This window comes from Pristis pectinata, chromosome 9, assembly GCF_009764475.1.
Source record: "Pristis pectinata isolate sPriPec2 chromosome 9, sPriPec2.1.pri, whole genome shotgun sequence".
NCBI lineage: Eukaryota > Metazoa > Chordata > Chondrichthyes > Rhinopristiformes > Pristidae > Pristis > Pristis pectinata.
The window spans coordinates 78485961-78608642 of record NC_067413.1 but is presented as its reverse complement, the minus strand read 5'-3'; the positions used below and the strand labels follow the sequence as shown (position 1 = coordinate 78608642).

Below are 122682 nucleotides of genomic sequence, written 5' to 3'. Positions count from 1 at the left end.
ATATGAGGCCCTGTCTCACACGTTGTTTATAAAATCGGGGGATCCTTCTCGCCCACACTTTTTCAAACTCAGAGGCCCCTGTGTTGCAGGTTATTTCAAACTCAGGGGATCCTGGTTCCCGTATTGCTTTTCAACCTGGAGTGGGTGGGCTCTGTCCACTGCAGTGTTTTACTGAGCTGGGCTCTTGCCAATTATTAAACTCAAGGGTTCCCGTTAACTGTGTTGTTTTTAAACTCGGGGGCCCTTTTCTCACTCCTCTCCCCACACCCTCCTCTGCACACAAGACCAACTTGTTTTCTACATGAAAGGTCAACTCTGTTTCTCTTTTCATAGATCAGCACCGAGAGTTCAACCAAAATATCAAGACTAATTGCTGAGACATTTCCTCTTCCAGGATATTTGCAAAAAAAAACATTTTAAACATAAACTCTCCAACACTGACAGCAAGACAATAAACAGTCTGATACAAAATCTAGTTGAGAAACGAGTCAAATACTCCCTTCGCATAAACTACAGATTAAGATCAATTCAACAAGATGCTGAGGAACTCGGCAGGCCAGGCAGCATCCGTGGAGAAAAACAGACGGTCAACGGTTCGGGTTAGGACCCTTCTTCCCCTTTTCCTATCTTCAGTCTTGAAGAAGGGTCCTGACCCGAAACGTTGACCGCCTGCTTTTCTCCACGGATGCTGCCTGGCCTGCTGAGTTCCTCCAGCATCTTAACATAGAACATCGAACCCTACAGCACAGTACAGGCCCTTCGGCCCACAATGTTGTGCCGACATTTTATCCCGCTCTAAGATCTATCTAACACTTCCCTCCCAATAGCCCCTTATTTTTCTATCATTCATGTGTCTGTCTAAGAGTCTTTTAAATGTCCCTAATGTATCTGCCCCCACAACCTCTGCAGGCAGTGCGTTCCACGCACCCACCACTCTCTGTGCAAAAAAACTTACCCCTGACATCACCTTAAAATTATGTCCCCTCGTGTTAGCCATTGTCGCCCTGGGAAAAAGTCTCTGACTGTCCACTCGATCTATGCCTCTTACCATCTTGTACACCTCTATCAAGTTTTTTCTTTTTTTTAATTTTTCATGTTTTTTTTTCCCATTTAGATTCCAGCATCTGCAGTCCTTTGTTTCTTTAAGATCAATTCAACTGGACCACTCAGAAAAAAAAGTGACTTCAGAACAGCGAAGTTTCCTTGCCGACCCAATGCCCACGGGAGTACTGTGATATTTATAAGTGGATGATGCCTCTGTCCCTCACAGTCCAGAAGCCATTATGTCCCATACTGCTTTCAAATTTAGAGGGCCCTTCTTTTTATTCTAATGCTGTTGTGAGGGGCTCCCTAACTTCCCTCTCGTCTTAAACCCAAGGAGATTTGACTTTCCATGGGTGACAACCCCCTTGCACTCAGGTTCACTCCACTTGCTGAGTGATGAAGGGAGCTGACTGAGATTGCCCCACACCCGCCCAATGCACACACCTCCATCGGCTGAAAAGTTGCACGCTGGAACTCACCAGCCCGTCCCAGGTCAGTGCCAGACCCCAATCCATCGACATCGGGACGCTCGGTCGGTGTCCGAAGTTCCGCCTGGTGATTTTCCGGGTTGCGGGCTGCAGCAACAAGGGTGGGGGTGGCAGTGCGGGGTGAGGGCGGTTGTTCATCGGGGAGCCGCCCCTGTAGAGGGCGAGTGGCGGCAGTCGGTGACTTGCCTCACTCGTGGGGTGAGCGACGCACCGGAGAGTTAGAGGATAATATTGTGGGTTTAGGCGGGGTGGGGTTGGGGGTGGGGAGGTAGTGTGGGAGGGATAGGGAGAGCAGGGGGATCGAGAGAGAAAGGAAAAGGACTACGGGGGTGGGGTGGGGGAGGTGAGTGACGCACCAAGGAGCTGGGCGAGAGACTCAGAGAGGCAGGAAGGGGAATAGGATAGAGGTAGGTAAAGCCTGAAGGAGGGAGAGGATCGTGTGGGGACTGCGAGGGAAAGGTGGGGGGTGGTGGTGGTGGTGATGAAACGAATGTGGACACATTCCTGTGTCGGCGTCCATGTGTCTGTGGGCACACTGTGCTTGTGTGAGCTTGAAGATATGCGTTTGTTCATGAGGTACTGGGGACCTGTACCATGAGCGCAGTGACAGCTAAGAGCATAATCAATGAAATTTTTTGTAACATCATGAAAATTGTCGAAAGTGGATAACTTCACGGATGCAAACTCCAGAAACGTCATCGTCTTCTGAAGAGGAAAGCAGGAAAGGAAGGAGTCCGAGAAAATTGGGATAAAAATTGAACAAAGAGAAATTAAAGGTATGTAAAATGTTGCCCACTCGTGCAAGGACTGAAAATATATCCCTGAACGAATAGAGAAAATAATAAAATAAATGTTCTATTCCCTTGCTGCTTAGACAATACAAGGTAACGTCTTAAGGTAATATAAAGATAAAAGGTTAAATTGCTTTCTCTTTGAAGGGGATGCAGTACAGCGGGTACATTCCTGTTGCAGAATAATAATATTTTCGAAGGATGAGACTGTGAAATGTTTTCAAGATATTGGGTAGGGAGTAACTTGCAGCTGGAACTTAACTGATATTTGCTCGCAATTCTGAAATCAGGTGGTCATAGTTGCTTTTCATGATACTGAATCTTCCTAGACAAATCTTTCTAATTCACACTGTATTGCTTTCTCTCTAACATATCCTTAAGGGTATGTTTTAGTATGGACATTTGTATGCAAAATAATGGATTTTACTATCAATCTGTGATCATCTGTTAGTAAGGTAGACATGGTTATCAGTGCAACAGAACTTTGGCAATAATAACAAGAAGCAACGTAAAGACACAAAATTGGTTCAAATCGTTGATCCAGACAGAATGGATCCAAAAGCCCAAAAGGCAAATTAAGCTCCCTATAATGAAGGTAGGCTGTTTTTCCCCCCACAATTAAATGAATTGCCTTGGATATAGTGCCATTCAGTGGAATGAAAAGTCGAATATCATAGAGCCAAGTATAATATGATAAAGATTCCCGCGCACTTCCTCGTCGTCTACTGCAACGTGGGTTGTCCAGTCTCTACATCGCTGAGACCAAGCACAGACGAGGCGACCATTTCGCAGAGCACCTGCGCTCTATCCGCAATGGCCATTCCGAGCTCCCAGTCGCCTGCCATTTCAATTACCCTTCCTATTTCCACGCTGACCTGTCCATTCTCTGCCTTCTCTGCTGCCAGGGTGAGGCCCAACGCAAGTTGGAGGAACAACACCTCACATTCCGCCTGGGTAGTCTACAGCTCAATGGTATGAACATTGAGTTGCCAACTTCAGGTAACCCTTACACTCCGGTTTCCTCCATCCCACCTCGCCTCATTCCGTTCGTCCTCCAGCCCCTCTATTTTTATCTACTTCACCAGCACCACCCTCATCACTCCGTTCTGGTTCCATCCACCCACTATTCACACATTGGGCCAAACCACCCCCCCCCCCACTCCCGCCATCCGGTCCTGGTTTCATCTGCCCTTCACCTCTCTCCCAATGGTTCCCATTATTACCACCCTTACTTATCAGATTCTAGCACTAGTAGCCTTTGTGTTCCCACTGAGAGTAGGTTGTTTCCTTCCCGCTCCAACAGCTGTCGCTACCTTCACCCTCCCCACCCCCTTTCTGGCTCCGTCTTCCTCCATTTTTTTTGTCTGCTTCCATCTATCATGTCTCCCAACTCCTTCCCCCTTCCTTATCTGGCTCGATCCACCCGTCATCCTTCAACGCACCCCACCGCCCCCCCCCCCCTCACGCCCTCAGTCCACTAATCACCCTTGACCTCTGTCTCACCATTCCCCTCTCCTCTTTATACTGGCCATCTCCCCTCTCCACTCTCAGTCCTGATGCAGGGTTTCGACCCGAAACTTTGACAATTCCTTTACCCCACAGATGCTGATGAGTTCCTCCAGCAGAATGTTTGTTGCTCCAGATTCCAGCATCTGCAGTCTCTTGTTTCTGCTGACAAAGACACTGTTAGTGAACTGCTACTTAATTTGGATTAACCTTCTATTTTGTGACAAAACATATTATACGTTAAACCTCACAATCATACGGGAACGAATCATCTCTGTCATAGGATATCCCAGCACAAAGATTGCTATTTAATTGACGGATAACAATTTTTGACAGCCTCCACAAATATGTTCAGGATTTGGTAGTTTGATTACGTTGCTGTGAATCTCTAGTATATTTTGTTACATTTGAAAAAGTCAAATTGTAATTTTCAACATCAACATGAACAAGTTCCAAGTGCTAGAGAATTTACAACGAACATCAATGTTTTTCGATACTTTTGATAAAAACCGTCTTCATATGAGCTAAGAGCAAAATACACTTTCCGATAATTATGCTAAAAGTTCTTTTTTCACTATGCTGCTAACATTTTACCGCGCTAAAGAAAACACGGCGCACTCTAACAGTGAACAAAGCCCAGTTCCGTAACAATCGTATTCTCCCGTTACTTCTGTTTTCATTAAATACTGGTTGCATTTTCAATTCTTAATTAAAAACCCTAAATCCCATTAAATGAAAGACATCCTGACCAGTACAATCCAGGTTTTTTCCAATGCTGCTCACTATCCACGAATCTGCCAATTTAACTTCAAGTTAGTGCAGCCACTTTCCGACGAATAATTGGCAGGGAAACACCAGATTGAACAGAACTGAGCTGGGTCCAATTCTTGCGAGGGAACTGAGGCCGCTCTTTACAGAGTGCTCATTACAGATTACTTCTCAGTCGGGGTTTGGCCTCCTTCCCCTCACTTTTCATCCATGAATGCTTCGATAATCTTTGCGTCACCAATGAGGATGCAGTCGTGGTGCACAAGGGGCAGACGGAGATATAAAAGTGCAATAGCCAGACTGTACCCCAAATAACTTTTTATCACCTTGCAATCTCATCTGGAGAGAACAAGACTACAGGTAAAATCAGGTCCGTCTGATCTTGTGAAGGTATTTATTTCTTATCGATTCATTTTTCTTTCATTCTTAAATGTTGTTACTGGTCTTTATAGATATTTTGAAATTGCTCGGGTTTGTGAATCTCAGTTATAATTCAATTACCATAGATGTGGGATCAGAGAACAGCAACAAAGCACATCTCATGTGAAGAACTTTCGAGATAACTTGATTGATACCTTGTGTTAATTCCCTTTTAGCCTGTTTGGAGCAGTTTATATTTTATTTCAGATTTCCAACCTGCGGAGTACTTGGATTTAATTCTATGTCGGAGGCGTTTGTTTCTCCTAGATTGAACCCCGTTGATGTACCTAATAATTTTTTTATGCTTTTAAAATAATTAAAGAACTATAGGATGGGATATTTTTATTCATTCTTCTTTACAATCCCACAGATGATAGATATCTAGAAGTAAGGTGCAATTTTCATCAGGTTTTGTCTTCTTGAACCCCAGCTCTCTGCCATGGAGACCCCCTTGCTGCTTTGCACCGCTCTTCTCCTGGTTGGGTTCGTACCCGGGGATGACTGTCGAGCCCTACAGGACTCCGTATCAACTGAAAACGGCCCTGGTCAACAATCGGAGCTCCAGCAGTTAGCTCCACCCGTTGGGATTCGCTTCAGAGAGCCACAGGCCAAGGCGCACAATAATCTTTCACCTCCTGGTCGAAATCTACTTGAAATGTTTCCTTTCGAAAGAGCTTCCAAAATGCCACTGGCCCGGTTCCAGCGCAACCTACCTGGTAAAGTTGGGGACTTGGATCACGTTTACGGCAGATACCAAGATTTAGTGGATGAGATGTCGGAACGCGGAAAAAGACGCGACACGCCTCTCCTTTCCCTTAATGCACCTTTGCATGTTCTAAATAAACTGCTGGCGATAGCTAGAGCGGAGCAAATGGCCAAGCAAGCAGAGGAAAATAAGAAAATCATGGATGAAGTCGGGAAATAGAATCGCCCCGACCACAGTCTGCCGTCTATCACCCAGACACAGCGTTGCTCTCACCCTTCCCGTTTGTTCTTCAGGCGCTAAAGTAAAAATGCTGCACATTTTCTGCAAATTAACGTGCGTTTGACGGTCACTGTAGAATTCTAGATAATAAACGCATACATACCCAAACATTTATCCTGTGCGAGAGAATGCCTAATCTTTTATATTTCTAATAAAAGCTGCACGGTGACGGTCTACTTTCTTTATGCTTTATTGTGGAGGCAGTGTTTGTTAATAAAAAATCCAGTTCATTTTCTAAGATGTCTGAGGGAATTGTCTATGAACACACAATGAAAGCAAAGAACGGAATAAACTTCATGTTGCTGCGCGACCCACCTCCGTCGAGATTGTGCATTGTACCAGGGTGACGGGAACACGTTGGGCGAATGAACTGAGGACCTCCTGCTGGCCAGATTCTAGTCAGAAGGAGGCGCCGTGCTATTCGAAACATCAAAGCACACAGAACACTTTTAATTGAAAATACAAGGCAGCACTCGCACGTTACGTTTCATCAGAAGCCTTCCCCCTCCACCCGCTACGCCCCGTCACCTCACCGATAGCGGGTCCGCGATAAAGGTTAACACGAAAAGTTTCGGCCACCACAGTTGCCGTGAAATGATCGGTAACATTACCAGAAATTCCCATCAGTCTATCAAAATGTTTAGTGTCTTCGCGGCCCCGTCTTCCCTAACTGAGCGGTCAGTAGTGAGATTAACTCAGGGTGTTTCATAAAGAGACGACCTGAAGTATCCGCTCCTCAAATCCACAAGCATAAACCCAAATCAACAGCCTCGAATGTTGAGTGAACGTCAGGTTATATTTTACAATGACTGCTCTGGAAAGGTTAAGATATGTCTGCGGTTTTATCGTGTGCATTTGATTTTTCTATTTAGCCAGTGTGTTTAACCAGGAGAAGGAGAAGACATGGCGGGGTGTCTCATCTTCCTTCGCTTCGCCTCCGCCGCGCTCTTCATTTTGGACTGGAGCCGAGTTGTCAGAACCAGTCTGAAAGAAGGGGAATAGACAGACGCTCAGTTAGCTTTAAGCACGGACTGGAAGCTTTCCTGGAACATTGAATTGTTAGGATTGCTCGCGGTACCTTCAGGTCCGACAAACCTTTTTGTTTATTTCAAAAATAGACTTTATTCCTAACAAAAAGAAACAGTGCAAAACTTTTACATTCATGGTCATTACATTCAGTGGTGTTAACTTAGATTATTTTAAATAAAAACATAACACCATTGCCACATTTGCCCCCCCTGGCGTGATACACCCTTTCAATGTTTGAGGGGCTTCCTCACCCGGATCAGCCCCTCCATGTACGGTAGGGGAAGGAGCCCAGACTGTGGTCCTTCCCAACAGAGCCTTTGCATTGGCTGCACCAAACTTCCATGCATCCCTCACCAAGTACTCCTGCAGCCTGGAATGTGCCAGTTAGCAGCATTCCCTTAAAGACATCTCCCTGTACTGGAAGACTAATAAGTTTCCAGCAGACTAAAGGGCTGTCTTTCACCGAGCTGATGACCTTCTAGTAGCCCTTGAAAAACACAATGATTCTGGAGGAACTTAGCAGGCCAGGCAACATCCGTGGAGAAAAGCAGGCGGTCAACGTTTCGGGTCAGGACCCTTCTTCAGGACTGAAGGTAGGAAAAGGGGAAGCCCAATATATAGGAGAAAAAAGCAGAGCAGTGATAGGTGGACAAAAGAGGGGAGGTGGGGTGGGCACAAGCGGGTGATAGGTAGAAGTAGGTAAGAGATAGTGATAGGCAGGTGCAGGGGACGAGGGGAGAGCAGATCCACCAGGGGATGGGTCAAAGGTAAGGAGAAAAAAAGGGGTAGAAAAAAGAGAGAGAGGCTGTGAAAGGAAAGAAAAGTAGAGGCATGGTTGGGGGGGATGTGGTGGGGGAGGGGGGTGGGGATTACTTAAAGTGGGAGAATTCAATGTTCATGCTGTTAGGCTGCAAGTTTCCAAGATAGAAAATGAGGTGCTGTTCCTCCAGTTTGCACTTGGATTCCGCCTGGCAGTGGAGGAGGCCGAGGACTGACATATCAGTGATGGAGTGGGAGGGGGAGTTGAAGTGACTGGCAACGGGGAGGTGCAGATCATGTTTATGGACAGAGCACAGGTGTTCTGCGAAATGGTCACTTAGTCTGCATTTGCTCTCCACGGATGCTGCCTGGCCTGCTGAGTTCCTCCAGCATCATAGTGTTCCAGCATCTGCAGTCCTTTGTTTCTCTTCCAGCAGCCCTTGATGTCTGTCTCAGTGTGTCCCAATCTCACTGAGACTGATGGTCGTCTCACAGTCTCACTGTCTCAGCCCTTGATGTCTGTCTCGCCTGTAGATCAGAGTCCTCTGCTACGCAGCTGCTGGAGATAAAGCGAGACAAGGACCCTTGCATCTTTCTCCACACCCTCTTAGCAAATCCACTCTGCAAAGAGGTGGGTGACTGTCTCTTCCCCACCACAGCTGTCCCGAGGGCAGTGTGCATTGGGGATGATATGTCTCCTGTACAGGAATGATCTGACTGTGAGAGCCCCTGTCTCCGCCAGCCAAGCAACGTCTTGGTGTTTGTTGGTGAGTTCTGACAATGAGGTGTTCTGCCAGATGATTTGGACAGTTTGCTCAGGGAACCACCTCACAGTCTCCAAAGAGTCCCTGTCCCGCAGTGTCTGCAGTACATTCCATGCTGACCACCGCCTAATGGACTTGTGGTCAAAGGTGTTTCCTTGAAGAAATCTTCCACGAAGGACAGGTAGTGTGGCAACGTCCAGCTGACTGGGACATTACGCGGCAATGGGGCCAGACCTATCTGCCACAACACCAGGGACAGGGAGAACCTCAGCACGTAGTGACACTTTGTGCCCAGGTACTTTGGATCCACGCACAGCCTGATGCAGCCACACACAAAGGAGGCCATCAGGATGAGGGCAACATTGGGTACACTTTTGGCAGCATGTCAGACTCCATGAGGAACGGCATCATCACCCTCATCAACAAGCAGAAGTGGGGGAGGGAGGACATCAGGAATTAGAGATCCATTTTTCTCTTGAATGTGGATTATAAGATCCTGTCCAAGGCCATTGCCAACCGGCTTAAGTTTGCTCTGGGACAGGTGATCCACCTGGACAAACCTGTGCTGTACCTGGCAGGGAAATCTCTGACAGCCTTGTGCTGCTCAGGGATACCATTGCCTATGTGCAGGACAGAGGGCTGGATGCCTACCTGGTCAGCTTGGACCAGGAGAAGGCCTTTGACAGATTATCACAAATATACATGATGGACATGCTCTCTAAAATGGGTATTGGGGATGGAATCAGAGATTGGATCCAACTGCTCTACACAGATATCTGTAGTGCAGTTCAAATCAATGGGTGGGAGACAGATAGCTTTCCCACCAAGTCTGGAGTCAGGCAGGGTTGTCTACTCTCCCCTGTATTGTTTTTGCGTTGCATAGAACCCTTTGCCAAATTCAACAGGAAGGATGAGAGCAGAAGAGGGGTGACATTGCCAGGCAGTGGAGGCACCCAGATCAGAACCTTTCAATACATGGATGATGTCACCATCTTCTGCTTGGATCCATGGTCAGTTCGCAGATTGACCAGCATCTGTGACCACTTTGAGTTGGCATCAGGGGCCAGAGTCAACCGTAGTAAGAGTGAGGCCATGCTCTTCAGAAACTGGCCTGACCGTTCCAACATCCCCTACACTGTCAGGTCTGACTATCTGAAGGTGCTGGGGATCTGGTTCAGAGGGTCTGAGACATGTAACAAGAATTGGCTGGAGTGGATTGGGAAGGTCAAACAAAAATTGTGTCTGTGGAAATGGCGCTCTCTGTCAATAACTGGGAAAAACTTGGTCATCAGGTGTGACATGCTCTCAGGGCTGCTGTACTTGTCGCGAGTGTCGCCTTTGGGTCCAACAAACCGCACAAATGCAGATTCATTTGGTACGAAGCACAGTCTGTACCCAGACTTCGGATGGCCCATGCTACAGCAAGGCACATCATGTACAGAGTGGTTTTTTCTTGCATTTTGGGCTCATATGCACATGTACTTGCCCTTCACCAAAGAATGTCCTTAGTTCTGTCAGGGTTACTCAAAAGCGATGTACAAACCCAACTGTACCTAATGCAGACTTCGCCAAATATCCATTCCATTTACATTAAACACTACCTGGCAGACTTATCTTTTCTCAAATTATTCCCTGCCACGGTTTTCACCCTGTACCTTAAATGGGTGTAAACTGATCACTTCCCACCTTTTGTGAAGAATTTCACAATTTCACATAGCTCAAAGGTTTTGTTATCCAAATACTTCAAATTTGTGGTCAAGTAAAAGTTATGAAAGTATATCTCAGAGAGTTGTAGAGTTTGAAGAAGGGAGCGGGATCAGGGTAGAGGCTGCTAGGAAAGGGAGCTGAGGAACAGTGTCTGGCAGTAACCTGTGTTTGCGGTCAGAGTGCTGTATTAATCCGCTCTGCCATCTTCAAGATCTCTAGAAGAACGCACAAGATTTCTCCTTTATTACAGCCTTAGAAAAACTGTACCATTAACAGAGTTTCCTATTCTTCCTATTAAAATATGACGGCCTCATACCCTTTATGTGGAATTTTAGATGCTGAGTATTGGCTAATTCCAACAGGCAGCTTTGAAATGTATCACTGCCATCCCTTTGTTTGCCACATTTCAAAGGTTTTGTTAACCAAATATCTCAAATTTATGACCAAGTAAAGTACATCTCGGAGACTAGTAGAGCTTGAAGGAGGGAAAGATTCAGGATGGAGGCTGCTAGGGAAGGGAGCTGAGGAATAGTGTGTTGGTAAGACCCTGTGTTTGTGGTAAGAGTGTGCCTAAGTGAGCTTAGAGAAGCATACTTGTTCACGTGCGTGCACGTGTGTGTGTGTGTGTGTGTGTGTGTGTGTATGTGTGTGTTACACCTATTCTAACTGTGGAGACATGAGATGCAGGGATTAGTTCCTTTGGTGCAGTGGTAACTATCACTGTGAACTTTTACCATCAACCTATTATTTGTAAGCAGTGTTGAAGAATTATGAAGAAATCCGAAAGTGGGAGCAAACTCCAGAACACATTATCATCTTCTGGAGAGGAAAGGAGGAAAGAACAGAGTCAGAGAAAGATTAGGATAAATAGTAAACAAGGAGAAAGGGATGGGATCAGGGTGGGGTGTGCGAGGGAAGGGAGATGAGGATGTGTGTTGGCAAGGTCCAGTGTCCGTGTCCATGTGCCAGAGTGCCCCGTGAGAGTTTTTGTGTGTGTGTGTGTGTGTGTGTGTGTGTGCGCACGCGCATGCGCTAGGTCTGTTCTAACCATAGAGACATGAGTTGCTGGGGTCAGTTCCATTGGTGCAACGATAATGAAGATCTTTAACGTTATGAAGAACTTCAAAAGTGTATAACTTCACATAAGCAAACTCCAGAAAATACCATCAACTTCTGGAGAGGAAAGGAGGAAAGAAATGAGTCAGAGAAAAATCGGGTAAAAAAAATTAAACAAAGAGAAATTAAACATGTGAGACCAGTCATCATTTGTGGCAGGGCTTATGTGCTATAACAGACTACAAAATGAAGTCGGGCAGCATCGCTGACAACAGCGCATCCCTTTCTGATGAGCTTAACACATTCTATGTACATTTTGAACAGAAGGGGATTGGAATGGGACCACCTGCCCCAACAGCCTCCAAAGCACATGAACCCAGATGTAAGATCAGTCTTTCGGAGAGTAGATCCTGCGCAGATCAGCTGGCAGGGGTATTTCCAGACAGTTTTAATCTCTCCCTGCTTCAATCTGAAGTTCCCACCTGCTTTAAGAAGGCCACTGTCATCCCAGTACCTAAGAAAAACAAGCTAACATGCCTTAATGACTACTGCCTGGTGGCTCTGACATCCACCATCATGAAGTGTTTCAAGGTCATGGCACATATCTCTAACTCATTTCTTTCCTCCTTTCCTCTAGACATATCTCTAGCCTCCTAGACAACTTTGACCCACTGCAATTCGCCTATCCCCAAAACAGCTCAACGGCGGAAGCCGTCTCCTTGGCCCTACACTCATCTCTGGAGCATCTGGACAGCAAAGACATCTATGTTAGACTATTGTTTATTGACTACAGCTCCGCCTTCAGTACTATAATTCCAAGCAAACTCATCTCCAAATCCCAAGACCTGGGACTCAACACCTCCCTTTGCAACTGGATCCTTGACTCTCTGACCAACAGACCGCAATCAGTGCAGATAGGCAGCAACATCCCCCGCCATGATTATTCTCAACACTGGTGCCCCACAAGCCTGCATCCTCAGCACCCTATTCTACTCCCTATACACACATGACTGTGCGGCCAGATTCTGCTCCAACGCCATCTAGAAATTTGCAAGATGGTGCCGGACAGGTTGACCTTTTAAACCTGAAAACTACAGTGGAAACTACTGCAGTAAACAACATACTTTTAAGCCATTAAAATGAATTAGAAGTACTTCGAACCCAAGATAGAACAGGCAGACTTGGAACAGACCACCCAAAAGGTGAACACAGTAGCTAGAAACACAGGGGAGGCCTCCATTGTCTCAGAAAATGTGTCTGCAGGGCAGGGCTCAGGTAAGTCCTAAGTTCCCCCCTCCCTAGCATCCTCCTGGTTAATGTGCCGTCATTAGAAAACAAGATTGAAGACCTCAGAGCAAGATTGCTTTATCGGAGGTACATGAGAGACTGCTGTGTATTCTGTTTCACAGAGACATGGCTCACTCCCAACCCTCCTGACACAGTGCTCCAGCCTGAGGGGTTTTTCAGTCTCTGAGGCTGACATCTGGGCATCCTGCAAGAGGGTGAATCCATGAAAGGTGTCTGGTCCAGATGGTGTTCCTGGCCGAGCACTAAAGATCTGTGTGGACCAACTGGCTGGAGTATTTACGGACATACGGTATTGGTATTGGTTTATTATTGTCACTTGTACCGAGGTACAGTGAAAAGCTTGTCTTACAAACCGATTGTACAGGTCAATTTATTACACAGTGCAGTTACATTGAGTCAGCACAGAGTGCATTGATGTAGTACAGGTAAAAACAATAACAGTACAGAGTAAAGTGTCACAGCTACAGAGAAAGTGCAGTGCAATAAGGTGTGTGGTCACAACAAGGTAGATCGTGAGGTCAGAGTCCATCTCATTGTATAAGGGAACCGTCCAATAGTCTTATCACAGTCTTATCACAATCATATTCAACCTCCCACTTCTGCGGTCTGAGGTTTCCACCTGTTTCAAAAAGGCATCTATTGTACCAGTGCCCAAGAAGAGCACAGTGACCTGCCTCAATGACTACAATGGCACTTACATCAACACTAATGAAGTGCTTTGAGAGGTCAGTTATGGCGCGAATCAACTCCTGCCTCAGAGATGACCTGGATCCGCTCCAATTTGCCTACCACCACAAAGGTCAATAGCAGATGCGATTTCTCTGGCTCTTCGCTCTGCTCTGTTCCATGTGGATAACAGGAACTCATATGTCAGGCTGCTGTTCATTGACTACAGCTTGGCATCCAACCCAATTACACCACCCAAACTCATCATCAAGTTTCGATACCTGGGCCTCTGTACCTCCCTCTGCAACTGGATACTTGACTTCCTCATCGGCAGATCTCAATCAGTGAGGATCTCTTCCTCACTGACTATCGACATAGGTGCACCTCAAGGCTGCGTGCTTAGCCCCCTGCTCTACTCTCTATACACACATGACTGTGAGGCTAAGCACAGTTCCAATGCCATCTTCAAATTCGCCGATGACACTACTGTTGTTGGACGAATCACAGGTGGCGATGAATCAGCTTACCAGAGCGAGATAGGTTACCTGATTGAGTGGTGCCGCAAAAACAACCTCTCGCTCAGCGTCAGCAAAACTAAAGAGCTGATTGTTAACTTCAGGAAAGGGAAGGATGGTGAACATGCACCAGTCTACATTGGGGGATCGGCAGTGAAGAGAGTCAGCAGCCTTAAATTACTGGGCGTTAACATATTGGGTGACCTGTCCTGGGCCCAGCATATAGATGCAATCATAAGGAAAGCATGGCAGCATCTTTACTTTCTTAGGAGGTTAAGGAGGTTCAGCTTGTCATCAAACATGCTAACAAACTTCTACAGATGTACTCTTGAAAGTATCCTGACCAGTTGCATCATGGTCTGGTACGGCAATTCGAATTTGCAGGAATGTAAGAAGCTGCAGAGAGTAGTGGACTCTGCCCATTACATCAAGGGCACATCCCTCTCTGCCATTGGTAGTACCTACAGGAGGTACTGCCTCAAGAAGGCAACATCCATCATCAAAGATCCCCACCATCCAGGCCATGCCATCTTCTCACAGCTGCCACTGGGCAGGAGGTACAGAAGCCTGAAGTCCCACACCACCAGGTTCAAGAATAGCTACTTCCCTTCAACCATTCGGTTCTTGAACCAAGTGGCAAAACCCTACACTACAGTTTAGCAATATTATGACCATTTTACACTAAAATGGACTTTTTCTTTGTTCTAATTGTGTTTTCTTGTAAAAGTTGTGTATAGTTTATGTTTAATTTATGTTTTTTTTGTGAATGCTGCTTATTTGATGCTGTGTGCCTGTGATGCTGATGCATTAATTTTTTCATTGCACCTATACATACATGTACTTGTGCATATGACAATAAACTCGACTTTAACTTTGCAGATGATACCATTGTACTGGGCCGAATCTCAAATAACGATGAGTCGGAGTACAGGAAGGAGATAGAGAGCTTAGTGACACGGTGTCATGACCACAACCTTTCCTTCAATGTCAGCAAAACAAAGAGCTGGTCATTGACTTTAGGAAGGGGGATGGTGCACACGCTCCTGTTTACGTTAACAATGCTGAGGTTGAGATGGTTGAAAGCTTCAAGTTCGCATGAGTGAACATCACTAATAGCCTGTCCTGGTCCAACCATGTAGATGCCACGGCCAAGAAAGCTCACCAGCGCCTCTACTTCCTCAGGAAGCTAAAGTAATTTAGCATATCCCCTTTGACCCTCACCAATTTTTATCAATGTACTGTAGCGACTCACTGCACCGGCATCGAACCGGCTCCCGACATCGCGAACATCGTCGGAGGCCCCGATCCAAGATGGCGCAGGGCCCTCCTTCTTCCCCATTGTCGGGCTAGGAAAGCCTGCACGTGGGAAGGTCAGGTGACCCGCACATGACGTCAGCGCGGGAACTGTAGCGCGGGAAGTTTTCGGATATTAAAGGCGCACCGCGCCCCTGTCTTCATTCGACTCCTGATTTCGAACCAGCGACTCTGTGTCTTCATTTCGTAGTGTGTAGCTGGCTGCTACAGTACCATAGAAAACATCCTATCCAGATGCATCACAGCTTGGTGTGGCAACTGCTCTGCCAGCGACCGCAAGAAACTGCAGAGAGTTGTGGACACAGCTCAGCACATCACAGAAACCAGCCTCCCCTCCATGGACTCTGTCTACACTTCTCGCTGCCTCGGTAAAGCAGCCAGCATAATCAAAGACCCCACCCACGTCGGATATTCTCTCTTCTCCCCCCTCCCATCGGGCAGAAGATACAAAAGCCTGAAAGCATGTACATCCAGGCTCAAGGATAGCTTCTATCCTGCTGTTATCAGACTATTGAACGGTCCCCTAGTATGGTAAGATGGACTCTTGACCTCACAATCTGCCTCGTTATGGCCTTGCACCTATTGTCTACCTGCAGTGCACTTTCTCTGTAACTGTAACATTCTGTTATTGTTTTCCCTTGTACTACCTCAATGCTCTGTTGTAATGGAATGATCTGTATGGACGGCATACAAACAAGTTTTTCTCTGTACCTTGGCACATGTGACAATAATAATAAACCAAAACCAACCAAACCAAAATTTTGACCACCTATGCAAGGACTGAAAATAACTCCCTGAACCAACAGAGAAAATCACAAAATAAATGTTACAGAGTCATAGAGTCATACAGCACAGAAATGGGCCCATAGACTCACTATGTCCATGCTAAACTTTTTGCCCATTTACACTAATCCCATCTGCCTGTATTAAGTCCCCATCCTTCCATGCCTTGCATATTTAACTGTTTGTCTAAATACTTCTTACATATAGGAATTGTATCTGAATCCAGTACCTTCTCTGGCAGCACGTTCCACGTACCAACCACTCTCTGTGTATAAAACTTACCACTCAGATCCTCTTTGAAACTCGTTCCTCTCACCTGAAACCCATATATATTTCAAACAGCAAAGGGACCAGCACTGATTCCTGTGGTACACCGCTAGTTACAGACTTCCAATCAGAAAACCATCCTCCCACCACTGCACTTTGTCCCCTATCACCAAGTCAATTTTGGATTTAATTAGCCACCTTGCCTTGGATCCCATGTGCTTTAACCTTCTGGACCATCACACCATGAGGACCTTGTCAAATGCCTTACTAAAATCAATATATAGATAATATCTACCACCCTACCTTCAACAATCTCCGTTGTTACCTCCTTGAAAGACTCAGTCAAATTAGTGAGACAGGATTTCCCCCTCACAAAGCCCTGCAGACTATCTTTACAGGGTCTGCCTTCCAAACGTACACTAATCTAGAATTTTCTTCAATAATTTCCCTATCACTGATGTAAGGCTCATTGGACTGTAGTTACCTGGTTTATCCCTACCATCCTTCTTAAATAAAGGAACTACATTAGCTATTATTCAGTCTTCTGATACCTCACTTGTGACTAATGAATTTGCAAAAATCTCCGCCAGGGCCCCAGCAATCTCCTATTTTGTTTCCCATAGTATTCTGACATGTTCTATTCCTTTGCTGCTTGGACAATCCAATGCAAGGTTTTAAGATAATATTCAGATAAAAAAGCTAAATTATTTTCTCCTGCGGCAAGGACTTTTCGGTTCAGGACTAATAATATTTTCAAAGAATGAGAAACTGAACATTTTTCAAGATATTATGTAAGGAGTAATTTGCAAATGGAAATTAACTGATATTTGCTTGCAATTCTGAAATCAGGTGATCACGGTTTCTTTTCGTGATACTGAATATTCCTAGACAAATCTTTCTAAGTCACACTTATTGCTTTCTCTCCAACATGTCCTTATGACTATGTCTTAGTAATGGGCATTTGTATGCAAAATAATCATCTTTTCCAACAATCTGATTATTTGTGAGTGGAATCTACATAGCTACAAATGCAACACATCTTTGGCAGTAATAAAAATAAGCAATGTAAGGACACATAATTGGATTAGACCATTAAAATGGACACAAAAGCACAAAGGGAATTCAAGCTCCTTATAATGAAGGGAGGTTGTTTTTTACAATTATGGGTATTGACCTGGGTATAATGCCATTCATTGAAATGAAAACTCAGATATCATGGAATTACGTAGAATACACATCCCTGTTAAAGACGTTGTTAGTGAGTTGTCATTCAATATGGATTAATGTTGCATTCTATTTTTGTGACAAAACATGCTATTATCAGTCAAATCACACATTCCTGCTGCAATTAACATCATCCCTGTCAAAGTATATCTCAGAACAAAGGTTGTTATTCCATTGATAGAGAATTAGTTTTTGACAATCTCTGCAAATATGTTACGGATTTATCAGTTGTTCTGAATTTCTCATTATTTTCTCATAATACATTTGAAAATGTCAGATTGAAATTTTCAACATCATTGTGATTAAGTTCCCTGATGGGGAATTTACAAAGAATGTCAATGTCTGTTAATATACTTTGACAAAAACTGTTGTCATATGAAATAAGGGTAAAATGCACCTTCCAATAATCATGCTAAAGGTTTTTTTCACTATGCTGTTAAAATTGCATGGCAAAACAAAAAGCACAGCAGCTCTTTAAGCAATCAGTCTGAAACATTGCTGTTATGGAAGTATATCCAAAAATTCCAAAGTCCTAAAGGCTTTATGGATAAGGAAAAGGGTTTTCTTTATTAGTATTGTTCTTCATTGAAACTAGCAACTAAATCTAAAAATGAAGCAACTAAACTAATGCTGTAAATTATGTATTTGTAAGAATGATTCCTGCATATGTGACTTATAAAGAAATGTCAGACTGAAGACATGCAACAGCAAGTGAAGAATTATTGTTGGGTACATTTACATGAGGTTTTCAAAGCTGATATAAAACAATTTCATTTTACAAGGGCACTAGATTTATCATGAAAATAATCTCCATTAAGAGTTAGAACTCATGTGAAGAGGACAGTAAAGCATGCTTAAACTGAATGGAGGAGTGAACCTCACTTCGTTTTCTTTTGGAATTAGATTTAAATTTATGTATGATATACATTTCACCAGTTTACTCTGGCTTTACCTATAATTATGTGAGGGACTAATCTGGATTACAATGTTGATTAGCCCAACTCTGTTACAGTTGGGGAGGTATTCATTCTGCATGCACAATAATTTGATTTTGGCACTTCCTTAACACAACATCATGGGGTTGAATTTCAGGAGTGGCCATCACTAATTCAGGTTAGCCAGCTATGTAGCTGGAAATGGTGATCTCTGCACCATACATACATCACTCACCCATCTATATCCGTCACTCAGGATATGCAACTAATATTCTATGCTCCATTATATCCTCATGTATTTCCTGCTATTCCAATAACAATTTTTTTAGCCAGAGGTTTTTGTGGCTTGCTGAAAGCCATGGCTGACTGTCAGGGAGACCAGGCATCCTTATATCCTGCTGCAGCACTGGAGGCCTTAGTGGGTAGGAAGGGAGGATCCCTGACTACAGGGGAGCATGCCAAGTGACATAGGGAGGAGAGAACAGTCAAGAAAAATGCCAGCAGTGCAACCTCAGGCATGGATGCAGAGCTGCAAGGTGTGCAATAATCTAACTATTTTAGTGCTCCAGTGACCCGTGTATAATCCTGACCTCCGGTGCTCTCTGGGTGGAGTTTGCACAGTCTCCTCATGACCATAGGGGTTTCCCCCGGGTGCTTTGGTTTCCTCCCACGTCCCAAAGGCGCGCTGGTAGGTTAATTGGCAAATATAAGTTATCCTGGTTTGTGGCAAATGAATCAATGGCTGATGGCAGGTGAGAGAGATTAAGTTGCAGGGTTACATGGAAATAAGAAAGGGAATGAGACTAATGGGATTGCTCTGCTGGGAACCTGCATGGACCCAATGGGATAGCCTCCTTCTGTGCCATACATAGTAGATAAATAAATTCAGTGAATGGTCCTTTTTCATCAACAGTCCTGAGAGCCTCATACACTGCGCACTATGCTTATCACTCACCTATCTGCGTCCATCAGGGTATGCAGCTAATATTCTATGCTTCACTATACCATCACATATTCCAAGTGCATCTCTACTATCCAGTTTAGACCTTTATTATCCATTTTTTCCTATCACAATGAACCACTTTGTGTTTATCCACATTGAAATTAATTTGTGATTAAGTCCCCATTCTGCATTCATTAATATTTTCTTGTAATTTGAAGCATTTTTCTCAGTGTTATTTATTATTCCATTTTGTTATCCATAAACTTTAAATTATATTTTAAAATCCTGAGTCTAAATTAAAAATACAGATGAGAACAACAGCAGTTTCTCTGCCAAGGCTCATTCAGCATCACATCACTTCATTTACCAATATGAATAGTTACCATTAATACATATTTCCTGCTTTTTGTTTTGTAGCCTTGCTGTCCAATCTTTGAAGTGACCCAGACTGCAAGTGTTCTCACCTTAGTCATAAGTCTGCCTTGTGGTGTCTTATCAAATGCTATTAAAAAATTCAACTACTGTACATCTGCTCTTTCAAAAAATTACACAAGCTTGACCAAACATGCTCTTCCCTATTGAAATCTGTGCTGGCTACTCTGCATTGTATTTTGGGTTTCTAGGTGTTTTCTATTATATTTTAAAGTAAGGATTAGATTATATTTCCGATCACTGACATTACGGTGGCTAAACCTGTTCTACCTCTCTTTTTAAACATAGAAATAATATCAACTGGTTGCCAGTCCTCTCATATTATTCATTTTCCTATGTATAATGGTGCCTCTGTTTCTCCAGACTACTTTTAAAATGATTTAAAATAAAAATGAGTCACACCTGTTCTAAACCTGTGATATAAATACAACAATGAATAATATACAGTGACTGTCCTGGAACATTTTTAAGAGAACTTGGAACATCATAAGCAAATAATATGGAAGACTTATTCCTTTACCCACTTTGGCTCCAGAGAATACATGGGCAACAAAGATTAAAGACATGGGAAGAAAATAAGGAAGATTTATTCTAAAATAGTAGTAAAGTAGTTACCTATGGAAAGTTTTTCAAGTGTGAGGAGCAAGAACATAGAACCACAGTTAGCCTTCACTCTACAATGCCACCAGTGTGTTTTTTTTCTGATGACTAGCTTTTAGTCTGATTTATAAATTTTAAAAATTCTCAATATTTATCACAATTAATAGACAATTTAATGACTCATACTCATGTGAGAAAAGTTCCAAAGTCAAGTGAAACTCACAAGACACACTCATTATAAAATAATGCATTCCTGAAAAGAAAACATTTTTCATCCAGAAAAGATCTTTAGGGCTTCAATCCACCACTCACTCATTAATTTCTGGGATTGCTTTATATGCCACATAAAAGTAGTTTCTCACTCTCATAAATGCAAATTGGTATGATCATCATCAGGGTTTAAGGACAGTTGCAAAATCTGGTTAATTTGTGGGGAAACTAAATCAGCTAAATTTCACCAATTATTCATCAGGATAGGCTTTAAAAGTTGCAAAAATCTGTCGCAGATTAGCAAATATGTAAATAAAAATGTTTAGCATGAAATTAAAAAGCAACAGTTGTCAGCTAATGGTAACTTAAACATCAAATCTTTGCAAATTATTGTTGCTGTTCAACAATCTTCAAGTGTTAGTAATGGAGAAATGGGTTTGCAATCCAGACAGGTACAAATTATCTCTCGTCTCTTTTCATTATCTCATGATTGAGAAGAAAAAAGAATGACAGCATTGATCAGAACCTGTGATGCAGATATTCTGTCAACCTATGCTCAGCTAACATTGAAATAGCAATAACAAAATGGCAGCCGGATAACCCAATCTCAAAGTTGGACAAGTGTGCCTTAGGTTGGGTCAAGTGGAAGAATCTTTTTCATTCTAAGTTTTATATTAAAAAGCAATTGATATATCATTCCTTAAGTAGGAGAGTGTGAGTAACTACTTTGTGTTTTAAAGATACCATATTTAAAAATATTCTTCCTACCCAGAAAAGAAAAAATCATGTACTGAATCTGATTCCAAAGGTGGCGAAGTGCGATCATCAAAACCAAAACTGAAATGAAGAGCGCTAGACCCTATGAGAAATAAGATACACTGGGTCTGCACTTTTGTTGATAATTGATTATTTAAAAACTTTAGTAAATGCAAAACTGTGCAGAGTGGTGAGAAGGCATTCAAATTAAACAATGCATTCACTGTTATCATTAGAGAAGTATTTTGTTCAAGTACATTAGATTCCATGTAGTAGAGTGCAGTTGTTCTCTTGAAGAAAGTACAGATTTTCTCCTTACTGATCTATTTTGTTGACATCTTTTAGGGTTTCATTAAGGAAGGATTAGCAAGGGGATTCCACCTCCTGTATGTGCCCTAACAATTATTTTCCTCACTTAGTGAAAGCAATTATCCTTGTAGCTAAGGGGACACATAAAGCCCTCCAGTTCCCAAGTGTTCTTTTCTCTTTGGGATCTTGAAGAGAATAGCCCAGATTTCCTGGCCAGCATTATTTTAATATCTGTGTCACCTATTTATTAATGTGTGACCAAAAAACATGGGGCTTAACTGCCAATAGCTTATTTAATCATGAGGACCATCACAGCCCAATCTGGTCTTGGCCCCAGCTGTGCATGTTTCACCTGGAGTCACTAGGTGGTTTTCAGGAGCAGCAACAGCAGCCAACAACTCTCAACTTCCCAGTACTGCAGTCTTAAAGACATAAGTCTTAATGACAGTAGAAAACAGAAGGTCAGCTGGAGGACTTCTTGATTTCGATTGCTCAGCAGCACATTGTGTTGTGGTTATCATTTGAGTCTCTGGGAAACTCTAATAAATTCCCAATTGTTAATAAGAAACAACTGCAGTCTACTTCACCATGAACAAAGCTTATTCAGATACATGAATGAATATGACAGTGAGGTACATTATGTTATGGTAAAACTGGCCCACAACATGTACAGAACTTATTGATCAAATGTTTAATCCCTCACTGACCTGTGATTGAGCTGCAGCTGAACTGGCTTCATTAGTGTCCACTTCCTGTCCAACTGAACTGTGGTCTACTTCCAGCTTCTTTACATCTTTCTCAGCAGGAGCTCTTGACCCAATCTGACCGTTATTATCACCTGAACTCTTGTCCACTGGGTTCAAATTAGGGCTGATCTTGTCCAATGAACGAGCTTTATGCCAAGCAGGGTAAAGCAAAGGATCTGCTGCTGCTGTTATTGTTGCTGCTGTTGGTAGCAACTGAGTTCCAGGCTCCAATACAGTCATCTCAGCGGTGGCCTTTAGAAACAGGATAAAACAAATAGACACTATTCTTTCACCTCTGTATACTAATAAAACAATATATTGCTTTAATTATATTTTGTTGTTTTAAGGATATATCAGTGTTAAATACTTGTTCCTTGGTGAGTCCTGTTTTACCAAGAAGACCCAGCATTTCCCATGAGCAAAGTGGATAGTGAGCTGGACTTCCCAAAATTCTGATATCGAATTAGGCTCAGGACTCTCCAAAATTACCAGAAGCAAAATAGCAAAGAAAGTAACAGCTCGATAATGTTACAAAACTTCAGGACCAGATAGTGTACCATCAGAAGTTCTTCAAAGTAGTAGGTCAGAACATTGCAGATAAACTAAGTATAATTTTCCAAAATTCTTTTGAACTTCTCTTTGTCCTCCTTAATTTCAGTTGAATCCAAGATATGTGCTACTGACAAGCTGGTACCTCGGAATGAAGTGATGGCAAAATGGGTCCCTGGCCTCTCCATTCCATCACCAACACAGACTTTAGCAACAACTCAGTTCTCACACATTGTTGGTCTCAGGCTCCATAAGACCAATACCCTCCCACCTAATTCTGATGGTGAAGATATCAAATGTGGTTTGATTGGCCAAAAGGAGGTGTTTGGAGTTGTATCACAGCCGAGTTGCCCTTGTCTTTATCTGTAGGGTTTATTGTGCAGTAATAGTCTTTAGCACTTAAGATCTGAAGCTGTGTACAGAGAAATATATATTTGGCATGTACTGATCAAAAATAAAAGGTTCCATGAAAGGTTGAAAAGATTAATGTTATTAAAGAACAGGAGGTTTTATTGAAAACAGTGCTAAAACAAAGCTGTGATCAAACCTCATGAAATGTATTTGATTGCATTTGAGGCATCGAGATATAATTAAAGTAAATAACACTGTAGAGCAGTCTTTTATGCAATAAGATTCTTAATATACTTTCTAAAACATTGCGCTGTGTTCATAAAATGTATAATGGTAGAACTCACAATGGAAATTTTTATTCCTTAACAATAACTGAAAATCAGATATAGGCATTGCCTCTCAAGATGCAAGATTAATCTCGTGGATATAGTTGCAGGAAATCCAAGGCAAATTCATAGGAACATTAAAAAAGCTAGTATTCTCTGTGAAATTTATTAGTCATAAAGATGTTTGTGATAGAGAGAAAAAAAAAGCTATTTGACAGGACCGGGTGATATTTAGAGGAAAGAGGACACCTGATTAACCCACCAGGAATAAACTGAACCAGAATGCAGGTTCCTGTGAAAGCTCCAGTGTAATGTATGCAGAGATAAGGAGACCTTCAACTAGTGGCAGACCTTGGGCATGCCCTGAGGGAACTAGAGTTTGCTGAATAAAAAAGAGATGCTGGTAAAAGCAGATTCCACTACGTCCAGTAAGTGTCGTGAACATATACTCATTGTCTGGAATAAAATGTTGATAACTGGCTGCAATTTCACAACTGTGGCTGGCAGGGTTGGAAAACAGGGCAGGACTTCATTGCCCTGTCATTCCTTCATGCGTTTATTCAATTTTACACCATTTTCTTTAGCAAAATTCCGTAAGTGAAGGAATAGTGGCATTAAAATATCATCCATCCAATTTTATACCATTAGCACTTCATGGATAATCAAACTCCTAAAAATAGGCAGGTAGCTTTGCCAGCCTTTAAGTGAATGATAATGGTGGATTAAAAGGGTGCGGGTAACTTATATGAAAATATTCATACAAACTCACTTCTCAATGCTAACACAACTATTGCATGTCTCTGTCTGCATCCAGACCTCCCTGCATTGGATTGAAAAGGAGAAGCAGAGAAGGGCTATTCTAACCAGGCTCCATGAGACCAACAAATGATGGAGCCTACTGTATAAAAATTTATTGCCCACAGTCTTTGAAAGCAATGGCAAAGTTAGTCTTGTCCCGTGCTGAAGTGGGGATCTACAGCAGGTGCCAGTTTTCAGTGAGAACATTGTTATTGTCACACATTGTTTGTTGTTGAGATTTGGGGAGGAGAATTGGTCCCTGAACATCTTGGGCAGATTCAGGAAAATGCTGACAGCCCTTCTCTCCTTCCTCCAGTTTCCTCTTCCAGCAGCCTGTCCTACTTTCTGTTACCTCTGCTCAATCTACCACTCTTGCTCCATTACTGCACCATATCTTGGGATATTCTGGTTGTGTAGAAGCAAGGTTCTACGATGGGACTGCTGTAGGCTCTATTCCTTTTGCTGCTCTAAGGGCAGGTGGCATGTCTCTCCTGATACATACTTTTCAAAACTTTCTTGCCTGGCACTCTGACACATCCTTCAAGTAGATGAAAAGTCAGAGATTGTGGTCCACAATCTGTGATTAATATTTCTCTGATGCCATGGACTATCTTCTTCTTAGGGAGAATACCCTATGCTTCCAATGATTGCAGTCAATGGCAGTTGTTAGGAGATACATAATAATGGACTGTGTAAACATGTCAGAAAAACAAGTAATATCTATTAAATGAGGCTTATGATGGGTTCAATTCATAGATATTTGTGAGAGAACTGCAATATGACCCACACATTAAAACCAAGGTGATAGCAGATGGTGGACTGTTTGGTATTTTTTTGTTTTGGTATTTTTGGAAGACGTTTCATTTATCATGACTTGTTAAAGTTATCAAAGTCCTTACTGCTTTATATTGACCAAGGCATGAACAATGCCCTTGTCAGTACCACACTAGGCTCTAAGTCATATGATTGTGGGTTCAAGCCTAGAGACTTTTCAAAGATCCACGCTGACACTCCAGATCAATGCTGAATCAGTTTCACATAGTCTGAGGTGTTGCCTTTTAGATAAGGTTAATTTGAGGACTTGGCTGCAGTCTTAAGTAGATACAGCAGATCCCAAGGCAGTATATTCTGGAAGAGCAGGGGAAGTATCTCTGGTGTCATGGTCAATATTTATACCTCAGTCAACTGCAATAAAAAATAGATAAGCTGGCCATTATCACTCTGCTTTTTATGGGAGTTTGCACCATGCAAATTGGCTGCATTTCTCACATTATAGAAGTGACTGTACTTCAAAACTGTGTGATTGGGTGTAAAACACTTTGCAACATCCAGAGACCAGTAAAAGTTGCTTATTAATTGTAAGTCTATTTTTCTTTCTCTGCATGGGATGGTGGGTTTAATACTTATTGTCCTGGTACTACTGAGCCTGGGGCCTGGGACTTAACACGAGCTTTGGATGGTTTTTTCCTCTCTTTTCCAGACTGGGCCTTTCTCTTCAAGCTTTGCTTGGGTCTAATGCACTTCTGTAGATAACTGTGAAAAGCTGAGGACTCCGTGCCTTGCCGCAAATCTCTGAGACATCATGCCAAACTTTCGTTAACACAAAAAGCAATTCTAGCTTTAAGCAGCTGCTGGCATTGAAAAGCTGCAGTAACTTCTCCTTCTTCATTCTGTAGTGACGAGCTCCCAAACAGAAAAGGAGAAGCTGATAGCAGGTGCATCAATATTTCAGTGGAACAAAGGAAATTACAGTGGTATGAGAGAGGAACTGGCCCAAATTGATTGGAAGAGTAAGCTAGTTGGAGGGACGGCAGAGCAGAAATGGATGGAATTCCTACAAGAAATAAGGAAAATGCAGGATAGATATATTCTGAGAAAAAAGAAGGCTATGAATGGAAAAATGGCACAAATGTGGATAACGAGAGAGGTTAAGGCTAAAATAAGAGCAAAAGGGAGGGCATACAAGGAAGCAAAAATTAGTGGGAAAACAGAAGGCTGGGAAACTTTTAAAAACTTACAGAAAGAAACCAAGTAGGTCATTAGGAAAGAAAAGATGAATTATGAAAGGAAGTTGGCAGATAACATCCAAAAGGATACTAAGAGTTTTTTTTAAATATATGAGGAGTAAAAGAGAGACACGGGTTGATATAGGACCAATTGAAAACATTGCGGGAGAGATTATAATGATAACAAAGAGATGGCAGAGGAACTAAATGAGTATTTTGCATCGGTCTTCACTGTGGAGGACATCAGCAATATACCTGATAGTCAGGGGTCTCGGGGGATAGAACTGAGTTCAGTCAAGATTACTAGAGAGAAGGTGCTCGGGAAGTTAAATAGACTAAAGACAGATAAGTCTCCCGGACTGGATGAAGTGCACCCTCAGGTTCTGAAGGAGGTGACTTTAGAGATTGCGGAGGCATTGATGATAATTTTCCAGGTATCAACAGACTACAGCTTGGTTCTGGAGGACTGGAGGGTCGCAAATGTAGTTCCGCTGTATAAGAAAGGTGGGAGGCAGCATAAAGGAAATTACAGACCCATTAGTCTGATGTCAGTGGTTGGAAAGTTATTGGAATCGATCCTCAAGGATGAGGTTATGGAATACCTAGAGGTGCAAGGCAAGATAGGTCCAAGCCAGCAAGGTTTCATAAAGGGAAGATCCTGCCTGACCAACCTATTGGAGTTTTTTGAGGAAATCTCAGGTAAGGTGGATAAGGGAGAGGCTGTGGATGTTGTGTATTTAGACTTTAAAAAGGCCTTTGACAAGGTGCCGCACAAGAGGCTGATTAATAAGATGAGTGCTCATGGAATTACAGGTAGGATAGTAGAATGGGTGGAGCATTGGCTGGTAGGCAGAAAGCAAAGGGTGGGAATAAAGGGATCCTGTTCTGGTTGGTTACCGGTTACTAGTGGTGTTCCGCAGGGGTCGGTGTTGGGGCCGCTTCTTTTTACATTGTACATCAATGATTTGGATGATGGAGTAAATGGTTTTGTGGCTAAATTTGCAGATGACACCAAGATAGGTGGAGGAGTAGGGAGTATTGAAGAAGCAGGAAGGTTGCAGAGACACTTAGATAGTTTAGGAGAATGGGCAAAGACATGGCAGATGAGATTCAATGTTGAGAAATGTGCGGTTGTACACTTTGGAAAAAGAAATAAACAGGCAGATTATTATCTAGATGGGGAGAAAATTCAAAGTACAGAAGTGCAAAGGGACTTGGGGGTATTCGTGCAGGATATGCTAAAGGTTAACCACCAGGTCGGATCGGTGGTAAAAAAAGTGAATGCTATGTTGGCATTCATTTCGAGAGGTATAACGTACAAAAGTAAGGAAACGTTGATGAGGCTCTATGGGGCACTGGTGAGGCCTCATTTGGACTACTGTGCGCAGTTTTGCGCCCTTTATCTTAGGAAGGATGTACTGATGTTGGGGGGGGGGGGTTCAGAAAAGATTTACGAGTATGATTCCTGGAATGAAAGGGCTTACATACGATGAGCATTTGTTGGCACTTGGACTGTACTCGCTGGAGTACAGAAGAATGAGAGGTGACCTCACAGAAACATTTAGAATGTTGAAAGGACTGGACAGAGTAGATGTGGCTGAGCTGTTTCCCTTGGTGGGTGAGTCCAGGACTAGAGGGCACAGTCTTAGAATTAAAGGGTACTGGTTTAAAACAGAAATGAGGAGAAATTTCTTTAGCCAGAGGGTAGTGAACTTATGGAATTCTTTGCCACATACAGCTGTGGAGGCTTGATCATCGGGGGCGTTTAAGGAGGAGATTGATAGATATCTAATTAGTCAAGGTATCAAGGGATATGGGGATAAGGCTGGAAATTGGGGCTAGATAGGAATAGTTTTAGTTTAGCTCATGGAGCAGACTCGATGGGCCGAATAGCCTACTTCTGCTCCTTTGTCTTGTGTCAGCTGATAGAACCAATGTCAACGCACACACAATACTTAAATGATACCAGCAAGTAACTGTGTGGGAGTTCATATCTACACATTTCCAGTAGTAATCTCATCAGAGAAGGAAACCCAGAATTGACAATCTAAAACAGGTAGCATAATTGCCAAGGCCATACCTCAATCAAATCTCATGCATGTGCCCTTTCCAGGCAAGACCTGTAGTTCAGGGAGTGAACTCTGTACTCTGATCCCAGGGTTGCTGATGCCATGTGTGGTTCCCTAACACCTGGTTCTGTTGAGATGAGCAGGCTCAACACATAAATGGGATTGGAGGTGCTGGAATTTGGAGCAACAAACAGTCTGCAGGAGGAACTCAGCAGGTCAGGCAGCATCTGTGGGGGGCAAGGAATTGGCAGTGTTTCAGGTCGACACCCTGCATTGAGACTGAGAGTGGAGAGGGAAAGTAGCTGATATAAAGGGGAGAGGTGCTGTGAGACCAGGACCAGAGGGAGATAGGTGGACTGAGGAGGGGTGAGAGATGATGGGCAGAAGGAGCCAGGTGGGGGAGGGGAAGAGGGAGACATAGGTAAGTGGGTGATAGGTGGACGCAGCCAAGGGAAAAAAGGGCAGATGAAGCCAGGTGGGGCGAGGGGAGGGAAAAGGTGGAAACAGAGACTGGATGGTGATAAGTTGGGACACAAAGACTACAAGTGCTGGAATCTACCCCTCCCCCACGTCTCTTTGTGCCCGTCATCCCCAACTCTCCTACTGGCCCATGTCTTACCTCCCCCAACCCCCCACTCCTTTTTCTCCCGGCTATCTTCCCTCTCCCTTCCCAGTGGGATCCATTTGGTTTGTATGGACTTTTGGTGGTTTACCCACTGAAACACAAGAAATGGTAAGATTTCCAAACTCGACAGAATACAAAAGTAGCAAAAACAATGGACAGAAACTGAAGGTCACTGACTCGAAATTCATGGTTTCAGTTCGGAAAATTTAAATTAAAACTATTTCATTTACATTAACATATTAAATAATTATTAATGAACCAACTTAAAAAAACAAACACATAATTGAAATACACAATATAATAATAGATCCATCTGAGTAATGATTTCCCCAGCCCTGGGCAAGTGATACAAGCAGGGAAGGGAAGTCAGAGCAGAAGCCTGATATTATATGTGTATTAATTCTCCAACCATGAATGATTGGGAGCAGGAGGTTTGAGGTGATCCAGAGCATTAGCCTTTTCAGAAAGGGGGTGTTGAGAGAATAAAACTAGGAATTCCTAGGCTCATAATCCATGCCTGTTGCTAATTGTGTGACTTTTATCACAACTCTTTTATCTGTGAAAGAAAACACCTTTATCTGATCGATCTCTAAAAAATATCCTTCCCAGCAAAATGAGGCTGTGTTTTCTGGAAGGTTTTAAATGCTGTCACTAGTTGTTAGCATCAAAGCTTGAATGTGAGGGTTACCTGCTGAACAGCATCTGCTGGCAATGAATCATTTTCCACTTCTACCGCCAATGCAGCTGTGTTTGTGGGTACTGGCTCTGCTGGAGATATAGGTGATGACATAGCTTCGGCAGTACCTTCCTGTTGTTGGGACTGTTCCACTTCAGTGTGAATCTCTTCAGTTTCTTCTGCTTCCACTTCTTCTGCTTCACCTTCCAGTTCCTCTGTCTCCTCTTCAGCTGTGGGTTTAAAGTGTATAAGTTCTCATGAAGAGTGTTACTTATGATGTTCCTTTGTTGCTGTCCTGTTGCTGTCAGCTCCTGATATATGAACGTCAATCAGATGGCAGTAATGTCATCACAAAGTTGTTGCATCTTTGGGGGGAGGTGGGGGCTGAGGGGAGGGAGATGGGTGTGAGCTCAACAAGTTCAGTGTTTGCATTGGCATTGCCATCAGTTTGCACAAAGCTAACAGACTGGGAGCAGGGGCACTAATATGACCAGCAACATAAAGCAGCTTAGAACTGAGTGAACAAGGAGCAAGAAGCAAAAGAGACTCAGATGCTGGAATCTGGAAGAAAACCAGAACACTGGAAGAACTCAGCAGGTCAAGCAGCATCTATGGATGCAAAAGGTGTAGGGTGACACAGGGTCTCTGATGCTATGTGCCTGTGATGCTGCTGCAAGTAAGTTTTACAGTGCACCTGTGCATACATGTACGTGTGCATATGACAATAAACTTGACTTTGACTTTAAAATGTCAACATACAACTTTTGCCTCCACAGATGCTGCCTGACCTGCTGAGTTCATCCTGCAGCTCATTGTTTGCATAAGAAACATAATTTTCTTCATTAAGTTTGAGTTTAGCTCCAATGCAACATTGATATTGGTAATTTTAAGAGCCAAAAATGAAAGTGGTTTTAGCAGTCTTGGTTCCATTTCTACATTTTTGATTTTAGACAATATAAAACTGTATAGCATTAATTAGCCTCACCCAGAAAAAATACAGAAGCATCAGTGTGGGAAATTGAAAATGTGGTTACATTTAAGATGGTTTCATTGGATTTGAAAATCAACTGTAAAATTCACTATACCTTAAAAGAGCCCTCTCTGGAAAAAGCAATGCCATAAAATTAAGAAAATAGATGTAATTATAAATTTAGCAGTCCAGCTGACCTTAACACATAGAAAATGTGCTGTCGTGTAGTAGCACTAACACAAGACTTTATTGTCTTCATGATGGCTCATCATTGGGAGAACTGTGCATTCACTTTGTATTTGATATCTCTGGCAGTTATTTTGAATGAATAAATAAATCAACATCTGAAAGGTGGGTCAGAATTATAGAATTTGCCTGATATTACTCCAATGATTTCAATTAAAGAAAGCATCTATTTTGCCAGACTACTGCCCATGTAGTAATATAAATATAATGGATGCTGTTAAACGTTTTGTGACCTGATCAGCCAAGGATCTTCTAATCGTACTTCACAGCAGAAATTTTCTAATTTTGATTTTCCTACCTGTTATTCATAAGTTTTTTGGTTATTTACAGTTCCAACATCTTAATGAGCACAAAATCCATTTTGGAATTACTGTCTAAGCTTTTGCTTGTTGGTTATTACTATAAATGATAACTGTAAATGATCAAAAACTTTAATGGAATATTTGCTTACATTTCTGAAAGTCAATCTCCCTGAGCACCCTTTCTTCCTTTGTAAATTCAGCTGAAAAATGATCCATATTTTCAAAGCCACGTTCTATCTTTTCCATGTGTGATATTTTCGATGCTTCTGAAATCCTAAGAAATTTTACAATATTTATAAATAGTTTGTATGATGGCAAATCATATCCTATAAAACACCAATAAATTAAACCTGTTCTGCTTGATACTCACTTTTTAACAAGAGGTTTTGTATTCTGTAAGAGAAATAAACATCTTTATTAAATATCCAAAATAATCTCCATAATAAATATTTGATAGATTATTTAAAACAATACTATTGAATTATATGTTTGGTGATTGGTTAACATTTGTTTGAAACTCCAGCTCTGCTCTTTTATTGGTAACATTAACCACTGCTAAAATAATGGAATTTTAATGAATCCATTGCACATCTGCTAGAATCCCCAAATTATCATTTGTATGTTTGTAAAAGAATACAAAACTGATGGGAGGGAAGGGATAAGTTTGGCTCAACCATGATGTATCACTTGGAGGTCAGATAACAGAGAAAAATATGGAAACCTCTGAGTTCTCTGTGAATCTATCACTCTCTCTTTCTCCCACAATGTCTGCACAACCTCTCTCAATGTTTTCTCCCACCCATCATGGAGACAGGAAGTTCCAAAACCTTGTCTTCCTCTCTCTACCATCATTTACTGGTGTTCTCTAATTTCGCATTCACTCTCTGTTTCATTTGCTGCTTCTTTTGCTTTTTATATTTTTTAGTTTTTATCTCCGTAGACCTTTTCCAAGTTTAGGCACTCACGAACAACATCTAGAACAACCTGTACAGATCTGGGATAGCAAGATATGGAATAAAGCTCATTCTACTCTGGTTCAACATCAAGCTTCAGGTTTAGCTTCAGAAGAGCATTCTTTCTTGCACAATCCACTTTCCATGTGAGATATCTTTGGATTCTTTACATCAGATTGCCAATTCGTGCCAAGTTAGGGACAGTGATATAGGTCTGGGACTACCAGAAACTCAATATAGACTTCCTAAAATCAAGTATTACTTACCACGCCTGCCAGAGACTTTAATAATCTCTAAACTGCATTTAAACCAAGTTCTCAGAGATGGAAAGCTAGTCTTTCAGACAGATCCCCATGTGTGTTTTATCTTTCATGCCTCTGTAACAGGTTTTCCATTACTGTTGGTAGGCACAGTAGTGTAGTGGTTAGCGTAACGCTTTACAGCGCCAGCGACCCAGGTTCAATTCCAGCCACTGTCTGTAAGGAGTTTGTACGTTCTCCCCGTGTCTGTGTGGGTTTCCTCCAGGTGCTCCGGTTTCCTCCCACATTCCAAAGACATACAGGTTAGGAAGTTGTTGGCATACTATGTTGGCGCCAGAAGCGTGGCAACACTTGCGGGCTGCCCCCAGAACACTCTATGCAAAAAGATGTATTTTACTGTGTGTTTCGATGTACATGTGACTAATAAAGAAATCTTATTTTATCTTATCCTTAATGCTGCTGCATATAAAAACTTTGATCATGGGCAAGGGTCATGTGCTCTTATTATCCCAATGATATAAGAGAGAGTGTTGGAGAGGCTAAGGTCCCATGCACAATGGAAGCATCTGGACTAAGGCAAGGGGAATATTACCCAAAGGGAGGAGGCAGCAGCAGAAAGGATTAAGTGAAGAAAGCAGTGCATTTCTTTTTCCAAATGCTGTGGCTACATACAGGGAGTGAATTCTGAGAATGCTAGCCTTGTATGTAGAAGTAGATATGGCATTCGAGAACTTTGAGACAGTAGAATGTTTAACAAAGAATGAAAGATTGTTTTGAACTGTTGAAATACTGGTGTATCCATAATTTCTAAATTTTACTTTCAGAGCATTTAGTGATTTGAATGTGGAAATAAAGCAGGTGCTATTGATGAAATGAGGTTGGTCATTTCTGGGAAAGGGGTATAGTCTTTAGACCCCAGTTGGCTGAGCTTTTGGAATAGAATCCATTGAGAGGACAGGGGTATCAAATTCTGCAAGCAAATTGGTTGAATGGACTCCACAGACAGAATCGTACAGGAATGGGGCATTTAAATTATTGAGTTATTACTTACAGACCCCTTTCTCCAGTCTAATATTTACAACCTGACAACATTTCACAGAAAGCAAATTTTTGAATCATGTTAAACAACATACAAAGTTCCAATTGCACCATGACTTTTGCCTGATTATGCTTCATAAATTATTTCCTAAAATGTTTTCTGCATTTTTAGATCAGAATCCACTTTTATCCTAATATGATTGCCCAAGATTTCCATCAAAAGCATGACACAGATATCTTAAAATGGCAATATTTTTGTCGGTACACAACAACCACAAACCTCACAAACAATAAAAAAAAGAATATGTATCAGAAAACAGAGGAACAGTACTGAATACATTGGAGCAAACCACTGTATTGCAATACATTATAGTACTCTTAAGATATGTCCATTTCCAGAATATATTAGCTGTATAAGTCCAGCTGAGTACCTGCAGAAAGACTGCTATTTCAGGCTCCTCCATACACTGTAATCCAGTCTCAATAACCTTGGATACCCCCTCGAGATGTTCTCCATATTTTCTAATCAATGAGCGAACATGCTGTGTTTTTTCTTCCTGTTCCACAGTGATGATTTGCAGCATGTCCTTTTTCCTTTCCTCCAGCATTGCATACAGACCATCAAATTTTTCACACATCAGTTCCTTTTGGCAGGCACTATTAGTCTGCAAAATTTAGGAAATAGTCACTTTCCACAAAATTCAACATTTCAAATGCTGAAACAAACTCATTTAAAAACTAAAAAGCAGTGTGCAAATAACTCTTGGCTCTTAATTCTTTGAAGTTTTGCTCTGTGAATAATAACATCTGTCAGCCACTTAAACAGAGACTTAACTTTCTTATTGCAAGAAGGTTAATAATTTTGATAAGTGGATAAACAAGTTTCATATAAACTAAATCTCAAGAGTTTGAATGTCAACATTTGCAAACTGATGGCTTTAGGGACTAGATTATTTTTTCCTATATCAATATATTACATCTGTCACTAAGGGAAAAAAAATCAGGTATAGAGGTTAATTTTGTATGACATGTTAAAAGTCTGTGGCACACTGGAGCACCTATACACCTGCCACAGTATGGTAGATGCCAACTTGTTTGAACACACATCAACTTCTTGACCTCATTTGGGTGTATTCTAGCGAAATAATTTAGCAAGTTCAAAACATGGATTCAGAGTAATATTGTCAGAGGCCTGGTAACAGTCTTTGGGAATGGCTGAACTGTGGTTAAGGAAACTGGGACAAAAAATAAAATATAAAAGAAAATAATGTACACTGAAAAATACACCTTCATAATACTTTTGCAGTGGAGTGAAGGAGGCATTGACATCAATTGTATATGCGATACAACTTTACAAGGATGGGAATTACCTCAATATTTCTGCATGTTTCTTCCATCTGAGTAATTACTGTCTGAATTCGGTCGTTGCTTGCTACCAGCATTGAAATCCCATCACTGAGTTCAGACTGCATACAAAATTAAACAAAACATTCTAAATAACCCAAGCAATAATTAGAAAGGACACTATTTCAGATTTTAAAGTTTGGAATTAATTTTTTACATTTAAAAGTACATGGTGCTTTGGTTAAAATTGCTAAACTGAGAGAATCTTATCTCAGGATTGACGATATGGTTTGTTTCACACTGTAACAGGTATATGAAAGGTTAAGAAAAATCTTGGCTTATTTTATTGTTTCTATAAATACTGACGCTGAAGCTGGCACATAAATAATTATAAGCTGATACCAGAAAATATATTTTAGATATATAAATAATATAAATGTATTTTAGGTATATAAATGCAGGCACGGTAGTGTAGCGGTTAGCGTAACGCTATTACAGCACCAGTGACCCGGGTTCAAATCCGGCCACTGTCTGTAGGAGTTTGTATGTTCTCTCCGTGTCTGCGTGGGTTTCCTCCGAGTGCTCCAGTTTCCTCCCACATTCCAAAGACATACAGGTTAAGAAGTTGTGGGCATGCTACGTTGGCACTGGTAGCGTGGCGCCATTTGCAGGTTGAACACTCTACACAAAAGATGTGTGTTTCAATGTACATGTGACTAATAAAGATATCTTATCTTAATATATAATAGAGATACTAAGCTTAAGAGTTCTTGACCAAGAAAAACTGTTATTAAACAGGAGTCTAAATTGTAATTAACAATTATTGTTTGAATTTATCCACTCTGTTCATGAGTGCCACCTATGCATCAAGGTGATGGAAAAGTTTGGAGTTCTACCTGTCAGATATCTAGCACATGAATTTGCAAATCATGTCCACTAGAAGCTGTTCTATTGGCACATACCTAACCAAATGGACAATTTTACATTTAACAAGCTGAATACTTCAATTTCAAAATTCATCAATCCATGATTCATCCGTACAAGAAAAAAATACTGAGGTTTTTATAACTTCTGACTAACTGCTTACAATTTGTCTCTATACAAAATGAACAGGTGAATCTTCAGTGAACACATGCTTAGATCTTTTCATTAGCTTAATCCATTTCACCATTTTAATAATGGCTTACACTATGAGGGAAATATTTCATCATTATCCATGTTGGTTATTCTACTGTGGAGAAACACAAATGGAGAAATAGGAGTGCTGAAAGAGGGATGCATGACTTAATTCTATAATTAGTGCACCAGCAGCAGTTAACAGTACAGTGGCAATAGAAAATGACATTCTCAGAACCCTATCCAGTCCTAATTATTTTTAGAGTGAGTGGGTTATGCCCTTAATGTATTAATTAAAAACAGAAGTACTTCAAACATTCATCTCATCTTGATTACTTCCTTTAAAAGGAACCAAAGAAGTACCAGAGGTATGATTTGTTAATAGACAGAAGGTACAAAGCATGGTCTTGTGATCATCCTTTGAAATACAAGCTTTAAGTTGAAAAGTTAATATAAGTACAAGTAACGTCAGGCTGCCCTTTGTACTGATACAAATATCGTTAAAAGAATCCTGGGTACAAATCACTTGTCTGTCTTTTAAATAGAAATGGTTTTTGTGTTGTTCAAAGAGGAGAAAGGGTAATCCTTAAAAAATGATTTTGGAAAGAAAATAAGACCCACCTTTTGCCTTTTATAAATATTATTGAGTGGAGCCACCTCGCAGTCTTTATGAGCACCAAATACTTTACACATGGAGCATGTTGGTACTTCACACGTCATACAATAAATGTTGATCCGTTCATCATCATGTTCTTCACACATGGGTTGTTCAGTCTTCTTTTCGGGTCTGCGAACAAAACTGAATGAATTCAAACTCATGATACATCATAATATCCAATCAACACAGGGGAATTCCAAGATGACACAAACCGCCATTTCATTCCACCATCCGGAGTTTCTGACTTTTTTCTTGCTTTTTAGGGAAATGCCTTACTTTTCCAATCACAGAAACATAGAGCGAACATAGCATAGAAAGGGAACTATCGTAGTAGAAAATAGAATAAATCAAAAAATTATGTAAGCACCAAGGGTAGCTTTCCAAATCCACACTAATAAAAGGAAATCCCTGGGTGCACATATAAGTCAAGAGGTAGAAGGTTCCATGTGATTCACCAGTGGCATCCAACCATGACATAATATCACTTGAAAGACTGCAAGGTACTTATTGACACAGTTCCCAATCTCTTGGGTTGCAAGGCACAATTTCTAAATTTGCAGATGACATGAAACTTGGTATTATTGTGAACTGTGATAAATTGCAGCAAGATATAAACAGGTGGTGGGATGAGTGGATGCATGGCAGCTGAAGTTTCTTGTGAGGTCTTGCATTTTGGTAGGAAGAATGAGGAGAGGCAAAATAGAACAAAGGCTGCTGTTCCAAAAGGAGTACAGGGACCTGGGAGTATGGGTGCATTAATCATTGAAAGTGGTAGGGCAGGTTGAGATAAGGCAAACTCAGTTTTGGACTTTATAAATAAAGGCATAGAGTATAAAAGCAGTGAAGTCAAGCTAAACTTTATAAATCACTAGTCTAGCTTTGACTGGAATTCTGGTCACCACATTATATGAAGATGTGATGGCATTAGAAGGATCCAGAAAGCTTTACTAGAATGATTTCTGAGATGAGAGACTATTGTATAAGGATAGATCAGAGAGGCTGGATCTGTTTACTTTAAAGAGAAAGCTGAGGGGAGATTTGATAGAAGTATATAAAATAATGAAGGGTCTGGACAGAGTGGATAGTGGGAGGTTATTTCCTTTGGTGGAAGGGTCAAGGACTATGTCACAGGTATAAAATAAAGGGGAAGAGGTTGAAGAGTGAAATGAGGAAACACATTTACACAGTGTGTGATTGGAATCTAGAGTGCACTACGTACTGATGTGGTGCAGGCCGGTTCCATTGTGGCCTTTAAGAAGGAATGGGATAAACGTATGGTGAAGAAGCCAGTGGGGAAAGGGCCAGGTGGTGGAACTAGTGAATTGCTCTGGTAGAGTACAGGCACCGACACAACAAACCACAGGACCTCCTTCTGTGCAGTAGCCATTCTATGATTGTTAAAGGAGAACATGGTGCAAAACCAGTGCCAACGGCAGCAAACCAGCAGGACCCGCTCACAGCTGCAACGTCCTTTCCTGTAGTGGAGATAGTGTTGGCCACAAAGGAAGCAGTTGTCACAGTGTGACCAGTGCCAGAACTGAGATCACTGAAGGTGTCTGTATGTACTTAATTCTGTATCACTCCATCCATCCTCATCACACAACCTATTCTGATTTACAAGTTGAAATTTGTGTAATTTTTCACTTGTTCCCTCTCGCCCTTCTGCTGACACTCATAACAACCTTTCCTTGTCCATTGTTTTACAGGAAACCTAGGCATTTACGCAGCATCTTAAATGCCTTGGTCAAAACAAAAGTAAAATACATGTCTATAGATTGGATCATTAAATTATCGCTGGGAGTCATTTGGAATAGAACTTGTGCCTGACATTCCCTTAAGGAAATCTGACACCAGGGCTATCTCCTGCTCCTTATGCTTGCTGCAAGCTGGGCACGTGCAATGAAATGCTCGGTGCAATAGCAGCCTTACTGGAATGACTGCAATGTCAGGAAGTATGAGGAGTCCAGCACAGGGCCTTGAACAGAACTTGGAGCCCAACCCTTCCAGCACAGAAGTGGTGGCTACAAACAATCTGCTAGAGAAACTCAGTGTGTCATGCAGCATCTGTGGGGGAAAAGTAATTGTCGATATTTTGGGTCAAAACCCTGCATCAGGATTGAATTGGTGGCTAACTTCATTTCAACACTTGTTGACTGAAATTTAATAAAACATCATTGAAAGTAACATGCATAAAGTCTGTGACCTTTGTTCAATGTGCTCCATACTTCTGAAGAACCAATGCCCGGAGGAGGCCGGACATGTGCACTAACATCCAACAGTGTACAATGCAAGACATGATGCCAGCATGTCCCTGACCATCAACCTCTCCCACCACACTCTGAAACCTAAGCCCAGGCATTTGCAAGCTCAACATTTGCAGGATGTGCAAAAGAAGGGCCTTGAATGTGCAAGGGCCACCAACAAAAGTTCTATGAACCACTGTGAAACACCTGATAGATGCACGTTTAGAGACATTTTTGGGCATATGTGTTTTCATTTGCAAGGACTCCTTTTGTATTGACAACTTCCTTGAAGCTGTTGATCTGTATTAATTAGTATTCTGTGTTGTTCTGTATATGTCACTGACCGAGTCTCTGGCGATATCATTGTACCCTCTTCAAAAAATGTAAACATAATTGACTGGCCAGGATAGCTCTTTGTGGCTAATAACCCATAAGAGCTAGACCTGGATGACATTCAAGCACGGTTTAATAAATTCTAAGTAATATGAGAGTCAGACAACGACCGATTCAATCAAGAGATTTACCAATCACCTCTCCTTAATATTCAAAGGAATTACCATTGCCAAAATTCTCAATGGCAACATTTTATTGAAGTAGTCATTGAACAGGAATTTAATAGGATCATAAATACTGTGGCTGCAGGAAATGGTTAGAGGCAGGGAATCTTGTAATGACTGAGTAACCTGCTGAATTCTTAACATCATTCCATCGTGTACAAGACATTTGCATGGATGAACATTGTTCTAAAAGCACTCAAGATCAACATTATACAGAGCAGACCACCCAAATAACCACACCCTATCCAGTACCCTATTCATTGACTTCTTGCACTACTGATAGTGCAAACTGCAAAATGGTCTATCTACAAAAGCCACTGCAGAAATTTGTAAGGATTCTTCGGCACCCATGATCTGTCATCTAGAAAGGTAAACACCGCAGCTGCATAGGAATACCACCACCTGCAGGTTCCCCTTCAAGTTTCTGCTGAATTTAAATACTGAAACATCCTACCCAACAACATTGTGAGAGTATCTTCATCAAAACACTGCAGTAGTTCAAGAAGATGGTGCTACAGCACCTTCTGCAAGCCAAATAGAAATGGGCCATGAATGTTGGTCTCAACAGTGTCACTTTTATATATATAAAGTAGTTTATGATACAATCAATTGCATAGTTTACTTTCTGTAACCTAGGACCACCTACGCTTTATGGAATGGAAATTTTCCCCATTCAGGCAGCTCATGGGCTCCTAGTGGACAGGCTATTCAATTTTTGCTATTAATGATGCAAAGGCCCAGATTTTGTCTGGACAACACCCAAAAAAAAGTGTTGAAAATCACATTAATGTGTCAACAACCAAATGTGCATGTTTCTGAATGAGTTGACACCAATAAATAATATGATATGTTTTTTGGGTGAGATATTCAACCATATGGATTGAATCTTGACTGGTACTGTTCTCTTGCAGAAGTACCAGTTTTAATGATGGTGTAGCCTCAAACTGCGAGTTACTTGAGGAGTGACACACAAAATGCTGGAAGAACTCAGCGGGTCAGGCAGCATCTATGGAAGCATCTGCAGTCTCTTGTGTCTCCAAGTTACTTCAGGAGTCTGACATACTCCTGACATAAGGAGCAGCCACAGGCAGAGCACTGCACAACTCTGCACAAAACAAACCTCAAGTAGGCCGAGCCAATTTGGAATCTCAGTCACCACACTCACAGGCAGATTCAGCAGGTTCCCCTTCAAAAATAACTGGCCAGAAGAAATCTTGCAGGGACAACTCACCCTATCAGGTGATCTCAGAAGTTGTTGCTGTACTTTCCAAAACACCAACATCTGCCAGTCACTCAGTCTTCTGTGCAGCATTGAATCAAAAAAGTCATATTTATGAGATGGAGATATTTGGTGACTTGGAAAAATACACCCCAAAAAGAACTCATGGCAGAAAGTAGCCAGGGAGGTGCTCTTTACAAATGCACCTTCTAGATGTGAAAGCAAAAGTTGAATATATTAGAAATTGAAGGTCCCTCATTTCCCTGATAGAATTTTCTTGAACCACATTATCATGCAGCCGTGAGCAGCAGAGTAGAATGACTCAGCAAGGACCCTGAGGCAAGCCTTCTGGGATTGAGGGTGACCTTGACATTGAGAGCGGTGCAGGCACTTGTGTTTGTTTGCTACTTGAGGTTTACCTAGCAACTTAATTCAAGCATCTTTAAGAATTACTTCTCGAGGTCAGAGTTGTGAGGAATGGTGCTACTAATGCAGGAGATTCCCACCATTGCAAAAACTGAGTAATGTTGCACAAGGAAGCCTGCCAGTGCTATTCTGGAGTCAGTGCAAGTGAATTTGATTGTTTCTTTAGGGCTTTTTGAAGCAGTGTTAGGATTATTGCTAATGCTGTTTAAAAGTGGAAAAATGACATTGACGAATTTCTAGCCCTTGTGGTGCCTCAGTGAAACTGGCCTGCTGGGAAAAAAAGTATCTGCCTTCCCCTGCTGCTGCTCACCTCCCATCACAAATGTGATGAAAGTGCTTCTTCTGGCAAACAAGTCTCCAATACCTTGTGGTTTCACTGATCTACAGTAGACTGCATGATTGTCAAATGTCAGTGTCCTGGAAAGTATGGTGGAGTGAAACATCAGTGATGAGGTCACCTTATCAAAAAGACATGGAGTTGTGTCTGAGGTAGAAGTAATCAAGAAAATAGGGGCAGGAGTAGGTGACCTGGCCCCTCAAGCCTTCCCCACCATTCTTTAAATCATGGCTGATTTGCCCCGGCCCTCAGCCTCAACTCCTCTTCAGGGCTAGGTAACGGGACTTCCTTGAGGCAGCAAAGTTCGGCTGAATCATCGAAGTGAATTGGACAAGAAGGAAGGGTAACTGCTCACTCCCTCTCCCAAAAAGCATTCTTAGGACTTAACATGCCCTGGTAGGTTTACCTTAGTCTGAATAACTGAGGACTGGTCAAGGATGAGTGGGTGCTAATTGCCTCAAGTGCAGTTGCACCTATTCTTGTCCTCTCCACTGAACACCTCCAAGACCAAGTGTGCCATGGATCAATCTAAATGCATCTCATGCTGTGCAGTTTGATTGCTGAATGAAATAGCAATGTTGAGTTAAAATGGTGTGAGAATAGATTGAGGATTAGTGGCTTAGCAATAAAAATGCAGGTGCAATCAAAAACAGTTATGTGAATCAGAATAAGAGAAGGGGAAGATAAGTTACTGCATTATTATTTCACTTTAATTTATTTTTTATTATCTATGCTTTTGTGTCTTTGGTAAATAATTTTAAGAGGTAATATATATTTTCTAATATCTACTTATTATAATAGCTTTTAAAACCACTAGAATAGTCAGAGACATGTTAAAAAGTTTTTAAATCAATGACAGATTTTATAGCTGGCTATGCTCTGCCCTTGGATTTTCTGACTGTCAAAGGCTATCAGGGGTGTTTTGGAGGTAGGGTTTCCTCACTGGTTCACCTGAAGCCCAGTTGCCATCTGGCCCACACCACTGGATCCAGGGTGCTGAGAGCCAGCCAAATGGGTCCTCTGTATATGACCTGTGGGCAGACTGTGGATGGCAAGAGGGACTGGGTCAGGGTGACCTGGGCCATTATGCTCCACATGGCTGAAGCTCCTGCAGAGGAGGTTCACCAGCATGTTGCCTGGGATGGAGTAATTCAGTCATGAGGAGAGACCGGAGAAGCTAGATCTGTTCTCCCTGGAGCAGAGGAGGTTAAGAGGGGACATGGTTGAAATATATAAAATTATGAAGTGTATAGATAGGGTGAAATGCAGGAAACTAATCCTCATGTCAGAGGTAGATAAAACTAGAGGACATAAACTTAGGGTAAGGGAAAGAGACTTAGAAGGAATATAACGGGACTTTCTTCACCAGAGAGTGGTAAATACTTGAATGCACTGCCTGGGGGTGTGGTTGAAGCTGGGTTGCTGTCAGCATTTAAAAGTGTCTAGATGAATATTTGAATTGCTTAGTTATAGAAGGCTATGGATCAAGTGCTGGGAGATGGAGTTAATACAGAAGGGTGCCCACTGCTCAGTGTGGACTAGTTGGGCCGAATGGCCTGTTTTCATGCTCTACAATTCTGTGACTCTAAGACTCTATGTTTGACCATCAATTACTGACTGTGGGCGGCAAGGCGGACTGCGTTACGGTGACCTGGCCCATTGTACTCTACATGGCTAACACCCCTCCATTCGGTCCTGCTCTCTCTCCAGGGTTGTGTAAGGTTATCCTCCATCCCTCTCCCTCCCCCCCACCTCCCACTCACCTGCATTTTCAGTCAGAACTCAGAAAGTTCCTTTGCACCATTAACTTTGGTTGTTCGGAAGCTCTCAGGAAGAACATTCAAGCATTAATAGTCACTTGAACAAGTATGGAGTAATTGATGGAATCCAGCATGACTTTGTGAATATTTAACTAATCTGTGGATGTTTTTGATGTAACAGAGAACATTGATGAGGGCAACTTGGATGACATGGTGTACATGAACCTCCAAAAGGCACTTGAGAAAGTCATCTTCCATCATGAACTGAATCAGCTCATAAGAGTAAAACAAAATGCATGGCTACGGAAACTAAGTGCGGCTAACTTTATTGCTCTAATAAAGACTTGAAATGACCAAGGTCTCCTTTTCTGTTAACATTCATATCCAAAAGTGTGTGTGTTTGTGTGTGTGTGTGTGTGTGTGTGTGTGTGTGTGTGTGTGTGTGTGTGTGTGTGTGTGTGTGTGTGTGTGTGTGTGTGTGTGTATCCATTTCGCAAGGTGTGGCCTGGAAGTATGGTTATATAAATTTCGTCAGGGTGAGGCAGGGTCTTCAGGTATCAATAGAACTTTGTAACTCAGGGCTTGAAGGTTAGGGGAGGGTGCCTCAGTAGGAAGGAAGTAAAAATATTGAGAGTGCACATCCTACACAAGTTAGAAGGACTGTTGCATTTACTGGAACTTGAATGTATATGTAACCAACTCTGGGTACCTCTTTTACACTCAAAAATATGCCACAGATACTGAGATCCAACAACAATTGGTATATATCAAGATAGCTTTGCAACTCAAACTTAGCTGTGACTATCAAAGTGAGAACCCATATATATGTTCCTGAAAAATTAATAATCTGCCTCCAAGTGGTTCTTATAAGAGGAAATAGTGATTCTGATATAATGTGCATGGCTGAATTAAGCAGTATGACAGATGCCCAAATTAACACCTTGTTTGGCATTTATTTGAATGTTAGTCGGTTAACATGGGTGTAATTGGGCAGTGTGGACTTGTTGGGCCAGGAGGCCCTGTTACCGTGCTGTATAAATAAAGTTTCTAAAGTTTAAAAGTCATACACATTCTGCTGGTGATAAATGCTAGCTGTAACATATAAAAACAGATCCTAAATAAAACTAATGGCAAGACAGTTATTTTTAGTACATTTGTCATATGTTGGACTTGTCAATGCCATAAACTGAGCTTATGTCAATTTGTGACACACATTTCTGAGGTAAGTTAGTTTTAAATAAACTCTCTGTTTATAATTCTGTAACCATTAGACAAAAGAATTTGCTTGTGCTGTGCTGGACTCCACTGGTGAAAGTAGGAAAAGGAAATCTGTTATTTTACCTGCTTCTCATGCAGCTCATTTTAAGAACTTTAAGTCAACTAATCAAACGACATAACCTGAAAATGCTTTTTATTCTACAGGATCATATTCAAAATCAGTATAAAAGTTTCTTTTAAACTTAGAGCTCCAATTGTGCTGTCTGAAATCACATTCAAAGTGGACTGAGTAACATTGGAGCAAACTACTCACCCATATTGGCAGCAAGATGTATAATATAAAAGTTAAAAGAAATGTAATTGCTGGAATTCTGAAACAAAAACAGAAAATGCTGGAAGCACACAGCAGATCAGGAACCCTCTGTGGAAAGAGAAACAGAATTAATTTTCAGGTCCAAGACCCTTTGTGAGAACTGGGAAAGAGAGAAAACCAGTTATTTTTCTGGAAAGTGTAGAACAAAGAGAACACCTCTGGTAGGGTGAGAACAAATGAGTTAACCTGGCAGCTAGATTCAGATTTTGCTTGTTCGTCTGTTTTACTAATAGCAAGGCAGTGGGGCATGCCTAACAGGCCAGACAATATTAATAGAGGTCAGACAATGCTAATTCTGAGCAGCACACTCATGAAGCTTGGAAAGCTTAGTGTAGCAGTTAGTGTAATGCTATTACAGAGCCAGCAACCGGGGGTTCAATTCCCGCTGCTGTCTGTAAGGAGCTTGTACATTCTCCCTATCTCCGCGTGGGTTTCCCCTGGGTGTTCCAGTTTCCTCCTACATTCCAAAGACGTACAAATTAGGAAGTTGTGGGCATGCCATGTTGGCACTGGAAGCGTGGCAACGCTTGCGGGCTGCCCCAAGAACACCCTATGCAAAAGATGTATTTCACTGTGTGTTTTGATGTACATGTGACTAATAAAGATATCTTATCTTGTTTTGTCTTATCTTATCAATCCTGATCTTGGGTGCTGTCTGTGTGGAGTTTGCACATTCTCCCTGCGACTGTGTGGGTTTCCACTGGGTGTTCTGGTTTCCTCCCACATCCCAAAGATGTGCAGCTTGGTAAGTTAATTGGTTACTGTGAATTGCCCCTAGTGTGTAGGTGAGTGGGGAGTTGATGGGATTGTGGGGAGAATAAAATGGGATTAGTGTAGGATTAGTGTAAATTGGTGGTTGATGGTTGGTGTGGACTTTGTGGGCCAAAGGATTTGTTTCCGTGCTATATCTCTCTGAATGAGGAAAACTAAGCTAAAATCACAGATGGTTGACAAGTAGAAATAGCCACTTCTGATAGAGACAGAAAGAAATAGCAAGTTGTTCAAAGTTGGGGAATTTGCTATTGAGTCCAGAAGGCTACAATGTGCCCAGATGGAAGGTGATGTGTTGTTCCTAAAGCTTGCAGTGGGACATTAAAGGAGGCCATAAACAGGTATGTCAGAGTTGGAGCAAGATGGGGAATTAAAATGGCAGACAACTGGAAACTTCGGGTCTCTCCTGCAGATTGAATGCAGGTGCTTTGCAAAATGGTAACCCAATCTATATTTGATTTCTTCAATACAGAGGAGACCACGTTGTGAACACCAAATGCAGTACACAAGAGGGAAGAGGTGCAAGTGAATCGCTGCCTCAGCTGAAAAGACTGTTAGGGCCCCCAGACTGCGGGTAGGGAAGAGGTAAAAGGACAGGTTTTGCATTCCCTGTGGGTGAGTGGGAAAGACGAGGAGTGATTGGTGGAGAAAGATGAGCAGATCAGGTAGTTGTAAAGGGAGTGATCACTTTGAGGTGCTGAAGGCAGTGGTGGTATCTGGTTGGAGCTGGTGGAAATTGTGAAGGATGAATTGTTGAATGTGGAGGCTGGTGCGGTGAAGGGTGAAGACAAGGGAACTGTAGTTTTGCTCTGTCAAGGAGGAGGAGGTTCAGAGCAAAGGTGCAGGAAAGAGATGAGATGTGGTCAGGGGCTCTGCCCATTATGGTGGAAGGGAAGTCACAATTCAAGAAGAAGGAAGACATTTCAGAGGCTCCTGAGTGGAATGTCTTGTCATCAGAATAAATGTAATGGAGAAGGAGGAACTGGGAAAATGGGAGGGATCTTTACAGGAGGCAGGGTGGGAGGAAGTATAGATGAGATAGCTGTGGGAGTCAGTGGGCTTGTAATAGATATTTGTTAGCAAGCCTATCCCCTGAGATAGCGATGGGGAGATCTAGGAAGGAAAGGGAAGAGTCAGAGACGAATCATGTGAAGATGAAAGCAAGATGGAAATTGGCAGCACAAGCGATGACATTTTCAAATTATTTTTGAATGCAGAAAACAGCAGAAGATGAATAATTGTTCCTCAAACTTATAAGAACTTGAAAATTTCATCTCTTTTTCTGACAGTGAAAGGCCTAAGGACATTGATGATGAGGGAAGAGAGTAAACATCAAGGGATCTACTTAACAGAAGTCACAGCTAGAAGATGGCAGGTGCCTCAGATTCCACTGTAATGACCCAGGTAAGGTTGGCCTCCCTTTAACTAATGCAGAAACAGGCTTTAATTCTCCAGTGAAAGTCTGTTGCAGTTTCAAATGAGCAAAACAAACTTGATGCAATTGTATCAAAATGTGCACTGCATGTTGCTTGATGTTACTTCACATGTCCAGTGGTTCCTGTCATATTCATAGTGAAATATTCCAAGCACTTCATAGGATCATCATCAACAACAACACCTTACATTGAATCATGTAAAATTACTTGATCAAAAGCCCAATTCAAGGTTGAGAAGGGGAGAGGGAGGGGGGAGGAGGTAAAGAGGAAGGGGAAAAGAGCAAAGGCGGAAAGGGAGTGGGGTAAGAAGGATAGAGAAGGGGAAAAGAGGGCCCAATAGAAATGTTAACTCTTTCAAAGTGCATTAATATTATTTCCGAATTCCAATATCAAATCGTAATGCTGATTAACTTGACATGATTACCTGATTGACTCTTGCTTGTATAAGTCAATAATATTTTCAACAAGTAGGTTTCTTTGAAGACCATAAACTCCATGTCTGTCCAGAATCACTTCATGTCGACAGGAAGGACAGCGGAATCGACCCCCTGATCCTACTGTGGAACTGCCACGGGTTGACCAGTATGGATTGGATGCCTGATTATAATTGAAAAGGCATAATTGGTTAATTAGTTTGAGGAGATTTGGTATGTCACCAAAGACTCTTACAAATTTCTACAGATGTACAGGGGAGAGCATTCTGACTGGTTGCATCACCGGCTGGTATGGAGCTTCCAATGCACAGGGTCGCAAGAGGCTGCAGAGTGTTATAGACTCAGCCAGCTCCATCACGGGCACAACCCTCCCTACCATCGAGGACGTCTTCAAGAGGTGATGCCTCAAGAAGGCGGCACCTATCATTAAGAACCTGCACCATCTGGGACATGGCCTCTTCTCGTTACTACCATCAAGGAGGAAGTACAGGAGCCTGAAGACCCAAACTCAATGATTCAGGAACATCTTCTTCCCCTCCGTCATCAGATTTCTGAATGATCCATGAACCCATGAACACTACCTCATTATTCTTTTTATTTTGCACTGTTTTTGTAATTTATAGATTTTTATGGCTTTGCACTGTACTGTCATATGTCAAAATAACATGTCATCTGTCAGTGATAATAAATCTGATTCTGACTCTGATTATATATAGTTTTATAAATATGTGGCGGCCCGCACACGCGGGACTCGAACCGCCATCGGGAGCTGCGGGCAGACACGCGGTAGCGCGTTTGGAACTACCCGATGTAGAGGCTGCTATCGCGATGTGAAAGCAAGACACTAGTTGATGGGTTGCAGAACAAGAACTGGTTTATTTTCCCGCCTTCTGCAGGCCTTTTAAGAGAGACTGTTCCCACCCACCGAAAACGGAAAATGATGTATACGCTTCCCTGGGTCCTACTGGGCATCCGCACAGCGCCCAAGGAGGACCTGGGCACCTCCTCGGCAGAATTGGTCTATGGCACCCCCCTGACGGTCCCGGGAGAGTTTGTACCAGAGGCCCGAGGTTCGGAAGAAACTCCAGCAGTGGTGCTAACGAGGCAGCAGGACAAGGTAGGGACCCTAGCACCGGTCCCAACTTCCAGGCATGGTCCCATGCCATCCTTCACCTAAAGACCTCCGAGTCTGTGAGTATGTTTTTATTCGCAGGGGCATGCACAGGTCACCTCTACAGCGGCCGTACGAGGGACCCTTCAAGGTGATCCGGCGCAACGGATCCACGTGTGTCATGGAGGTGGGTGGCTGGGAAGAGACTTTTACAGTGGACCGCCTCAAACCGGTGCACTTGGACATTGAGCAAACAGTGAGGGTACCCGCACCGCACCGGCAAGGCCGGCCACCCAGGCAAGCCACACAGACTGGGGGCTCCACTCCCCTGATGGATGTTTCTGGGGGGGGGGGGGGGGGGGGTGATGTGACGGCCCGCACACACGGGACTTGAACCGCCATCGGGAGCCGCGGGCAGACACACGGTAGTGCGTTTGGAACTACCCGCTTGGGCCGGACCTTCCAGGGACAGTTAGACGTCACGTTCGCCCCACGGGTCGCAGGGGCCCATGGGAAGGAAGATTTAAGCGCGCGATTTTGAATCAGGAAAGGCTTTTTGAGTTCAGCGCTCTCTGCCTCCGTGTGTTTCTTTAGTAGCACATTGCGTGCAGCTACAAATAGTTATTATTCTGGGTTTTTGAATTTGTACTTCACTTTACTGAAGTTTACTGAAGGTTTACTGAAGTAGGAACACCAAACCAAAAATATTTTGCCTGTTTATTTTTATTGGTATCTTTATGCAGCCAGAAAATGTTCTGTAGTTGCAAAGGCCGCACTTGTGAGAATGTCACGTTTCTTTATTTTTCCATCTTCCCCCTCTGTATCTGTGCACCTGTAATTCTCTCCTTATGATCAGACCAGCACGTAATCAATCTAATAATAGCAGTTCTGAAATTTCCTCCCTAACTCTCTCAGCTTCTGTAGATCTCTTTCTTCCTTTAAGGCACTCCTTAAAATCTATCTTTTTGGGCAAGCTTCTGTCATCTGCGTGAGCATCAACTTATATGGTTGGGTGTCAACTTTTGTTTTAAATTATTCCCGTGAAACACTTTGGGGTATTTAAAAATGCTAAAGATGCCATATAATTCCAAGTTATATCTGCCAAAGCAAAACTGTAGTCATTAAAACCATGTGCATTATCGTTACAAATTCTACTCACACACCCCCACCCTACCGCTCTGTCTGTTATAAGGTGCAGAAAAGGGGGATACTGAAAGACATAAGTGGTGATGCCAGCTGAAAGTTGTAAAGGCCAGTTAGACTCTGAGGGATCATCTGGAAGGGGTGGCAAGTGAAATGTGAACTCCACAGAAAAGGAGAGAGGAAAGAAATGAATGCTGGAAAGGTGAGATAGAAGGCTAGAATGACTGATTATCTGAAATTGTTGAACTCCTTGTCGAGTCTGCAAGGCTGTCAGAATATGAGGTGCTGTTCCTTGAACTTTGTCTAAACATACACACGAATTGCCTAGGCCTAGAAGGCCATAGACTCCGTGCTGGGAAATGGGACTAATATGGATGGGTGCCCACCAGTTGGTGTGGACGTAGTGGTCTGAGTGGCCTGTTTCTATGCTGTATGTATCTATGACTCTGTGACAGATATCAGAGTGGGAGTGGAACGGAGAATTAATCTGACAGGCAACAGGAGCTCAGCATTATGCTTATGGATTGAATGGAGTTGTTTTGAAAAGCAGTTAGGTTTCAATGATTGATTTCCCCAGTGTTGAGGAGACCACATCATGAACAACTATGCAATATAGCAAATTGGTAGAAGTACGAGCTGCTGCTTCTCCTAGGTATACTGTGGGAAGGGATAAAGTAAGGAGACGGGTGTTACATTTCCGGCTGTTATACAGGAGTGGCAAGAAGGGGAATGGATATTATAGAGTCATAGAGTCATACAGCACAGAAACAGGCCCTTCGGCCCAACTTGTCCATGCTAACCAAGATGCCCATTAGCTCAAGTTTGGCCTATAGCCCTCTAAACCTTTCCTATCCATGTACCTGTCCAAGTACCTTCTAAGTATTGTCAATGTACCTGCCTCAACTACTTCCTCTGGCACCTCATTCCATATACTGACCACGCTCTGGATGAAAGGGTTGCCCCTCAGGTCCCTTTTAAATCTTTCCCCTCTCACCTTAAACCTGTGCTCTCTAATTTTTGATTCCTGTTTGCTGGGAAAAAGATTGTGTGCATTCATCCTAGCTATGCCCCTAATGATTTTAAATACCTCCATAAGGTTACCCCTCAGTCTCCTGCTCTCCATGAATAAAGTCCTCGCCTGCCCAACCACTTCCTATAACCAGGCCCTCAAGTCCTGGCAACTTTCTCATAAATTTTCTGTGCACTCTTTCCAGCTTAATGACGTCTTTCGCTGACAGGGTATCCAAAACTGTACTCAACACTAGCCTCCCCACAATTGACTCCATCTACAATTCCTGCTGCCTTGGGAAAGCAGCCAACATAATCAAGGACCCCTCCCATCCTGGTAGTTCTCTCTTCTATTCTCTCCCGTCGGGCAGAAGGTACAATAGTTTGACAGGACATACTACCAGGCTCAAGGACAGCTTCTATCTCGCCGTTGTAGGACTCCTGAATGGACCTCTTAACAGCTAAAAGATGAACTCTTGAACTCTCAATCTACCTCATCATGGTCCTTGCACTTTATTTGTCTTACTGCACTAGACTTTCTCTGTTACTGTCACACTATATTCTGCATTCCTTTTTCCTTTTTACTATGTCCATGCACTTATGTATGGAATGATCTGTCTGGATAGCATGCAAAGAAAAGCTTCTCCCTGTATCTCAGTACTATAATAAGCCAATACCAATACTCCAGGTGCGGCCTCACCAGCGTCTTGTACAACTGCAACATAACATCCCAACTCCTATACTCATTGCCATGACTGATAAAGGCCAGCTTGCCAAATGCCTTCTTCAGCACTCTGTCTACCTGTGATGCCACTTTCAAGGAACAATGTACTTGTACTCCTAGGTCCCTCTGTTCTACAACACTCTCCACAGCCCTTCCATCCATGTGAAAGTCCTACCCTGCTTTGACTTCCCAAAAAGCAACATCTCACACTTATCTGGATTGAACACCATTTGCCATTCCGTAGCCCACTTACCTCGCCGATCAAGATCCCCTTGTAATTTTTGATAACCTTTTTCACTGTCTACAATCCCACATATTTTAGTGTCATCTGCAAATTTACTAACCATGCCTTGTACATTTTCATCCATATCATTTATATAAACAACGAACAACAATGGGCCCAGCACCAATCCCTGTGGCACACCACTAGTCACAGGCATCCAGTCCAAAATACAACCTTCCACCGTCACCTTCTGCTTCCTACCATCGTGCCAATTATGTAGCCATTTAGCTAGTTCTCCTTGAATCCCATGCAATTTAACCTTCCAGACTGGCCTGCCATGCGGGACCTTGTCAAAGGCCTTGCAAGAGACCTGACTGACAACATCCACCTCCCTGCCCTCATCAATCCTAGCTGTACTGCCAAAGATTGTTGGAAGTGGAAGAGTGAAGCAGAGTATCCCGGAGAGAATGGTCCCATCAGAATGCTGAAAGGAGAAGGAAGAGGCACCTGGAAGTGGTGTCGCCTTGAAAGTGTCAGAAATTATAGAGGATGATGATCCGTTGAATGTGGAGGCTAGTAGTGTGGATGACAAGAACTCTAACTTTCCGGTATAGTCTCCAACCTGATGCTATCCACATCAATTTCTCTAACTTCCGGTAGGCCAGACACAGGTTGGAGGAGTAACACCTCAATTCCGTCTTGGTAGTCTCCGACCTGACGGCATCAACATCGATTTCTCTAACTTCTGGTAACAACTCCCCTCTGTTTTTCCTCCCCTCCCCCCTTTGCTTTCCCTCATTTCTGTGGCCTCCTCAGCCCTTGTCTTTCCTCTCCCCACCCTCACGACCCGCCCATCACCTCCCTCTGCTTCCGTTTATTCCATGGTCTACTGTCCCCTCCTATCAGATTCCTTCTTTTTCAGTCCCTTGCCTCTTCCATCTATCACCTCCCAGCTTCCACATCATTCCCTTTCATGCCCCCTCCCCCACCTACTTACCTTCCCTCTCTCACCTGGAGTCACCTATCACCTGCCAGCTTGTGCTCTTCCCCCTCCCCCTACATTTTTATTCTGGCTTCTGCCCTCTTCCTTTCCAGTCCTGATGAAACTTGACCCAAAATGTCGACTGTTTATTTCCCTCCGTAGATGCTGCCTGACTTGCTGAGTTCCTCCAGCATTTTGTGTGGGTTGCTGAAGGTGAATCTTATATAGGGTTAGGTGGGAGAGGGAGTGAGAGCAGAATACTTCCATCCAACCTTTATCGTCACTGGCAGTGCCAACATGGTTCTGGGAGAGTCACCCTTACCTGTACAGCATGCTAAAATTTGTGCTCTTTCATCACAAACAAAATTTCTGCCAAATTGATCACAACGGAGTCGACTTTGCAGATAGACTGCTGTTACTGCAAGAACCATTTGCTCTCAATAAGTTAGGTATTTATAAAGGCAAACATGAGAGATCTTATATACCAACTTTGCCCTAATAACTGTATCATCTCATGCATTCCTGCATCATTTATTGCTCCAGCCAGGAAACAGATATAACTATGGTTATGTATTATGCACAAATGTCCACACAATGTAATCTATAACTAAACTTGACTTGACAAGTTACAAAGACGGTTTGCTAAACAGATAAGGAAACTGTACCAGCTGGCAAAATTACCATTGAAGTTCTTGGTCTTGGATTTCATTATTATTTCTCTTGCCACATACCTATAACCTTGCAGTAGATTTGACACAGTAGCATAAATGCAAGGATTTTCTGTACCATTAAGTTATACCATGAATATTTAATAAAGCATAATTTTAGTTAGTGAGTTATTTTCTGAATATTCATGTCCATTGTTTACTTATTAAAAAACAGAGTAACAAAATGGCCTCCAAAGCAGGCAGTGGGAAAATAAGGATGTACGTGCAGTGGAAACCTTGGTTATGCACAGTTCACGCTACAGTTTCAACAGCAAAAGGCTGAAGGAAGTTCAATGCCAGTGTGCATGTATAATCCACAACCAGATGCTCCCAACCTTCTGATGTCCTTCCTAGAAATGTATGTGAGGAAATTATATGATAGGAGATAACTTTTAGCTCTCAACTACTGCATTCGAGAGAAATTTAACTAACCATTCATCCATTTTTGCCCGCTGTGGGAACTTAAGTATTTGTTGCACCGTTTGTGCACAGAGCAACAGGTGACCACACTTTAAAAGTAATTAGTCAATCATGAAGCACTATAAGATGCAAAATATCGATTTTAATCATTAATTAGCAGAAGCTTTCAATTACAGCTTTTGAGAATCTGTTGCTTCCTGCAAGAGATTTTGGAAAACCTTTACCAGTGCTGCTGTTAGATCTACATTGACACATGAGATGCTTCTGCAAACCTACTGAATACAATAACCTAATCCTGTTAAGAAGCTTCTGATGTTAGAGACACCACCAACACTGGACCTGTTGATTTCAGTTTACAGGAGGCTCACAGTTCCAATGTTCAGAGGTCAGGAAAGCACCTTGGGAGCAGGAACAGCATTCTTCAGCAGCAACAGTCTGTCCTAATGCAAATTCTAATCATCCACAAGCAAGGAGCTGGGTTACAGCAAGATGAGAGATGGACAAGTTTCAGTATTCAGAGTTGGTTATCTCAGGAGAAAGATTATTGGCAGCAAACCAGTGCAAAAACTAAGTTGCTGGCGTGACTGATAGAAGGACCATGGACCATTTTATTATCCAGCAGAAGGAAACCATTCGCCAGAGCTGAGTCAAATGGTCCCCTTTGTTTGCAGCAGTTTGGCATCAAACCTACGTATCTCACTGAGTGGCTCCTACACAGACTGAAAATTAGGAAGTATCCTAATTATCCTATACATCCTAACCTTTCACAAATGGAAGCATTAGGGAATCAAACACTGAAACACAAGGAGCGAAGGAGAGTGATTGCACCTTTTTTTATTTGATTCAAATTCTACTTTGATCATAAATCTCCTGACTTCAGCATTGGAGTGAAGACAGGAGATTTGGGCCAATGTATTGCTATGGGAAATGGAGTGGTTATGGTAACACAGTAAGGATGCCTTTAATTAAATGCTTGGTCAATCAATCCTAATCATACCAATCATCCAATATCACAGGAAAGGCGATTCATTCTTTGCCTTCATCTCTGGAGAAATTAACAAATAGCATGTTAATCTTCTTTTGGATCACGTACTAAAATATCAGAGCTTTTTTTTTATCCTTGTCTTTGCTCCTATGGAGATCTATTCCCTTGGGGGGAATAAATGAAAGGACCTCTCCGATACGGCCAACTACCACAATCTATTCTCAATCATCGGCAGGGTGATGGAAGGTTTTATCAAAGGTGTTGTCAAGCAGCACTTGCTCACCACTAGCCTGTCCACCACTTGGGTTCACTGGGATCACTCAGCTCAGGAGCTCATTACAGCATTGGCACAAACTGAATTTCAGGGGTGACATGGAAGTTAATGGCCTGGACATCAAGGCATTTTTTTGGCCACATGTGGCAAAAGGGAGACTTAACAAAACTGAAGTTAATGTAAATCAAGAGGAAACTCTCCATCAGCTGGTGTCCTAGTAAAGGAAGCCATTTGAAATTGTTGGAGGCCAATCAGCTCAGCCTCAAAACATTGCTGCAGGAGACCCTGAGACAAATGCCCCAGGCCCATCCAGAATCAGAATCAGAATCAGGTTTATTATCACTGACCGATATGATGTGAAATTTGTTGTTTTGCAGCAGCAGTACAGTGCAAAGGCATAAAAATTACTATAAATTACAAAATAAATAGTGCAAAAAAAAGGAATAACAAGGTAGTGTTCATGGACCGTTCAGAAATCTGATGGCAGAGGGGAAGAAGCTGTTCCTAAATCGTTGAGCGTGGGTCCTCAGGCTCCTGTATCTCCTCCCCAATGGTAGTGAAGAGAAGAGGACATAGAGTCATAGAGCAATACAACATGAATACAGGCCCTTCGGCCAAACGAGTCCATGCTGACCACACTGTCCACCCGGCAAGTCCCAATTTCCTGCGCTCGGCCCATATCCCTCCAGGCCCCACCTCTCTTTGTACTTATCCAAGTCCTTCTTAAATGATACTATTGTACTCGCCTCAACCACTTCCTCTGGCAGCTTGTTCCATATACTCACCACCTTCTGTGTGAAAACGTTGCCCCTCAGGTTCCTTTTAAATCCTTCACCTCTCAACCTAAACCTACACCCTCTAGTTTTGAACTCCCCTACCCTGGGGAAAAGACTGTTACCATCCGCCTTATCCATGCCTGTCATAATTTTAATCACTTCTACAAGGTTGCCCCTCATTCTCCTCCTTTCCAAGGAATAAAGACCTAGCCTGGCCAACCTCTCCCTATAACTCAGGCCCTCTAGGCAACATCCTTGTAGATCTTTTTTGCACTCTTTCCAGTTTAAGCATGTCTTTCCTATAACAGGGTGACCAAAACTGTGCACAGTACTCCGTGCAGCCTCACCAATGACTTATACAACTGCAACATAATGTACCAATTCTTATGCTCATTGCCCTGACTGACGAAGGTCAGTGTTCTAAATGCCTTTTTCACCACTCTGTCTACCTGTGATCCTGCTTTCAATGAACTATGCATTTGTACTCCTAGGTCCCTCTGTTCCATTGCACTCCCTAGTGCCCTACCATTCATAGTATAAGTCCTACTCTGGTTTGACTTTCCAAAAAGCATCACCTCACACTTATCTGTATTGAAATCCATTTGCCACACCTTGGACCACCCCCCTAACTGATCAGGGTCCCCCTGTAATTTACAATAACCTTCACTATCAACAACACCTCCTAATTTCGTGTCATCTGCAAAATTACTGATCAAGCCTTGTGTATTCCCATCCAAACCATTTATATAAATAAGGAATAACAAGGGTCTCAACACTGACCCCTGTGGCACACCACTTGTCACTGGTCTGCATTCTGAGAAGCAACCTTCAACCACCACCCTCTGCTTCCTACCTCTGAGCCAATTTTGAATCCACCTAACTAGTTCTCCCTGGATTCCATGAGACTTAACCTTCCAGACCAGCCTACCATGTGGGATCTTGTCAATGGCCTTGCCAAAATCCAAATAGACAACATCCACTGCCTTACCCTCATCTACCCTTTTGGTTACCTCTTCAAAGAACTGTAAAGGATTTGTCAAACATGACTTCCCATGCACAAAGCCGTGCTGGTTCCTCCTAATCAGACTCTGACCATCCAAATGCTGGTAGATCCTGTCCCTCAGATTTCCCTCCTGCAACATCCCCACTACTGATGTCAGGCTGACCAGCCTGTAGTTCCCTGGCTTGTCCTTGCTACCCTTCTTAAACAATGGAACAACATTAGCCACCTTCCAGTCTTTGGGAACTTCACCAGTGGCTAACGATGAAGCAAATATCACTGCAAGGGCCTCCGCAATTTCTTCTCTAGCCTCACACAAAGTCCGAGGATGCACTTGGTCAGGCCTTGGGGATTTATCCACCTTAGTATGTTGTAAGGCTGCAAATACCTCCTCCCTGGTAATACAAATGTTCTCCAAAACATCTCCACTTGTTTCCCTTGAGTAACCATGATTTTCTCCTCAGTAAACACCGAGGAGAAATAGTCATTAAAAATCCCACCCATCCTCTGTGGCTCAAGACATAGGCAGCCCCACTGATCTCTAGGGGACCTAGTCTCTCCCTAGTCACCTTTTTACTCTTAGTATATGTATAGAATCTCTTGGGTTCCTTATCCTTACTTGCCAGATCCTTTTCATACCTTCTCTTTGATTTCCTGATTTCCCTCTTAAGTGTATTCTTAATCTTTTTATAGACATCAAGGGATTCACTCATCCCTGACCTCCTAAACCCAATGTACGCTTCCTTCTTTTTCTTGTCCTGAGCCTCAATATCTCTCATCAGCCAGGGTTCCCTAAACTTGCTAGGTTTACCCTTTACCTTAACAGGAACATGCTGCCCCTGGACTCTTGAAAGTTTCTCACCTTTAAAAGCTTCCTGCTTGCCATTTGTTCCTTGCCCTTCAAACAGGCTCTCCCAACTGATCTCTGCTAGAACCTGCCTAATTCCCTCAGAATTAGCCCAGCTCCAGTTTAAGACCCTAACCTGTGGACCTGTCCTGTCCTTTTCCATCACTGTCTTAAAACTAATAGAATTATGGTCGCCAGAGCCAAAGTGCTCCCTTACTGCCATCTCAGTCACTTGCCCTGCCTCGTTCCCCAAGAGGAGGTCCAGTATTCCACCCTCTCGAGTAGGTCCCTCTATACATTGACTCAGAAAACTTTCCTGGACACATTTCACAAATTCCACCCCTTCTAGCCCCTTAACACACTGTGTGGCCCAGTCAATACTGGGGAAATTAAACTCTCCCACTAATACAACACTGTTATTCTTATGATTGTGAGTAATTTCTCTACACACCTGCTCTCCAAGTTCCTGCCGACTATTGGACTATTGGGGGGGGGGGGGTCTATAATACAGCCTCGCTAGAGTGACGCTTCCCTTCTTGTCCTGGATGATGAGGGTCATTAGTGATGGATGCTGCCTTCTTGAGGCACAGCCTCTTGAAGATGTCCTCGATGGTGGGGAGGGTTGTACCAGCCGATCTATCTCACTCCTGTATGCCTCCTCGTCATCATCTTCAGTTGGTTCTTTAATGACCTTCCCTTTACTATAATCTCACCACTGGGAAAATTTGTTGATGATTGCAAAATGTTTAGTTCTGTTATTCAGGTAATGAAACAGTTTATGCCCATCTGCAGCAAGACCTGGATGACATTCAACATATAACCATTTTAGCTGGTGTTGTCAGCCTGCACAGTAGTCAGGCTGAGTGAGACACATGAGACTGTATCTCTGCCAACTATCCCCATGTAATGAGCTGTCAGGGAAATGCAGGTCAAACTGCAGGGAGTAGAAATGTGCAGCTACAGCTTCCTGTGCTGGCTCATGTTAAAAAATCTTTTGCCCTGGTGAGGCTTTGAAACACACTTCCAGTTTCAGGAAATCTAACTTATAAGCTTTTATTATAGAAAGTACAATGCTTAATTTTCTGTACATACTATTGACAGGAGGATGGGTATACTCCAGATACTACTGTCAACAACTGATTTTAGGTAGCTTAGTTCCAATGGATGCTGTTTAGAATAAATACAAATCTATTAGGCACATTAGGAAAAATAGACTATGAATATAAATGACTGCTAGCAACCTAATGGCGGCACGGTAGCATAGAGGCGGCACGGTAGTGTAGTGGTTAGCGCGATGCTATTACAGCGTCAGCGATCGGGGTTCGATTCCCGTCACTGTCTGTAAGGAGTTTATACATTCTCCCGTGTCTGCGTGGGTTTCCTCCAGGTGCTCCGGTTCCCACATTGCAAAGACGTATGGGTAGGTTAATTTGGGTTTAAAATGGGCGGCGCGGACTCGTTGGGCCGGAAGGGCCTGTTATCACGCTGTAAATAAAATTAAAAAAAAAATAAATTAAGTAAATATATTTAAAGTCCCCTCCTCAGTAGTTCCATCTCTGCTTTCACCCATTTATTTTAAATAATGTGAGCCCTCCAATAAAATAGTGGAAAGAGAAAACTGATACAGAGACTTCAAGCATTCATTTGACATTATTGCCAACATCGAAGATTGTTACAAGGATTTCAATGACCATCCATTGCTAACCATGCTGTTTATTGCCTTGGCACATCTTCATGGGGCCCAGTTTCATGACTGGCTGGCACCAAGTCAAGCTGGATGGTACTAATGGAGCGTTAAAGGAGCGTTACATTGTGGCTGAAGCAGATGGTAAAAAGTATTCTACAAGTCCTTACAAATTGCGGGAAGAGTTAGCTAAACACAGGTGACTGCACACACCTAGCTTTGCAAACACAGCACTGGATGCCTTGTTAGACCAGGTGGGGAGCAGAACAGAGGTCCTTTATCTACTGGGCAGGCTGAAATAGACATCCAAATACAAGCTCCTCAGAGGTAAAGTCACACATGGGTTCTGCTGGTGGAATTGACATGCATTTTTGATGTGCCAGTCAGCAGTTGATGGACATGCACAATGAAATGCTTGGTTTATTTACATGTCTGCTGGAAAGGAGCAGGGGGAAATCATAACCAACTCCATTTATATTTTCACCTACTCAATCCTCACACAGTGTCTAATGCTCAATGTATCGGCTTGTTTGGTAATGCAAATAGAAGCCACTCAGTGTCTGAGTGTTGAAGTTTATACTCAGTTTACGCATGCAATCTGCCATTCAAGGTCAAATTACTCTTATGCAGGTTAGTCAGGTAACTGTACAAGATCAGACTGCTGTCATAATGGTTGTGGTGCCAGTGTCTGAAGGGGCTTTCAGGGTGCATGGCACACCAATGATCTATCCTTTACCAGGGGTTGTGAAGTACCAACCTGGAGTGAGAACGGCTCTGCAAAATACGAAAAGTACTGTCATCACTCAGGATGATCTTTTCACTGTTATACCCAAGTGCTTTTGTCTGTCAATCATTCAAAGTCACAATGTATGATCCAAAGCCAGGGCAGAGCTCCTTGAGGTCATCCTCCAAGGTGATTAACACTCAGCAACCTGCCATTAGCCATGTAGCAGCCATTGAGAAGGTTAGTATAGGAGTTCTAGTACAGGAAAAAGCCCGCAGAGGAATGCATAATAACAGCATAAGAAACAGGAGCTGGAGTAGGTCAATCAGCCCCTCAAGTCTTTTCATCCATCCAGACTTAGCCTGAATGCCACTTTCCCACTCCCCATACCCCATTCAACATCTACCTTGAATATATTCAGTGACATCTCCTCTGCAGCTCTCTTGGGTAGAGAATTCCAAAGAATCACAATCCTTTAGGAGAAGAACTTCCTCCTCACCTCCACCTTAAATGGGCGATCCCTTATTCTGAAAGTATGTCCCCCCCCCCCCACTACTTCTAGACAACCCCCACCAGGGGAAGTACACCCACCCTGTCAACCCCAGTCTAAGTCAATGAGGTCACCTCACATTTTTCTAAATTCTCATGAGCTTAGGCAGAACTTACTCAATCTCTTTTTATACATCCCAGGAATGGATTTATTGAAAATTCCCCGCTCTGCCTCTCATGTAGGTATAGTTTTCTTTAAATATGGAGACCAAAATAACATGTAATATTCCAGGTGCAATCTCACCAGAGCCCTATAAAACTACATAAAAACTTCCTTATTGTTACATTCCATACCTCTTGCAATAAAGGCGAACAATCCATTTGCCTCCCTAAATACTTGCTGCACTTGAAAGCTAACTTTATGTGTTCCATGCACTAGGACCTCCAGATTGTTTGGTCCTGTAACATTTTGTGGTTTTGCTCCATTTAAATAATAATTTGCACAAGGGCAATCAGTTGATGTTGGTGTGATTTTTATCATAGCTGGATGAGTAAATATGCTTTGGGATGTTGATTTGGTGTTTTCTGTCATTCTGTCATTGTGGTCAAGTGAACACTGTGATGATCAGAAACAGAGGGAAGGTACAAGGGAGACGGTAGTGGAATGGAATATTGGAATTGTGGTCCTTGAATGCACAATCTTGTTTGTTGTTCACTGATTTCCTGATCAAAGAGACATCCCACCTTATATTCTTTCTTCGTCCTTCACCTCTTTGTCCTCCCCCTTCTGATCAGCAGCTGCAGCAAAAGCTAAGCCAGGTAGTGCAGCACATTGTGGAACAAAACAAACTTGGTGACTTGATCTGCTGTATGCTGCAAGGTTCCTCTGCAGCAGCCAGGATAATGTTTGAAGATACCTATGATCTGCTCAATGAGGCTGCAGTTGGTTGCATGACTCATTATGTGATCACAATGTGCTCTCACGTGTGTGGATTCTGAGCAGGAGTCAGGAACAGGAGCCGGGTGTTGACAGGATAGTCCTTGTGTTCAAGGGAGATAGAAGGCACAACACACTGGCATAAAATAAAAGCTCCTTGTTGCTGCCACCTGGATTTTGAGCAATGTTCATCATTATGATCTTATTATGGTGGCAAACCAGCAATGCATTCAGGTGTTCTCGTAATCTCTGCTTGTAATGTGGCAGCCTCAACACACATGAAACCCTGCATCATCACATGCTCACGATTCTTGATATCCATCTTCAAGAGGCGGTACCTCAAGAAGGCGGCATCCATCACTAAGGACCCTCATCATCCGGGACATGTCCTCTTCTTGTTACTACCATCAGGGAGGTGGTACAGGAGCCTGAAGACCCACACTCAATGATTCAGAAATAGTTTCTTCCCTTCTGCCATCAGATTTCTGAAACATCCATGAACCCTACCATGTTATTCCTTTATTTTTGCACTATTTACTTACTTTTTGTAATTTATAGTAATTTTATGTCTTTGCACTGTACTGCTGCCAAAAAGCAATAAATTTCATGTCATCTAAGTCAGTGATAATAAATCTGATTCTGACTCTGATGTGCTCAGCTTTCTACTGCTGCCTACCAAGACAGTGAAATGTAAATCCTGCTCTCCTGGAAAAGAAAGAGTCTGTGATCTCTCCAGTGCAATGATGTGCTGAAAGCTATGATATTAGAACAGGGGAACATGAAGTACAGAGGTAGGGGTAGGCCATTTGGCCTCTTGTGCTTACTCTACCATTCAATAAGATAATGGCTGGTCTGTTAGCTCAGTGTTACTTCCCTGCAGTAACTCCATATCAGTCCTGTTAGGTAAAGATTTCCAAAGATTCATCATTCTCCGGGAGAAATTTCCTTTCATCTCTGTCATGAACGGCCAAGCTCTTAACTTGAAGGAATTTTTTATGTTGCAATGAGATCATCTTTCATTTATCAGAATTCAAGAGAATATAGTCATTTTAATCTTTCCACAACTCAGGAATCAGCCTGGTGAATTTTTGCTGCATTCTATCAAAAGTATATCCTTCCTTATGAAAATAAAAAAAACTGCAGATGCTTGAAATCTGAAATAAAAACAGAAAATGCTTTAAACAGTCAGCAGGCCAGGCAGCATCTGTGGAAAGAGAAACAGTTACTACTTCACATCAAAGACTCTTTGCCAGAATTTCACAATATTCCAGACTCACTAGGGCTATAAATAGTAGTGGCAAGACATATGTACTCTTGTGCACAAATTCCTGTGCAATAAATACCAACAATCATTTGCTTCTAATCAGTTGCTAAATTGACACATTAATTCTAAATGCCTCATGTTGCAGATATGTTACAGGTATTTCTTCCTCCAATCTGGAATGATTCAGGTAATAAAAATTCTTAGGCACCATGAGATGGTGCAGGCTGGGAGATCTCGATAACAGTGCAATTCCTCCTAGGTTCCATTGCATTTTTATCACAGTTGCAGTGGGAGTCCGATGGGCAATTTATGCTATTCAGGATGGAACCTCCATCCATTCCTTGCTGTACTGGAAGATGGAAGAGTCTGATAAAGGGAATCCCTGCATTAAGATTCCCATTCCTTTGACTCATTTGAGATATGATGCCTTTAAAGGCATCATAACCAGTACGTTAGGAATATAAGAAATAGAAGCAGGAGTATGCTTTGTGCTGCTCTACCATTCAATAAGATGATTACCTCATTGCCATATTCCAGCATTGGACCCATATCTCGATTCCCCTAATTTCTGAGAATCTATTAATCTCTGGCTTGAACATACTTCATGCTGAGACACACTTTGTTGCTGGGCTTCAGCAGGCTGAAAGTGAGTCCCACAACAAAGTGGCCTGGATGGCTTCCCTTTCATGAAAATGGGGCTGAGGTCAACTTCCTATGTTTTTTATTATTATTTCAGGCATTGTTGGCATGGCCAGAATTGGTTGACCTTCCCCCTTTGTCTCTAAACAACAGAGGCCTTTCCAGAGGACATATTAAGAGTCAATTTCATTGCTGTGGGGCTGGAGTCACATTGAGACCAGATCGGGTAAGGAGACACAAGAGGCTGCAGATGCTGGAATCTGGAGCAAAAAGAAATGCTGGAGGAACAGGCAGCATCAGTGGAGGGAAATGGACAATGAATGTTTCAGGTTGAGATCCTTCATCTGGACTGAAAGATAGAGAGGAGATGGCCAGTATAAAGAGGTGAGGGGAAGGGATGGAGAAAGAGCTGGCAAGGGATAGGTAGATCCAGGGTGGGGGGGGGGGGGTGTGATATGTAGATGGAGGAGGGAAGAGTGGAAATAGCGACAGAGGCTGGGAGGCAACAAAGGGCTGCAGATGCTGGAATCTGATATGAAAGGAAGGTGCAGCGTGGAACCAAATAAGGGAGGTGGGGAGGGCAGATGGGAATGGTGAGGGGACGGGACCTAATGGAAGGAATGTGTGGGTGATAGGCAGATGGAATGGGCAGAGCAGGGAAAAGAAACAGGGCAAAGGTGGTTGGGGGTGAGGATCTGGGTTGATCAGGAGCAGAGAGGAAAGGGACAGAGGGAGAGCACGTTACTGAAACTGGAGAACTTAGGTAAGGATGACAATTTTCTCCCCTTTCAGAGCATTTTTAACAACATGGTGTTCATCATTTCTAAGACTATTTTTTAAACTCCGGATCTGGATTTAATTTCAATAGCTGCCATGATGGGATTTAAACAGAGTCTTCTGGATTTAGCCCAGACCTCTGGGTAACTAGCCCAGCAATCTAAACACTGTACCCCGTCATACCTAGTGGTGGGCACTGGTGGCATTTGAATGCATAAGAGGTGGAAATGCTCTGGAGATTCAGACTTCTAGTAACTTCCGTGCTTCCCACTGCCCTGTAGTTCTAGTAGGCTCAGCATTAGGGCACTGACAGATATATTTCCCAATGTAAATGCAAGATTCGAGCCATGACAAAACTTGGGCCTGTGTTAAGGATGTGGTTCACAGCAATAAGGTCAGGTAAGTATGGAAATCTACATGACTATTATCAAAGATTTGCAAAAAAAGTTCTAAATGATAGCTTGCATCTATATGAACCCATGCCAGGAAAAATCTAATTATTAATTGAATCAGAACACTGCTACCATGTTCTGCCCAAATAAATGTTCCCTAACTTCTAACTTGAAAGGCCTGGCTCTGATTTTTGCCTTTAATATAGTAAAGCAGTCCATGACGTTATAGCAACATTATTAAACAAAATTTCACACAATCCTATAAATATGCCAGTGTTAGAGAAAATGACCAATAGCTTAAGCCAAAAGGAAGGTTTCAAGGAATGTCTTAGAAAAAGTAGAGACCTAGGGAGAGAATTCCAAACTTTAATGCCTCAGCAGCTGAAGGCGTGATCAAATTTGGGAATATGTAAACACCTAGAAGCTCAGATGTCCTTGAGAGTTGCAAGGCTGGAGGTGATTCCAGAATTGGTGAGCAATGGGACCAAAATGAGACATGAAAGCAAGAATGAGGATTTAAACTCGAGCTTTGGTAAACTAGGAGCTAATGTGACACAGCACGTTTGGGGTTAATTTTGAATAATAGATTTTAGATTAATCTAATTTTGTGAAGGACAAAAAATGGAGGTTAGCTAGGAGCAGGATGGAATAATTATCTTTAGTTTTAAGACAGGCTTAATTTCCTATGTCCACCATTCATCAATCTTATTTCCCTTAAAAAACTTTCATTAACCACATGCAGAACAGAGCAGTCTTACAAAGAGTTCATGGGAAAAAGTTCTGAGGGAAATAGAGATGTTCGCAGAACACCCTACTCACCCCCCAGTCCAGTTGGTACAACTGTGCTCCATGATCGATTGAACAATCTCAAAATGGATTCACTCCTTTACACCCGCAGTAGAAACTCACACTTTGATCTTAATGTTACAAGTTAGTTAAGTTACTGCTTTCTCCTTTTAGTGGCTACACATCTTCACGATCAGTAACTTACCTGGAACATGTCATTTGCACACTTCCGACACAGGTTATGCTGACATGGAAGAATAACAACTGGTTTGGAGAATAATTCTAAACAGATCGGACAGATCAGCTGCTTTTCCAGGTTGTCCATGGTTTGACGATCATTGGATAAAAGATTATAATCCATGGAAGTTGTCATGTCAGAAAACCTCAGGGATTAAGTCTAACTTGTACAGTTACTTTCGGAAATTAAACTGCCTCCAGCTTCTCTTCCTTTCTTCCTTACTTGTCCTGAGGTTGTGACCTGACTGACTAGAGCACTTCTTGATGTTTGTGGTTGGGCAATATTGTCTTTGATTGGGTTGATGGGTTTGATGTTGTTTTTAGAATCACAACGTCAGCCGTTGCTATGCTTGCTTACTTTGCTGTGTCCTTATATGAAATTGACACTGACTGATGCTGACTTCCAGAGCTGCTGTCTGCCTTCCCTCTGTCCCTCCAATCTTACACCTGTCAGCACTCAGATCCAAAACAGCTGTTTCTCTGGACACTGACATTCAAAAAATTTTCTTTAACCAGATTTAATCTAAACGACCTGAAACAGAACTGTAAATAACTTCCCAAATTCATGGCCCCCAAAACTGTGATGGTCTAATATGTAAACTGTGCTTTAATATGTAAACTGTGCTTTGATGTCAGGACCATGACCACTGACAATCTTGACAGTTCTGCACAGACTCACTTGATCCTGGAATGAAGCCAGAGTTTTAAATAGCAGAGAGATACTGTACACAGTATGTACTTATTGTACTGAATAAGCAGACCATACCATTACTATCAGTTTAACTGTAAAAAGCCAAAAAGTCTCAGACTAATAACATCTTTATGCACATTTAGGCATAGAAAGTGGATAAATATGCCAATATAGAGTGTATTCAATATTCTGATAAATTAAATGCAAATTCAAATCATAAATAAGTTTTATTATTATGTTTATGAATTTTACTGACTTGAAGATTACATTATCATTATAATTCTTTGATTTTATTAGGGCAATGCATGCACATTTTCCAATTCAACTTTCTCTGATGGGATGCCACACCCTTTCGTACTATTGCCTTGCTGAATTTTGGTTTACAGGATCAAAGGGATAGATCTTAGAACATAGAACAGTATAGCAGAGAAACAGGCCTATCTGCCCACCAAGTCTTTGCTGAATATGATGCCAAATTAACTAATCCTATCTGATCTTGGGAAAGTCCTAGACTATGCATGTAGCCTATTCCAATCAGAAGCAGTAAGTCCTTTCTCAAATGTCTGTACAAGTTAATCCCTGCCCATGGAGGGGAGAACTGAGCCCAAACTATGAGCCAACATGCTCATTTTGGCTGACTGGCTGGGATATGACTCTATGACTGTGACTCCAAATCAGTCATCTCCTGACACCTCAAGATCTTTCCACTATCTAAAAGGCACAAATTAAGGAGTGTGATGGAATACTCCCCACTTATCTGGATGAGTGCAGCACCAACAACTCTCAAGAAGCTCAACACAATCCAGAACAAAGCAGCTCACTTAGTTGGTACCCTGTTCACCACCTTAAACATTCATTTCTTCCACCACCGGTGAGCAGTGGCTGCAATGTGTATCATCTAAATAATGCCTTTCAGTTACTCACCCAGGCTACAAAGACAGCACCTCCCAAACCCACAACTTCTACCACCAAGAAGGACAAGGTCAGCAGGGGAACAAGAAAACCATGACCTGCAGGCTCCCCTCCAAGTCACACACCGTCCTGACTTGAAAATATATAATTGGTCCTTCATCATGTCTGGATTTAGATTCTGGAATTCCCTGCCAAACATTTGCCAGAAGCTCTGCAGTGGTTCAAGAAAGCAGTGCACTGCCATCTTCTTGAGCCCAATTGGGAATGGACAATAAATGCTGGGCATTTCCATGATTCCTTGCTCCTGAAAATGAATATAAAACAAAAATAAGGTGGACATTAAGACTAAGGAAATTTAATGAGTTAAAAGTAGGCAGTTCTTTTGTTTGGAGAATCTAACCAATTTAACTTCCCTAAACAGGTCAATTATAAAGTATCTTAAATGATAGGAAATTTCCCAAGGCACCACAGAAGTACAAATGGATACCAGACTTAAAGAGGAGAGCTTAAATACGGTGACCAAATGTCTGGTCAATAAAGTGCATTTGGATGAGGAGTCTAAGGGAGCAGAGGAAGGTGAAGAAACATAGAAAATGAACAGCGACCATGGAGCTTGGTAGTGCAGCCCCAGCAGATTGAAGAGTTGGGGGTTGGGAGGTCGATGTCCAAAACATACAGAAAGCTGTCAAGGGATCCCTGTATTTTGCCAAGCCAATCCAACGCGTACAGAACAATCCACAAAGATTGTACAGAGAGCAGGAGGCTTTATGTTTGAAGCATTTTTACTTTGTTCTAAACTCAGAACCGGCGTTTTAAGTGTAATTGAAAGGTTTGATTCAATAAAAAAAGTAAAACATCTCCGTGCCCAGGATTTGCATGGACATGGAGCCCATGTGAACACAGTCCTGTTTTACTTCTATGCAAAGATCCTATGCATTGTCCTTGTGACCATAGAAAAATAGTTTACGTGCACAGTGAGCAAAGCCCCCAGGAACACAACGCGCACACCTGAGGGAACATAATATGCACACCCTGGGTGAATATTACACCAACATAGTGTGTACAGCATGCGTGGCCCACGTGATTGAGAAATATAAATGGACATCGTTGTAAAAGCGTTTCACCTATGAGATGTATTTCAGTTTGCAATGCTCTGAAAAAAATTACTGCTGAGAGTAAAAAGTCGTCCTTCGAGCCGGAATCGAACCAGCGACCTAAGGATTTCCGGAACTCTCCCACTACAGTCCTCCGCTCTACCAGCTGAGCTATCGAAGGAACATGATCGGGGCCGCCCTCCGGCGCTACAACAAGCGACTCAGAGGCAGCGATGTGCGCTGTCATCCGAACGTGGCCGGAAGCGCTGAGCCGACGCCAAGATCGCTGGTGGCCGAGTGGAGCCGACGGGAGCCGACGAAAGTGGCCGCGACGTGGCTCGGCTGGAGCGTCTGCACAGACGCAGGCATAGCTGTTGGCTCGGGATCACGCTCAACCAAATTGAACACAGCCTGTTAATGCAGCATCAGACTCTGTGCTTTAACGTGCAAAACGTTAATCAGACCCTTTTCAACATAAAATCGGACTTGCACCAGTAAAAACACAAAGCGTTTAAATAATTGCTGTCATCTACTCGTTCAGGATCAGTCTGCACACCTAAACTGAGGCTGTTGATGAAGGATAATATATACAGTAGAAGTTCGTAAGGCCATCTTCACCCATTCAGACGATGTCTGAAGCCGTTAGGACAGGAATGGTCTACACACACACTGAAATGCAAACAACTTAAATGCAAATCAGTTACCCAAATGATTATTTGTTATTGCTATGATCACTGTAATCTACTCAAGAGGTAGTTTCTCTTGAATCAGCCAATACACAATCAAGCATGGAGTCTTTTCTAATAGCAAAAACTGACAATATTGAAGAGAATAGCTGACTTCAAAAGGTTATTGACATTGGTGAACATTTTCAGACACATTACAGCTGAAGTGTACATTGATTCATTTTGATGGGAAGAATGATGAAAGACAAGAGGACACATGTCCAACCCGAGACCAGAGTAGTCTAAAAGTAGTGGGAATACATAGGTTTAGGGTAAGGGTAAGAGGTTTAGAGGGAACCTGAGGAAGAATTTTTTCACCCAGAGGATGTTTGGGATCTGCAATATACTGCCAAAGGGGATGCTGGAGGCAGGTATTCTCACAACAATCAAGAAGTATCTTGGCAAACTTGAATCACCAAGGCATAGAAGACCACGGACCAAGTGCTGGTAAATGGGATTAATATAAAATAGGATATCCTTATTCATCACATGTATATTGAAACACACAGTGAAATGCATCTTTTTTTTGCACAGAGCATTCTGGGGGCAGCCTGCAAGTGTCGCCACGCTTCCGGTGCCAACATAACATGCCCACAACTTCCTAACCCGTACGTCTTTGGAATGTGGGAGGAAACCGGAGCACCCTGAGGAAACCCACACAGACACAGGGAGAATGTACAAACTCCTTACAGACAGCAGCCGCAATTGAACCTGGGTCGCTGGCGCTGTAAAGCGTTACACTAACCGCTAGGACGCGGTGGGCCAAAGGGCCTGTCTCTGTGGTGCATGATTCAATGACTCTATGACAATAAAAATTAAATAGTGCCATTTTAAAGTGGATGCAGGAGCAGAGTGAACCAAGAGTTTAAACACACAGGCCTTTGAAGGTTGATATCACTGAGAAAGCTGTTAAAAAGCTAAGGAAATTATTGATATTATAAATAAGGGATAAAGAACAAAAAACAATTATGCTCAGTCTTTATAAAGCATTGGTTAGGCCCCAGTTAGAGTTTTGTGATCAATTCTGGACATCAAATTTTGGGAAGGATGTTAAGGCCTTAGAAGGAAACATTTATTTACAAGTATTTAGTCTATGTGGCAAGATTGAAGAAACTAGGATTTTTGCTCTTAGAATAAAGAAAGTTAGAAGCAGATTTGATTGAACTGTTCAGCATCATGAACAAGAGAAAATGATACTGCAGTGGAAGGGTCTCAAATTTAAAGTAAATGGTAAAGAATAAAAGACAATTTAAGGAAAAGGTTTTTTACATCGTAAGCTCTCAGTATCTGGATTGGATAACATATCAAAGGTGTTGAAAAGTGCTGGCAATAATATGTTTTATAGGGGATTTGGATAAGTACTTGAGGGAGGGAGGAAAGCCATTGGGACCACATGAAAATAGCAGGGAAGTGGAACTAATTTGAAAGCTCTTTCAAAAGGGTGACACTGATACAATGGGCCAAATGGCCTTTGGCATTCACTTCCATGATTCCATAATTGTGTAACTCAGATAGGACTTGTACTGAGGAAATAGACCAGACCCCAGAATCATGAGTATTCATGCACTCCCTGATTTCATTATGATGAAGAGGCCTAAGTAGTGAGGAAATCCATCAAAAGCCAGTACTTGGGGATACATTAACGATTCGGATGATGGAATTGTACATTAACGATTTGGATGATGGAATAAATGGTTTCGTGGCTAAGTTTGCGGATGACACCAAGATAGGTGGAGGAGTAGGGAGTATTGAGGAGACAGGAAGGTTGTAGAGAGACCTAGACAGTTTAGGAGAATGGGCAAGGAAATGGCGGATGAGATTCAATGTTGAGAAATGTGCAGTTGTACACTTTGGAAGCAGAAATAAGCGGGCAGATTATTATCTAGAAGGAGAGAAAATTCAAAGTACGGAAGTACAAAGGGACTTAGGGGTACTCGTGCAGGATACCTTAAAGGTTAACCACCAGGTCGGATCGGTGGTAAAGAAAGCGAATGCTATGTTGGCATTCATTTCGAGAGGTATAGTGTATAAAAGTAAGGAGGTGTTGATGAGGCTCTACGGGGCACAATTGAGGCCTCATTTGGAATATTGTGCGCAGTTTTGGGCCCCACATCTTAGGAAGGATTTGCTGACGTTGGAGAGGGTTCAGAGGAGATTTACGAGGATGATTCCAGGAATGAAAGGGCTTATGTATGATGAGCGTTTGTCGGCTCTTGGACTGTGCTCACTGGAGTACAGAAGAATGAGAGGGGACCTCATAGCGACATTTACAATGTTGATAGGAAAGGACAGAGTAGATGTGGCTAGGCTGTTTCCCTTGGTGGGTGAGTCCAGGACCAGAGGGCACAATCTTAGAATTAGAGGGTACAGTTTCAAAACAGAGATGAGGAGAAATTTCTTCAGCCAGAGCGTGGTGAATTTGTGGAACTCCTTGCCACGTACAGCAGTGGAGGCCAGATCAGTGGGGGCGTTCAAGGAGGAGATAGATAGATATCTAAATAGTCAGGGTATCAAGGGATATGGGGATAAGGCTGGAAACTGGGATTAGAATAGGTTTTTTTTGTTCCCCCCCATTCCCCATTTCTCATTTCTTTTTTTCCCTTTTTCTTGGAGCAGACTTGATGGGCTGAATGGCCTGCTTCTTCTCCCTTGTCTTGTGATCTTGTGATCTTGTGATAATGTTGTCAATGGGCTGGATAAAATAGTCTGCTGACTGGAAATAATAACCCTAACTCATCTTAGAGTCCATGCATCTTCTTTCCTGGTCAGAAAATGACAGGATCATTGGATTCCATGGCAGATGAGTGAATCATCCACCTCCCCACCATTCGCTCACTGGTGAAGCGTGGGACTGCCGTCTCCTGACTTCCCCACAAGTTTGACTTTCTACCAATGCGGTCCATATGGTGCAGAGATTTAGTACTGCACAGGACAACAAGAAGTCCTTGGGCAAGTTTTGTCCTGGGAAAAGCATGCTTGTTTGACTTCTTATTTATCTGTCGGAGCTGTGCTGTTTAGGAATCTGGACAAGTGCTTTCAGAGGTTTTCAGAGCTATGTTATCTGTCTGAAAAGAAGTGATGTTTGGAAGAAATTGGTGTCCCCAGTTTTTGCTGATAACTGGTGCTTCCAACTTTCACTATCATTTTCTACTTAGTTTGGCAATTGGTAATTGGTTTATTATTGTCACTTGTACCAAGATACAGTGAAAAACTTGACTTTTAGGGCAGCAATTATTTTCCCAATGGTTGTATACTTCCTGCATGACATCTCTGTTGCTCTTTTCTGAATTCTGGTTTCATTCTTTTTCAGTCCTTATCACAACCTAATTAAGCTCTAGGCATTAACATTCAGCTTGTATGTCACATCCACCCACAGAGGTATGAACTTTTTAATGTGTGCCTTTTTGCATTTTTGCATTCTCTGGGGATCGGCAGTCATGAGATAAACAGGAACAGGCTCCTTGTTGGTCTCTCATTGGGCCATTTTAACTATTTTAGGGGAGCACGTCTTTAACACTGATGTCATCAATGTGAACAAGGGCCAGTCATGTGATCAGTGTGATCCCTGAAGTGGGTGGAGCTGTGCATGATCACCAGGCGATGAACATAGAACATAGAAAACCTACAGCACAATTCAGGTCCTTCGGCCCACAAAGCTGTGCCGAACATATCCCTGCCCTAGAAAATACTAGGCTTACCCATAGCCCTCTATTTTACTCAGCTCCATGTACCTATCCAGAAGTCTCTTAAATGGCAGGCCAAACATGGTCTGAGTAATCTGGCCCAACAACTGAGGACGTGTTCGTCTGATGCTAGTTGCAAACACAGCTTTTTAGCAAGGAACAACAGCTTCTTGTATTTTTGTACCACCTTTAATGTAGCACAGGCACCCAAAGTGCTTCACGTCAAATTGTCAATTCATGTTGTCAAATTTTATAGGAGGATAGTAGGTCAGATGACTAAGGTGAAGCTTGATTGAGGAAAGGGATTGAGGGACAGGCAGATATTTAGAGAGAATTCCATGCCTGACCATTGTGGAGTAACTGAATTTGGGGTTGATTAAGAGATAAGCATTTGGGGTTGTTCAGACTCTCAGGGTATTGTTGAGCTACAGAAAATAACACAGCTACTCTTAGCAAAATAAATTAGAGTCTAATCCACCAAGTTCACTAATATGTACTGCAAAGTGTATTGGAAGGTCAATCCTGCTTCTGTTGCTATCTTATTCTGCATAAAGTCTTTGGGAATCTATTCGAGAGCTTCTTCCAAAGTTTAGAACCGAATGTCAAGACTTTCAGCTTCATTGGGGGAGTAAAACAAGTGGCATTGCATGGCTGGCTTTGAACTGAATTTTCTTCACATTGAAGTAAATGCAGAGCAGCATAAAGCTAAATTTATAAAGGTGCCAGCTAACTTCTACACACAGATCATTAGAGCACAAAAGATTGGGCGTTCAGCTTATTGTGTGTCTGCCAGCACCGTACTTAAGCAGTCCAAAACACATTGCACTCCCAGAGGAAAGGATACTTTGCTCCTAGTATTTGTCAGTCTAGTGAATGCAAACATAATTCTCATTGATTTTGAAGAAAAAAGCTCCCTACAAAATTGAACAACTGCAATGACATGACAACTCCAATACCTGTGGCAGAAGACCTTCAGTTCAACAAGATTCTTGGTGGCCAGTGGCTGTGATGCCATCGAGCTGCTTCAAAAGCCAATCACAGTAGAGAATTTTCACAGACAGAAAACTAGAAAGTAGTTTTAATTAATGTTTTAAACATTATACAGAATATTAAATGATTGGAATATGATTAAACGAGAAGTTGAAATATAAACTTCATTAATAAATTTCTTAAAAATAAAAAAATGCCCCTTATATTTTGAAATTTTCATTTAAGCCTATTACACAACGCATATAAAAGAAGTTTTACAGGATGAGATAATTTGCTAGGCAGTAATTAAGGCTTAGTATGCCATTAAAAAATCACTTAGTTGTCATTCAACTATGTACAAGGTTTTCAGAATTTTTCATGGCTGGACTATTTTGTAAATGGCTGAAGTTTATGACAGTTCAAGTGTTTTTTTAAAATTTAGTTGGATACAGTCTAATCTGCAAATGTTTGCTGGATCATTGGTGCAATTTCTGTATTAATTTTAAAAAAAGCAGGAAATGCTGGAAAGGGTCAACAAATCAGACAGCGTCAATGAAAAGAGAAACAAGGTTAGTTTTAGATCATCAATTTCTCAGAATCAAATATCCTATTGAATATAGATGAATGAATCAAGTAATTAGCAACCAAATCAGTCTAAAATTTTAATTGATATTTAAAGTAAACAGTCATTCAATTATTACTCAGTAGTTCTGTTATCTTGTTTTCATCTGAGATTTTCTCTCATACTTGAGTTAAAGTACTGTTAAAAATACATCCTTTTCCAGAACTTCTTTGCAAATCTGCATTCCACAAAGAGGTGGGCAATCATCTCATCCTCATCGCAGCTGTCTTGAGGTTAGTGTGTGCTGTGGGTGAGATGTTAACTGTGTAGGAACCATCTGAAGGGGACATCCCCTCTCTCTGCCAGTCACATGAGTCCTTGGTGCTTGTTGGTGAGTTCTGGTGTTGAGGGATTCTGCCAAATGCCATGGCAAAGGAGTGGGGTATGGGTCACACCTTCACCAAGTACAGTGACACTGAGAGCACCTCACACCCGATGACCAGGTTCTTGCCTACCATCAAGAGGGAGCACTGCCCCCACTGTCCCAACTTTTGTTTGACCTTACCTATCCGCTCCAGGCAATTTTTGTTACATGCCTCAGCCCCTCTGAACCAGATCCCCAGGTAATTAGACTTTTGTGGTGGACCGGCTGCCAGTTGCAAAAGAGCATGTCTTTGCTCTTCCTGCGGTTGACTCTGGCCCCAAGAGTAGCTCAAACTGTTTACAGATGCTAATCAATCTGCGGACCGACCTTGGATCCAAGCAGAAGATGGCAATGTCATCCATGTACAGGAAGGCATTGAGATGCCACTTCTGCTGGTTACCTTTCCATTCTATTAGATGTCAGACCTCTGCTACTATTTTAGTAGGGAAGCAGAACCATTGGATGCAGCCTTCTTCTCATTCTAGGTAATGATGCTCAGGTCTGTACACATGATTGAAGAATAGGAAATCAGATTCTCATCAATCCTTTCTCAGATCCTTCTCACTAATCCTTCCATCTTCCTGTTCCAAAAAAAGCACATAGATGCCCTGAAGAAATTATTCTAAACTTTTAATTGATTTTGTCAGTAATGATTGACATTTGGTTAAAAAATGCAAAACACAAACTAACCAAATATGACTCTCAATGATGGTGTTTAAGATCTTTCTTATAGCAAGGTGCCTCGCAGACCAAAAGTGGATGTTGCTGATGATACTCCAGCTAATATGTTTGTGGGTTAGACTTGATTGGACGAGTGATCTTTTCTCTCCTATTTTCTTATGTTTACCCTTTAACATAGTGAAAAAAAATACAACTAATGCTCCCATCGACCAGTCCTGAACCAGGTTGAGCTAGTTCATCTAAGTGATTTGAGTTCGTGCATTCCCAGCAGGAAAACTGTGAATTATTCATGCAAATATTTGCATAGATTGTATTAAAATGAAACCATATATTTTGGGCAAGAAATCAATGAGAACCAAACAACATAAACCTCAATGCAATTGTGCAGCCACACTCACTCATTTCCTACTGACACTGGTCTTGCAGAACATCTTGGTATGCACGGTAGCATAGTGGTTAGCATAATGCTTTACAGTGCCAGTGACCCAGCTTCAAATCCGGCCACTGTCTGTAAGGAGTTTGTACGTTCTCCCCGGGTCTGTGTGGGTTTCCTCCGGGTGCTCCGGTTTCCTCCCAAGTTCCAAAGATATACAGGTTAGGAAGTTATGGGCATGCTATGTTGGCGCCGGAAGCGTGGCAACACTTGCGGGCTGCCCCCCAAATCACTATGCAAAAGATGTATTTCACTGTGTGTTTCGATGTACATGTGACTAATAAAGATATCTTACTGGTTATGCACAACGTTTGCTCAGAGTGAGAATATAGAAAGACCTGAACAGAGAAATGAATACAGATTTTACAAATTTGCTCTTTCAACAAAGAGGTTTGTGCATCAGAATCTTATACCAGAAGTACAAAATGGAAATCAAGAGGAGCAGATGAACTTTCCATTCATCAACAGTGAAGGGAACATTCAGAAAACTGAGCACCAGACCCAGAGTTCTTCAAATCCAAAGTTCAGTATGTGGTCTTGCTGTATGCAACTATCAACATGGAACATAAATTGAGAAAATTTGCTAACTTAATCAGGGAAAGAGATGTAGACATTCAAATATGAGATTTTTAGTCAGCATTCAGCAAGTGAAGGCCTTTTTTCAGAACAGTATGCTTTTTAATAATATACTGATTCTTCAACATAGGCAATGTGTACACAAAACATAAAAACTGAATCATTTTCATCTCTGATTATGAACATCCATCCCAACCACATGTATTTTAAATAGTTTTCTTGTTCAAATACTGTATTTTTCTTTCTTCATGGTTGGAGATTATATTAATTTGTTAAGCAGAAAAGAAAGAAACATTTAGGTAAATGTGAAATGCAAAGGTAAGAGGAATATTGCTTCAAATGAGTACTTAATTTCTTTCCTAGGGCTTGTTAGTCTTCCCATTTTTGCTTATATAGATATTTGGTTATCCATCATGCTGTTTGCTCTAAGAACTGTGCTTTACATTTATATGTTAGCAGATTATTATTTTTTATTTGTATCTCCATTTGTTAATGGATAAATACTGCAGAATTGAAGCAATATAATTAGGAAACATGGGTTCAGAGATGACACAATTAATTTTAGTATACAAAATCAAAAATAATGGAAATGCTCAGGAATTTAGGAAGCATTGACATTTTCAGAATTTTTGATTTTTTTTTTTCAGATTTGTAACATCTGCAAAATATTTCTTTGGGTTATTGTAAGGCTTGTGATTTCTTGTTAGAAACAAGATTGCAAGATTTAAGGCCCTATATGCACAGAGATGATAAAGGCCAGCATTGAATGCAAAGTCCCTAATGAGTGGAACTTTGAAAATGTTGTGCCAAGCAATGTAACTAAATATAGTGCAGGATATAGGCTTCCATGGACATTCTGGAGTTTCACAAGTCTGGGAAGAGAGGGACAAACAAGATCATCTTGGAATCTGTGAAGTACAGCAGACAAGAGTAGCAACTTACAACAGAGAACGTACTGTATAATACGAATTGCCTAATACTAAAATATCCTAAACTACAAATTCACACTTCCTTCGCAGTTGGATAACGGACAATGGGCAAAAACAAAGGAAAGTGGTTAACTAGGATTTTTACAAATAATGGGTTATATACAAGTAGCAACATACATAGATAGCTTGTATGTCTGACAACAATTTACAACGTTTTTGAAGGAAATAAACAACAGAAAGTATTTGTTATTTTCAAACAGTTCATTTTAAAAATAATATCGAGAAAGAGAACATTCCTTTGCGCAAGGTCAAGAAGTTTCATATACTAAAAGGAAACCTACATAAAAGTTACATCATCTTCAGAAAACCCTCCTGTGGTTTATTTTCAAATACACCTGATGCTGCTATCTAACAGACAAAAGTAGAATATGCTTCAAACTGGATATAATTGTACAACAATCCACAATATTATAAAGGGAGGCAGACACCCACACTCAATTACTCTGATTCTTATTTAGAGGTAGAAATGTTGAGTTTCCTTGAAGCAAGGAAATTTCTTCTTACCAATCCATTTCCAATTGAAAGAAACTTCAATAAGTGGACTAGTGATGCTACAAGCTTGTGGTTGACCTGGCATGTTTCATGTTGGAACTTTTGAAATATTCTCTTAGAATCAGTAGGTGAGGCTTCCCAACAAAAACATCAGATCAGAAGATTAATCTTCGAATGTCTGCTGCAGTACTTCCTTTCAATTGTGATTGTAAAATAAGTTATATTGCAATCTAAAGATATAAGTAATTGCAGAAATATCTCATTACAATATCTTGTGTTGTATCGTAATTTAATAGAATATAAATATATGTAAATCTAACCTTTGAAGGAGTAAACATTTGTTGAATTTTAAGAGAGCAGAAGATGTTATAAAATTACAGTTTTGTTCCAGAAATTGCCCTAAGAATACAGGAATTATAACATTTTCTACAGCTTTCAACATTTCTCTAAGCCTGTCGCATACAAAATAGAAAATTATTCCTTTTGGCAGCAGATATTTGAGAAATGTTATGAAAGCTAAAATATAACATCCTAAATTTACAGAACTGAAGTGCAGATGACTGAGCCAAAGTTATAGTTGAGATAGATTGCAAATACATTACAGTCATCGCTCTAAAGCCAAATCAAATCATTCCTGTATTGCATTTATTCAGATTATGTTAATGAACTTCCTTTTTGACCTGAAGCGTGCTGCTAAAATCTTTAGCATAGTTAATTAGTACTTCACATGGATCACCCAATCTGTCTTAATTCTTGTGTTTGTTACCCAATGTTTCTGTTGCAGCACTAACTGATGAGCATGTCTATTGGTTTTAGACATGCAATGCCAATATTCCTCTCAATAAGAATGCAGTCATAAGCATTGGAACTACTGAAATGCTTGGCAGCAAAGGATTCATTTCTAACTTTCCTTTCTGTTGGGGCAATGAATAGCTAGTAAAGTGGAAAGAAGTGGTCCAGCTTTCACTTCCAGCATTGTTGGAGACTGTTCAGTAAATATATTGTCTTATCCAGAAAGCTGAAACTGGTTCCATATCGTACAAAGCCTGACAATTAATTTGAGGTGGGTGGGGTTGTTGGAGTACATTAAATACACTATTCACCATAATAATTTAAAATAAATGTCTGCTTATTTCCAGATAACATTGTAAGGTAAAGTGAGAAAAAAGAAAGGAATTTGATATTAAAATGTTCAGAGCAACAAAGCAACATTGGACTTTGTTTATAGATCAGTTCTTTAAACTGCTGGATACAATTGACGTTGTCTTAAATGATTGAAAATCGGTAGTTGATGGCTTAATTTTCCAAATGAAAACTGCAACCTCTCTCAAGACACATCCTATTGTAAAGGTTGCATGGAATTTCAGCTCAACTTCCAATTCTCTTAAATTCTATCCATCTGTGTTGTAGGTACGTCGGCTATCGCCAATCAGCTGAGTCTTTTCATTTGCATTTGTTGGCTGAAGAACGATGGGACCCTCTCCATCTGCAACCACAAAGCAAAAAGGAGGATGGCATTAGCCCATTAAACTGATGTTCGGATGTGCCTGAACATATTGTTCTGACACCAAAAATAAAATCTAATACAATATCCAAAAGTTAATGGGAGATTTTACTGTCAAGCACTTCCGATCAACCAACATATTGATCAGTTTTGCGTTAAAACGTGCAACAGTGTTAAAAGCATGACTTTATTTTCCCCCAACTTTTCATTTTTATTAATATTTAATTACTCTTGCCTCCTGGAGACAAGGCCAAAAAATCCACCAATAATTAATATTCGCATGTCAATAGACATGAATTTGGGATATCACAGGATTAGAAAAAACTGTGCTCTCACTGTGCAGATGACACTGCAAGTACTCAAGGGTGGCTCCACTGTTAAACCATTGATGGAATCCATTTCAGCAAGACAGCTGAAGAAACATTCCCTGTCATCCGCCACTGAGTGAACAGCAGAAGGGAGAATGGAATGTTGTTTCCAACTTTGGAAATTCTCATGTACTTGAAAGCAAACAAAATCAAATGGAGCACTATGCTGTGTCAACATTAGCAAATTCAGTAAGTACCTTTACAAGCTGATTTAGGAAAACAGATTTTAAATTCAAGTAGATGTTCAGGAGAATGATGTATGATCAGTTATACATTGATTTATATTGCCATTAGTTTGAAAATGATAAGTTCTACACAGTAGGTAATGCCTCATTAAAACTACAATGTGTGGCTTCCTCACATAATTCAAGTAGATTCACAATCCGATTCGACATAAAACATAAAATTGCCTGGTTCAAAGTCTGCTCTGTTTAGAGAAGAAATTTCTACTCCAGATCTCTGTTCCATACCCTTCTGGAAAATGTGAATACACACTGGATGAAGACACAGTTGGGCTGTACAGTGATGTACCCTGGCTGGAATGCCTGTGGAAATACATCGTTTAGATTCACACATGAAGAACAAGCAATAGGAATGGAGGTTCCAAGATCCATTGAAATAGTACTTCCGTCAAGTCTCTTTTTCCAGGCTAGGTACGGACGGGGAGAGACAGGAGAAAATAGACAACTTAAAAATAATGGGGCCAGGGCTTACTGCAAGCAGTTAGCCACTGGGGCTCACTATTGACATAGAGAAATACTATAAATATTTTTGCAGATCCTCCAACGTTGACTTGCTGCTAAGTACCATCCGGATCCAGGGCCATGCATGATGTCACCCAGGTTGGCCAGAACAAACCAGTACCTAATTTAGCTGAAGAAAACTTTTGATGTCTATCCACATACTCAGTCTTTGCTAGTTATAAAAGTTGTCAAGGACTTTGAATACTTTTGAATGCCCCCACTACCAGAAACATTGCAAAAGTATTAAAGATAAAATTACTTTCAAATAGTTACAAACAGTAAAATAAACTCAAATAGTTCTGAAAATGTAAATGAATGTTTCCCCTTCTCCCTTGAAGTGGTTCCTCTTCATTCAAATGAATGGACTCCTCATTTCTGTGCTGTTTAATCTTTTACAGGCTCAGCAGATAGGTTGCCCAGCCTAAGTGCTGAGAATTTAGCAAGGCAGTGCTCTGTTGCTGGACTCCCTGTGGAGTCCAACATTGGAGCAGAGCTGTGAGATTGTCAATAGAATACATGGCCAACAAGTTTGGGATTCAATGGGAGCCTGAAACTTCCTGACACTTACAGTTGGTTAAATATTAATGCTATTACTGCGCCAGCGACCCGGGGTCAAATCCCACCGCTGTCTGTAAGGAGTTTGTACATTCTCCCCAGGTCTGCGTGGGTTTCCTCCAGGTGCTCTGGTTTCTTCCCACATTCCAAAGTATGGTTTAGGAAGTTGTGGGCATGCTATGTTGGTGCTGGAAGCATGGTGACACGTGCGAGCTGCCCCGAGAACACTATGCAAAAGATGCATTTCACTGTGTGTTTCGATGTACATGTGACTAATAAAGATATTTCATCATCTCATCTCACATTAGCAGTTTGGTGTGGAACTGCCTGCATTTCCCAGCAAGCTACAGGACATGAAGTGTTGACAGAAATGTCATTATGAAAAGTGAACAAATAAACCCTCCACAGCCTGAGCCATGCTAATAGGCCATTTCTATACATTGAGAACAGTAAGATCAGTAACAATTATAAGAGTAATGTCAGCAATATAGTCATAATCACACCAATTAATCTAATTACTATTGATTAGGGGACAGCAGAGCTCTGTGCTCCCACTCAAAGTTGTACAGGCAGCTCTGCTCACTGACCCCTGAGTGCTATTAAAATTTAGGCTGGCAATGGAATAGTAATCTGTTTCCAACACTTAAAAATAGAAAGGCCATGTGACAGGCTGTCTGAGATATTTCAAAAGCTTATATAAAGTAACATGTTGCTTGCAAATATTGTGACAATACATCCATACTGGTGGTTTGTCCTGGGGAATTTTCTCCATCAAGTCTCCAGCGTGTTTCAAAGAATTACCCCTTCCCAGTAGGTTAACTTCATGTTACTAAAGGACTATTAAAAATTAGGTTCATAGATGAATTTTTCAACACTTTCTCCACCTTTTTCTTCTGCCTTCCCCATGTGTGTCATCTTGCTCCATAACATCCACACAGGACGTTTTCATAAAAGGAACTAAATATTTAGTTTTGCCTTACTTAAAATCTCTCATGATCTTTAAACACCATTATATTTCAAGCAGAATATAACTGGACTCTTCTTTGTAGTTGTTTTGTTGTTCCATGTATCTGATGGAAAGCCACAGACTACCTGAAGCAACCCATCAAGCTCAGCATCCACTCTATACCTGCTTATTTCTTCAGATCTGATCTTCCCAGGACTAGAAACAGCCATTGCCCAAAAGGTAATATTTGCCCACATGAAGTATTATCCCAGCCGTGCATTCTTCATTCATTCAGAGGAACTGAAGGTCACTGGCAAGGCCAGCATTTATTGCCCATCTCTATTTGCCCCTAAACTGAAGGGGCAGTTATTTGTTTACTTATTAGTCACATGTACATCGAAACACAGTGAAATGTGTCTTTTGGCGCTAACAACCAACACAGTCTGAGAATGTGCTGGGGGCAGCCCGCAAGTGTCGCCACGCTTCCAGCACCAACAGAGCATGCCCACAATTTCCTAACCCATACATTATTTTTTGGAATGTGGGAGGAAACTGGAGCACCCGGAGGAAACCCACGCAGTCACGGAGAAAAATGTACAAACTCCTTACAGACAGCGGCGGAATTGAACCCGGGTTGCTGGCGCCATAATAGTGTTACGCTAACTGCTACACTACCGTGTTACAAATCAATCACATTGGTGGGGTTGGATTCACCTGCTGGCAAATTTTCTACCTTCTTCTGATTTCTTAAGCATTCCCTCAGTATCGAGGATGACTTGCTCTACTCTGGTTCTGTGAAATGGAAGTTGTCTGTGCTTGATTTATTTTAACATGGGGCAGCCATTGACATTAGGAAAGCGAAAAGGTTCTTAATGACAAGTTAGGAATTTTGTGGTTACTAAAGAAGACCATATGTCCATACAACATAGGAGGAGGCCATTCGGCCCATCAAGTCTCTGCCAACTCACAGAGCAATCCCATTCACCCACTAGTTTTCCCTGTAACCTACTCTCCCTCCATTGCCGTTAATTCCATCACCTACCTAAATTAATGGCAATTTACAGCAGACAATTAACCTCCAAACCACATGCCTTTAGGATGTGGGAGGAAACTGGAGCACCAGGAGGAAACACACACAGTCACAGGGAGAACATGCAGATGAGAGTAGTGGACTCAGCCCAATACATCATGGGCACATCCCTCCCCACCATTGGGAATATCTACAGGAGGTGCTGCCTCAAGAAGGCAACATCCATCATCAAAGATCCCCACTATCCGGGCCACGCCGTCTTCTCACAGCTACCATCGGGCAGGAGGTACAGAAGCCTGAAGTCCCACACCAACAGGTTCAAGAACAGTTACTTCCCTTCAACCATTCAGTTCTTGAACCAACCTGCACAACCCTAATCACTACAGTTTAGCAACACCATGACCACTTTGATCATTTTGCACTAAAATAGACTTTGTTTTTCTTTGTTCTAATTGTGTTCTTTCTTGTAAAAATTGTGTATAATTTATGCTTAATTTACGTTTTTCTAGTATACGATGCTTCGTGCCTGTGATGCTGCTGCAAGTAAGTTTTTCATTGCACCTGTCCATAAATGTACTTGTGTATATGACAATAAACTCGACTTTGAATTTGAAATCCCACAACAAGAGCATCAGAGATTAGAATTGAACCCTGGTCACCAGAACTATAGGCAGCCGCTCTACTAGCTGCACCAACTGTCCTGCACAAGCTTTTTATTCCAGATTTATTAAATTACTTTATTTTAAATGGGCTTTAAACACATGTCTTCAGCTCAATTACACAGGCCTCTAGATACCAGTCCCTTAACCACAGTGCTATCATACCTAATGCTGTACACACCTCTAGAGATCAGGTGCTACCATTCAAACTTCCACACCTGGCATTGTTGGCTTTTTTTGGAGAACAGAAAGCATTCTGGATTTATTCCATTGGCAGTGTAAATGGAAGCTAAATAAAGCATCAAAGCTTTGCTTCTAAAAATGACATCCACTGGTGAAGAGATTCCACATGCTTTAAATTCCCACATGCCAGGTTTAGTGCAGTGTTTCATTTTCCTGAACAATAGCTTGCATTTATACCATACCCTTAACACAGGAAAATATAACACAAAGGGAGATACAAACTGGCATTTAATTAAAGAAGGGAATATTCAGAGAGGTGACAACATTCTTGGTCAAACTGATGGATTTTAAGGATAATCTTAAAGTAAAGGAGGGAGGTGGGGAAGCTTCAGGTGAAAAATTTCAGAACATGGGACCTGGACATAGCCTCCAAAGCTGGTGTAAAGTGAGTGCAGATGCAGAAGGGGCTGGATGGATGATTTGGGTGAGTGATAGGCCTGGTCACAGAGGTGGCAGAGTGTACCCCAAGTTAGCAAGGACTAGGGCTGATGGGTGAGACAGATTTTCCATAACAGGATACAGAATTTTGGATGAATTGTGGTTTGCAGAGGCAGAAAGATGAAGATGACCAAGGAGCCCTTGGGGTTTAGATGTCACAAGCATGCTGAGGGTACAAGTAGATTAGCCAATAAAGCTATGGACAACATACAGAGGTAAAGGTAGTGGTGGCCAGGAAAGAATACAAGGCCATGTGAAGCCCAAGTAGGTCTGGTGTAGGACAAGCAGTTCAGCAATGCGGAGGCAACGGAGGAGAAGTAAGGGGTGAGGGAGAGCTTGATGGTGAATGTTGACAGTGTGCCCTCAGAGAATGTTGCCAAGGAACGGCAGGGGCGTAAGGAAGAAGATTCACACTGGTCTTTGGTTGGCTCCAGGGTTGAGGGAAAGAAGCCTGGCTAAGACTGGACAGGTATTGCTGGAGCTTGATTACAGGGAAGAAGACATCCTGTCAAAGGCTGCAATGAGAAATGAGCTGTCCATCTTATTAATGCAGGGGCAAGTATGGAATCCAGGTACATGCCTTTAACATCTATTAAGACTTTACATATTCAAAATAGGGGCTTCCGGACTTTTTCAGACAAATACTCTGCATGCTGATTATTATGGCCTATACGAACATGGGTGTAAGTGTGTAGCCTTTGTCAAGTGACTATGCCATCCTGTAGTGTGGCCGACTACCAGTTACCACTACTGACCATTATCACCCCCACTTACTCATAACTACTGGCCCAATCCTTCCTGATCCCAAACAAGGCTGCTCAGCCCATATGGTCCTTGTCACTCGTTCCCAAATTCTATTCATTGTCCCCTCTAAGAAGCTTTCCAAAACTCACTGCCAATATTGAAAAGGCTCAATAAAAACAGCAAACACTAGAAACATTCAATGAGTCAGGCAGCATCTGTTAACATTTCGGGTCTGAATCCTAGGCGTGCCCCACAGTGCTGCTATTAGCAACACGTAACACAAGTGCTTCTAACTACCACTGCGTATTTGGTCTCGCCCTATCGGAGATACTGCCTTTGTTCTACCTATCCATCCACCACCTTCTCTATTACTGAAAACTAGCTTTTTTTTTCTCTTTGCTACTTCTGACCTGAAACATGAACCCTGTTTCTCCTTCCACAGACTCTGCATGATCTCCTGAGTGTTCCTGCATTTTCTGTTTTTATTTCAGATTTCCAGCATCTGCAGTGCTTTTTGATTTTCACTGAAGCCCAGTAGGTGAGGCCTCTGCTGGTGAGCTGCTTGGGGTGCGTAGCTCACTGGTGCTGAGGCTTGAGGCTCAGTATTACATGAGACTTGGCCCTCTCCATACAGGTGCCTGAACCATTCTATGCACTCAGGCAGAATCAATATCTAAGCTGATAGGAGAGCATAAAACATACCCAGATCATCTATAGTAAAGACAGATGTTTAGAAATTATGCCAGAATAAGTGTGTTAAAAGGGTGGGGTCTAACTGACAATTGCAGGTTTTGTACGAAAGTCTGCTACTGTATAATTTCTTTACACTTCTTAAATCCCACACAGGTCTTTGCCCCCTTTGTTCCCACATTGTGAAGGGAGCAGAGGAAGTCAGGTAGGTCACAGGTCACAGGTCAGACCGCGGGACATAGGGCTATCATAGTGGAGAAGGGCTTGGAAGGGTACCAGGTGCAGTTGGTGGGGAGTGCAGAACTGACAGATCTTGAGCCATTTGGGGGCTTGGGGGCTGGAGGTGGTGATCATCTGCTGGGTAAGAGGGATTGAGATTATAAAAGAGTGAAGATTGTCAAAGGCTTTGGTGTGTTTGTTGGCAGGGACTCTGGGTCAAGTTGGGCCTGGGTATGGTTGTGAAGGATACTGAGGGAGACCCCACACCTGGGGTAAATTATTAAATTAAAGGGTACAACTCACAGTCAGTTCCAGCCCCTTAAGTATCAGTAAAGCAGATCGTTTTTTCTTTGTGAAGGCTTGCTCCTCCATGAATAAAAATTAATAACATACATTTGGCATGGTAACTGCCCCAGATGTAAATCTTCTGGCCTCCCCTGGCAATCCCTCATACAGCCCCGGTTCCTCTAGAATGACTGGCTGTGTTATCATCAAGTATTAATGGGCAGATGGGGGATGTACATTACCAAATATGAACAAGTGGGACTGTCATTCTAAAAGGCTGGGAAGCACCGGCTTATAGAATGAGACTGGGAAATTAGTGGGAAATCAGGCAGGATTTGGAGGCTTTGGAGAGCATGCAAAAGAGGGTCACCAGGATGTTACCTGGATTAACGAGAATTACCCATAAGAAGAGATTGGACAAACTTGGATTGCTTTCTCTGAGGCTGAGGGGCGATGGAAGTATATAAAATTATGAGAAGCATAGGTATGGTAGATAGTCATTTTCTCAGGGTGGAAATGTCAAATACTGGAGGTCATAGCTTTAAGGTGAGAGGGGGAAAGTTTAAAAGAGATTTGAGAAGCAAGTTCTTTACAGAGTGTGGTAGGTGCCTGGAACAAGCTGCCAGGGGAGCTGGTTGAAGCAGATACAATAGCAACATTTAAGAGACATTTAGAATGGAAGTGGGCTGGAGGGATATGGACATGTGCAGGCAGATGGGATTAGTTTGGATTGGCATCATGGTTGGCGCAGTCATCATGGGCTAAAGGACCTGTTCCTGTGCTATACTGTTCTGTGCTCTGTGCAAATATTTGTGACTGTCTCCGCTGTCGAAGATCCTAAGAGCATCCAATAATAATAGATCAGGGAGCAAAAAGGAGAGAGGAACTTGAAACAATCATTATCTCATTGGATAATGGTTCCAGACAACTGGGACTGAAAACCAGAAAGTTCTCCTGGGATTCCAGTTCTAAATCAAAGACAGACCATTTAACTCGGAGCCTAGAGATAATTTTAGGGATTTTGCTTCTTCTGCTTTAAGTGCAGTGGAGCAGCACCTGCCCATGAGACTTTCCCCAAGGTCCCAAGGATATTGCTACTTGTATATCTGGGGTTCCCTTGAATGGCAGAAGATTATTCAACTGTTACAGATAATGCAGATGGTTTAATGGTCCCACTGGGCATCGATATTATTATAATTCAGGCAAGATTAGATAAGGCCTGAAGTTTGACTTGTTACTGATCTAAAAACTGAAATGCTGAACACCGTCAGGGCCTGGTTTGTATACAAATAACACCGAATGCTTATATAAAAAATACACAGGCCATTAGGCAGCATAGAGAAAATCTTCAGTGCCAAGGTGCTGATGAATTTCCATGGGATTAAAGAAGGGCATTAGACTTAGACTCCTTGGTTTTGCTGTGATTCCTCTTAGCCTCTGAACTACTGGATTCTTCTTCAAACACCCCTCAGAATACGTGCTCACCATCCAGTGGGAAATATAATGGGTGATGCTGTTTGATTTCACCAATTCGTATCCACGTATTGGGAGGGCTGCTATAAACCTCTGCGGATACTCTATGCTTGTGTCTAGGGGAGCCCCACAAAGTGTCTGAATTATAGGGAGAGGTTGGCCAGGCTAGGTCTTTATTCCTTGGAACATAGGAGATGTTTAAAATATTTATAGAAGTGGTTAAAATTATGACAGGCATGGCTAAGGTGGATGGTAACAGTCTTTTTCCCGGGGTAGGGGAGTCCAAAACTAGTGGGCATAGGTTTAGGGTGAGAGGAGAAAGATTCAAAAGAGACTTGAGGGGCAAATTTTTCATGCAGAGGGTGGTGAATATATGGAATGAGCTGCCAGAGGAAGTGGTTGAGGCAGATACAGTAGTATCATTTAGGAAGCACTTGGATAGGGGAGAGCTCGGAGAGATATGGGTCAAATGCAGGAAATTGGGACTAGCTGAGTGGGCACCGTGGTTGGCGTGGACTTGTTGGGCCAAAGGGCCTGTATCAGTGTTGTATTGCTCTAGTAATCTATGACTCTATGTCAGGGCAATATAGGAGACTGGATACCGGGGGTCACCTCATCTTTTCCTTTTGTCCTAGGGCACTCAGAAACAATGGAGGGAAAAGTATTTGGTCATAGGGCCAACCTGATAGCTTCCTGTCAAACCAAAGAACAAGAATATAGCCTTCCTCTAGCACTTACCATTCTCTGTGTCCATGCGGATTTGTTCTTCCAGGTCTTCTGGTGATACGTAATACTCATACTCTTCGCCTCCCGGTGACTTAGGCTTGCATTTACCAAAGCAGCAGTTACAGCAGCAGCAACAGAGGCAGCAGCAGTAAAAGCAAGTGATCACCCCACAGAATATAAAAAGACCCTGGTAAAATGCAAAAATAAAAAACAGAAAATGCTATAAATATTCAGCAGGTCAGGCAGCATCTGTGGAGAGAGGTTAAAGGTTAAAGACCGTTGGTCAGAAGTGATAATGGGCTGGATCTTTCTCAACCAGATCTGCTGCTCACATTCTCACCCCACCCCCCCACCCCCCCACCCCCAAACACAATGCCCACAGCAGCACTAAACTGAGCTCCAAGCCTTGCTGCTGCTGCTGTCTCCTGAGGTGGAGCAGTCCACAGGAGGTGCCTAAGTCTCAGGGGGCGGATCCTGAGGCTCCCCTGCCACAACACTCTGATGGCCTTCTGACTGCTCAGCCCTGTCAAAGACCTTTTTAACTGATAATTAGAGACATTTAGAGATAGCTGAAATTGATATAAATAATTTAGTAAATAAAAATAATTTGAAAGAATAATAAATTTACTTAAAGCACTATTAAATGATGTTAATTAATTTTAAAAAATAATATTAATTAAAAGAAAAATGAAGAAACCACTTGCCCTTTCAATCCAGGTCGGTAATCCCATTCAAATGAATGGTACGTTACCACACATGGCTGGTATAAAGTATGTGATGAGTCCAGCAGCAGAGTGGGAGGTCAGTCGCACTGGCATCTGCCCTCCAATGTGTTCCTGACTTCTGTGTTGTAATGCATGGGTGCAGACATCAGGCACACAGTGACCCACTGACCCCCAAAGAGGATCTCGCTGGCAGTGCTCCTCTGAACTGCTCTCAAACTCCAAGTATGTTTCAGCCTAATATAGTTTAATTCCTTCTGCTGTGCTTTGACTTTTCTTATTCAGAGTGTTGGGCTGGTTTTTCCTGGTGGCTACCCATTTTGCTCAGCTCTGCCTGAACGCCCAGTTTCTTGATTCCCCAGTCACCAAATCAGGCCGCACATGGCTCTGGAGTCCATCTGACTGGCTGGTGCTGCTATCACCAGTCACTAAGATCATTGCACCAGTCAATGGAAAGATGACTCCACCACTGGCAATAATGCCTTCAGTTGCCAAAGTCATTGGGTCAGACATTCATAAAGAGATACAACATGGAAACAGGTCCTTCAACCCACTGAGTCTGCGCTGATCATCAGGCATCAATTTACACTAATCCCGTTTTACCCTCCTCACATTACCATCAACTCCTGCCAGATTCTATCACTCACCTACACACTAGGGATCATTTACAGTGGGCAATTAACCTATAATCCCACACATCTTTGGGATGTGGAAGGAAACTGCAGCATCCAGGGGAAATCCTACACAGTCACAAGGGGAAATTGTAAACTCCAGAAGACAGCACTGGTGGTCAGGATCAAACCTAGGCTGCTGCACCACTGTGCTGCCCCGAAGGCATCCTTGGTTCCGGAATACCCTCCTTTCTACCTTTCTGTCCAATTTCAACCTTAAAACTTACTTTTCTGACCAAGCTTTTCATCAGGCTTCTTAAGATAGGATCAACATCAAACTTGTCAGATAATGATTCCATCAAGCACTCTGAGACATTTTAATATATTAGAAGTGCTGACAAGCTGTTGGAATTGAATCTTCATCATTAAAAATTCAGTTTTCCTCTTTCTGAATTCTGATCTTCTAAGTGTCAATAGACAGCATATCTTAAGCCTAAAGCTTTTATGTAATCTGCGGAGCCAGAAAATATTGCTGTGCCTTAAAGCAAAGAGGGAAAGAAAATTACCTTTGCCCATGGGCTACACAGCATGAAATATGTGTTCACGTTCTCTTCACCGAACTGTTCGGCTATGTAGAGACCAAGGGAGCCATATTTATCATAAATGTTCCGTTTTGAAATATCCGTCAATATTGAATGAGCATTGTTGATCTCTTTGAACTTCTCAGAGGCATCTGGGTTGTCAAGATTTTTGTCTGGGTGGTGTTTCAAAGCAAGTTTTCTGTGGATTAACAACAAAAGTAATAGGACCAGGAAAAGGTTGGTTGTGGCTGGCCCGTCAATCAATGACAAAAGTTTTGAATACATCTAGAGGAATCATAACTTACTTTATCTGTTTAAATTATTCATTTGGTTTTGTAACTTTACACATTTTTCAATGCTCAAGAAAGCCAAGGAAATAGCAAATCACCAGATTTCTGTCATTTGCTGTTCTTCAACTATTTACAAGTATGAAATCCCTTTCTTTTTAATCTATGCAGAATCTATAGATCTCCCCTTGACCCTTGTCAAGAAACTCAACATTTGAGATGATTGTAAATGTGGACTTGTACACTGTTGCCAAGTATTTTTTGTGGGCCTTCACTTGATCATCACCTACATGGAAAACCCAAATGCATAATACAGGGAATCAATTACAATTTTGCAAATTCCTACAGGTTCAGGAAATGTGCCTTTGGCATCAAAAACTGCAAAAGTCACTTCTCTATTTAAGAAAACAGCTATCTATCTATCTATCTATCTATCTATCTATCTATCTATCTATCTATCTATCTATCTATCTATCTATCTATCTATCTATCTATCTATCTATCTATCTATCATCTATCTATCTATTTATCTATCTATCTATCTATCTATCTATCTATCTATCTATCTATCTATCTATCTATCTATCTATCTATCTATCTATTTATTTATTTACGGTCTTGCATCATTGGCAAGGCCTTGAAATGGTGTTGGTGAGCTGCCTTCTTGAACAACTGCAGTCCTTCCAAGATTAACAATGGTGGGGCAGTGATATATTTCCAAATCCGGATGGTACATTACTTGAAAGGGAACCTGGAGGGAGTGGTCGTCCTACAAGTCTGCTGTCCTTGCCTTTCTTGGTGGTAGAGTTCACGGGTTTGGGAGGTGCCATTGGAGTAGACTAAGTGACTAACTGGTGCATTTTGTAAATGGAACATACTACTGTCACAGTGCCCCAGCTGTGGAGGAAGTGAAAGTTTAAGGTGGTGATAGGGTACCAATCAAGTGGGCTGTGGGTCCTGAATGGCGTTGAGCTCCTTGAATGTTGGAGCTCCAGGCCAGGGCAGAGTATTTGTTCCAAGTTGATGGTAGAAAGGTTTTGGGGTGTCAGGAGACGAGTCACACGGCATGATACCCACCCTTTCACTTGGCTTTGTAGCCATAGCATTTATTTAGCTGGTCCAATTCAGTTTCTGGTCAATGTGACCTCCAGAATGTTGATAGTGGAGAACCCAGTGATGATGATGCCATTGAATGTCATGGGTAGGTGATTTAGACTCTCCCTTATTGGAGATTAACAATACCTGGTCCTTGTGTGGCATAAGTGTTATTTGTTAAAACAAAAGGCGCAGTAGAGAGTTGACTTTTTGTGTGCAGCTCCCAAGGGAATCATCAAATACTCCTGTTTGGAACTAATACAGCTGAAATCTGCAGCCACAGAGACTGCAGTAATAACGTCTTTTCAACCTATTTAAAAGAACTTAAGATCTTAAGAACTGACAGATTCGGGACTCCAGACCACTCAGGGAGTGAGTGCAGCAGCTGCAAGCTCAGGGGAGGTCTCCATTGTCTCAGGAAACGTGTCTGCTGGGGAGGACTCCAGGTAAAACTGAAACGTAGGACCCTAAGGCATCCCCCCCCCACCCCAACATCCTCCTGGCTAATGTACAGTCTCTGGGAAATAAAATTGAAGAGCTCAGAGCAAGACTGCAATACCAGAGGGACATCAGAGACATGGATCATCCTCAATACTCCGGACACAGTGCTCCAGCCTGAGGGCTTCACCATCCATGGCATGGACCGGACGGCGGCATCAGGTAGAGGCAGAGGTGGCGGCATTTGTTTCATGATTAACTCATCATGGTGCACAGCTGTGGCGGTTCTGTCTCTGTCCTCCTCCCCTGACCTGGAACATCCGGCAGTCGAGTGTCATCCATTCTACCTTCCAAGGGAGTTTTCCGCTGTCATCCTGGTAGTGGTGTACATTCCACCCCAGGTAAATGTCAAGCTGGCACTGGAGGAGCTGAGCACCATGATCAACAGTCATGAGACAAAGCACTCTGATGACTTCCCGATCACTAGGGTGGACTTCAACCAGGCCAGCATGAAGAAGTCTCTGATAGACAACCACCAACATGTCACATGTAGAGCCCAGAGGAGCCAACACAATTGATCACTGCTACACCACCATCAAGAATGCTTACCATGCCATCCCATGCCCGCACTTTGGCAAGTCCGATCACCTGTCTGTACTTCTACTCCCAGCATATAGGCAGAGACTGAGGACCATGAAGGTATGGTCAAGGGAGGCAGAGAAGCATTTACAGGACTGCTTTGAATCGGTGGACTGGACCATATTCAGGGATTCATCTTAGGATCTGAATGAATATGACACGGCCGTCACTGACTTCATCAAGACCTGCGTGGACGAGTGTGTGCCTTCAAAAACATTCAGATTCTTCCCAAACCAGAAGCCCTGGATGAACCAAGAGATTTGCAGTCTGCTGAGGGCTAGATCTGTGGCATTCAAGACTGGCGATCAACAACAACAACAGCCATCTTCGTTGCCATCTGAGATTTAAACAGTCGATGTTTCGGGCCGAGACCCTTCATCAGGACTGGAAAGGAAGAAGGAAGGAGCCAGAATAAGAAGGTGGGGGGAGGGGGAGAAGCACACACAAGCAAGTGATAGGCGAGTCCAGGTGAGAGGGGGATGGTAGGTGGGTGGGGGAGGGGGAGAACGTGTAATAAGCTGAGAGGTGATAGGTAGAAGGGGAAAAGGGTTGAAGAAGAAGGAATCCGGTCGGAGAGGGCAGTGGATCATGGAATAAAGGATGGAGGAGGGGAGGGGAGGAGAGGAGATGGGCAGGTCATCAAGATGGGGGGAAAAGATCCACAGGAATAAAGGAAGACAAGGGAGTGGGGGGGGGGGAGGGGGAAGAGAAAGAAGGGGTGGAGTTACCGGAAGTTAGAGAAATCGATGTTGAGGCCATCAGGTTGGAGACTCCCCAGGCAGAATATGAGGTGTTGTTCCTCCAGCCTGCATCTGGCCTCAACGTGGCAGTACAGGAGGCCATGGATGGACATGTCAGTATAAGAGTGGGATGTGGAATTGAGCGGGTGGCCACCGGGAGGTCCTGGCTGTTGCGGCGGACGGAGCGAAGGTGCTCGACGAAGCGGTCAGCCAATCTGCGTTGGGTCTCACTGATGTACAGGAAGCCACCCCAGGAGCACTGAATGCAATAAATGACCCCCTCGGACTCACAGGTGAAGCGCTGCCTCACCTGGAAGGATTGTCTGGGATCCTGAATGGTGGTGAGGGAGGAGGTGTAGGGGCAGGTGTAGCACTTGGTGGGTTGCAGGCATAAGTGCCGGGGGCTTATCGGTGGGGAGCGACAGGTGAACAAGCGAGTCATGGAGAGAGTGGTTCCTTTGGAAAGCGGAGAGAGGGGGGTGAGGGGAAGATGCACCTGGTGGTAGGATCCTGTTGGAGGTGGTGGAAGTTGCAGAGAATTATGTGTTGGATGTGGAGGCTCATGGGGTGGTAGGTGAGGACAAGGGGAACCCTGTTCCTGTTATGTCGGTGGGGGGAGGGGGGGAGGGCAGACGTGCAGGAAGTGGAGCAGATACAGGTAAGGGTAGCATTGACGGTGATGGAGGGGAAACCCCGGCTACTAAAAAAGGAGGACATCTCTGATGTCCTAGAATGGAAAGCCTCATCATGGGAACAGATGCGGTGGAGGCAGAGGAACTGGGAGAAGGGGATGGTGTCCTTACAAGTGGCAGGGTGGGAAGAGGTGTAGTCAAGGTAACTGTGGGAGTCAGTGGGTTTGTAGAAGATGTCTGTGGTTAATCTGTCTCTGGAGATGGAGACAGAGATCCAGAAAGGGGAGAGAGGTGTCAGAGATGGACCAAGTAAATTTGAGGGCAGGGTGGAAGTCGGAGGCAAAGCTGATGAAATTGTTGAGCTCAGTGTGGGTGCAGTGAGCAGCCCCAATGCAGTCGTCAATGTAGCGGAGAATGAGTGGGGAGAGTTACTGGTGTAGGCTTGGAACATGGACTGTTCCATGTAGCCGACAAAGAAGCAGGCATAGCTGGGGCCCATGTGAGTACCCATGGCTACACTGTTAGTTTGGATAAAGTGGGAGGAGACGAAAGAAAAGTTGCAATCATGAAGAAGGCACGCCAGCAGCTCTACTTCATTAGGAGTTTGAGGAGATTGGGTATGTCACCAAAGACTCTTGCAAATTTTTATAGATGTGCGGTGGAGAGCATTCTGACTGGTTGCATCACAGCCTGGTATGGAGCCTCCAATGCACAGGATTGCAAGACGCTGCAGAGAGTTGTAGACTCAGCCAGCTCCATCACGGGCACAACCCTCCCCACCATTGAGAACATCTTCAAGAGATGGTGCCTCAAGAAGGCAGCATCCATCCCTAAGGACCCTCACCATCCTGGCCATGCCCCCTTCTTGTTACTACCGTCGGGGAGAAGGTACAGGAGCCTGAAGACCCACACTCAATGATTTAGGAACAGCTTTTTCCCCTCCACCATCAGACTTCTGAATGGTTCATGAACCTATGAACACTTCTTTGTTATTCCTTTTTTTCACTATTTATTTTGTAATTTATAGTAATTTTATGTCTTGTACTGTACTGCTGCCGCAAAACAACAAACTTCACATCATGTAAGACTGATAATAAATCTGATTCTGCTGTTTCTCATCTCTTGTCTGAATGTTTTCTGGGTCTTGCTGCATGTACCCTTGGGCTGCCTCACTTGCTGAGGAGTTGCAAATAGAATTACACATTGTGCAATCATCAATGAACATCCCCACTTTTGGTCTTATGGTGAAAGAAAGATCATTGATGAAGCCATTGAAGATGGTAGTATTCAAGTGACAATTCCATAGATCATTCAGGGAATTTCAGCATAATTAGGGTCCATCATTAGTCTCCACGGGGAGTGCAGCAGTCAGATGAACCGACAGATTCAGCCCCTGAACCTATCAGTTAGTCCACAATTCACAGGTATGTACATAACTTGCAGACTTACTTTAGTCTGAATGGCTCATTGCTGGGCAGTTCTGGTCAGAACCATGGGCTAGAGCCAGCATTGTTTTGCCATCGTGTTTCTACAAAAACAAAATACTGTTTGAAAGCAGAAAAAAAAATGGAATTTTCTGTTGAAGTGTCATTGACCTGAAACATTAATTCTGTTTTCTTGGCCACAGGAACAATCTGACCCATTTATTAAGTTCCTATGGATATGAATAATGGTTTAAAAAAAAGACAGTACATATTGGAACACCTTAGAACATCACAGATTCACAGAATGGTTATATCACTGAACAAAGTCATTCAACCAGTAAAGTTTGTACCAGCTTTACGCAGGACTGACCTAGCTCGACCCACTACTTCCAACTAAAATGTAACACTTCATATTTCTCAGCATTTGATTTCATCTGCTGAGCTGTCTGCCCATTCCAACAGCCTGTCCATATCTCCTTGAAGCCAAGGAGTCATAGACTCAAACAGCACAGAAATAGGCCCTTCAGCACACCATGTCCATGCCAGCCATCAAGTACCCATCCAAACTAATCCCATTTACCACATTTGGTCAGTAGCCTTCTATACCTGGGCAATTCAGGTGCTCATCCAGATACTTTTTAAATGTTGTGAGAGTGCCTGCCTCCACCACCCTCTCAGGCAGTGTGATCCAGATTACCACCACACTCAGGATGAAGAGATATTTCTTCAGATACCCCCTAACTCTCTCACTCCTCGCCTTAAACCTATGCCCTCTCGTTTCATTATGTCTCCATATGGGGAAAGGTTTCTCACTATCTACCCTATCTATGCTTCTCATAATTTTGTATACCTCTGTCAGGTCTCTCCTCAGCCTCCTCCACTTCAAGGTAAGCAACCCCAGCCTATCCAGTCTCTCTGCAAAACTGAAAAGTACCATGCCAGGCTACATCCCAGTAAGTCTCCTCTGCGCCTTCTCCAGTGCAATCACATCCTTCCTATAGTATGCTGACCTGGACTGCACATAGTACTCCACTTGTGGCCTAACCAATGTTTTGTAAAATTGTAATGTGATCTCCCTGCTTTTATATTCTATGCCATGGCGATGAAGGCAAGCATCCTATATACCTTCTTCACCACTCTATCTACCTGTGCTGCCACCTTGAGGGATCCTTGGACCAGTTCACTGAGGTCCCTGAGCTCATCAATACTCCTGGGGCCCCTCAATTTACTGTGTATGTCCTACCCTTATCTGACCTTCCAAAATGCATCACTTTGCATTTATCAGGATTACATTGTGGTGACCAGAACTGCACACAATACTCCAGCTGCAACCTAGCCAAAGTTTATGAATTTGTACCATGACCTCTATGCTCTTATATTCTGTGCCCCAGTTAATGAAGGCCAGCTTTCTGTATGCCTTCTTTACCACCTTATCCAACTGTACTGCCACCATTAGGAATCTATGGACTCCATTACTATCTTCCTCACAGTAAACTATGCTTGCAAACTTCATGTTATCCACAGATTTGGAACTCGCGCCCTGTGCACCCAAGTCCAATTCATTAATATATATTGAGAAAAGAAATGGTTCAGTTTGGGAACTCCCAGTCATAAAACAATTTTTAACCATTACTACTTCCTGCTACTTAGCTAATATGCTATCCAGTTGGCTAAAGGTACCGTTATTCCATAACCTTCAATCTTGATGACAAGCTAGTTATGGGGCATCTTATAAAATGGCTCTCAAATTCCAAATGTAGATCCGTCTGAATTTTTCATCAACTCTCTCAACAGACATTACATCTGATTTGCCTTTAACTCCTTGCTTTCTTTCTGTAATCAATGGAAGACTAGTCCAAAAGGTAAGATCCCATGGGATCCCAGGCAATTTGAAAAATTGGATCTGAGACTGGCATGATGATAAGATGCAGAGGGTGATGGTCAAAGGTTGTTTTTGGAAGCCGTAGATCAGTGGTGTACTGCATGGATTGGTGCTGGGATCCCTGCTTTTTGTCACATACATTAATGATCTGGATATGAATGCAAGAGGTATGGTTAGTAAGCTCACACATGACTTAAAAATTGGTGGTGGTGTTGACAGTAAGGAAGGTAGTCTTTGTCTATAGAATGATAAATGGTAAGGTGAACGGAGCATCTTTGTTAGTTCATGGCTAACAAAGATGTAGCATTCTCTGTCAAAGCCACAGCAATCTCCTCACGCTTCTCTGTAGCATCCTGGAATAGATCCCATCAGGCCCTGGGGATTTATCAACCATAATGTGAGCCAATATTTCTAACACTTCCTCCCTCCTGTTGCAGGCATGCCCCTCATAATTTTATATACCTCAATCAGGTCCCCCCCTTACTAATCAGACCACCTACATTCACATCCAAGTCATTTATAAGTATTCCAAACAACAAAGTTCCCACCACTGATCCCTGCAGTACACCACTTGTTACAGATTTCCAGTCAGGAAAACACTCATCCGCCACTACCCTCTGCTTCCTCTCACCAAGCCAATTTTGGATCCAATTTGCCAACACAGATCAGATCCCTCTGCTTTCTGACTAGTTTACCATGCAGGACCTTGTCTTACTGAAGTCTATGTAAACCATGTCAACCATGCTGCCTTCATCAATTTTCTTAGTTACCTCCTGAAAAAACTCAGTCAGATTTGTGAGACATGATCTCCCCTGCACAAAACCCATGCTGACTCCTCCTGATCAGTCCCTGCCTTTCCAAATGAACATAAATCCTGTCCCTTAGAACCTTCTCCAACAACCTCCCTATCACGGATATAAGGCTCACTGGCCTGTAGTCTCCAGACTTACCCCTACAGCCTTTTTGAATAAGGAGACAACGTTAGCTATCCTCCAGTCTTCTGTTACATTATTCATGGGTCACAAAGATGCAAAACTCTGCGTCAGAACCCCAGCAGTCTCCTTACATGCTTCCCCTTACCATCCTGGGATAGATCCCATCAGGCCCTGGGGATTTATCCACCATAATGTGACCCAATATTTCTAACACTGCCTCCTTCCTGACAAGGGACGCCCTCCCTCATTCCAAGGAAAATAAACCCAGCCCATCCCATCTCAAAACTGAAATCCTCCATCCCAGGCAACAGATGGAACTTAACCTTGCGAAGCGTGAGGTGATGCACTCTGGGTGGACTAATTGGCTGGGATGTACTCAATGAATGATAGGATGGTAAGAACTATAGAGGAACATTGGGACCTTAGTTTACATGTTCAAACATCCCTGAAGGCAACAACATGAGTAGATAAGATGATTAAGAATGCTAATGGCATACTTGCCTTCATTAAAGCAAAGAGTTTATGGTACAACTTTATGAAACATTAGTTGGGCCACAGCTGGAGTGCACTTCTGGTTGCCATTCTACAGAAGGATATGGTTGTAGTGGAGATGGTGCAGGGGGTGCAGGGTCCTTAGGAGCTTTGATGTACAGAGAGACCTTGGGGTGCAGGACCATAGCTTGCTGTTAGGGTAGTGAAGAAGGTATTTGGTATTCTTGACTTCATAGGCCAAAGCACTGAGTATAAGAGTTGGAACATCAAGTTGTACCTGTGCAAAGCATTGGTTAAAACACACTTAGAGTATTGTGTACAGTTCTTATTGCCACACTACAGGAAGGATGTGGTAGTGTTAAAAAGAGTTCAGAAGAGATTCACTAGTATGTTGCCTAGAATGAGGGTTGTAGTTATAAGGAGAGATTGAATAGGCTGGGTTTATTTTCACTGGAACACAAGAGGTTGAGGAGTGAACCTATAGACATTTATAAAATTATGAGGGGCGTAATAGTCAGTCTTTTTCCTAAGGCAGAGGAGTCTAGAATTAGAAGACACTTGTTTAAGGTGAGATGGGAGAAACTTAAAGAAGATCTGAGGGGTAATATTTTCACAGAAAGGGTGGTGGGTTATCTAGAATGAGCTGCCAGAGGAGATGGCAGAGGCAGATGCAATTACAATGTTTAGAAAGCATTTGGATAAGTACTTAGATAGGAAAGGCAAAGGGAGATACAGGCCCAAATGGGATTAGTGTAGACAGACATCATGGTCGACATGGACGAGTTAGGCCTAAAGGGCCCATTTCTTTGCTGTACAGTTCTATGATTCTATAAATAGGGTAGATAGTGAGAAACTTTTCCCCTTAGCAGAGGTATGTATAAGCAGAGGGCATAGGTTTAAAGTAAGGGTAGGAGATTCAGAAGGCATTTGAGGAATAAATGTTTCACCCAAAGGGTGGTTGAAATCTCGAATATACTAGCTGAGAGAATGGTGAAAGCAGGTATTCTCACAACATTTAAGAAGTTTTTAAATTTTTATAGAAGGTTAAGGGTCGTGTACTGGAATATAGTATTTAAATCAGTAGGTACTCGATAGCTGTCATGGATACAGTGGGCTGAAGGGCCCGTTTCTGTGTTTGATTCTGACTCCATAACACTATTTGTCCAAGTGACTACTAATTCTGTTCCTGATTATTGTTTCTAGAACTTTTCCCACCACTGAAGGTAAATCGAATGGTCTGCAATTACTGGATTTAACACTGTAGACTTTTTTCTGAACAAGGATGTAACAGCTGCAATTTCCCAAAAGATGTTTGAAGGATTATGGCCAGGATCTCTGCCTCTTCTTCCTTTACTTCCCTCAGCAACCTAGAATGAATCTCTTCTGGACCACGTGATTTGAAGTGCAGCAAGCCATTCAGGTATCTCCTCTTTATCAATTTCTACCCTATCCAGAATCACAACTACATCTTTCTTTCCTGAGACTTGAGCAGGGTTCTCTTGAGCAGAGTACTCATTCAGTATCTCAGCCATGCCTTCTGCTTCCATCAGTAAATTTCCTTTCTAGCCTCTGATCTGCCTCACCTCCCCCTTTGCAATATTTTTTCCCATTCACATGCCTATGTTTTCTCATTTTCTAACTTTGTTTTCCTTTTCATTTTTTTATTTCTCTTTGAACTTTCTGTTAACAACCTGGCAACTTTCATATATTCTTTTTCTCTGTTCTATTTGACTCTCTATCCTTCTGGTCATTTATATTGATGTACAGAGATCTGGCTTTCATTTCCCTATCCTTCTCTCTCATGGTAATGTACTTAATCCCCATTTCAAGGTCCTCTCATTGTTCAATTGCATTGTTGACTGTTAAACTCTGGTTCCAATTTACCCAGGCCAGATCCCAATGAAATTGGCCCTTCTCCAGTTGTCTGATTTTTACCTTGGAGTGGTCCATATTCATTTTCAGAGCTATTCCAAATGTTATGATATTATGCTCATGGTTTCCTAGATGTATCCAGACTTAGTGTAGTTTTACTTTCCAGAACAAAGATCAGAAATGCTTCCTTCCTTGTTAGACTGGAAACATACCAATCAAAAAGATCCATTGAACACAATTCAGAAACACCTCCCCCAGTTTGCCCATTATGCATTTGCTTTTTGGAGAGTTAAAGCTCCCTATTATCACTATGTTTTGGCTTTTGCACATGGAATTTCCCAACTAATTTGGTCTTCAATATCCTTCCCACTTATTAATGGCCTATAGAATAGTTTCAGTCATATAATTGCATCTCTATTGCTTTAAAGTTATACTGCTTGAACAGGTAAGTTTATCCTGTTGCCTGGACTATTGAATAGAGCACCACGCAAAAATAAAAAGGGTAGGAATGATTGAAAATGCCCACATGTCCTCATTTGAATTATGCCCTTCTGGCTAATGATCCTATGGCAGTGTTGATGGTCATGCAGAAGTCTCTGACCAAAACTATTTCATATGATCAAAAGGAATGGTGGAGGATGAGAGAATATTACTGCAAGTGTGTTTGATGAAACATAGTCCAAAGATGTGAGGCACTAAATCATAAAATAATTAATTACATAGAATCAATATCAGGAGTTTCAACATCAAGTGTTGAAATAATCTCGCAGATGAAAAAAATCTGTAGATGACAAGAAGAAATTAATATTTATAATAACTACTTCGTCTGTTGTGTCAAGTAAGATTAATTTTTCTTCAGTGGGTAATCACGTATTCCACTGGCAATGCTAGTCCCCAAGTTATTTGAAAGTCGTGTCACATTAGTAATTCACCTCATTAATCAGTTAAGTAAATTCCATTTTTCAATTCAAGTCATGTTTTCCATGTTCCTGCAACAGACACATAACTCAACTCGTCCTGTTTGATCACTCAGTTAAGGATAATTTTAAGATATTTGATACATGATGTTAATTAGGAAGTATTAAAAAGATAATAAGGTCTATTAACAACATAAAGTCTTATTTACGACATTATATTTATGAACAGTAAAAGCAAATACACTGTCATAAGGTTTAAAATAAACTAAGATCCTATATAAGCATAGATTTCCGAATCTATCAGCTTCCTCTGTGCAAATTACATGTTATTTTTGCACAGGTGTTCCACTGATTTAACATAAAGTTTTTGTCTCCATTCTTGTTGTCATTAACATCACAGTTTTAGGTGCATAAGGCTGTTTTTAGTCATTGCTTGCCAATGTTAGTATTTCCAGTGTCTTCTTTTGGTTCGATTCTGATGACTGTTCGGCATCGGCTCATCACATTCCTTCCTTCTCAGTGTTTACTATACATCAATCTCAGTTACTTTCTGGGAAAGTTGCATGTCTTTGTACAGCATTTACTGAACTTGGTTATCTCTCATTCATATTTTACAGCAACTTAAGTTCACATAATTGGCTTGTTCTGTTTTCCAATTTATATTTCTTGCTTGCAAGGCCAACAGTAAATTTAAAAGGACCTAACCTTTTCAAATGATGATAGACAAGGGATTTTAAGATCTTCACACTGTCTGCCTAACCCTTGGGAACTTTATGAGTTATGGGCAATAAACCACCTGGTTGCACTATCATGCCAGGATCCTGCCACAAAACCCATATTCTCCACCCCAGCACTGACTACAATATCCAATCCACCAACGTTCATTGTGTCTAACTACTATTAACAAATTAAGGCACAAAAGAAATCATATGTGTTGCTATAATAGCAACTTTACATAGAACTTAGCCACTGCATCAAATAAAGGTTATATCATATAACCGCATACATCACCATTCATTGACAGTGGATTACGTGCTCTAGATAATGACTGACAACCTTACAACACAGGGAGTGGTTAACTGGCCATTCTTTAAAATAGAACATAGAACAGTTCAGCGCAGGAACAGGCCCTTCAGCCCACAATGTCTGTGCCAACAACGATGCCAATCCAAACTAATTCCATCTGCCTGCACATGGTCTATATCCCTCCATTCCCTGCCTGTTCATGCGCCTGTCTAAATGCCTCTGAAATGTTGTTATCATACCTGCTTCCACCATTTCCCCTGCCAGTGCATTCCAGGCATCTACCATTCTCTGGGTAAAAAACTTGCCTTGTAAATCTCCTTTAAACTTTCCCCCTCTCACCTTAAACCTTTGCCCTCTAGCATTTGACCTTCCTAGCCTGGAAAAAAAGACTTCAACTATCTACCCTATCTGTGCCTTGCATAATTTTTTTATACTTCATTCAGGTCTCCCCTCAGCTTCTGATGCTCCAGAGAAAACAGTCCAATTTTGGCCAAACTCTTCTTTTAGCTAATACTCTCATCCAGGCAACATCCTGATGAATGTTTTCTGTGCCCTCATCAAAGCCTTCACATCCTTTCTGTAATGCAGCAACCACAACTGTACACGATACTCCAAATGTGGCCTGACCGATGTTTTACTCAGCTGCAACATGACTTCCTGACTTTTGTAATTAACACCTTGACTGATGAAGGCAAGTATGCCGTACACCTTCTTTACCAACCTATCTACTTGTGTTGCCACTTTCAGAGATCTATGGACTTGTACCCCAAGATCCCTCTGTACATCAATGCTCCTAAATGTCCTGCCATTCACTGTATATTTCCCTCTTACATTTGACCTCCCGCAGTGTAAAACCTCACACTTTTCCAGATTAAAAACCATCTGCCATTTCTCTACCCACATTTCTATATCTTGCTGAATCTTTTGACAACCTTCTTCACTATCCAGCATGATCTTTGAGGAACACCATTGGTCACAGATCTCCAGAGTAACACCCCTCCACCACTATCCTCTGTCTTCTATGGCCAAGCCAATTTTGAATTCAATCTACCAAGTCTCCATGGATCGCATGTGCCTTAATCTTCTGGATCAGCCTACCATGATTGAGCTTCTCAAAAGCTTTACTGAAATCCCTATATTCAACATCCACTGCCCTACCCTCATCAATCATCTTTGTCACCTCCTCATAAAACTCAATCAAGTTTGTAAGACATGACCTCCCCCGTACAAAGCCACACTATCCCTAATAAGTATGCTTCTCCAGATGTGAGTAAATACTATCCCTTAGAATCTTATCCAATAATTACCCTACCACTGATGTAAGACTCACTGGCCTATAATTTCCTGTTCATAGGATGCATGGCTGTGAGGTCAGTTTGGAGCAACCAACTATGAGAACAAACTAAATATAAAGTTCACAACTGTGTATCTGGTAAGGCTGCCTCCTATAACATTGGGATCACTTCACCAACATATAAGTGTTGCTAGCATACAAACAATTTGGCAACTTTTGATGGTAGACAGGAATAATGTATGAATAATTGGAAATCTGGGTTAAAAGGGAAAAATAAAACCCCACTCCAAAATAAAATGCACTTCACCCTCAATAAAATAAAGATCTATATTGAAGGGAGAAATGAACAAGCCCATATCAGTGAAAGTAAACAGTATCAGGCTCGTGCTTCATATTTGGTCTGAAATTTTTTAGCTAGATATCTTTATTAGTCACATGTACATTGAAACATACAGTGAAATGCATCTTTTGCATCGAGTGTTCTGGGGGCCACGCTTCCGGTGCCAACATAGCATGCCCACAACTTCCTAACCTGTATGTCTTTGGAATGTGGGAGGAAACTGGAGCACCCGGAGGAAACCCACACAGACACGGGGAGAATGTACAAAGTCCTTACAGACAGCAGCCGGAATTGAACCTGGGTCGCTGGCGCTGTAACAGCGTTACACTAACAGTTAGACATTCTATCAAAAAAAATGCTGACTTTCAAATGTCAGAGACTGACCTAGAAACTAACAAAAAAGAGCCAGTTCCTCAAAAAACTAATACACAGACAGTATCAACATATAAATAAACTAACTAACTAACCAACAAACTAACTAAGATGTTTGTAGCCTAATGTGAAAATGGAAGGACCAACTCCTTACTTGCAGTGGAACAGCACAAATTCATAAAAAACTAAAGGGAAATCTATATACTGAATGCAGACAACTGATGATTCATTTTAAGCCTTCTATGCTTCACAATTAAGTAGATTTTGAATCCTATAAAAAGAAAACTAAAATAACATTTCATTTTCACTAGATCATTAGACTAATGCATACCCAAAGTCAAGTTAACACTTTCCTTCATCGATTTATCCACCCCCAGCATCCTAGTTCAATAAAGAATTCTACCCTCTGCAAACTCATCTAATTCCTCACATTTTTCTTCTTCCAAATCTCAGCTAATATCAACACTGCTTCTTCTTTCCAATAGTCAACATGGCATTCTTCTTCTCTTGCAATCCTGTTCAGCTGGTGCACCTGAGAATCTCTACCACCATTGTCTCTGTCAACTCATCTTGGCAGTTCTCCCCCCCATGTCATTGTTGGAACACTTTTTTCTCCCCAGTATCAAAATGCCACCACCATCCTCTCACATCTTCCAAACTTTCACTATTCCAATGTGCCTTTTCTCTTTCCTTTCATAATGAACATTAGAAAATGGAGCAAGAGCAGGCCATTCGGCCCCTCAAGCCTGCTCCACCATGCAATGTGATTACCACTGATCCGGCCCAGGCCTCCTCTCCTCTTCTGTGCCTGTTCCTCATGGTAAAGGTAAGTTATTGGACTAGTATCTTAGGGCCTGGGCTATTGATCTACAACCACAATTTTGGATCCCACCACAGCAGATGGGGAATTCAACTTCAATAAATCTGGATTAAAAAGCTCGTACCTGTAATAGTAAACATGAAACCACCTGGTTCTCCTCAAAACTCATCTGGTTAATGTGAGGGGGATGGGAGGGAAATCTGCCCCCCACCCCTTTCCCAGCCTGGCCAGTAATCATTTTAGAAAGAGTTCTCTGAAATGATTTTGGGGCAGTCAAGGATGGACAATAAATATTGGCCCTGATAGTGATGTACACATCCTGTGAATGAATTGGCGCTTCATTACCATGTACTACTCTTCTCTCCAATCACTGTCCATTTCTCCTTGTTGCCATCCATTTTACCTTCTTTGTTTGGTCCTGTCCCACTTTGCTCCTACCTGAATAGACTAGCATCAGTCCCTGCACTGCTGCTAGCACCAAAGGCAGGGACTGCAGATTGGGAACAGAAGTTAATGTGTAGATCTTACAGAGATCCAAACAGCTGTAATTGAGGTAAGGGGAGGGAAATGACATTCAGGCTTAGATACAAGCATCAATGACTGAAGAGCAATTCTGGGAAGGGATTGATAAATTGATATTGGATTTTTATCAGCATATGCTGACACTTTGATTAGACTCTAAAATATCTTAAGCAGAAAATATTGATATTTGGCCTGTGCGTACATATGATGCTGCTCCAATAGTTGCCTTTGTGAAAGTAATACTTGAACACAAATAATTCTCTCCTCCATTTATTCTGATTTATCCTTGGCTTGTGAAAGAACCACCTTTAGCCCAATGTTCTAATGAAGACAATCCTAACAAAGGCAATTCGAACACATAATATCTTGTTCGGGACTTGCACCACGTTACGTACCTGTAGGATTTCTTTATTTCCTCATGTGAAGCTCCTTTCTCTAAACCTAGAATTTGGTAAAGTGCATCCCCTGAGGTAGAAAGTGCACGCTGTCTTTGATCAGTCATTTTAAATTAAGGTGCTTTTAATCAGGTGCCTGTAAAACAAAATGGAACTAAACTTTATAAGGCAGAAAAAGCAAAGAAGATAAAACTTTACAACTTACTTACTAAAATATTGGATGAATTTGCTGACAAGTTCTGTGCTTGTCTTGCTAAGATATGCATGTACACACAAAATGCTGGAGGAACTCAGCAGGTCAGGCAGCAACTATAGAGGGAAATAAACAGTCGACATTTTGGGTCGAGACCCTTTATCAGGACTTGTAAAGAAGAGGGCAAAAGCCAGAAAAAGAAGGTCGGGGACTGAAAAGAAGAGGGCAAAAGCCAGAAAAAGAAGGTCGGGGGAGGGGAGGACACAGGCTGGCAGGTGATAGGTGAGTCCAGGTGAGAGAGGGAAGGTAAACACCTGCCAACCTGCTCCCCCCCTCCCCCGACCTTCTTATTCTGGCTTCTGCCTTCTTCCTTTCCAGTCCTGATGAAGGGTCTGGACCCTAAATGTCAACTGTTTATTTCCCTCCATAGATGCTGCCTGACCTGCTGAGTTCCTCCAGCGTTTTGTGTGTGTTGTTCCAGATTCCAGCAACTGCAGAATCTCTCATGTCTCTAAGATATGCATGTGGAAGGTTTTTACAATCAAGTGTCTTGCTTTTTAACCCATATTGATACACATTGAATCTTAGAACAATAATCAGAATAAAAATTAGACTAATCGCAGAACTCCCAGAATTATTTTGTGTTGTGAAAGACTTTCCATGCTTTCCATTTGTAAATCAGGAAATGTGCTTTAGAGGAGATGGTCTCAACTACCATGGAATACACACACACACACACACACACACACACACACACACACACACACACACACAAAAAACAAAAATGAGTATCACAGTTGTTCACAAACATGCAGATATGTTCCCTGTCCTGCAGCTGTACAGGAGCAGTTGCTCCAGAGTGCCCAGGTGTGTATGCTATCCTTCTTTGAGGCATTAGCACCTCCATGAAAAATTGTTTTGTGGCAATGAGTCTGGTCTCCAACCGTAGGGTCTTCTGGCTGCCTTGGATGTTAGAATTTAATTGTTATTTTTCAAGTAAACAACCTGCCTTTAGCACCCACTTTGGCCAACTGCTGGGCTGACATCTTCATCCCTGGTCGATAGTACTAACCTGAAGGGAAGCAGCAAATATGGTGCCACTTCTAAAATTCCATTTCGTTCAATGGAAGTTGAACTTGGCAGAGACTTTCACTGCTGTACAGAGCATTCTGACTGAAGATGGAACTTCCAGGCAAATATATTTATATACAAAAAAAATCCATATATTGTATGACAACTGGAAGAAACATAGATCTTTTGTCATTTTAATTAAACATAGTTTAAGTGGCATGTTTAGTTAACTGAGTCAACCATCTTTTATATCAGAATGAGCAAGCACACTAATCTACAAATTGAAAGTCTTGCATATTTTGCACATTAATTCTACTTATATATGGCTATGTGACTTTTACACTCCATCCCCTCTCCATAATCTATCCACCTTACACCTAAACACATTCCCATTCATTGAATAGCAACATGCAGAATTGCTGGGCACAGATCAAAATTTCAATAGCTTTGTCTCAATGCTGAGGTCATCCACTGCTCAGACAGTATTTTACTTTAAAGTTTATTTCTTCCCATTTGTAGTTGAAGAGCTTTATTAACCAAACTTAATACAGTTATTGTGCTGCCTGCTGCAAAGCAGCATGGGGCTGGAGGTGGGAGGTGAAGGCAGCTGGGGCAGGGGGAAGTATCATCCATGTGACAACCGTTAAGAGAGGGAAGCCAGAGCAGAGCCTCTGATGCAACTGTTCTACCAATCCTCACACCCATGGTTGCAGGCAAAGGTCCACGCACTCCACCAGAGGAATTAGTGTGTGTAGGGGCTCGGATTTCTAGAGAGTGCAATGACTGCAGATCTGCTGGTGTGTAGGTGATTGGTGCAGATCTCACTAATATGAATGAGAAGCCTCTTTGAAAGAACATGAGGCCATAAAAAAGTCGAACAGGAAGCCTTGTGCCTGTGTTTCAATAAGAGCATGGGTGACCCTTTAACCCCATTTCCCTGATTCCCTTCATGTCCAAAAATTTATCCATCCCAGTCTTGAATATATTCAGTGACTAGGTCTTGGGTAGATGATTTCAAAGGTTCACTTCCCTCTGGATGAAGAAATTTCTTCTCATCTCTGACCTGAACAGCCAACTCCTTATTTTGAGACTGTGACCCCTGTTTTGAGGCACCACCCGCCAAGGGAAACAACCCCAGGTGTACTCTGTCTATCCTGTAAGAATTTTGCATGTTTCCATGAGATCCGGTCTCATTCTTCTAAGCTCATGAGAGTACAGGATGAGTGCGCTTAGGTTCTCCTCGTATGACGTAACCGTCACCCCAGAAATTAATATGGTGAACCTTTACTGAATTCCCTTTATCACACGTATATACATCTCCGAGTAGAGGAACCAGACCTGTACACAATATTCCATGGGTAGTCTCACCTGGGCTCCATATAATTGAAGCAAGACATCTGTATTCTCATACTCAGATCTTCTTGCAATAAAGGTTAATATACCATTTGCCTTCCTAATTGCTTGTGGAACCTCAGCACTAACTTCCAGTGAGCTACATACAAGAACACCCTTGCCCCTCTGAACCTAAATGGTTTTAATCTATCATATTTTGAAAAATACTCAGTTTCTATTTTTCCTACCAAAGTGGATGACCTCACAATTTTCACATTATCTTCCATCTGCTTTACGTAAACCTGTCTGCATGCCCCAGAACCTACAATCATAGAGTCATATAACATGGAAACAGGTCACTTGGCCTACCATGTCCATGCCAACCAGTGGCACCCATCTATATTAATCCATTTCTTGTCTAGATACTTCTTAAATGCTAGATTCTCCCCAGTCCCCTCTCAGCCTACACTGTCACCTAGCTAACCATTATCAGTAAACTTGGATATATTACACTTGATCCCTCAACCAAATCATTGATACAGAGCTGGGTGAACAAAGGGGAGGTTAACAACCACACGGTCTGATTGGTGAATGCCCTATGATGCTTGATTATGTGCTGCCATCTTAAACCTATGCTCTCTTGTTTTTGGCATCTCCTCCCTGGGAAAAAGACTGCGTGCTTTCACCCTGTCTATGCCCCTCATGATCTTATATACCTCTATCAGGTCACCCCTCAATCTCCTACATTCCAGGGAATAAAGTCCTAGTCTACATAACCTTTCCTTTGGAACTCATGCCTCCAAGTCCAGGCAACATCCTGGTAAATCTTTTCTGCACTCTTTCTAGTTTAATAACATCTTTCCTATAACAGGGTGACCAAAACTGTACACAATACTTCAAGTGCAGCCTCACCAATATGTTATATGACTGCAACAGAACTTCCTCACTCCTATACTCAGTGCCCTGACTGATGAAGGCCAGGTGCCAAATGCCTTCTTCACCACCCTGTGAAGTGGTGGTACTACCATTCCAGAAAGGTGTCCTGGAATGGCAAATAAACTGACTCTCCTTACAATCCCCTTTTCTGCTTCAGCAATCATTAGATTCCGGAATAAGTAGATGTACCACTCTATTGTGTGCATCATTTTATGGCCACACCTTGGCTTTTCTCACCCTCTATTTTCTCTGACCCTATCAAATGGGTAAAATGTTTTTGAGTTTTTCCAAAGATTTGGAGACCGTTCCCAGCCAACTGTTCACCTATAAATGGATGCGCCTCCTTAAGGATCAGTCAAAATGCAGTTAAGCTGAACACACAACTAATAATAGTTCTGTTGATGCTTTTTCCATGGAAAATTGCACACATTCAGCACTCATTATTTTTCACTGTTTTCACAATTCAAAATGATAATCTAAATTCACAACGCTCTTTGGACATATTTGTAAAAGTTTCATCAAACCACAAAATCTATCCCAATTCTTGTTTGAAAATTAGATCCAAGAACAATTGTTTCATGGTTCACTGCCTGTCTATCACTATGAAGTAACTGAACATCCACATTTCTCAAGAGGTAGTGGTTATATTTTTAAATTCAAAATCTTGCTTTTTTTCCCCCCCAAACTCTTCATCCACTGGTTAGGTTTCATGTTGACCGAGTAACCCTGAACAGAGCAAGCCCAGAGTTTAATGGAGAAATATTTTTCTGAATGGGAATCTAAAATGCCATTAGATTCTTCATTAGTAAATATATGGCCAAATTCCTGCTTTGGCTGATGTCAGATACTGCACCAAAACCCAATCACCACTGAAGGTATTTCCTATTTGTTTTTTCAAAATCTATTTTAAGAGGGAGATAAGTCAAAGTGGGAATAGATGGAGACTTCATGTGCAATGTGTCAAATGGTCTCTGGCATGGTCCTAGATTTGGTAAATTGGTAAATTGGTTTATTATTGTCACATGTATTGAGATACAGTGAAAAACTTTGATTTGCATGCCATCCATACAGTACATTGAGGTAGTACAAGGGAAAAGCAATAATAGAATGCAGAATAAAGTGTTACAGCTGCAGAGAAAGTGCAGTGCAGGCAGATAATAAGGTGCATAACGAAGTAGATTGTGAGGTCAAGAGTCCATTTTATCATTCAAAGGGATCATTAAATAGTCTTATAACAGTGGGATAGAAGCTGTCCTTGAGCCTGGTAGTACGTGCTTTCAGGCTTTTGTATCTTCTGCCCGATGGGAGGGGGGAGAAGAGAGAATGTCCAGGGTGGGTGGGGTCTTTGATTATGTTGGCTGCTTTACTGAGGCAGCGAGAAGTTTAGACAGAGTCCATGGAGGGGAGGCTGGTTTTCATGATGTGCTGAGCCATGTCCACAACTCGCTGCAGTTTCTTGCGGTGTCGGGCAGAGCAGTTGCCATACCAAGCTGTGATGCATCTGGATAGGATGCTTTCTATGGTGCATCGACAAAAATTGGTGAGGGTCAATGGGAACATGCTGAATTTCTTTAGCCTCCTGAGGAAGTAGAGGCACTGGCGCACATTCTTGGCCGTGACATCTATGTGGTTGGACCAGGACAGGCTATTGGTGATGTTCGCTCCTAGGAACTTGAAGCTCTCAACTCTCTTGACCTCAGCACTGTTGATGTAAACAGGAGCATGTGGACTGCCACCCTTCCTGAAGTCAATGACCAGCTTTTGTATAATTTCCTGATTTTAAGAGGAAAGGAAAAGTCAGGCCTGAGTGTTCCTGCCATGAATGTTGAATCAGGCCATAGCTAGGATCTTACAGTGTTCCTGAAGTATTAACGACAGCTTTTATAAACCTGGTGAAAAAGATTGCTGTGTGATCCAGTGTATTTAGATCACCACCTGGCGGCTGGTGATGCTCAAAGCTGTAATATTGCTCACACACCTCCTCTCCTAATACCTGCAGAATTCCTTTGGTTGAAACATATGGATCAGGGGTTTTTAATCACATGTGATCTAGACTAGGGGAACAAGGACTAAATCCCCAACAGGGAAGTGTCGGTCCTAGATATTGGTGTGGTGAATAGATTTAAAAACATAGTAAGAAGAAAGAAAGACTTTGCGTTTACATAGTGCTTGTGATGTCCTGCTGAAGGTTGTGTTCTCTGGTCAACTCAGAATCCTACCACTACTTAAAAAGGAGGCTGAAGCTCCAATTCAGTGACAAGGACAAGCAAGGGAAATGTACCCTCTGGGACAGAGATCAGGGCCAGTGGGACTGGGGAGAAGAGAGGGCCAGTAATCAGAGGCTATTACACAGAGCCCATCCCTCAATGTCCAGTGACAACAGAACTCTACACTGTGTTCCTTCCCCACAAAACCTTTAATGTGGTTATCCCAAATTTCAGTGTGGTCCTCAGCATGTTCTCCTGCACCTTGGAATTTATCAACCAGAGATTATAAAATGCTTTGCAGCCAACAAGTCCTCCTTGAAACGTACCCGCTGTTAGGAAATGTAGCAGAGAACTTGAGACCAGGTCTGATTAAGGCCTGGGGGACTGGGTTGGACAATGCTGGATTGGGACCTACTGGAAGGGTTCAACGAGTCATTGGATGGTTGGTGCTCCTGTTGGATAAGTGGCTGGGGTGGGGACCCCAGAAAATGAAGGCAAGTATTGGGCATGCTTCAGCGGGGTCCGTGTCCCATGCAGTGCGATTAAAAACTAGTTGTCCCAGAAGTGATTAGTAATGGTGTAACTTGCTCTAAAGAAGTGTTGCACCTAGGACGACTTCACTTGATATGGGTTTCCAGTCAGGTATGCGCGCATGACTCACAGTGGGAATTACCTAGTTGAATTCCTCGTTATTATTCAGTTGAGGAAAAGTGCATTTTCAAATGTGGAGCACTGAAACAAACAATGCCACATCAGATGAATCTGCAACTGGCCTAAGTAATGCTCCAAGCATAGAAAAGTTCAGCTACTTTCCTTCTTACCTGATTCTAGTGGTTCCCATAGCACCTAATAGTAAACCAAAATTGAAAATCAATAGGTTCATTTTTTAAAAAAGATTATGTTTATATTGTATGGATTTGAACTTTATGGAGTTAGAGGGTGTTTGTGGAGGGTTGTTATTCAGATTGCAAACCTGTGACCAGTAGTGTGGAGATCTGAGACCAGTGGTGTGGAGACCTGAGACCAGTGGTGTGGAGACCTGAGACCAGTGGTGTGACCACAAGGGTCAGTGGTGGGTCCACTGTCCTTTATCATCTATATTAATGATTTGGATGACAATGTTGTTAATATGGTTAGTAAGTTTGCAGAGAATTTGCACTTTTTTCCTGTGACCTTGCAACCGCTTAGAGTACAAGCATTTGCACACTAGCTCTTTGCCTATCAGATCACAGAGGCTAGGTTAAGGCTAGATGCACTGTAGGTATGCCGTCCCTTCACTTTTTAGAATTTGAATTTATCCTAGAACCAGAGCGGTATCTCACGGTCCAGCCTATGGCCCCCCTCCCCATTGACCATGACATTTCCACTTGTGGAGCACTTTGCCACCATAAAACCATTACTCTCTCTCTCTCTCTCTCTCTCTCTCTCTCTCACACACACACACACACACACACACACACACACACACACACACACACACACACACACACACACACACACTCCTTTCACCAAAGCACATCCCTTGTCTCTGCTCCATCAAGTTCATTGATTTACAGACTTCAATTGCTAAATCAGTTGCCCACCATGAAGGTTCAATGCAGCCCCAGCTGGAGATCAGGATGGCACAGCCTCTGCCCCTCTCAGCTCCAGAGACCAGGTTTGATCCTGGCCTTTGGTGTCATCCATGTGGAGTTTCCATACTCTCCTTGTAACCGCATGGATTTCCCTTGGTTGCACTAGTTTCCTCCCATATTCCAAAGATGTGCTGGTCAGTGGGTTAAATAGTTACCGTAAGTTACTCCTGGTGTTAGGAGAAGCAAGGTGAAGTTGATGGGCATGCAAGAGCGAATAGGTTACAGGGGGATACGTAGGGGAGTAGGACTGATAGGAAAACACTGAGAGCTATCATGTACTTGATGGACTGAATGGCCTTCTTCTATGTCATAGAGGAAACATAAAATATAAGAATATAAAACAATAAAATAGGAGATGAGACTACAAAAAGAATCATTGGATCCAGGTCTTCTCTTCCAAACTTCCTCACTATTCCAGGATCATCCTCAAATGCAAAGAGAACCTCTGGCTTTTCTTCACTGGAAACCGTCTTAGAAATCCTCCTCCCTGGCCTTCCCCAGCCTTCCCTTCAACAACTATGAACACTCTTGAGCTTCTTTGACATGAACCCATTACTCAGCTTCCTCTGTCACTTTCCTCCTTTTTCTAGCCAAACTTCCTTTAAGGTTCCCTCCATCCCTAGCCCTGAACTCACATCCTTCTCTGCTTTGTCTCCCCTGTCACCTCACACTCACTCCAAGTTCACCCTGTCCAGGACACGCACCTCCTGCTCCCTGACAAACTACTGACTGCCCAGTTTCTTTCCTGGCCTCCAATGTTAACTGATAAAGTCAGTCCTCAGATACTGTTCCTCTCCTTCCACAACCAACATCTGCCCTATCTCCAACCATCCTTCCCTCTCTCAGCTTCTTGAATAAGGTTTCCACTTCTGCCACACCAATGACATTCTAAGTAGTTGCCCCTGTGGTAACCTTGTCATCCTCTGGACATGTATACAACCTTTACCATGGTTGACCACACCATCCCCTCCACCTCCCTTCCTCGGCTGCCCAGCTGAGTCAGACCATGCTCACCTGGCTCCATTCCAATCTTTCCAGTCAGAAAGAGACAATTATCAGCAACGACATGTCCTCCAGCTCCATTACTTCCTTGGCCTCCCCTGTTTCTCATCTGCATGCTGACTCTCATCAACATCACCCTAAATCACTTCCATACCTACACAATTCTCACCAAGCTTTAGTTCACCACCACTTTTCTCAACATTCCGTTGCCTCCAGTTGGTCACATCTCCTCTCCAATATTAACTCACTTACCAAAAGTGGTTAACAATTATAGTTTCAAAAATATAAAGGTATTTAACATTTTGTTTCATCAAATATGTTTTAGTTCCACAAAGAACTAGCCTTCATCCATAGACAGTTTTGACTTGACCTGCTGAGCTCTTCCAGCCTTCTGTTGTTGTTCCGCGTGTCTGAGGGTTTGGCTCAGATAGGTACATGCTGCCACCTAGTGACGTTTCCTGAAATTACATGCTGACTCTCACAGCCAAAACACAGCTGATTGATGGGCACTGCACTCAAACTCATCCTGGCAAACTATCTAAATGCCAATACTAACCATGGCTGGCATGTCTATGAGGCAGTGAAAGTAAGTATTATCATTTGTGAGGTGCAGTAATGTAATACTTTCAGGGCACTTTCAGTTTGACACACCCATTAACTTTGGTGCAATTATAAGATAAGTTTATTTATCACATGTACATCAAAACACACAGTGAAATGCATCTTCTGCGTAGAGTGTTCTGGGGGCAGCCCACATGTGTCACCACGCTTCCGGCACCAACATAGTGTGCCCACAACTTCCTAACCCATATGTCTTTGGAATGTGGGAGGAAACCGGAGCACCCAGAGGAAGCCCACGCAGACGTGGGGAGAACGTACAAACTCCTTACAGACAGTGGCCGGAGTTGAACCTGGGTCGCTGGCACTGTAAAGCGTTACGCTAACCGCTACACTACTGTGCAATTACTTGACTTCCTATGGTGTGGTTCTGAGAAAAATTGAGTAAATAGTCTCTCTGTTGTCATTCTGTGCCAACTTTATGTCAGTTCTCTGTCTGTTTGTAAATCTCATTTCTGGGTGGTCCTTTTGTTTTGCTTTATTTTCTTCCCGTGGTTGCTTTGTGCTAAGATCCTATGCATTTTCAGTGTCTATTTTCCATGACCTCTTTCCTTCAAGGTGAGGTATAGTAGGAAGAAACCACCATACAGAAGAGCAAAATGAAAAGGGGTACCATGCTCCACTTCTGTTTCCCAAGCATGGATTTCTGATTCCCAAATCCAGTTTTTCCCACCTTCCATTATCCTCTCCTTTGTCCCCCCTGTCCTTTTTGGGAGTGGGGTTGGAGTATTTAAGGATTCGGTGGCTGTGAATTATAGGCAATGTGAGGAAGTAGAATGGAGTGGGTTGACTGGAGTAACAAAGGGATAGTGAAGAAATGGGAACATGGAGCTAAAATGCCACCTCTTCCATCCATTACACCTGCCCCTTTATCCCATTAACAATCTTCTCACCTGACTGACTTTCTTGCCTAACCTCCAGACTGTGCTTCTTAATTTAAGATAAAATGTCTTTATTAGTCACACATACATTGAAACACACAGTGAAACGCATCTTTTGCGTAGAGTGTTCTGGGGGCAGCCCGCAAGTGTCGCCGCACTTCCGGCGTCAACATAGCATGCCCACAACTTCCTAACCCGTACGTCTTTGGAACGTGGGAGGAAACCAGAGCACCCGGAGGAAACCCACGCAAGCACGGGGAGAACGTACAAACTCCTCACAGACAGCGGCCAGAATTGAACCCGGGACGCTGGCGCTGTAATAGTGATACGCTAACCGCTACCCTTCAATTTCTCATAGTGCATACAAAGTTGTTATCCAGTAATACCAATTTGAAATGTCTTTCTGACACTAGGCCCAACCTATTCATCAAGCTTATTCTGTGAGACCGACATGGGTCTGAAAGCAAAATGTGAATCTCAGCTTTAGGAAGGAAAGCCAGAGGCCACATTTCATGTTCAGTGAATCTGCATTTGGATAAGAAGCACCTATGTTGGAATCTATAAGATATTTAGAATAAGAATTAAAAACTTCAGCACAATTAGTCCCAACAAGTACAATGCTGCAGTGAGTGTCATTTCTGATTGCCAAAGAACTCTTTCTTCATTTGTTATTAACACAGTTGGGAAGTGAAGAAACTCTGTCACGAAGCAGCCTCATTATCATGTACAAACTGTACTCTGAAGCCCATGTGACTGTGGCCACTTACAGCAATGTTTATATTCTTGATGTAATGATAGGCATCTCGAATACACATCTCGCACAAAAAAATTACTCACAAGGAGGTTTTGGCCAACAAAGATAAATGGAGCAGAAATGAGTCAAGAACCGGGATTGTGTAAGCTGATATGAGAGACTAAACTGCAGATCTGGGGACTGCAGACTACATGAAAATTAGTTAAGTAGCTGTGAAGTTGTGAAAAGTATTGATTGAACAAAAATAAACTGAAATAAAACAATGTGATTATAAAGACTTCAAGGACTACAAATTTAGGGAAAGAAAGCAGAGAAAACAAATAATAAATTATGGTCGTAAAACTGAGGGGAAAAAAAACATTAGGAATTGATTATATTGTGGTCATACCAGGAAGCACAGATCCATTAAAAATAAGCTGGAGGTAAGCGACCTTAGACTTTACCAGTTGAGATCATAGTTCCCTTCTTCACAGATCTACAGTATTACCTTACGTATTAGGATTTCCACTTCTTACTCTGTCAGCTGGTGGAAACAAAATAGTCCTGACAGTGGCTAAAGTCCAAATAGAAGCCAATATGAGTATCTCAGACTAGTTAAATCAATTTGATCCTGAAAATGAGGAACATTCATGCCAACAGCCAATTCCTATGAAATGCATATCCACTTAGTCATGGCAAACATGTCAAAGATGATTCACTGATGATATAAAGGCGTAAGAAATGCATGAAATTAGTTCTAACACAAAGCTATTTCAGAGCAATATATTTTTATAATTCACAAAAGGCACGATTTTATGCTGTCAAGTTCTATCTCAAATAAAAATTCATTATGATAATAAGCAATATCTCCACAAACAATTGCCAAAATGAACCTTACACTTACAAACCATTCATCAGCTGATGTAACCAAACTCCTGCATAGCCAGTTGCAACTAACAAATGATCATATATTTATTTCCTTTTTCTGCTACCTTCTGGTGACATTATACAAACAGATAATATTTATAGTACGGTTATAAAATGACATCTGAAGTACTTTTATAGAAAGTCCTACAGAATACAAGAATAACAAGCTATATATTGTCAGTATATTGTCTACCTGCTGTGAAGACAGAGCGGCTGCTTTCAGATCTCAGTAAAGAAGTAAACAGGTCACTCGGATTGTATTGCCTATTTTGTTCAAGCAGGTGTTTGATTGGCCTTCCAATCATAAAACCTAGGATAGAATGAATAAAATATTTATCATCATAGTCTACCTGGAAACCAATGGGATTGAAAAGTGGTATTGTGTTTCACCCACTGCTGGCTAATAGGCATTGTGCACTCCTCCAGCCAATCAAGCTGATTAATGAAATCAAGAGTAAAGGTGTTTGGAAAAGGAATATTTTTTTTCAATTCATTTAAATAATTATGACTATGCAAAGAAAATGAAGAGTCACTAATAATTTCTTTGGTATTGTTTGTCACTCTTGATACATGAGAAAATTATACCCTTAAATCATTCACTTAAAGGCGTGGATTAGATGAGACAGCCAGGAACAAAGCATGGCATCTTAAAATTTTTAGCTTTCTGACTGGACTTTATCTATGTCTAGGGCTTAGGGATTCTGATAGATCTGTGATAATTGTATTTATTAATGCAATACAGGCAACCCCCACATTACCGGGGGTGGGGTGTTGCGTTCCTAGCAAACAGTCTGTATCGTGATCTTCTGTAACGCATAGCTGCATCATCTGCGTATGCGTCAAGAAATGCAGTTGAAAAAATAAAATATGTGTTTATTTATTTACTTTTTTTCACATAAATTTTGTAAGAGTGATTTTTTGTTCCATATCCCACATTTTAGGTAGTGATTTTTGTATTCTGTAAGGGCAAATTTCCATTACCTAAACTGCCATAACACAGGGTTGCCTGTAAAGTACCCTAGGAGTCAGATAAAGACTTTAGCTTGATGTTATTGTCATTCAAAAGTTACTCAGATTGACAAAAATCTGCAATTGCAAATGAAGTTATCAAAATTTGAAAATGAGCATTCTTAAGTTTTGGATTTGATGTCAAACATGTTAATATCACTATTCCTGTCCTGCAAGATTAGGTTGACTAGTTAAATTGCTTATTTTGATATTCTGGTTTTGAATGGGAAATGTTTAGTGTAGGATCAGATGTCAAAATTTGGTTTAAAAGAAGTGTTTAAATTCTCTCTCCCAAGCATGGATTACTCTACATCCTTGTTATCTGCAAGAGATAGGAGTATAGACTTCCCTTAGATAACAAAAAACATGGATATTGCTAAGCCCCTTTGTACCAAATATACCCCACCCCAAACAAAAATGTGCCCAATAATATTCTAAAAACATTAACATGTATTAATAAAGACATTAAAATCTTTAAAGACCTAAAAGGAAATGATATTGGCTAACAAACTACTTCCACTGAAAATTACAAACAGTGATAGGTTTTGAAATCACAAGGTGCAGTTATGAAAATAAGGACTGCTCTCTATTAGAACAGTGCACATTAGGGAGCCCATTAACACAATTGGTCTGAAACTCATCATTGTATTTGTACACAATGATTGGTTCCTCAAGGTGTACATGCAAATAGATGCAGGTTCTCGACCCAAAATGTCAACAGTTTATTGTCCTTAGAAGAATTGGAACAAAGATTTACAAGGATGATGCCAGAGCAAGAAACTGTTCCGCACCTCAGGTGCTGCATTGTCCTCAGCAGTGGCTCACGTATCGGTGCCAGGCCACCCTCGCCCCAGCCTGCCAGCTGCTGACCCTCATGGACATGCTGCTCCAAGACGGACTGTGGTGTGATTCATGGCTGGAGTTGTGGCAGGTTCCAGTGGTGCTGCCAGGAACACAACCAGCATACTGGTGAGTAGGTGAGTGGTAGAATCCGGGGGAGCTGATGGGAATGTGGTGAGAATATGATAGGATTAGTGTATTTGGTTGCCCTAAACTCAGTGGGTTGAAGAGCCTTTTTCCATGCTATATGACTCTAACATGTTTCTACTAATGTCAGTATATTTATTTTATTTTGTTGTGTAAGTTATGTATTATGCATGTTAATTTAAGTTTATGTTAACTTATGTTGGTAATGCACTGTGCTGCTGTTGCAAAAAGCTAATTTTCATGGCATTTATACCCTGGGTATGCATGCCCATGACAATAAACTTGAACTTGAACTTGTACATTTCATGTAGCTTCTGAATTTATGAACAACTGATAAGAAGAATCCAGCAATTGTTTGGTTTTCCCCCATTTTTCTCTCCTTGTGACTGCAGGTTTTCTCACTAAAGAGACACAAATACCTGTTCCTTCCAGTAAACACAGAAATCCTCGGTCTCCTCTATTGTCACTGCTGGTCTAGTCTTTGTCTTAGTTTTAATGATTATTACTGCATAATCCACACATTTGATCAGTAATCTCATAACTATCCACACTGCTGTACTTGGTATCGTGTCACTACAATGGTGCTGATCAGCCCATAGATTGTTATTCGCCAGGGTTTTCCCGCATTGAACCCTTTGCCTTCACCGCCTGTGTCTTTCTGTATCTCCACCCTCTTTACTTCCTTTGGTCCTTTCCTCTTAATACCTCCTTCACTGATTTCTGACTAAGCTTTTGCGGGATGCCTTGTGATGTTAAGTTAAAAGTAGAATGTAAAAGGGCCTCATTATAGAAAGGATGTGGAAGCTTTAGAGAGGGAGCAGAGGCAATTTACCAGGATGCTGCCTGGATTGGAGAGCATGTCTTATGAGGATAGGTTGAGCGAGCTAGGGCTTTTCTCTTTGGAGAGAAGGAGGATGAGAGGTGACTTGATAGAGGTGTACAAGATGATAAGAGGCATAGATCAAGTGGACAGTCAGAGACTTTTTCAGGGCGACAATGGCTAACATGAGGGGACATAATTTTAAGGTGATTGGAGGAAGATATATGGGGGTAAGTTTTTTACACAGAGTGGTGGGTGCATGGGACGCACTGCCAGCAGAGGTTGTGGGGGCAGATACATTAGGGACATTTAAGAGACTCTTAGATAGACACATGAACGATAGAGAAATGGGGGGCTATGTGAGAGGGAAAGGTTAGATAGATCTTAGAGCAGGATAAGGTGTCGGCACAACATTGTGGGCCGAAGGGCCTGTACTGTGCTGTAATGTTCTATGAATCTATGAATCTAAATATAAATGTAAGGTGGATAAGAGCCTGATGGGATATACTCTAGCTTATTGAGAGAGGAAAAAGATGCAATTGCTGGGGCCTTGACCAAGATCTTCATGTCCTCTCTTGCCACAGGCGAGGTTCCGGAGGACTGGCGAGTAGCTAATGTTGTTCCGTTATTCAAGAAAGGAAACAGGGATAATCCTAGAAACTATGGACCGGTGAGTTTCACGTCAGTGGTAGGGAAGTTATTGGAGAGCATTCTTAGGGATAGGATTTATGAGCATTTGGAAAACCATGGCTTAATTAGGGGCAGTCAGCATGGTTTTGTGTTGGGCAAGTCATATCTTACTAATTTGATTTTTTCGAGGAGGTGACAAAGGTGATTGATGAAGGTAGAGCTGTGGATGATGTCTACATGTATTTTAGTAAGGTGCTTGACAAGGTCTCTCATGGGAGGCTCATCAGAAGATTGAGATGCATGGGAATCACGGTAACTTGGCTGTTTGGATTCAGAATTGGCTTATCCTTAGAAGACAGAGGATAGTGGTTGATGGGACTTATTCTGGCTGGAGGTCCATGACTAGTGGTGTTCTGCAGGGATCTGTACTGGGATCTCTGCTGTTTCTGATATATATAAATGATTTGGATGAAAATGTGAATGGGTGGATTAGTAAGTTCGCAGACAATACAAAGATTGGTGGTGTTGTGGATAGTGTAGAAGATTGCTAGAGGATACAGTGGGATATAGATCAGTTACAGATATGGGTGAAAAAATGGCAGATAGAATTGAATCCAGCCAGATGTGAGGTGTTGCAGTTTGGGATATTAAATATAAAGGGACAGTATACTGTTAATGGCAAGGCCCTTAACAGTGTTGATGTACAAAGGGGTCTTGGGGTCCAAGTCCACAGCTCCCTGAAAGCGGCTCCACAAGTTGATAGGGTGGTATAGAAGGTGTATGCATACTGAGGTTGGCCGCATCTGGAGTATTGCATTCAATTCTGGTTGGCCTAATATAGGAAGGATGTGGAGGCTTTGGAGAAGGTGCAGAAGAAGTTTACCAGGATGCTGCCTGGATTACAGGGCATGTGCTACGAGGAGAGGTTGGACAAACTTGGGTTGTTTTTTCAGGAGCGGCGGAGGCTGAGGGAAGACCTGATCAAAGTTAATAAGATTATGACAGGCATAGATAGAGTGGACAGTTGGCATCTTTTGCCCAGGGTCGAAATGTCTAATACCAGAGTGCATGCATTTAAGGTGAGGGGGGAGAGGGGGTAAGTTTAAAGGAGATGCGCGGGGCAAATGTGAGTGCCTGGAATGCGCTGCCAGGGGTGGTGATGGAGGCAAATACAATAGAGGCACTTAAGAGGCTCTTAGATAGGCACATGAATGTGCAGAGAATGGAGAGATATGGACATTGTGTCGGCGGAAGGGATTAATTTAGTTAAGCATTTAATTACTATTTTAATTAGTTTG

The 122682-nt window shown here is 42.1% G+C and overlaps 3 protein-coding genes and 1 non-coding gene across 4 annotated transcripts; 1 reads left to right on the top strand and 3 right to left on the bottom strand.

Annotated features, from left to right (window-relative positions):
* Positions 1–4924: 4924 nt before the first annotated feature.
* LOC127574012 (corticoliberin-like) lies at positions 4925–5942 on the top strand. Its single transcript, XM_052022605.1, has 2 exons — positions 4925–4967; positions 5448–5942. Exon 2 carries the CDS (start codon positions 5457–5459, stop codon positions 5940–5942), a length of 486 nt encoding a protein of 161 aa, XP_051878565.1. The 5' UTR covers positions 4925–4967; positions 5448–5456.
* Positions 5943–6866: 924 nt separating this feature from the next.
* On the bottom strand, positions 6867–65651 carry LOC127574011 (tripartite motif-containing protein 54-like). The gene is made up of 10 exons (XM_052022604.1): positions 65484–65651; positions 47377–47549; positions 36576–36753; positions 34865–34960; positions 33926–34159; positions 31614–31636; positions 31393–31517; positions 29738–29955; positions 22287–22577; positions 6867–6986 (listed from the first exon to the last, which is right to left on the bottom strand). The coding sequence occupies exons 1-10, from the start codon at positions 65649–65651 to the stop codon at positions 6867–6869; spliced, it is 1626 nt and encodes a 541-aa protein (XP_051878564.1).
* A 2653-nt stretch (positions 65652–68304) lies between these two features.
* On the bottom strand, positions 68305–68393 carry trnay-gua (transfer RNA tyrosine (anticodon GUA)). The gene is given in 2 exon segments: positions 68305–68340; positions 68357–68393. It is a non-coding gene; the product is annotated as a tRNA-Tyr (tRNA).
* Positions 68394–79137: 10744 nt separating this feature from the next.
* On the bottom strand, positions 79138–106512 carry LOC127574457 (dnaJ homolog subfamily C member 5-like). The gene is made up of 4 exons (XM_052023474.1): positions 106406–106512; positions 90269–90482; positions 88382–88556; positions 79138–79232 (listed from the first exon to the last, which is right to left on the bottom strand). Exons 1-4 carry the CDS (start codon positions 106510–106512, stop codon positions 79138–79140), a joined length of 591 nt encoding a protein of 196 aa, XP_051879434.1.
* Between the last annotated feature and the right edge of the window lie 16170 nt (positions 106513–122682).

Bases quoted from the DNA above. Each gene is read 5' to 3' on its own strand.
- LOC127574012 (XM_052022605.1), top strand. From the start codon at position 5,457: ATGGAGACCCCCTTGCTGCTTTGCACCGCTCTTCTCCTGGTTGGGTTC.
- LOC127574011 (XM_052022604.1), bottom strand. From the start codon at position 65,651: ATGACAACTTCCATGGATTATAATCTTTTATCCAATGATCGTCAAACC. The intron at 34,160-34,864 runs GTAATTCCCATC...TAAATTTTGCAG, and splicing joins AAACATGCAGAAATATTGAG to ACTAATAGTGCCTGCCAAAA. The intron at 31,518-31,613 runs GTGAGTATCAAG...AAAATTTCTTAG, and splicing joins ACAAAACCTCTTGTTAAAAA to GATTTCAGAAGCATCGAAAA.
- LOC127574457 (XM_052023474.1), bottom strand. From the start codon at position 106,512: ATGACTGATCAAAGACAGCGTGCACTTTCTACCTCAGGGGATGCACTT. The intron at 90,483-106,405 runs GTACGTAACGTG...GTTAATCCACAG, and splicing joins GAAATAAAGAAATCCTACAG to AAAACTTGCTTTGAAACACC. The intron at 88,557-90,268 runs GTAATTTTCTTT...GCATTTTACCAG, and splicing joins TGTGTAGCCCATGGGCAAAG to GGTCTTTTTATATTCTGTGG.